At 35.0% G+C, this 144,179-nt stretch overlaps 8 protein-coding genes, 3 long non-coding RNA genes and 3 pseudogenes across 21 annotated transcripts; 10 read left to right on the forward strand and 4 right to left on the reverse strand.

Annotated features, from left to right (window-relative positions):
* Positions 1–9,161: 9,161 nt before the first annotated feature.
* On the forward strand, positions 9,162–11,615 carry LOC125218382 (uncharacterized). Of its 4 annotated transcripts, none has more exons than XR_007175947.2 (6): positions 9,164–9,493; positions 9,708–9,754; positions 9,827–9,992; positions 10,400–10,531; positions 11,040–11,131; positions 11,442–11,615. It is a non-coding gene; the product is annotated as an uncharacterized LOC125218382 (long non-coding RNA). The 4 variants fall into 4 exon arrangements; XR_016134751.1 differs by having other exon boundaries at positions 9,165–9,493; positions 9,857–9,992; XR_016134749.1 differs by having other exon boundaries at positions 9,162–9,493; positions 9,708–9,992.
* A 769-nt stretch (positions 11,616–12,384) lies between these two features.
* Positions 12,385–14,880, forward strand: LOC148933420 (uncharacterized). Its single transcript, XR_016134448.1, has 2 exons — positions 12,385–13,393; positions 14,539–14,880. It is a non-coding gene; the product is annotated as an uncharacterized LOC148933420 (long non-coding RNA).
* Positions 14,881–26,295: 11,415 nt separating this feature from the next.
* LOC125221901 (protein SCAR2-like) lies at positions 26,296–33,073 on the forward strand. The gene is made up of 9 exons (XM_048124226.2): positions 26,296–26,599; positions 27,715–27,878; positions 28,160–28,283; positions 28,364–28,487; positions 28,602–28,663; positions 28,755–32,178; positions 32,264–32,347; positions 32,433–32,543; positions 32,628–33,073. The coding sequence occupies exons 1-9, from the start codon at positions 26,445–26,447 to the stop codon at positions 32,673–32,675; spliced, it is 4,296 nt and encodes a 1,431-aa protein (XP_047980183.1). The 5' UTR covers positions 26,296–26,444; the 3' UTR covers positions 32,676–33,073.
* Positions 33,074–37,201: 4,128 nt separating this feature from the next.
* On the forward strand, positions 37,202–41,182 carry LOC125219842 (solute carrier family 40 member 2). 3 transcript variants are annotated; one of them, XM_048121920.2, is made up of 9 exons: positions 37,202–37,277; positions 38,542–38,692; positions 39,017–39,213; positions 39,304–39,786; positions 39,857–40,028; positions 40,099–40,236; positions 40,316–40,426; positions 40,499–40,626; positions 40,822–41,182. In XM_048121920.2, exons 2-9 carry the CDS (start codon positions 38,543–38,545, stop codon positions 40,829–40,831), a joined length of 1,389 nt encoding a protein of 462 aa, XP_047977877.2. In that variant the 5' UTR covers positions 37,202–37,277; position 38,542; the 3' UTR covers positions 40,832–41,182. The 3 variants fall into 3 exon arrangements, with proteins under 3 accessions (XP_047977877.2, XP_088925365.1, XP_088925368.1); XM_089069239.1 differs by lacking the exon at positions 37,202–37,277 and adding an exon at positions 37,860–38,006; XM_089069242.1 differs by lacking the exon at positions 37,202–37,277 and adding an exon at positions 37,860–38,006 and having other exon boundaries at positions 40,499–41,182.
* An 11,240-nt stretch (positions 41,183–52,422) lies between these two features.
* Positions 52,423–55,562, forward strand: LOC125223721 (F-box/LRR-repeat protein 3-like). Of its 3 annotated transcripts, none has more exons than XM_089063314.1 (7): positions 52,423–53,180; positions 53,482–53,607; positions 53,784–53,864; positions 53,948–54,471; positions 54,553–54,847; positions 54,930–55,181; positions 55,257–55,562. In XM_089063314.1, the coding sequence occupies exons 1-7, from the start codon at positions 52,545–52,547 to the stop codon at positions 55,305–55,307; spliced, it is 1,965 nt and encodes a 654-aa protein (XP_088919440.1). In that variant the 5' UTR covers positions 52,423–52,544; the 3' UTR covers positions 55,308–55,562. The 3 variants fall into 3 exon arrangements, with proteins under 3 accessions (XP_088919440.1, XP_088919441.1, XP_047982948.1); XM_089063315.1 differs by having other exon boundaries at positions 52,426–53,180; positions 53,760–53,864; XM_048126991.2 differs by having other exon boundaries at positions 52,427–53,180; positions 53,760–53,864; positions 54,930–55,172.
* Positions 55,563–58,976: 3,414 nt separating this feature from the next.
* LOC125218848 (protein HEAT STRESS TOLERANT DWD 1-like) lies at positions 58,977–62,299 on the forward strand. The gene is made up of 12 exons (XM_048120627.2): positions 58,977–59,178; positions 59,278–59,441; positions 59,967–60,045; positions 60,329–60,508; positions 60,604–60,702; positions 60,809–60,977; positions 61,057–61,163; positions 61,242–61,381; positions 61,476–61,548; positions 61,622–61,737; positions 61,809–61,926; positions 62,031–62,299. The coding sequence occupies exons 1-12, from the start codon at positions 59,131–59,133 to the stop codon at positions 62,160–62,162; spliced, it is 1,425 nt and encodes a 474-aa protein (XP_047976584.1). The 5' UTR covers positions 58,977–59,130; the 3' UTR covers positions 62,163–62,299.
* A 9,980-nt stretch (positions 62,300–72,279) lies between these two features.
* On the forward strand, positions 72,280–74,442 carry LOC125192150 (uncharacterized). The gene has a single exon (XM_089063255.1). The coding sequence runs from the start codon at positions 72,713–72,715 to the stop codon at positions 74,246–74,248; it is 1,536 nt and encodes a 511-aa protein (XP_088919381.1). The 5' UTR covers positions 72,280–72,712; the 3' UTR covers positions 74,249–74,442.
* A 5,915-nt stretch (positions 74,443–80,357) lies between these two features.
* On the reverse strand, positions 80,358–82,146 carry LOC148933421 (uncharacterized; annotated as a pseudogene).
* A 4,330-nt stretch (positions 82,147–86,476) lies between these two features.
* On the forward strand, positions 86,477–88,637 carry LOC148933422 (V-type proton ATPase subunit D-like). The gene is made up of 3 exons (XM_089064464.1): positions 86,477–86,601; positions 87,435–87,481; positions 87,570–88,637. Exon 3 carries the CDS (start codon positions 87,587–87,589, stop codon positions 88,367–88,369), a length of 783 nt encoding a protein of 260 aa, XP_088920590.1. The 5' UTR covers positions 86,477–86,601; positions 87,435–87,481; positions 87,570–87,586; the 3' UTR covers positions 88,370–88,637.
* An 8,042-nt stretch (positions 88,638–96,679) lies between these two features.
* LOC148933423 (V-type proton ATPase subunit D pseudogene) lies at positions 96,680–98,806 on the forward strand (annotated as a pseudogene). 2 transcript variants are annotated; one of them, XR_016134471.1, is made up of 2 exons: positions 96,680–96,826; positions 97,795–98,806. The product of XR_016134471.1 is annotated as a V-type proton ATPase subunit D pseudogene, transcript variant X1 (transcript). The 2 variants fall into 2 exon arrangements; XR_016134472.1 differs by having other exon boundaries at positions 96,682–96,826; positions 97,798–98,806.
* A 63-nt stretch (positions 98,807–98,869) lies between these two features.
* SIEL (ARM repeat superfamily protein) lies at positions 98,870–104,565 on the reverse strand. 2 transcript variants are annotated; one of them, XM_089062534.1, is made up of 9 exons: positions 103,866–104,565; positions 103,575–103,655; positions 102,910–103,143; positions 102,576–102,767; positions 101,900–102,040; positions 101,075–101,164; positions 100,471–100,949; positions 99,584–100,137; positions 98,870–99,418 (listed from the first exon to the last, which is right to left on the reverse strand). In XM_089062534.1, exons 1-9 carry the CDS (start codon positions 104,472–104,474, stop codon positions 99,219–99,221), a joined length of 2,580 nt encoding a protein of 859 aa, XP_088918660.1. In that variant the 5' UTR covers positions 104,475–104,565; the 3' UTR covers positions 98,870–99,218. The 2 variants fall into 2 exon arrangements, with proteins under 2 accessions (XP_088918660.1, XP_088918659.1); XM_089062533.1 differs by having other exon boundaries at positions 98,870–100,137.
* Positions 104,566–116,812: 12,247 nt separating this feature from the next.
* On the forward strand, positions 116,813–119,154 carry LOC148933425 (uncharacterized). The gene is made up of 2 exons (XM_089057814.1): positions 116,813–116,975; positions 118,886–119,154. Exons 1-2 carry the CDS (start codon positions 116,865–116,867, stop codon positions 119,111–119,113), a joined length of 339 nt encoding a protein of 112 aa, XP_088913940.1. The 5' UTR covers positions 116,813–116,864; the 3' UTR covers positions 119,114–119,154.
* A 9,021-nt stretch (positions 119,155–128,175) lies between these two features.
* Positions 128,176–128,971, reverse strand: LOC148933426 (uncharacterized). Its single transcript, XR_016135495.1, has 2 exons — positions 128,645–128,971; positions 128,176–128,449 (listed from the first exon to the last, which is right to left on the reverse strand). It is a non-coding gene; the product is annotated as an uncharacterized LOC148933426 (long non-coding RNA).
* A 13,017-nt stretch (positions 128,972–141,988) lies between these two features.
* Positions 141,989–142,687, reverse strand: LOC148933427 (secreted RxLR effector protein 161 pseudogene; annotated as a pseudogene).
* Positions 142,688–144,179: the final 1,492 nt, after the last annotated feature.

A 144,179-nucleotide genomic window follows, 5' to 3' on the forward strand; every position in this document is an offset into this window, starting at 1 on the left:
GAAGAGGGCGTGACTTTTTTATAATTTTATCAAGAATACAGCTTTGATCTAGTATAGTTTTGGGCTGAAATTGTGCGACAAGTGAGTTGGACTAATTACTTTAATTAGTTAGGCCAATTTGATTAAAGTGACAAAAATCCAATTAAGTATGGCTCAAGAGATTTTAAATCAAGGTTCTAAGTTATTAATTCTTAGATTAATTTATTAAATCTTGAGACATTTTTTTTAGTTTCCAAAATTTCTAAAATCTTACTTGAATATTCAATTCTAATAAAGGATTAAGTAACGACGAAGTTAACACAAAACTTCTGATTTAATTGCTAAAGAATTTTATAAATTTACTAAGGATGAACGGAGAATGGAAAGAGATTAATTAGGATGCATTTATTCTAAGTAGATATTTTTCTTGAGTCTGATTGAGCATATGTTACCATTTTTAAAAAGGCTATCTTCGCGAGCAAGTTAAGGTCGGAGTAAGGAAATTCAAGTATAAACGCATAATGTGAACTTTTCTATCCTACATACTAATGTGGATAAAAATGTGAACTTATGTTGTTATTTAAGCAAATGATGTTTTCTTGCCATAAATGATTTATTTTATATGTATGGAGCCTATCTGTTTGGTTGGAACATAAGAATCGAATTCGGTCCGAGTGAGGGTGGTGTCCCTACTCGGATTAGTGTACACATGTGACCGTGGAAGGTGGCCACCTTCCCGGGTCACCAATGATGGAGAAAGATGTAGGTGACCGTGGAAGAGCACCATCTCCACGGCACTTGGTGTTCAGATTTTGGCAGAAGTACAGATTGAACTTAGACAGTTCAGTCGAACTTTAGTTCACAAAGAATTTAGTAAGCTGGCATTTTAAGAGAAAACTCTCGAGTGTTACTGTGATGGCATGACAATATTTTCATTTTATGTATGTATATTTCGGTAATGTGTTCACTGAGTATTTTTATACTCACCCCTGCATATATTTCTAATTGTGCAGGTTGAGCAGTGACGGTGGAGAATGCTGAGCAGAGTTTATGATTCTCTTTTATTTTAAATAGAGGCTCTCGGAGGTGCATGTCTCCATACATGTGACCGAGTTCATTCCGCTGCACACTAAGGTTCTAGATAGCAATCGACTATTCTTCCATACTCTGAAAAATATCTATTGATGAATAAGGTTTTACATTTTGAAAAGTAAGATTTTCATTCAAATTTTAGCGATTAAGAATTAATTTGAAGTTGTTTCCCTTTATTTTTGAGTGAATATTCAGTCATTATTATCCCCTTTCTATTCCCCTCCTCTTAATCCCCACCCCTAGTCACGGTTTCCCAGCTTTGCTATCCTTAGCAAAGTGCGGTCGTGACAGTGTTAGTAACTCTTTTAGGTTTATACAAATTCCGTTTTCTATTTAATATCTGTTTTTTTTATACTTCGTTTCTTCCTTAAGTTGTTCCGTAATACTGCATGCTTGAGTGATACATTCGATGCTGATTTAATATAACTTGCTACATAATCGTGAGAGGAGGTTGGCGAGTAAGATCCACTTAATAGACACTACAATTAGCTTCTCCCGGTACTGACCTTTAGCTATACTAAATCTACATTGTATACTTGCAAGTATATTTAGTGCTAATAAATAGTGCATCAGTTAGGCTATGGCCGCCACATTGGTATAGTCAGTTACATTTGTGTTTAGATTGTAAAAATACATTAAGTGCCTAATGTAGTACATCATTTAGATCAAATTGCATAATCATGTTTGACTGATTTACTATTACAGTAGAGTAATAATTAAATAATGTATACTCCTTGTTTTTCTTGTAAGTAGAGTCGAATTCCATAATATCATCAAACATGTGGTAATTCCTCTTCATCAAACCATCGCACCAAAAGAGAGCCACCAACTGGTTACTGGAGTTAACTTCGTAGTGATATGTGAACGCCTCTGACAGTTCCTTCTTCTTAGCCATATCATCCAACATCATTTGTACATCGAACCCATGTGCGTATGCTTTGAGGTCTCAAGAAGCGTTAAGGATATCCCCGGCAGTGCAACCAACAAGTTCAAATCCACCGAGAACTTTCTTCAGCACCTTGAAAGTGAGTGTTCGCCCTATATTAGCCTTCAAACAGTCTGGAATGAATTTGTGATGTACATAATCCAACTTTCAATTAAGTGTCATAAAATGCTGATGTTGAACCTCAACCATATAATGTTTATGAACCTCGTTGATTTCCTGATAATATAACCTGGAATTCCCCATTCGGAGAAATATTTGAACGATATACTTGTTTTACAACCACAACACTTGGATAACCGTATGTGTTTTATAGAAAAACTACTGCGTGCATTATTTGATCTTAAACCTTTGACTTCTTACTATCTTCCCTATTGCAAACACCGTCCGCCTTCCTTATTTCTTGCTTACACATATCTAAACCAACAACGCATGCATACACGTCGTAAAAAGCAACAGCAAAATCTAGTGATTTGAACTTTTAACCAACAACCGGCTTCAAATCTTGAGAACATTCAGGTACAACCAAAACTGTAAACAATACCAACAAATAAAACAAAAGAAATCAGAAAAATATACATTAATATTATCATCGTACATTACGTAGAAAATAAATACATTAAACCAACGTATTCATACATTAAATGTATCACTTAGTATTACACCCTAGCCGAGATGATAGTTGAACCCTAGAGGAATGACTGAAACTCGTGGCCTTAAGCGACAGTTGTGTTACTTAGTCCGTACTACACTCTAGCATCAAGGATTGCTAAGCCCTTGGGGAATGCATTTAACTTCCGCCAAACATTCAAAAACTGAAAATCTTACATTACTCATAAGGGAGCATATACATTACAATACCATATGGTACATTAAAATTCTTCTAAATTCTATCAAGACTTGGAAAAGAAATAAATTCGAGGTGTGGGTCAGTAATACACCCTAGCCCTACGTCTAAAACCCTAGGGGTTTCTAACTCAATTCTGGCAATTGTGGTCCAAAACTACAGTTAAACCCTACGGAATTATATATTACTGTCCGCAAATTCACAAAAGGACATTCTTGTAAAACCGCTACAAACTTTACATGAAATTACATAACACAACCAAACAATACATATAATAAGTTTCTAAAACAAACGGTGAATAAATCGGTTTTTAAATCAATGAAGGAATAAATTTAATTATTTTCATCCATTGTTTATGAAAACGAAAAGCAATGACTGAGTACTCCAATAAATCAGTTTTTTAAAATAAAAATTAAAAACCAGACTTCTTCAATGGAGAAAAACTGGGAACAATTTAGGGAAAACTTCTTCAATGGAGAAAAATAGAGAACAATTTAGGGAGAAAAGAAAGAATTTTGGCACGTAATCGTGTTACACAAACTACTGTAATTACCATAACTAAATATCACTTGTGTATACCAAAAATGACCTTTCTGAATCTATTTAAATATTTTCATTAAAAACAGGTGAAACTATTTTCGGCCACTAGATGATAAAATCATGGGGCTAATAATCGATTGGATTTTGAACAATATATGCAAGTTGAAAATGAATACTCCCTCTGTCCCATTAAATATGCAACGTTTGATTTTGCGCACTTGTTTTGAAAAAATTATACCCACTCCATCCCCAATTAATTGTCACTCTTTTCCATTTCGGTTCGTCCCTATTAACCGTCACTCTTCCTACTTACTATATTTGGACATGAAAAATAGCCTTATTGTTGGAAAAATTTATACAAAATGCCATTATTTACATTTTAAAAAATGGATGCCATGAATGGCATCAGTCAACTCTCGATTATCGCTCTCTCATTCAGTCTCATTCACTCTCTCACTCTCGATTCTCTCCGCCTCATTCACTCTCCTCCCTTCGCCTCATTAACTCTTCCCCCTCCGCCTCCCTCAGCCTCATTCACAACCAATGGACATTGTCGTCCCTGAAACACCGACCGACTGGGTTGACGACGACGTAATTAGTGGTCCGTTTGTGGTTCACGGTGTTCCACCGTTCATAAGCCGACGACGGGGCTGAAGGTCCAACACCCCCGGCTTGGTTCTTTTACGGATCTGAACATGAAGCTCCGTCCAAGGGTTTCGACGGATCTGAAACTGAAGACGGATATGAGACTGAAGCTCCGTCCCCAGGCTTCTACGGATCTGAAGCTGAAGATAGGGCTTCTACGGTTCTGAAACTCTACCTCCATCCCCATTAATCAACGGATCTGAAACTGAAGCTCCGTCTGTGGTGTTTGACTCATCTGAAACTCAGCCTCCGTCGCAGCCATTTGATTGGTCAGAGGCTCAGCCGCCTTCACATCTTGTTAATTGGTGGGAAAGTGAACCACCTTCCATTGGTTTGGATGACCTCGATGATGACATGGGCGTAGCAATGCCGCAGGCGGTGGAGCCAAAAAGGGAGTACACCGACAACGAAAAAGCAATGCTATTCATCATGTTTCCTTGCCTCAAGGATCTCATATAATTTGTGAGTATATTTCTGATTCAAAGGCACCCCCTTTTTAGAGTTTGGAGGCTTCTGATTTTTGGAAAATGCAGCCTATTTTTAGACATTGGAGGCTTCTGATTGATGTGCATTGATGTGTATTTGGCTGTTTATGTGAGCCTGAGAATTTGGGAATTGATGTACAATGTTTATGTGCATTACTCCATGTTTATGTGATATTGAGGCTATGGGAATTGATGATGAATGTTTATGTTCATTACTCCATGTTGATGTGATATTGAGGCTGTGAGAATTGATGTAGGCTTTGGGAAAGGAGATGTATGTGGTTGTGTAAGTGTAATGTATTGCCCCTATGCCTTGTGTTGTTGTCCATGTGCCCTTTGATGAAGTTTATCTAAGGGAAAGTTCAATCACCCCCGTGTATGGTTTGAAGGCTGTGTTAGTGCATTCTGAGGTCCATATGCATTGTGTTGTTGTCCATATGCCATTTGATGAAGATTTTTTGTGGGAAATGCAAAAAAAGCCACCCCCTATGAAAGGTTTGGAAGCTGATTTCATGTGATAATACAAAAAATATTCACTGATTACTTAATAGCATGTACATTGATGATGTTTATACAAAATGCAGCCTAGTTAGCTTAGTAAACGACCCCCCTATGAAGGGTTTGAAGGTTTGATGCCGTGTGAAGAAGATTTTCTGATGACAATAACAAAAAATCACTACAAAAAAATGTCAATTTACTGACGGAATTAGTGGCGAAATATTTTCGCTACGAATTAGCGACAGAATTACCGACGAAATTTTCCATCGCTAAAGTTTTTCCTTTTTAATTAATGTATTTTTCGTCGGTAATTCAGTCGGTAAAAAAAATTACCGACGAGTTTTTTACCGATGGAAATGTCCCAACAATCCGTCGGTAAATTTTATTTTACCGACGGAAAATACATTAATTAAAAAGGAAAAAAATTAGCGACGGAAAATTCTGTCGGTAATTCTGTCGCTAATTCATAGCGAAAATTTTTCGTCGCTAATTCTGTCGGTAAATTGACATTTTTTTATAGTAAATGCAGCCTATGCACAAAAAAATAGAGTTCACATCTTAAACACAAACGTTTGTCAGTGCTTATACTGTAAACTTCATCCCCTAATATTAAGTCTAGTACCCTAAAGCATGGTTAAGAAGTCATATGTCAAATGTGTCTCCAGCATTGTTCTAAGGAAGTTGTAGATACTCCAAACTCTCTCTCACCAAACCCTCTTCAACTTGAAGTTCTAAAGGCAGCCCCCTGTTCTATGCAATTTGTCATTGTTTAAGTGGGGGATCTTGTAGTTGTTGTTCCCATGCACTTCTAATATTGCTATGAAATAGCTTTGCAATGTGATAAATACTCTGTTAAGAGTTTGTGGTGAGAGTTCTTCAAATGAGGTAAACACATTCCTCAGCAAGTCATCTACATTGGTGGCTATTTTGTCATCTTGAAGTGATTGTATGGAACTAAAATACCCAAGGTCTAATACATTTGTGTCTGGTGAGTTGGGTGGTTGGCTAATTAGATGGAATTCAAACCCATCAGTACTTGTAAGTGACTCAAACTGTTGGTCAGCAGCTCTTAGGTGAGGTTTGGCATTATCTTGCTGGATGATAATCTGCTTGCTTGCATTGGCTGGCCACTTGGCTTTGATTGTTGGTATAATCTGTTAATAATGTGTGTATATGACTAAGTGATAACATTAATAATGTCTGATTGCTTTCATGATAGAAAAAAAATTGGCATACCTGGTTTAGGAGACAAGCTTTCATGACTTCCTTATTAAATGATTGAATAGGCTTTGTTTCAATTGTCCCTTTGGGCCTGTTCTTTGAACTTCTTTTGGCTGGTACTTTCTCTGTGAATGGGAATAAGCTTACTATGTGGCCTATTGACAACAGCCATGAACATCAATTTAGTGATGAATCTCTTGGATTTGCAGGACCTATAAGGCTCATCCTCATCCGGCAAAAGGTAGTATCTATCTGATGACTTTGTCATGTAGAACCATTTCTCGTCAATATGAACAATGTTGTGCATTGAATGGTAAAGAAGTTCACCTTCAGCTAATGTTGACTGAATATGAGCAAGACACCATTTCATCCTTGCAATTTTATTGGCTTGAGTTAGTGTAGGCTTGACAGCACTTGTACGAGGTTTCAGCTGATTATTCTTAATAAATCCACCAATTGCTGACTTGCTTACTTCCATCTTAGAAGCAAGCTTCCTTATTGTTGATCTCTCAAGTATGGACAGGTTTCTAACCTTTTCTTCATCTAGCATGAGTTTATCTTGGTGTTGATAACCTATTGCTTTGCCTTTCATCATAACAGATTCCTCTATGTCTATTTGCTGTTTGCCGATCTTCCAAATTCTCATTGCTGTCCTTCTATGGATTTTGAATCTTTTGTTTGCCTCTGTAAATGAACCTCTTGGCAGAACTCCAGCTTTACTTTATTGTAGAAGAAACTGCACAATGAGGTTTTTTTCTTGGTTGTTCAAGACGAATAAGATCCGCTGCCTTCCATCCTGCTCCTGCTCCTGGTCCAATACCTGGACGAGCTCCTGCTCATGGTCCAACTCTCGGACCACCTCCTGCTCCATTGCCCAGTGATGAAGATTTTCTGAGGATATTACACTTTAAATATGTTTCCTTTTTTTTTTGTTTTGGTTGATGGAAGTGAATGGAATAGAAATGAATGTATTTATAGGAGTATTTTGAGTTTGAAATCTCATGTAAATTTTTCCTCCTTGTTTGTACAATTTCCCTTCATGGAATTGGAGGCCTTCCCTCCTTAATTTTTTTTAGAAAAATTTGAATGGAAATCGTTTAAAATCTTCTATCACATGGCAGTTTTGTTTTCTTTTGTTTTTTTTTTTCATTCAACTTTGAACACCAAGTTTAATTAATCAAATGTAATCAATGAAATTTATTTAATCACAACACCATTCGCTCTTCATCCAAAATATAATTGCACATTGAATAGTTCTAACAAATTTAGTACACACAAAAAGTCAAAGAGGTCTCACATTTCACTACCTAACTCCATTTATTACACATTTAAATACTTCCTTAGACAATTAATCGGGGACGGAGTGAGTAATAAATAACTAAAGTGGTAAAAAATAAAGTAGGAGAGAGAATAATGTAGAGGAGAGTCTCCTTTACATTATTATCATTTTTACTTTATTTTTTCTCCAGTTTAACCATTCATTATTATTTTTTCAAAACATGTGTTAAAAAGCAAACGTTTCATATTTAATGGAACAGAGGAAATACATCAATTATATGTCAATTCACTCTTTATTGCATAGCTACAGAACTTAAGACAAAATTAAGGTTTTTATATTTAGTTTTTTATGGATGAGATTAGACGTCTTCATTTATATAAAATATAATTCAGAATAAAATATCTAATCCTAAATAATCACTCGAAATAATCAATTTAAAATTTTGAGTGATTATAAATAAAAAAAATAATGTTATATGCTGCAAAATTAGAAGGAAAAAAAACATGTGGTGATGACCATAATACTCCTTTCGTCCCTCAAATTTTGTCATATTTTTCCATTTCCGTTCATCCTATAAAATTTGTCAAATTTCACTTTTTACCACTTTTGGTAGTGGACCTCATATTCCACTTACAAATTTCAACTCACATTTTATTATAATACTACTATATAAAAGTAAGACTCACTATCCACTAACTTTTTCAACTCACCTTATATTACTCCCTCGGTCCCAAGGAAGATGACCATTCCTGGGACGACACGGGATTTTATGCATACTAATTTTAAATTGTTAAAAAGGGAGAGGGAAGTTGTTGGATGTTTAAAAGTAGGAGAGATGAATAAAGTAAGAGAGATAAACAGTTAATGAGTGCTTAAAAGTAAGATGCAAAAAGTAAGAAAGATAAAAAGTTGTTGGATGTTTAAAAATAAGAGAGATGAATAAAGTAAAAAAAAGAAAAAAATTGAGTATTTTAATTATTTTCTAAATAAGAAATTGGTCATCTTGGTTGGGACGGACGAAAAATGAAAGTGGATCATTTTTGGCGGGGCGGAGTGTGACAAAATTTAAGAGACGGGGGGAGTATTAAAAAAACTATATACCACACTAAGAATTCCCTATAAATCACTTTAATTCTTTGTTATAAATGTTATTAATAGATTTCATTTTTCTTCTTAAACATTTAGATTTATATTTGTAGGACAGATAATAATATTTCATTTAGAAGTATATAAAGAATAATAAAAAGGTTTAGTTTGTTAATTAAATGCACGATGAAAGCATAATCAAGTTCATAAAAGCATTTTATACATTACTATGATTGTGATATTTTGTGTGTCCCGATTCTACTTGTCAATGTGTTGCGGATTAAAGTTAATTAATTACCAATACAAATATGATACCAATTACCAATTTATTCAATTATTGGAAGAATACTTACACCAATTTGTTATAGTAGTAGATTATTGATGGCTGTGCAATAAAATGAAACTAATGGATAAAAAGTTATAAGAAACATAAGAAAAGAAATAAAAGAAGTTGCAACTAAATTTTGCATAAAAAGGAAAAAAAGAAAGTAAATGGAAAAAAGCATGCATCCTCTAATTCATGAACTCTCCAACTCACTTCGCCCTGTTCCACAAAATCAACATCCCTAATACTGATGGATTAATGTCTTGTCCCAATGCTGTAAGTTTTTCCAGGGTTGCATTACACATAAATCTCTAAGTCCTCAAAACACTCTGATCTTCTTGTATCACAAACTTGATATTCTTGCTATGCTACCTAATGTAACCATTTCTCTCAAGTCCACCCTGCCTTCCTCTTCTTGCCACTAAACTGTAAAAGGCCGCAGAGACATTGCTGTTGGGCGACTCATGACTGATCGTAGGTCCTCACCTGTGGAAAGTGCTTCTGCCTATGGTAGCTACATATTAGCTCGGGGAAGTAGCAAATGCATTTGTAGGTACAATGTTGCTGATCAGCTTTGTTCCAACCTAAATTTCTTCTCTCTGTTACTCTTATTTGTCACTAATTCTTCTTTGGGGTGTTTGTTTTATCATTATTTGTATGCATATACGCATATATACACAAGTAAAGTAATTTATAAGCTTCTGTGTCTCTTGCTTCTTGTTATTATACATGTGTACTAACTGGTGGTTGTATATTTTTATTGATAGAAAAAGCTATGGGCTGCTTCTTAATGGTTTCCCTTTAGCAATATCAGGTACTGTTTCAAAGATTCCAGATAACTCATAATCTTAAACTCAAAGAATATGACTGAAAGCTGGAGAATTAGATTTGATAGATGATGATGACAATGACACAGAGGAAGGAGTGGATAAGCAAGCGATGACAAAAAAAATTGGCAATGCCAAATATTCGTATCAAGTGCTTGAGAAACAACAGAAAGAGTACTGATATATTCCATGGACAAGTCCTTTATATTTGACGTTACACCAGAGGTGAGCATTACCTAATATTCAGTGGAAAAACTTCTTTGTCCAGTCACATCTATTCCGCATGAATTGAAAACAAAAAAAAAATCTGAGATTTTCTTTATAACCTCATTCTCGTTAACCATTCACCAAATTCTGTCTTTAAATATATGCTAGTATAACTCTTAGTTTGTCTGATCTATTGTTAATTTACCTTTTGAACCAGGAAGAGCTTAGATACCTTAATAAAGAAGTGTATAGTTAGTGTTAGTCCTGTGGATAGGATCCTTCAGATATTTGCTGAGATTAGTGCAGGCGCTCGAGATCACTCTCTGCATTTAGAGTTATACAACGCTAAAACAGTTCTTGCTGGCAATCCCTATATAATTGCATCTCTGATCTGTTTTTGTTTTGGATTGTCTTCTATTTGACAGGAACTCTGCAGAGCCCATGGAAGCTCTATTCAGCCCTGAAATCCTTGCAAAAGGCAGTTACCACATTACATCAAGATTTGGCAGATACATGCTCTGGTTGGTATTTGTGTTCTACCAGCAACAGCTGTCCGGGTATGGAATTGGAAGTTCTTCGTTCAGTTTATATATTGTTTTCCTCTACGTAGTAATTATCAGTTTAGTTTACTTTGTAATATTAAACAATGTGTCAATAATGCTAAAACACATGATCAATGCATTAAGGCTTGTTCTATTATAGACAGGTTCTGTTATGTCTAATCCTCATTGGCATATAATTCTCAATTTTAAGGAAAACAGTTTCTTAGGCACTTTGTAAATTTGTAATGGTCCCCTTCGCAAAGGTCATCATGCCTAATTTTTCATGTCTTCCCCTTTGGAATCAATGTTGACTTAATATTTGCAACAACAGTCTCCTTCAGTCTTGGTCATACTTGATTTACTCATTACTTCAACTAAAAATAACTCATTTCATCACTATGTATGAATTGTTGTTGATGAATAAAGCTCCCTTTTTCCTTAAAATTAATGCTTTATTTTTGTGTTATATCTACTCTTCCAAATTGAATTCTTGAAATAGCTTAATTTAGTCGTTTTGTTTCAGTTAACTTGGTATAAGAGCTTCAGCATTGCAGCTGCAACTGCCCTTTATTCAAGGGCCATTGTTGGCCTAAGTGGCTGGCTTCCTGGTGCAAGGTATTTTCTTGTTCATTTTGACCCCAAATAATTAAATGTTGTAATTTCTTTCACTCTAAACCCTAACCCCCCAAATCCTAACAGCTGGATTGAAATCCCTCCTAATTTCCCCCGGAATATTCTCTTTGGGTTCAAGAATATTCTTGCTCGGTTGGATTCCATAATATTTAAAATGTGTAATGGTGAAGATTTTGAATTCTAGCAGGACCTCATACTTTTATGTTTGGACATTTCATAGTACTTCTAATTGATTTTTGTTCAAAGGTGATATCAGTTGCTAAAGAATGTAGTGTACTTTATTGTGTGGCAGAGATGGTGGCCTCTCTGCAAAATTGGGAAAATTGGGAAAGTGAAAAAACTTCAAGCAATGGTAGTCAATTTATTTCAACATGGTGGCCTACATATGTATCTGTCCAAGCAACAACTCACTCCTCACTATTCATATTTCCACCGGCAACATGTCAAGTCACAGTATATATATATATATATATATATATATATATATATATATATATATATATATATATATATATATATATATATATATATATATATATATATATATGGGGCTCCTTTGCACCCTAAGTGTCCTATTTCCTTCTTAATCTCAGCCCTTGGATCCTTGAATTGGATGGTTGTGATCAATACATTATTAGTCTATAATGTTGCATTATTAGCCGTTGTGCATTATTAGAATGAAAATGTGCATTATTAGTCTATAATGTTGCATTATTAGCCGCTGTGCATTATTAGAATGAAAATGTGCATTATTAAATGACACGTGGCATTAATCTAACCGTCAGATGACAAAATCGTGGGGCTAGGATTAAGAAGGAAAAAGGACAAAAGATATGAAAAGGATTTGAATACATCCCTATATATATATATATATATATATAGGGGCATGTTAGGGTGCCACCACCCCTTAAAATAACACCATACCACCATTTCTAGCCAATCATTTGTACACGTGGACGAATAATAAGTTGCCACGTGGCAAAAAAAAAAAAAAAAAACCAAAAAAGACGGGCAGCAATATGCTGGCCTATAAACAGCAATTTTTCTTGAACAGCAATATCCAACATGTTAGACAGCAATCTATAGATTGCTGTCTAACGTGTTGGATATTGCTGTGTAGCGTTTATAATATTGCTGTATAAGCGTTGTCACGTTGTCATTTTAAGGGTGGTTGTCATTTTAACACAAACCTATATATATATATATATATATATATATATATAGGGATGTATTCAAATCCTTTTCATATCTTTTGTCCTTTTTCCTTCTTAATCCTAACCCCACGATTTTGTCATCTGACGGTTAGATTAATGCCACGTGTCATTTAATAATGCACATTTTCATTCTAATAATACACAGCGGCTAATAATGCAACATTATAGACTAATAATGCACATTTTCATTCTAATAATGCACAGCGGCTAATAATGCAACATTATAGACTAATAATGCATTGATCACAACCATCCAATTTAAGGATCCAAGGGCTGAGATTAAGAAGGAAATAGGACACTTAGGGTGCAAAGGAGCCTAACGCACCCCTATATATATAGGGGCATGTTAGGGTGCCACCACCCCTTAAAATAACACCATACCACCATTCCTAGCCAATCATTTGTACACGTGGACGAATAATAAGTTGACACGTGGCAAAAAAAAAAAACGCCAAAAAAGACGGGCAGCAATATGCTGGCCTTTGAACAGCAATTTTTCTTGAACAACAATATCCAACACGTTAGACAGCAATCTATAAATTGCTGTCTAACGTGTTGGATATTGCTGTGTAACGTTTATAATATTGCTGTATAAGCGTTGTCACGTTGTCATTTTAAGAGGAGTTGTCATTTTAACACAAACCTATATATATATATATATATATATATATATAGGGGTGCATTATAATGATAACCCCAATTTGTGTGATAACCCTATAACTAAATCTCCACCACACATTTTTAAAATATGTGGTCTAGATTTAATCTAACAAAACTATCATTTTATCAAATAAAACTATCATTTTCGGATATATTAAGGGCAAAATTGTCATTTCGTTCTAAAATTTGGTGGGAAAGAAGGAAACTAGACTCAAACGCTCCATTCAATTTCTCTCACACTCAAACCCTGCATTCAATTTCTCTCACAATCAAACCCTCTGAATCGCGTTTCAAAGCCTTCGAATCGAAAGAAAAATCATCCGATTCTGGAATATGTCGAAGGAAAACGCTCAAGCATCATCGAAGAAAGGTTGGATGAAGTTTATTACTTATTTCACTTTTGATTTTGCTCGATTTATCATTTTGCTGGAGATTTTCTCGATTTTTTTTAGATTCTGTAGTTTTTTAGTGTAGATATTTCTTATATTTAGACAATATCGTTCATGCATAACAATATTGAGAACAATCTATATATTTAAATTTACATTTTGCTGTATATGCTGCTGGTGTGTGTTTTTCTGTGTTTGTGTGTGTGTTTTGCTTTGTTTATGTGTGTTTTGCTGTGTGTGTGTTGCTATGTGTTTGGATGATATGTTTAAATGTAGAAATTGTGTTTTTGCTTGATAAAATGATACTTTGGGTGCATAAAATGATAGTTTCTGAAAATGATAAAATGATATTTTGTGAATAGTGTTTTGTTCTACTTAAGTGACAAGTTATGCCCTCTCTGCTTTTTTGAACTCATTGAAATTTAGAAAATGATAGTTTCAGAAGATAAAATGATAATTGCCCTTGATAAAATGATGGTTTCATGTGATAAAATGATAGTTTCAGATTATAAAATGATAGTTGATAAAATGATAATTGCCCTTGATAAAATGATAGTTTCATGGGATAAAATGATAGTTTCAGATTATAAAATGATAGTTTCATGGGATAAAATGATACTTTATGTTTGTGTGTATGTGTGTCCTGAGGCTACTGCTGCTGTGTTTGTGTGTGTTGTTGTGTGTGTCTCTGTGTTTTTGTGTGTGTGTGTGTTGCTATGTGTTTGGATGATCTGTTTAAATGTAGAAATTGTGCTTTTGCTTGATAAAATGATACTTTGGGTGCATAAAATGATAGTTTCTGAAAATGATAAAATGATACTTTGTGAATAGTGTTTTGTTCTACTTAAATGACAAGTTATGCCCTCTCTGCTTTTTTGAACTCATTGAAATTTAGAAAATGATAGTTTCAGAAGATAAAATGATAATTGCCCTTGATAAAATGATAGTTTCATGGGATAAAATGATAGTTTCATGGGATAAAATGATACTTTGACTTTATATAATTACATAAACTGTTTAACACACTGAAATCTTTTGTTTATTAGGTAAGAACATTCATGATGTTGAATTCCTCTTTCTAGATTTTTCTGCTTCCTGAATATTTTGGTGCTTATTGCTTCCGCAGCCTTCGAAGAGTCCTGCGGCTCAAACCAGAAAGATGTCCGCCACAAAGCGGAAGAAAACAGAAGCTGTTGTGAACAGCCAGCGCCTGCTGTTAATGGCGCCCAGGAAGATGCCGCCCAACAGGCATAAAGTACGTAGATGGTGAAGCCAAGCGCGAGCATGATAGGATCTCTAACTGAAACTCAGCGCTTGTTTTAATTACCATACTTCAGCATAGATTCTGTTGGTAGACATTTACTTATGTAGGCTTTAAACATTATTTTGCCATTGTTTGTGGTTCAATTTGAACTAGATTAGACTTTTCATTTGTAGGTCTGTGCAATGTGAAGAGAACTCTTTTGTATTGTTCAATTGTAATTATTTTGGAAGCCCTCTTCAAAGATAGTTTGTCATAGAAGTTTCCTTGTAGATGTAAACCGTTGTAGAAACTCTGTTCCAAGGTTGCTCATTTATCAGCCAAAAAGTATCATGTTATCAGCCAAAAGTATCATTTTATTAGTAAGAAGTATCATTTTATCAACTCCTATGACTATCATTTTATCAGCTATGACTATCATTTTATCAGCCAAAAGTATCATTTTATCACATATGACTATCATTTTATCAGCCAAAAGTATCATTTTATCACCTATGACTATCATTTTATCAGCTATGACACGCCTGAAAAGTATCATTTTATCAGCCAAAAGTATCATTTTATCAGCTATGACTATCATTTTATAAGCCAAAAGTATCATTTTATCACCTATGACTATTATGACACGTCTGAAAAGTATCATTTTATCAGCTATGACTATCATTTTATCAGCCAAAAGTATCATTTTATCACATATGACTATCATTTTATCAGCCAAAAGTATCATTTTATCACCTATGACTATCATTTTATCAGCTATGACACGCCTGAAAAGTATCATTTTATCAGCCAAAAGTATCATTTTATCAGCTATGACTATCATTTTATAAGCCAAAAGTATCATTTTATCACCTATGACTATTATGACACGTCTGAAAAGTATCATTTTATCAGCTATGACTATCATTTTATCAGCCAAAAGTATCATTTTATCACATATGACTATCATTTTATCAGCCAAAAGTATCATTTTATCACCTATGACTATCATTTTATCAGCTATGACACGCCTGAAAAGTATCATTTTATCAGCCAAAAGTATCATTTTATCAGCTATGACTATCATTTTATCAGCCAAAAGTATCATTTTATCAGATATAACTATCATTTTATCAGCCAAAAGTATCATTTTATCAGCTATGACTATCATTTTATAAGCCAAAAGTATCATTTTATCACCTATGACTATTATGACACGTCTGAAAAGTATCATTTTATCAGCTATGACTATCATTTTATCAGCCCAAAGTATCATTTTATCATAGTATCATTTTATCATAGTATCATTTTATCCGACAAAACTATCATGTTATGCAGTAAACCTAATATTTATAAGCCAAAAGTATCATTTTAACACATAATCGACAATACATAATATAATCAAATAAGAATTTCAGTACATCAGAAACATAAACCAATCGACAACTAATATTAATCTAAAATCAAATTCAATACATGAATATGAACACAATCAATAATGATTGTTACCTTTGTTATTTGCTACAGATTCCATCGAAGCAAATTTTCACAGCAATTGAAGAGGTAATCAATGAAAATAAGAACGCAAAATTCAAAACATCTTCCCGATCACAATTATGCGAGAAATATGGAAACAAAATCTGGAGACTACGGAATAATGAACAAATCGAAGAAAATCTGGAGATGTTGAAATAAAATAGGCGAGAAATATGGAAGATGAAGATGAGAGAATCGATCTGTTAATTGTGAAGATGAAGATGAAGGTGAGAGAATTGAGTTCAAACAGAATGAAAGCGTGAATCGCGCGTTTAGAGTAAAATTCAGAAATTAAATGAGGAAATTACATTTTTACCCCTCTGCGCCTTTTTTATGAAGTAAATCTAAGTTTGAATCTCAACCACAAGATTATCAAATATGTGTGGTCCAGATTTGGTTATAGAGTTATTATGTGATTTGGGGGTTATGATATGATCACATCTATATATATATATATATATATATATAGGGTCTTGTTAGGTTGAGATTATTTAGCTAAATTGAGAAATGAGATGCAATATGGGCCACTAATCCACAAGATTAACAAAATGTCAACAAATACCACATTATATCAACAAGGGGGTATAATTGTCTTTTCATTAAATTGTGTTTGAAAACATTTTCTAAAATTCTCTCTAAAACTCTAGCTGCAAAGTCTTCAAATCTTCAACATTCACATCTTCAAATCTTCAACATTAATATCTTCAAATCTTCAACATTCTTATCTTCAAATCTTCAACATTCAAATCTTCAAATCTTCAAATCTTCAACATTCACATCTTCAAATCTTCAACATTCATATCTTCAAATCTTCAAATCTTCAACATTCTTATCTTCAAATCTTCAACATTCTTCAAATCTCTTCAACATTCAAATCTTCAAATCTTCAACATTCTTCAAATCTTCGAATCTTCAAATCTTCAAATCTTAACATTTTTCAAATCTTCAAATCTTCAACATTCAATAAAATAACACTTATTAAAATGTCAACAACTAACAAATAACACTTACAATTCACATATCAATACCGAGAATATCGAATGTCAACAACTCGTATTAAAATGTCAACAACTAACAAATAACACTTACTATTCACATATCAATATCGAGAACATCGAATGTCAACAACTCTTATTAAAATGTCAACAACTAACAAATAATACTTACAATTCATATATCATTAATGAGAATATCGAATGTCAAGTATTAAAATGTCAACAACTAACAAATAACACTTATAATTCACATATCAATACTGAGAATATCGAATGTCAACAACTCGTATTAAAATGTCAACAACTAAAATATAACACTTATAATTCACATATCAATAGCCAGAATATCGAATGTCAACAACTCGTATTAATATGTCAACAACTAACAAATAACACGTATAATTCACATATCAATACCGAGAATATCAAATGTCAACAACTCGTATTAAAATGTCAACAACTAACAAATAACAAGTATAATTCACATATCAATACCGTGAATATCGAATGTCAACAACTTGTATTAAAATGTCAACAACTAACAAATAACACTTATAATTCACATATCAATAGCCAGAATATCGAATGTCAACAACTCATATTAAAATGTCAACAACTAACAGATAACACTTATAATTCACATATCAATAGCCAGAATATCGAATGTCAACAACTCGTATTAAAATTTCAACAACTAAAAAATAACACTTATAATTCACATATCAATAGCCAGAATATCGAATGTCAACAACTTGTATTAAAATGTCAACAACTAACAAATAACACTTATAATTCACATATCAATATTGAGAATATCGAATGTCAACAACTCGTATTAAAATGTCAATAACTAACAAATAACACTTATAATTCACATATCAATACCGAGAATATCGAATGTCAACAACTCCTATTAAAATGTCAACAACTAAAAAATAAGACTTATAATTCACATATCAATAGCCAGAAGATCGAATGTCAACAACTCGTATTAAAATGTCAACAACTAACAAATGTCAACTACGATGTCAACAACAACATTTTAAAAATAATTTATGTCAACAACAAATATTTTCATGTCAACGACCTATATTATTTATGTCAACTACGATGTCAACAACAACATTTTACAAATAATTTATGTCAACAACAAATATTTTCATGTCAACGACCTATATTATTTATGTCAACTACGATGTCAACAACAATATTTTACAAATAATTTATGTCAACAACAAATATTTTCATGTCAACGATCTGGTATAATCAAGCTTAATTATTCAATTAATCAAGATTTTGGGCGTGAAATATATTTTCAAAATTAAAATGATCCTTCAGACTAATCAATAGACATAATGTTGGAAATGTGAAAAGTATTTACAAACTAGAAAAGGGAGAAGCTAATGCGTCACACAAGCAGTATCAGATGCACACACAAAACACAATCAAGAAACCAATGAATCAAAAAAATTGACTAACAGAAACTGCATAATTGACTAACAGAAACTGCATAGGTGCATAATCCATTAGCATATCAGACCATACTACCACACGCCTCCACCATTTTAACACGAAAATTAAATCTTCCACTAAAATCATCAACCTCGTCGAATAGATCCATTATTGTTTGTTCACGTATCAACAGCCATATACAAAGACAGTACACAAACATCAAAGACTATATATTGAAGTACCAAACTAAGAAATTGTCGACGTACTTCAAAAAAAATCATAAATTAAAAGGCAAATTGACAGGCAATTCAGATCTAGAACAAACATGAATGAATAATTGGACGGAACAAGATGAAAACCAAGTTACCGAGCGATGGACCGGAGATGGGCGATGGCGAATGGGTTCTGCGATCTCACGAATCACTACTGAGTTCTCAGATCTTTGATTGGGTTTTGATTGTATTTCGAGGATTTCCTTCGGAATGGATCCGGCGGAGCTGGATTTGTCGCTGCCGCTCTCCGAATTCATCGTCTCCTTCGATCTGGCGTCGAAGCTCTCGGCGAAGAGGGCGATGGCGACTTCTCCTATTGTGTGGAAGACGAAGAGGTTTTTCAACATCGGCAGCGAGAGGAGGCTGCGCCGCGCGATCGGGATGATCCACGCCGTCGCGCGAGATTTTATCGGAGAGCGGCGGAAGCTGGGATTTTCCGATGGGAAGGATCTGCTGTCGAGATTCATGTGCAGCGTCGGTGATGATGAGAATTAATTAAATCATGAAATTACCATTCTGCCCTTTCATAATAAATTAATCTAAAAATATTTTTTGTGTGGCAAAATCTAGACCACTAATTTAATAAAAAAGAGTGGCTGATATTGCATCATAGACCTATATATATATATATATATGTGTGTGTGTGTGTGTCCAGTGACTCCAATCATAGTAATTACACTCACAAAGCTCTAGCTCACTCTTCATAATGTCACTAGCCATATGACTTCTTCTCTCCTCCCAATGGGTAAGTTGTCACTTAACCACATATCGTGTGAAGTGAAATCACTTGAAACCTAGGCAGGGTTCTATGAAAAAGTCATAAGTTTTGTACAGGTTAAAAGTCTCGGACAAAACTCCCTTGACTTTGAAGGAGTTTGGTAATGTTAGTGCTATCTGTTGTTTCATTAGTATTATTTGTTTATTAGAAAATTTTGATTTGTTTTTTCTTATTTTTCGCAGGTTGTTTGGCCATGGCATGGGACTTCACTTTATCAAATGCGTAGATCCCTCAAAGATGGCTTAGCGTAGTTCGATGATCAGGCCCAAAGACGAGCATATATCGTTCCAGATAATTGCATCTCACCACCAACCATGTCTTATTCAATTCCATGTTTTGCATGCAAGTGTAACCAACCGTTTTCTCTTGCAGTGTGAGAATGTTGATGCAGCGAAAATGACCCTCAAGGAGATGGGGGTTTTGTTGCTTTGCCAGACGCTAAATGTCCACGGTGTGCTATTGTCGACCAAGTATTCAACAAAAAACAACAAAACCACAACACAAATTCCACAAACTAATAACCAACAAGTCATCATCGTCAGCCACCAATAAACAGGTCCTTAAGAGAGTTATTATTACAAAACACACAATAACAATACTTAAGTGCGTTGATTTTCTAGGCAAGTTCTAGGATGAGAGGCTTGATCTAACTGTTGCAAATTTTTGGGTCATAGATGAAGACTTGGTCGAAATTTGCAATTGGCAGATCATGTCTCTCATCCTGTAACTCGCCTTGAAAATCAACGTACTTAAGCATTGTTACTGTTTTATTGTGTGTTTTGTAATAATAAACTCTTTTAAGGAGCTAGTTGTTGGTGGTTGACGATGATGACTTGTTGGTTATTAGTTTGTGGAATTTGTGTTGTTTTTTATTGAACACTTGGTCGATAATAACACCGTGGACATCCAGCGTCTGGCGAAGCAATGGAACCCCTATCTCCTTGAGGGCCTTCTCCGCTGCATCAACATTCTCACCCTGCAAGAGAAAATGGTTGGTTACACTTGCATGCAAACATGGAATTTAATAAGACACGGTTGGTGCCGAGATACAATTATCTGGAACGACATATGCTCGTCTTTGGGCCTGATCGCCGAACTACGCCTAGCCATCTTTGAGGGATCTACGCATTTGATAAGGTGAAGTCTCAAGCCATGACCAAACAACTTGCAAAACAAGAAAAAACAAATCAAATTTTTTCTAATAAACAAATACTATAATTAACAACATATAGCACTAATATTACCAAACTCCTTCAAAGTCCAGGGAGTTTTGTCCAGGTCTTTTAACCCGTCCAAAACCTAGGACCTTTTCGTAGAACCCCGCTGAAGTTTCAAGTGATTTCACTTCACGCGATATGTGGGTCTTAAGTGATAACTTACCCACTGGGAGGAGAGAAGAAGTTATATTGCTAGTGAAAATATGAAGAGTGAGCTGAGAGCTATATGAGTGTAATCACCGAGACTTGACATGGTTAGTCGAATATCAATAAAAATATTTTGTTAATTTTTTGTAATTCGTTTGTAACACCTTCAGTTACGAAATAAATTTACCGAGCATCTTATCACATAACATTTGATTGGCATGAATTTTAAAAAATTGTTTGACTAAGAAAAGTGGATGGAAAAATTTAAAAATATACTTTATTTTTATATAGTAGTGTTAATAATTATGAATATAATAAGTTAGTGGAATATAGTATCTGTTTATTAAAAAGTGAAAGGATCCTACAAAATATGAGATATTTAATGAGAGCATATGAAGTAATATTGATGAAGTTTTGAAAAATATTATTTGGTGTGGTCAACGACAAATAAAACCCAACTTTAGTTCTTAGTCCTAAATAATTATACAACAGACATACATCATGTTTATATGTAGACACTAGACATTATGATCGCAATCATGTCAGTTAAATATATTAGTAAAGTGGGTGCAAGTGTGTGTAACATAGTAGACATTTGGTCCCTGTTAAAATAAAAGTTGCATGATATATATTTATAACGACATTAAGATGATAAACTTAGAATTATATAATAAAAGTTGCATGATATATATTTATAACGACATTACGATGAAAAACTCAGAATTATAGCATGATGAAATTTTTATCCTGTGAGACAATTGAGAAAAATATCAAAATTATGATATAATAGATATTTTTTAAAATTATGGGATCATATATTGACCCAAATATTTTGTGAGCATTGTGTGGTGGTGCTCACTATTTTTGCCCTAAATTGCATAAGTTTAGTTGTACTTTCCCACCAAAACAAATGAATTTGAATCAAACTTTCCTTCCAAGTTCTTATCCAAAATTTAAGAAGTAAAACTATTAGAGCACCTAGCAGTCGATGTTATCCCACTCAATTGCGAAAAATTGACAAGATTTTTCCATCAAAATGCTTTGTTAGCAGAGTTGTGCTCGTCATTTTCTTTCCCATTTGCAAAAATTTGCGGAATGTTTTTCCACTAAAGTTTAAATTGGCGAGCATTAGGTGGTATCTACCGCAGCCTCTACAGTAGTGGACGGAAAAGTATTTATCGATAGAAGCTGGGATATCTAAATTTTATTTTAGAATGTATGTTTTAGTATTTTAGATCATTTGTAGGGGCTTTAACGTAATAATTTATACTAAACTTGAATAAATTTTAAAAATTTTATTAAGAAATCTTTAAAAAATAATATTGATGAGAGCTTTAGCCCCTCCACCCTCTCACTTGGGTCCCCATGATCTACCAGTTTTTCATTAGTTTTCTATGAATTTGGGACAAGCTATTCTTGAAAGTTTAGCGAGCACGAATTGTGCTCGCAAACTTTCACGCCATGGCTCGACATCCTTTTTTGCAAGCAAAGTGACGTTTCCTAAAAGGGTGAAGCACTATAAAAAATTGCGACAATTTTTGTGCTCGCAAATTTTGCTAGAGCATGTTCTTGTTATTATATTTTGAGAATATAGATGCCCACAACTTTCCTTGTAGAATGCTTACCAAGGTGCTCGTAGATTAGTGTTCGATAATCCTTGATAGTTTCATAGTGTTTGGCCTCATGGTCTTTAGGCACAACGATGTTAATATGTGCTAGTGTATATTATTCATATATTCAACTAGTAGTTTTGAATTGAATTATCCCTCTGTTCCATATGAATAGATTGGATTTCCTTTTTCGTTCGTTCCATAAAATAAATTATATTTATTTATGAAAATATTCTTTTTCTCTTTTACTTAATCATTTATGGGCTCTACCATCATTTACATTTTTTCAACTAATTTTTCTTCTTTTTTATTTTACTATTTAAGCATTAAAATCTGTACCATCCCTAAATAATTTATTTTTATGGGATGGATGGAGTAGTAAAATATATAAGGGATATTGGAGCCTAATATCATGAAACTTTCAAAAAGTTGGATTTTTCCCACGAACTTTGAAATTGGCAAATAATATCACGAACTTTACCCCGAGTTTGTTATTTCCCACCAATGAAAAAATTCCGGCAAATAATATCACAATACGGATTTTTTTCGTAATTTCTCGACAACAACTTCGAAAGTTTCAAGATTTTCAATCTTTAAGAATAGTTTTTCTTGAAGCACACCCTTTATATTTGTTCTTCAATTTATTAAGATAGCCAAAGAAAATTCATTTGTGAGAAATAACAAACTCATTGTAAAATTCATGATATTATTTATCAATTTCAAAATTTATAAAAAAAATCTAACTTTTTGAAAGTTTCATCATGTTAGGTGTCAATATCCCATTATATAAATGGGAAATATTGGTACAGATGAGAAGGACATGTACCTACGTACCACATAAAAAAATAAACCATTGAGATAACATTCACAACCATATTAAAAAGACTCCTAAAATATAATTCTAATTTTTGTCTTCTTTACACTTGCTTACACTACCAACAACTAGCACATTGTCTAAAATATAATTATTGGACTAAGGTATGGTTGGTACTAACTTTTGTTGTTAATTCGTGTATGCTCTCGTACCACTTGTAGAAAACTTCACATCTAATATAAAGAACCAAAGCTTTGAAGTAAAGATTGCATCATTATATCTACATCGAATAGGTAAAAGTTTCCTAAGCAAAATTACTCTGTCAAATTAATAATTTATATTCCTGCCCTAAATAAAGAGAAGGATGAAAATCTATCCAATCGATCCCAATTCCCAAACATATAAACATCAATGTCACATCTATATATCAAGGATGGGCGGTCTAAAGATTAATCAAACCAAACCATCTTATTGTCAACTTCGATTATAGTATACATATATAATGGGACAATCATGGAATAGCAATTTTTTATATATAATTCTTGAACGTAATATATTATGGAGTAGTAGTTCAAGAAAATATAAAAGATGAATGCAACATCATGAATTGGCTATAGTAAAACTTTTAACTACTTCTTGGAATATAGTATTAATTTGTGGTGGAACAAGTGAGGTCATTAAGGATTCAATGCTCACAAGGGAGACTATATGTAACGCGTCTATTTAAATTATGATTATGGATTCATTCGATAGTGCTTTGATAATAATAATAATAATAATAATAATAATAATAATAATAATAATAATAATAATAATAATAATAATAATAATAATAGAAATCTTATACTTATGTTGATATTTTTTTTTCTGAAATGTCATGATCAATGAAATTAGAATAACATGTGCCTCAAGAACATAACTTGTGGCTCTATGATCATGACAACCATAAACTCTAATCACGATAAATATTTTTTTATAATTATATTGTGGGCCCACATGCTACATATATAGAATTTCACATTTAATAACAAAAATATAATTTTAGGCAGAATATGGGATATCAAATACGTACATACGGTTATTATAATTTCTTTTCAAATCAACAAGATTTTTTAGTATTTCGGTTTCAGAAATTGATTATACTTAACTATCTTCCTACAAAAATATATACTGTACTTAACTAATCTTCAGTTGCCACCTCGCCAAAACTTAATTTCATGCTATTTTATTGTTGCAACATTCAGCTTTGAAAGGATATATAGCGAGTTTTAAAGAAGCATTCATTTTATTTTTATTTTTATTAAATGATTATCAGGTCATGAAAGAAATCACATAATTTAATTTGATTGCTTTTGTTCTTTTGGTATAAGTTAAGAGTTCAAATACTCTCTCTGTCTCAAATTACGTTTGTCGTATTCTATTTCAAAATCTTTCAAATTATTTAAATCATGTGAAAGTAGAATTATTTTAGAATACAAAATATAGTTTCATTAATTACATTAAATATATCGAATTTAAAACTGATAAAAACTTAGTTATTCTGGCATGCCCCTTACATATTAGAATTCTTAATTTGAATTAATAACTTTGGTGTATATTAAATAAACTTATTAGATGAATCAAGTAATATTAAACCCACAATAACCGGCATTATATGCGGCATCGTGAACTGCACCCCAGCCGCATTTTACCATACCAACATTCCATTTCACACGTTCCAAAATATAACCTTTAAAAAAGTGCTCTATATAATCAAATAAAAATACTAAGTGGAGATTAATAGTAGTAAAATGCTTTTTTCATCTCAATTTTCCTTTTTAAAATGTCTCTAAAATAAAAATATTGTTGTTGCTATTTTATTTTTTCAATTAATTCTAGTACGAGTTGACATAATCAGATTTTGTATGTAAAAAGAATTGTGTTTTTTTTTGTTTGTCAAAATTAAGCTGTTATTTTTGTAATCTTGGAATTATATATTGCCTCCGTTCATAAGAGGTCTTAATATTGGACAACACAATTTAATAAATATGATAAAATAAAAGAGAAAAAAATTTATTGAAATAATATTAATAGAAATTGTGGCTCATCTCATTAGAAGAATAAATTTCTAGAAATTAATTTCGATGGATAGAGAAAAAATAAAAGATAAGCTTCCTATTTTTCATGACTGTGATATAATACTCTCGTCCGTCTCATTAGTATTGAATCATATTTATTTTTGGGTCGTCTTATTAGAACTGAATCATTTTTTATTCAGACAAAAAATAACTCATTACTTCTCTTATTTTATTTTCTCTTCTTTTTTATTCTTATATTTCTCATACTTTATCCTTACCCTATTTAACTTATTTAATATTTTTCCTTAATATCCATATTCAAAAGGAATACTCCAACACTAATGTTAACTCTTTGTCACATAATAAGACACACTACTATAAACCTAATATACGTGTATCACACATGTGACTTTAGATAGCATATCTAACGAGAAATAGACAATAGCCAACTTTAAAAAAATCACATAGTAATCTATATTTTTATAGCATCACTTTTTATTCTTTTGTGAGCTCTTAAAATATCATCAATTTTTAATAAGTAAAACAATGCTCACTTGAATACTCACACCAGACATTTGTTGAAATAAGTTGAGCTGCAAGAATAAACTTATGTTGCATAATTAAAAAATTTATAAATCAAGTAAAATACGCCATATAAGACATTTTTTATACCACTACTATAAATTAGAGATTTTAATGGAAGAAAGTGAATTATCCAAAACAAATAAAATGAGGTATATAAAGAAGGCAAGAGCAGTCGATCTGAGTTCTGAAACTCCAAAAAAGTAAATAAAACAGAAAACCTGTGTCGCTATCTATAATCTATACATACAGCATTTATATGTATCGGTGGTGGTTGGAGGTGCTAAACCTCTAGCTTCACAAATTCATCCAATTCAACACCAAAGGACGAAATGCCGATGCCTCGCTACGAAATTCGGAATGAGTACACTTTGGCCGATCCGGAGCTCTATCGAGCTGCCGATAAGGATGATCCGGAGGCCTTGCTTGAAGGCGTCGCCATGGCCGGCTTGGTCGGACTTCTTCGCCAGCTCGGCGACCTAGCTGAGTGAGCTTCTAATTTCGCCCCTTTTTTGTGGATGATTGTGTTTCGAATTTTGTTTATTTCAGTTGGAATTTGCCGAATTGCGGATTTGCTTCTGATATTGATCGGTCGGAGATTTCAGTTTTTGACTTGCTAAGATTGATTATTATTCTTCTTTTTTTTCCCTTGCGAATTTTGTTGTTCTGGACGAAATGCAGGTATCAATTTATAGGAGGAAGATAATTTTTGTGTGTTATGTTATGTGCTGACATCTCTCTCTGTGAATTAACAGTTTTAATTTCTAATAGATTTTTGAAATGGTGGTGTTTATATCATATGCGAAGTTAGAGGTTGTGTGAAGTTTGTTTTGATGGTCTTAGCTTTGCTGCTACCTTAGTCTTTTTTGTATGTGGAATTCGGCATTTTGGTTTGAATCTGGGAAACTAGTGTGTAATGAGGCAATTTTTATCAATGTTTCTTCACGTTTTTCTTTTACTTCTTGAAAATATGTTTCTGCATTTATCAAGTTCAAATCTTGGTTCCCAGTGGTCTATTATGTATATTCAAAACCAGCTTAGTTTCCTAATTGGATTTATTGAAGAATCTGGTTGGTAAATTGAGTGAGTGTGATTTTTAAGTGTGCAAGTATCCGAATTTATGAGTACGGTTAGGAACTGAACCTATGTTCAATTCGACTATTCACAACTTCTGTGGGATTAGGCTGTTGAAATGGAGTACAATTTATGCAATGAATTTTTATTTTTTGCAACCTTATTCAACCTTTTGTAGCCACATGTGAAGCTGCAACTACAATGCTGAAGATATTGAAAAAGGAATTTTCTTTTTATTCAGTTTTCCTGTTGCAAGATTGTACTAGGCTACCACATTTATGGTAGCTTTTGTGAAATTTCATATCATAGGTAATCTACTAATCTTATATAGATCAGTAAGCTTATTGGTAGTTCAAATTGTACTATTGATGCAATTTCTTAAAGTTCCATGGCAGTTGGTAGCCCACTCAGGGTGCAAAGTATCAGAGTACACTTCTTTAATTTTGAGGAAATAAACATGTTCCTGTTTATGTGGTAATTTTAATTACTTAAAAAGTATGAAGGGCTTATTTCTTGTGATTGCTGAAGGTTTGCTGCTGAGATATTTCATAATCTACATGGGGATGTGATGGCAACTGCTTCAAGGGGACACGCGCTAGCATTTCGAGTTCAACAGCTCGAGACAGAGATTCCTGCTATTGAGAGAGCATTTCTCTCCCAGACAGATCATTCCTCCTTCTTTTACCATCCTGGTAAGATCACGCTGTTCTTTCCATAAAATCCTACATCAACCACTCTATTGTTTCATTGAAGCAATATTTTTACATGGGATCTGTGGCTAAAGATGTTTATTGCATCTTTATCACCCAATAGAACGCCATTTTCTGAATAATTCAGTTTTGTGGTACAAAAAGCTGTATAGTTGAAGGGTTTATCTGTTAAAAGAATCTGCTCTCTCACTTTATGCTGCATCATATGTCAAATATACCTCAAACTGCTTCTTGGATGTAACAGTAACGTGGTAATGTTGTAGGTGTTGATTGGCACCATAATCTACAACTCGACAATAATCTAGTTACACGAGGAGATATGCCTCGATTTATAATGGACTCCTACGAAGAATGCAGAGAGCCTCCTCGCCTTTTCCTTTTAGACAAGTATAACCTTCTGTTCATTTTTAAAAATGACTGAGTTGTATTATAAAAAATGATATCTCAATTAACACATTTAAATTTAGGTTTGACATTGCGGGTGCTGGAGCATGTCTCAAACGTTATACCGATCCTTCGTTTTTCAAAGTTGAAACCTCTGAAATTACTGGTGCTGATATTCAAAGGGAAAAGAAGATCCGCAAAGCAAAGGTAATTTGTTGACTAATAATCAAATTCTTAGCAGATAAACTAGAAGGGAACTGCTTTTGCTGCCATTTTTTTTTTCAATTCATGCAGTCAGAGTTACTGGTTTTTGTTGAACAGAAGAAAGGACCACGCTGGAGGAACAGAGAAACCCATGAAGTTGTACCAACATCACATGCCAAGTGAGACTTTGTTACCCTTTTTCTACTTTGTGCTCTTCCTAGTTGATTGTGAAGAATGGGATTTTCTAATTTGCAATTGCATCATATGTAGACTCCATCAGCTTTTCCTGGAGGAGCGTGTTGAAAATGGCATTAGCACCGCTTCTCACTGTGCAAAATTAAAGAGGAGACTGAATGGATTTCCATTTAATTCAAAAGTTGGGAAGAGCTACATGGAGAAAATACTAAATTCTCCATCTCCAGAACATAAAATGCTTCATGACATGACTGTGGACTCACCACAGCTGAAGTTGGCTACAGATGACCATAGGGATTCTGCTTCTCAAACATTTGAAGTCATGAGTCCCTACCGAGTGAGAGGAGGGAGAAAAAGAAGTACTCCTTCATCTCCAGATAGAGAGGGTGCTGTTCAGAATCATCCCACACATGAGTCAGATGAATTTCCGGTATATGATGAAATCTGTGAACTACCAAGTTCGCGTCCTAGTATTGCAACAAATGGCCTCTCATCTGCTCTGAATATGGTGACTGGTGAAAAGGTTGTAACTGTTGATGCAGAAAGCAATGGAGGACGCTTAATTGGTTACGAATCTGAGGATATGGCCAGTGAGATAGATAATTTTGTGGATGCACCTTTAACCATGGAGTCAGAAATGGATAGGGATTCCGATTTGAGAATGAAGAGCGATGACACCTCACCTATACAAATGGAATCACTCATTATGGATACATATGAAGAACATCTTCATTCAAGGTCCTCTGATTCTCAATCTATTGGAGGCTCAACGATGTCTGATGCGGGAAACAATTCATCCACAAAAGAAATATCTAGTTTCTCTTCAGATTCTCCAAGCGTTTCAGCTGAAACACCACAACCAGATAGCTCTGCCACTAAAGGATCTCTGTGCACTGATATCTGTGTAAATGAGATTGCTGGTGCATCCTCTTACCAGGAAACTGCTGATGAAGTATTTCCTGTGGATGGCCACTCAAAACCTGAGGTTTCTGATGATACACACACCAATAGCAGGTCTGGGTCCAAGCATGTCTCTTCTAGCAGTGATGAATTTGTGAGAAAATATATGTTAAGTCCACCTGAGCCAGAAAAGGTCTCTACTATGGATGACGAAGAAGAGAAGACAGACCCAAGCATAGGTCCATCATGTGTGGTTTCTGATGGTAGACACACCGAGACCGATACGATCACCAGCCAAAGGTCTGAGTTTAAGCAGGTGACTTCTACTTTGAACGGACCAATGTCTACTTTGGAGCTTTCTGATCCAGAAGTTGTGGGCAATCATAACTTAGAGCCAGATGAGATGGTCTTTGTGACAAATGAAGAAGAAAGGATGATAAATCATGATTGCAGTCAGAAGATGATTTATCAAGATCAACCATTTTCCCGTGCCTGCATATCTAGATTGCCATCAGAAGATGATTTATCAAGATCCTCTGGCGGAGAGGAAATGGTGGATGAACTGAATGGTGAGGATGATATTTATCGTCACACTGATAGTTTAGTTCAAACATCCAACAATTTCCTGCATGAGGATGAATGCAATGGGGAGGATAGGGAGTTGGCAAATGATGCATCTTCGACAATAAACACACCTCATATTGTGGATGAAATTCAAGATAATTTCGAAGATGAGTTTCCAGAGATGCCCAACTCTTCTGATGCAGTACATAATGGAGACAGTAATGAACATAAAGAAGATAATATTATTGCTGTTTGGGGTGATGAGGATTCAAATGCTTCTACTGACTCTCTAAAGCATTTCCCATGTATCGTGGATGCACCTCTAGAGAAGGGACTCGTAGAAACATCATTGGCCGGTGCTGGCACTCTAAAGCTTGAAAACAATCACTCGGATAGCTCCACTAACAATGAGATTAGCTTGAAAAATCCGAAATCTTCACACCTAGCAAGCTCTCCTGATAGTCTGATGGAAGTTCTTGATGCTCATAATGAAGGCATTATTGCTGAGGAAGATACAATCATAAATGGAACTCTTCCGACTGGAACTCCTGAACCTTTTGAAATTGTGGGTTTGCAAGGCACAGAAATATTTTGTCATGTTTCTCCCAATGATTCAGAAGCCCTAGAAGTATCACATTGCTCATCACACGATCTTGAAGAGCCTGCAGGAACGTCAGATACCAAAGAAATGGATGGAATCTCACTGTTATCAGGTTCCAATACTCAAGAAATTACTGAAGTTACAAACTCTACTGATATTAATCCAGTGAATGGGATTCACGTGTCATTGAGTAAGTCTGGTTCGGATGCTTGTACATCCCACACAACACTTATCACTTCCCCCATTCCTGCGGTTTCTGACGATGCAAGTCTCAGTAAGTTAGTGGAAGAGCATAATGGTCACTTTGGGTATTCTGGCATACATGAACTTGTGAATGAAAAGGATTCTCCCTCTGAATGGGAATTAGATCATGTGGAGAAATTGGGACCAGCAGAGGCTTCTGTTTTAGGTTCTGAAGCTATCGCCTGCTACTCTGTCGATAATTGTCATCCCGGAACAGAGCTTTCAGGTTTTGTTCATAATTCACATCTTGATGTAGAATGTGATGAACAGTGTGGTCTAGATAGAGAACAAGAACTAATCTGCGAAAATGGTCTTCAAAACCATGTTCTTGATGCTCCATTACTGCCTGTAGATAATGACAGTGAAGAATTAGTTCAAGATAAAGTTGGGCTTCCGCCCTCTCACATTGATCTTGATCAACATCTACTGCGTCCGGGAGAAATAAGTCCGGAGTTGTCTCCTTCGTTGCCTATGAATTACCTGCAAAATCTTGATAATGATGAAGCCAGAGGAGAGAGCAATTCCGTCTCTGCATTTTCCCTTGCAAATGGTTCAGCTCCACCTTCTATATCGGAGCTCTCAAGATTAAGTAACAACGACATAAATGTCCATGGATATCCATTAGATTCCGTTTCTTCTCCAAGTAATCCTTTTCTGGAAGCTAATCAGATAAATCTTTCTGACCTACCTCCACTGCCACCTCTCCCGCCAGTTCAGTGGATGATGGGAAAGCTTCAGCATGGTTTTCCTTCTGCAGAGGGAGAGATGATAAGAGATAAAGAATCATTCCCTCAATTGCTCTCCCCGATAGCTGCCGCTGATGATCTTGGTTCACCCCTATCAACAGAACCCACTCATAATGGTTCTTGCCCACCCACTGCAACCACCGATGATATTAGGTCCGTGTGTGAAGAGATGAAAGACTCGCTGCCGGTGCTTGCTGCCAATACCATAATAAAAGATGAGAGTTGTGACAATAGTTGTTCTAGCTCGGAATCCAAAACTTTGCATGAGACAACCAACCATCCCGAAAAAATAGAAACCAAGCCACAGCTGTTAGCTACACCAGTTTCAGAGAATGTATCTGCATCAGAAGCTGAAGAAGATGGTGAAAACGGGACCCAAAAGGTGAAATTTCCTCGGCCTCGCAATCCTCTTGTGGATGATGTTTCTTTCCTTGATAAGAGTAAAGTAAGTATAATCTGTTTCCTTCCTTGTACACAATGCAAATTACTATCTCTCAGTGCCAAATTCAATAACCGTTTCCATCCTCCAGCTACGAAAAGTCTCAGAACGAGTCAGGCCCGAGATACAGAAGGTAGAAGAAAAAAATTCTCTCTTGGAGCAAATAAGGAGCAAGGTAAGAAACACCATATATACATAAATAGCATTGTGCACGTACATTACTTTCCTGTGGAAGATAACTCCATATAAACATCATGCAGTCCTTCAACCTGAAACCTGCAATGGCATCAAGACCCAGTATCCGGACTCGGGCTCCTGACACCAATCTCAAAGTCGTCGCGATATTGGAAAAAGCGAATGCAATTCGCCAGGTCTCTCTTTCTTTCTCCCTGCAAAGTCTCAGTGCCTGTTTTCGCCTCAGTCTTCTTTACAATGAAAATGGCTACCTTTTGCAGGCCTTTGCCGGTAGTGATGAGGACGACGATGATAGCTGGAGTGAATGATGCAAAAGAAATTATCCAGGAGGGAATATTTCTCAAAAATGATTAGTGCTTTAAAGAAACCGAGATCCGAGATCCGAGATTCTTGTCTTCTGTCTTCTGATCCAGTTTCAAGGTGACCAAATTTATTGAGTTTTTCCATTCCAGAAGTGATGTTTAAGGTTATGTGTGTGTTCATGAGTGGAGCGAAGGTGTAAGGTTGTATACTAGTTTACACTTTACTTTTATTGTAAATGTTTGAGGGTATATATTAGCAGATATAGAATAGAAAATTATTAGTGTAAAAGCAAGACCAGTGTTCAGTTTTGTTCTTGTTGTAAACAGACATTTTAATACTTCTCCTTAGAAGATTTATTCTTGAACAATAGTTTTATATGTATAGGAGGTTTGTTTTTGGCTTTTTTCAGAGAGTTTTCATTGCTAATGTCATGTTATTTGTAAGAGTGTAATATTGGACTTGATTGTAACGTGAAGCTAAGAGAAATCATTTTCGAACACGTGCATTTCTTTGAATGTGTTGAGAATTAGTTAAACATAAAATATTTATAGCATTTCTTTGAATGTGTTGGGAATTAATTAAACAAGTGTAGTAGTCTTTTGCTGTATTTCACCGTGCTCGGGTAAAAAAGTAGATTACCATCACTTGGATTGTAATAGTAGTCGTATTTATTAGAGTTAAATTCAAAAATAGTTCCTGAACTAAGGATTTATTTTATTAGTGGTCCTCTTGAATATTAATATTATCCCTAATAGTCTCTGAATTAGGGATTTATTTTACGGGCGGTCCTTCTGCACTTTTTATAGACAATTCGCCAAAAATGCCTCAAAAAGTGAAATTTAGACATCTTTGTCATCCACAATTTCTCCTTTTCTGGCTTGTTATTTCAAAACTATTTGCAGTACTGAATCATATTTTTGTCTATCAATTGTGGAGTATAAATTATTTATGTATTTTTGTGTTTTTATGATGTGTTTGGATTAGTATATGTGTTTTTTTTATGATATACTAGCACGAGTCATATTATAATGCTTATAGCATCCTAATCCAAAATCAAGACCAAATTTCCACCCTTAGCTTTTAAAATGAGTGGATGAGATTAAATCTTACGAATCTCAATAAATAGTAGACAAAATATCAACAAAAGGATAATATCATCATTATATTATCCTATGATAATTTTTGTGAATATTTTTTTATATCAACATAGTGTATTACAAATATCAACAATATGATATAAGAATATCAACACTAGTACAAGAAAATATCAACACATATTTATGGAGATTTTTACATGGTTTTATTGAGATTTTTTTGATGTATTTATTGATAAAATCAACATTTACAAAAACTAAAATAAAAAATATCAAATTTCATCATCCGAACGTCGTCGGAACATATGCAATTGAGATCTCATTGGAATCCTTATAAAATTATCTTTAATTTGATATATTTTTTGCGAAAAAATAATTTAAATCGAGAGAGTTGTGTAAATTTAAAGTTTTAAGATGATTTTAATGAGCGGGAATTGACATTAATATCCTCTAATTTTATTTATTAATTTTCTTAATTAAAAATATAATCCATGTGGCATTATTTCAACCATTAGATCTTCTAATTTAATGGCTAAGATTTAGTCTTAGTTTGGGATTGCTAATTAGTTATCAATTGATCACTCACCATACTAGCACTACTTTATATATATATATATATATATATATATATATATATATATATATATGTATATATACATACAATATAGGGTCATATTCTAATGCTTATACCACCCTAATCCAAAATTAAGACCAAATCTCCACCCTTAGATTTTAAAATGAGTGGATGAGATTAAATCTTACGAATCTCAATAAAGAGTAGACAAAATATCAACAAAAGGGTAATATCGTCATTATGTTATCATATGATAATTTTTGTGAATGTTTTTTTATATCAACACAGTGTATTACAAATATCAACAATATGACATAAGAAGATCAACACTAGTACAAGAATCAACACATATTTATTGAGATTTTTACATGGTTTTATTGAGATTTTTACAAGGTTTTATTGAGATTTTTTGATGTATTTGTTGAATCTGGTTATCAACATTTACGAAAACTAAAATAAAAAATATCAAATTTCATCATCCGAACGTCGTCGGAACATATGCAATTGAAATCTCGTTGGAATCCTTATAAAATTATCTTTAATTTGATATATTTTTTGCGAAAAAATAATTTAAATCGAGAGAGTTACGTAAATTTAAAATTTTAAGATGATTTTAATGAGAGAGAATTGACATTAATACTCTCTAATTTTATTTATTAATTTTCTTAATTAAAAATATAATCCATGTGGCATTATTTCAACCACTAGATCATCTAATCTAATGGCTAAGATTTAGTCTTTATTTGGGATTGCTAATTAGTTAGCAATTGATCACTCCCAACACAATATAATAGTACTCCCTTCGTCCCAAGGTATTAGACCAACTTTCCTTTTTGGGATGTCCCAACATATTAGACTCATTTCCTTTTTTAGCAAAAAGCATCTATCTTATTTTATTCTCTACCTACTTTTTTCTCTCTTCTCTCCCCTACTTTTTCCCCCTCTCATACTTTACTCTCTCCAATTTAACTATTTAAATATCAATTCCTTAAATCATGTGCCCAAAAGAAGTGAGTCTAATACTTCGCGACGGAGGGAGTAAAATTTACTCCTATAATATAATATAATATAAATATAATAAAAGTATCATTAAATGAGTTAGTTGGAAGTTGGAAGTTGAAAGTTACTCCCTCCGTCCACAAACAATAGATCTATTGTTGTTCGGTACGGGTTTTAATGTAGAATTGAGAAAGTAAGAGAGATGGGGAGAAAAAGTAGGTAAAGTAAGAGATATAGGGAGAAAAAGTGAGTAAAGTATGAGAGAGGGAAGAAAAAGTGGAAAAAGTATGAGAGATAAACTTTCCATTTTTAGAAAGTGATCTATTTTCTGTGGACGTCCCAAAATGGCAAAAGTGATCTATTTTTGTGGACGGAGAAAGTATATTTGAAGCTAATTTAATGCATATTACAACTTTGGGTCAACATAATATCAGATTCAGCACTACAAAATAATATCACACGCAGTAGGTTAAAGCTAATAAGTCTTAAAAGGTGAAATTGTGGAGGGATAAAAATGGCCATCTCACTTTTAGGGGCATTTTCGGGTGAAATTGTCTATGAAAAGTGCAAAATGACCACTAATGAAATAAACACTTAGTTTAGAGAATATGGGAGATTTTTTCAAAATTCAGTAACCCTTAATTTATGGACTGTTTTTGTGTTCACTCTATTTATTAAATTGAGTAAACTACAAAAATAGTCTCTGGACTATGCGTTTATCTCGCCAATGAACCCTGGACTTTAAAAATATCTCCAGACAACCCTGGACTAAGCGTTTATCTCGAAAATGGTCTCTTTTCACTGTTTCGTGACGAAAATACCCTTTTGGAGGGTTTTGGGAGGGTTTGGGCAATTTGGTCTTTTTACATTTTAAATCTGATATTATTTCAGTGATGTACTAAATTTGATATAATTTCAAAATTATCATTATTCTTCCATTTTGTCATCCTTCACTTTGTTTCTTTATTTCAATATTAGATTTAATTTTATAAAATAATATTTTAAATTTCAATTTTTAAATATGAATAATTTTTTTAATTATTTGATGTAGAAGAATTTTTGTTGAAATTTTTCTAGTTAATTTTGATTTTTTTCAAATTAATAAACGAAAATTATATTAGTCTTACATTAGATACATATTTATTTCGGAATAAATCGTTTTATATGATCTATTTATGATTAAAAAACTAAGGTGTCGTGTACCTTATTGATTAAATATTAGACACTATCAAATATTGATTAAAACTATTAATTTGTTACTTAATAGTAATTTTAATAATTAAAAAATTTATTGATATTTAAAAATTGAAATATAAAATTTAAATTTATAAGATCTACTAATATTGAAATAAAGAAGGGAAGAATAATGATAATTTTGAAATAATATCAAATTTAGTACATCACTGAAATAATATCAGATTTAAAATGTAAAAAGACCAAATTGCCCAAACCCTCCAAAATCCTCCAAAAGGGTATTTTCATCACGAAACAGTGAAAAAGGACCATTTTCGAGATAAACGCTTAGTCCAGGGTTTTCTGGGGATATTTTTAAAGTCCAGGGTTCATTAGCAAGATAAACGCATAGTCCAAGGACTATTTTTGTAGTTCACTCTATTAAATTAAGACATGAAAGAACACAAGTCAAGAACATGATGCGAGAAATAAAATAAAAATTTGCTACACCAAGTGACAGTTGGTGCAGTTTCAGTAAGATATATTTGTAAAATGGCTGCAGTTTCAGTAAGATATTACCCAAATATAATAATAAAAGGATATAAAAATAAAAGATACTACTACTACATCTACATGTTTAAATTAAAGAATGGAGAGTAGAAAGAAAGAAGAGGGATGGATGAAGCATTGATTGAGCAACAAGAACACTCTTCTTCACTGCTCCTAAAGCTGTATCTTGGCCACTTTTTAGCCAGATGGGGTGCCAGGTTTATTGTTTCTTCATTATTTTTCATTTTTTTCAAAAAAAATTATAGTTTTGGTTGTTTTGTCAATGTTGTCAAATATCTTAGGATCCTACTCTGTATTGTTTGTTGATTTCAGATTTAGTGTGTATGAAGTCTGCAATTTCATGATATACTCTGTGATCTTATAACTTTAAGATCATTTAAATTTAATATAGTTTAATAAAACTATATAATGATACGATCACTATTTCACTAGCTCTCGATATGTTTCACTATCGTATAACTTATCCACAAAATTGTTAAGATCAAATACTTTGCAATTGTAGATATGAAAAATACTCATAATTTTAAAAAAAAAAATTATTTATTAATATATTATAAGAATTAAATCAACTAAAAACATTTTCAAACATAAACTAAGACCAATTTCAAATCTTCTTATATATATCATCAAGTTATAATATAAACTTATCACTTTGTTCAATGAATTAATTGGATTTGAATTTCATGGAAAATGAAAATTTTGTTTGATCTGAATTCACTCGTTTTCACAATAAATTCATCATAAATGCAATATAGAATTATAATTTTACAATAATCAAAATTGGAGGTATCACCAAAAATTCGAAAACAAGAAGAATAAATGGAAATAACGAAGGGTGAGCAATTGGCAGTCCAAACACATTCATTCCCATCTTCTTCAGTCCTAAATTTATATGTTGGCCATTTTTTAGCCAGATGGGGCTCCAGGTTTGTCCAATTTTCTTCATTTTTTGCTCTATCAAAAGTCAAAACCCTTTTTTTTCATCTTTTGTTTGTTGCTTGGCCTGGGATTTTATTTTTATTTTTTTAAAATTGACAAAATTTGCTCAGGATTTGTGATTTATTAATCCATGCAAAAAGTTAAGTTTATCATAAGTTTTGTTTTCCTTATCTATATGTAGATTTATTTTATTCAAGTTTAAGTGGGATTGTGCTGCTATTTTCCAGCGTATGTAGTGAAATTGTGGGATTCTATTAGCTTTAAAAATTATTTCTCAGGATTTGTGATTCATAGTGATCATAAGCTGCATTATTGATGTGAACTCAAAGAAATTTCAAGATGAATCTATGTTAGTAGTTAAGATTAGGTAGCAATTTAGAGAAAAATCCATAATGAATCTGCAGAATGTTAAGAATCATTGTCTAACTTATTAGTACTATATTTTTATCAAAAAAACTCTAAGTTCTGCTGATAGTGATGAACTAAGTCGTGTGAAATTTGTTTTCGTGTTGTCGATTGCAGGATGTGGGAGTTCTCGGTTGGTTTATACATGATCAATGTGTGGCCAGACTCTTTACTTGTCGCTGCAGCTTATGGCGTGGTGGAATGTGCTTCGACTGCAATATTTGGTCCTTTAATTGGACAGTTGGTGGATAAGCTCTCCTACACTCGGGTTTGCCTCATCTCTCGTTTCTTGAAGCGCTCTTTTTAGCTTCCTGGACACATTAACATGATATTGTAGCATAGTTGCCTTAACTTCACTGGACATGACCTTTTTTTGACGAATGGCTTGTGTTGCTTGGATAATCTTGAAAGCTCAACACATTTGATATTCTAGTTGATCTTTGTAGTTGAATTGATATGAATAAACTCCACCTTCCCGGCCTCTAGAGGCTTTGTATGGTGTGCATTGTGTTGCGAGGATAATCTTGGAAGCTCGACAAGTATGATTATTTGAGTTAATCTTTGAATTTCAATTGATTTCTGTACGGAACAGGTTCTCCAACTCTGGCTCTTGAGTCAAAATCTGTCATTTGCTGTTGCTGGAGTTGCAGTCGTTGCTATACTGATGTATACAGACTTGATGACTGCCAATTACGCGGTGTTCATCTCTCTTCTCGTACTTATTAACATCTCGGGAGCTGTGGCCGTGCTTTCCACTCTAGCTGGAACCATCTTGGTTGAAAGAGAATGGTAGTAGTATTTAAATTTAGTGGAGCAGTAGAGAAATTGATATCTCTAAATTTTTGTAACGAAAAACTGATGGTTTTGTCGAACCTACAGGGTGGTTGTGATATCAGAAGGTCAGTCTCCTGGAGTTTTGACAAAGATGAACTCTGTGATACGAAGGATCGATCTAATCTGCAAGCTGTTTGCTCCTGTGCTCACCGGCTTTGTCATCAGTTTTGTGTCGCTAACTGCATCTGCTTTGGCATTAGCGATCTGGAACATAATATCTGTGTTCTTGATATATATCCTTCTGATGTCCGTGTACAAAGGGATTCCAAGATTAAGAGACGTCAGCGAAAGAAGGGTGTCGGTAGCATCAAGATCTTTGGTCGGGGAAGTAGATGAGAGTGTGTCTACTTACCACGAACGAGAAAGCTTGATTACTCCAGATGCAAATTATTCCGAGAGTAGCCCAAAAGGGACCATGATCGAGAAATTTCTGAGCCTTCCTTATGTTCGTGCTTGGAGAGTTTACATTAACCAAGATGTCGTCCTTCCTGGTCTAGCTCTAGCCTTGCTGTATTTCACCGTGCTCGGGTAAAAACAAGTGTGATGCTTGTCTTGTCTTGTCTCGTACGATATCATGTTGTGTTATGTGATGTTTCAGATTTGGAACGTTGATGACAGCTACTCTAGAATGGCAAGGGATACCTGCATATGTGATCGGGATTGCACGTGGAATAAGCGCCATGGTTGGGATAGGGGCAACATTTGGGTACCCCGTGTTGGAGTCTCGAATCTCAACCCTACGAACAGGTGTTTGGTCGATATGGTCTCAGGTACGAACGGAACTCTAACTTCGTCGGAGAGTGTTTTTTGTGATTTAACAAAAACCTGTTATTGGTGCAGTGGGGTTGTCTCTTGTTATGTGTTGCTTCTGTATTGATGAGGAGTAAAATCTCTTCAGCGTACGTGCTGATGGCAGGAGTAGCATCGTCTCGTTTAGGGCTATGGATGTTCGATTTGTCTGTCATTCAGCAAATGCAGGCAAGGAAAACACGCCACTGTGGTGCAGTCTTTAAATTTAAGGAGTTTATGACTTGGGATTTTGGTGTTGCTCGAACAGGATGGCGTAGCTGAATCCGATCGGTGTGTCGTTGGTGGCGTACAGAACTCGATTCAGTCCATGATGGACTTAATGACTTACATCATGGCCATACTCATCTCCAATCCGAAGGTGATGGTCGTCTTTTCTTCTTCATCTCGTGCTTCATTTATACGATGGAGCTCAGTGTTGTTCGTGTTGTAGGATTTCTGGAAATTGATAGTGTTGTCGTTCGTGGTGGCGACTCTAGCGGCCATCTTGTACACCGTGCATATTTATCGAGTTCGGAAGCACCTAATTCACTGGGACAAGCTTCTCCGGCTCATTAAGTGGTGATCATGCCGTTTCAACTTCAGAAACGCTTTAATTTCTACATCTATAGTGTTTCTCCAGCTGATTCCAACTTCAGTTCGGGTCATTCAGAATTTAATTGTAATTATAATTTATGGAATTGAATTTGAATGACTCCTTTGTTCGTTAAAATGATGTAATTGATATAAATTGAATTTGAAGAAATTATAATTTAGGTGTGTGTAGTGAGGGCAAAAATAACACAAGGGCCTGAAGCGTTGGAGGCGACGAACTTGCGGCTTGGACCGCGCCCAGGGTCCGGCTCGGCGTTGGAGGTGCCCGGGCCGTGTCCCAATTTCTGATTTTGTGCAGTTTGGAAGAGGGGCGATGGAAGAAGAGGGAGGAAGACGATGGAGCTCTCAATTTTTGCATTTGGAAGAGGAAGAAGTGGGAGAGGGAGAGGGGCGACGGAGCTCCCCAATTTGATTTTCTAGTTTTTTTTTTATTTATTTATTTGCTTTTTTTTTTAGTTTATAATTTATTAATTTTGAATTAAAAATGAATTTTTTTAATTGTGTAACATATTCTATTTTCTGATTTTGTAAATCGTTAATAGTTCAATTTAATAGTTGTGGTTTGGGATGGGGCATGCAGGGTTAGAGGAGTTATGGTCTGAGACTCAAATTTAGGGAAATGATGACGTGGGGGGAACTTGGGGCTTGAATCCTAGCCAGGGTTGTGGATGGTTTGACGGAGCCAAAAAATTTTAAGGGGGAGGCAAGTCTAAAATATACTCCCTCCGTCCGCGAATAAGAGTCCCGTTTTACCATTTTAGTCCGTCCGCAAATAGGAGTCCTGGTTCACTTTTACCATAAATGATAATAGTCACATTCCATTAACTCATTCCATTCACATTTCATTTAAAATTAATATATATAAGTGAAACCTCTATTTCATTAATTTTTTTCCTCTAGTTTTTCTTAACATTTCTTAAAACTCTTGACACCAACAAATGAGCTTCCTAATGGCGGACGAATGGAGTATTTGTTTTCATAGCCGGAAGCAACTGAATGTGGGCGACAGGAGGATGCGAGGAGTATTGATGTTAATGAGTTAGATTAGTGATAGAATCTAGATATATACTTGTGTCTGTCAATCGAAATAGCCAAGTTGTCGAAAGAGGCGACAATGTCGAGAAAATAACAATGATAGAAACCAAATATAAATATAATAACACACGGTATTTATTTTCTAAAATAATCAATTTCAATTTTTACTGCATAGGTCAAGATATAATTCATCTTATTTTACCAATATTAAAATTTATATTTCCATCATCCCACCACAAGCGAGATGCTTTTTTTTTTAGCATTCGTTTAATTTTTAATAGTGAGTTAGATGAGAGATAGAATGATGTACTTCATCCGTCCGCGAATAGGAGTTCCGTTTTTCTATTTTAGTCCGTTCGCGAATAGGAATCCCGGTTCACTTTTACCATAAATAGTAATAGGGTATCACCTTCCACTAACTCATTTCAATCACATTTCATTTAAAACTAATACATACAAGTGGGACCCTTATTCCACTAACTTTTTTTCCACTCACTTTTGTTAACATTTCTTAAAATCCATGTCGCCAAGGAATGAGACTCTTAATAGCGACGGAGGGAGTAGAGAATAGTGCTTAAAAAGCATGTGGTTTATGATTGGACGGGAGAGTAACAAAAATTTTATGAATAATAATCATTCTAAAAAAAATTATGTATCGCATAAAATATAAAATGTACAGAAACTATATCGATGACATAGAAAAAACATAATAAAACGATGAGATAATCATTCTAAGAAAGAGCCATATTTATCAGAAATGTAAAATAAATACATAAAACATAGAAAAATATACAGAAACATTGAGGTAATAATTCTAAAAAATACTAACATATTTCACAGAAAATACAAAATAAAATGTACATAAAATATTAAGAAAAAAAACATAACAAAAAATAAAATAGGGTATTATGAAAGAAGAAAACAAAGTAGAATTATACGTACTATTTTACATAGAATATTAAGAAGAAGAAAAATCAAGAAAAAATGGGGTATTTATTAAGAAACAATTAAGAATAACATGCGCCTCATCAGAGGTTGCAATCCCACGACCCAAAGCAAGTTAGACGCTGCACCTACCAACTTGCCCACAATTGTTTATAGAGGAAACTATATCAATAGTATCTAATCTTTTACTTTCGCACATAAATGGTGCATGTTCTTTATTTTATATTATATTTTTTACCTATAAATCACAGTTTTAATTATATAGATTTCTTTTACCTATAAATCACAGTTTTAATTATATAGTGTTATTTTGTGAGTTAAGTGGAGAAAACAAAGTAAAAGAGAGATAAAAAAGTAGAAAGGGTGATGTTTTCTAATTTTAGAAATGTTTCATTTAGAATGGAACATCCTAAAAAAGAAAAATATGTCACTTAGAGTAGAATAGAGAGAGTATTTTCCTAATTTTATACTCCATATGTCCTATAAAAATAAGCTGAATTTCTTTTTTCATCAGATCGACATAAATAGTTCACTTAGAGCGGGACAATGGCGTATTTTCTCAATTTTATACTCCATCTGTCCCATAAATATAAGCTGAATTTCTTTTTTCATCGTATCAACATAAATAGTTTATATCTATTTATGGAAACATTTTCTCCTTCTATTTACTTTATCATTAATTGGTCCCACCATCCACCATACTATTTCAATTACATTTTCTCTTACTTTTCCAGTTACGTAAAACTTGTATCATTTTCAAATAGTCTATTTCTATAAAACGAATGAGGTATTACAAAATATAGTTTTCTAAAATATTATTATTAAATTCGAGATTTCAGAAACTTAGTATCAATAGAACTTAAATTGATGGTTCATGACTAATGCCTCTGTTTCTAATCATCTTTGCTCCAAGATCAATATGATGTAGTGTAAATGGCTAGATCTTAAAGATGACTAATGCCTCTGTTTCTAATCATCTTTGCTCCAAGATCAATATGATGTAGTGTAAATGGCTAGATCTTAAAGAGGAATAGAAGCAAAGAGTAAATATAGCTTGAAAACAAAAAAGATCAGAATATAAACAGTAATCGGCCTACAAAGATGATTTCCAAATGAACCTAAAACACCACCATTGTGTTCATCGTCGAAATAGCTTTATGTGGCCCCCTCGCATGCCTTAATCAGAATCCGATAGAGAAAGTTACGACCGTCTTAAAAAGACTGCGTAGAGCAACGCAATTTAGCAACATTGGGTTCGAGGCGTTTACTAACCTGACGACCCGCTGGCTACATCCTGAAGCCCAATTTTTAAGTTCTAGGCCAGCCCAAACATATAAATAGCTTTGGGATGCTGATAAAGAAGACTTAGAGCCACTTTTGGAAGGAGATTGAAGATTAGAGCTCAAATCCAACCTAGCGCTAGCCCCAAATGATAGAATCTAGGTATTTTCTCATGGTTTAATTTCATATGGTACGCTAGACTTAAGATTGTTCTTGGTTAGAAAGAGTTGTTTGTGAATATTGTTTCATAAACATGTATTGAATGATTTTGTTGCTTGTTGTCTCTATTTATGTATTTATTTGTTATCCCGGTGGAGTTAGACTAGGTAACGAAATTCAACAATGGCTTTCTAACTTTGATGTCTCTTTAACTCGGGGTAGGGAGCAAACTTAAATAAAGAATTCTAGGACTAAGACTGGTAAGGATTGATCCCAGATGGATCTTAGATGTTGAATGTGCTTCGAAGCCTATCTCGAGCCTACGATTTGTGTCTTGTAGGGGTGAGGATAGGTGAGTCGAGCCTAGGGGACATGATCAGTCAAGTCAACCCAAGTGTTCCATTCCACGACCAGTGATCAGCCGCGTGCGAGTGTAAAACGACATGATCCCAAAAGCAACGGAATATTATTAAAAAATATGATCCATGTGAATGAACAACCCGAAACTGGCTAAGAACAATCTTTCCTCTGATTCGTGTTACTTCACATCTTTTGTTTACTTGTTTTTTATAATTTTCCTTTTCAAAACCAAAATCAAACAAATTTACTTGCTTTATAGTTAGATTCACAATGTTTTAGAAGCTATACCTTTCTCATGAGATCGATACCCCATGTACTAGTTCATTGTTATTTGCTTGCAGCTGAAGTGATTATGGGGGATTTAAACTTGTTTTGAGGAAATAAATTGATCATTATTTGACCCCTAAAATCTACAACTTGGGTTCAACATATTCTAACTCGACAACCCGCTTGTGAGCATCTGCTCTTCTCCCGTGTTTCGGTGGCTCTTCGTTTCGCTCCTATGTGACTTCAAGGACTACTTTCAGCTTTTGGGATACTAAAACTCGAGCTTCCTGTTTCATGCTTGAGTATCGGATGAGTGTATTCAAGACATCTTGCATTTTTCAGGTCATAGCTCCTGTTCTCGGCCGGTGTAGGTCCTTGATCGGATTTGCTACGTGATGCGTGTATGCTATATTCATATCACTATCTCTCCAATTTTACTAAAAAAATCCACATCCAATTGCGCCAATCTCCAAATTGAGCTAATTAAGAAATCCCCCTCCAATCGCTATATGTGAGAGATAAAGCCCTAGACAAAAACGACGTTATTTAAATTACTAAGTAAATCATTTACAAAGCCCTAAAACAATGTTGTATCGCTCTATGTTGGTAAAATTCAAATTAACACTCCGACCAGCTACGTAGGACAAACTTTGCCATCTAGTTGAATGAGTTAGAAATTAACATCTTAACTACTACATAAAAAAAATGGGATATTGACATCTAATATCATGAAATTTTTAAAATGTGGGGTTTTTCCCACGAACTTTAAAATTGGTAAATAATATCACGAACTTTACCCCGGGTTTATTTTTTCTCAAGAATGAAAAAATTCCCACAAATAATATTATGATACGGATTTTTTTTCGTAATTTCTCGACAACAATTTTGAGAGCTTCAAGTGTTTCAATCTTTGAAGATAGTTTTTCTTGAAGCACACCCTCCTTTATTCGAAGAGAAGGAAACAAAGTGGCGGACTTCCTTGCGTCAAAAGGGAAAGAGTGCCGGAACTTGGTAAGATTTGAGGGTAATACAATCCCGGCACAGGTGAGAGCCATGGCAAGGCTCGACCAGCTCGGCATGCCTATCTTCAGATTCTGAGGTTGTTTTCTTTTGTTTTGATTGAGTTTTGTTTGGTGTAGAGGAAGTTGTAGGTTGGTATAATGTGATTCCTCCTTGGGCCCTCCACTTTCGGGAATGGTCTCTGTATGAATTTTGTTTTCATGATATATATAGGATGAGGGACCTACTCAACCCTCCACCGTGAAGGTGTTCGATTAAAAAAAAAAAGAAAAAAGAACACCCTCCAAAATTGTTCTTCAATATATTAAAATAACATAAATTTTTTCATTCGTGGGGAAAAAAACAAACTCGAGGTAAAGTTTGTGATATTATTTGTCAATTTTAAGGTTCGTGGGAAAAACCTAACTTTTTGAAAGTTTCATTATATTAGATGCCAATATCCCTAAAAAAAATCATTGTAAAAAATTAATATTATAAAATTGTGCTTTTATCTCAAAGATTATGAAATATAGTATCATAGTACTATTAAAACTCGAATATAAAGTTTCTGAGCCCGCTATGATTTACATCCACGTGTTGTATATACTCTCTCCATCCGCCATTTACAATCTGCTATGATAAAAATTAGGATGTTGACCTTATTTTTATATATTGATTTTATAATTAAATGTGAGGGTAATGAGTAAGGTTAATGATGAAGTGTATTTATTTAGAAAAAGATAAATGTCATCTTAGATAGCAATCCTTGAACACAAATAATTCAAATTATAATGTGAAATATTTTGTCTTTGACGTGATTGCTCACAGAAAAAATCTATTTGAATTTCAACTTTTAGAACATATTCCACCCGGCAAATAAATCTGGCACTAGGCATTCTTGAGAAGATATATTCATGAGTATTCCATGCATAGTGCGCATTAAATTTGAAAATTATGAATTTAGGATTTTTTTTTTTTGGGGGTTTTGACCACAGGTATACCGAACCCACCTTCGGCGGAATCCGACTAATCCTGCTTGACCGAGTTTGCGGATTAAGACCGAAAGTCTTCCAGCGGGTGGTGGAGTTTGAATGATTGATATAAATAAAGACTAAACAAAATCAAGTATTATAAATTTAATTGTTTGTTAGTTTAATGATAAATATAGTACTCCCATCGTCTCATAAAAGTTGAGACAAAACTTTTGGGCACGGAGATTAAGAACTTATATTAAATAAATAGGAGAGATAAAAAAATTAGGAAAGATAAGAGAGAGTAAGGTAAATGATGGAATAAAGTAAGAGTGATTAGATGTTTTATCTTTTGTTAAAAAGGAAATAACTCAACTTTGTTGGAGCGGACTAAAAAGGAATACGACACAATTTTTATGGGATGGAGGGAGTATATATACTTAATCACGACTTTTAGAGAAAATAATAGTATCACAAGTTAAATTCATGATGATTTTAGTACCTGTCCAAACCAATTGAGTCAAGTCCAACAAGAATAAAAGTTTGTGGTACAAACGCGTAGTACTAATTTCCACAGCGTGTTTGATGAAATTGATGCCTCTTTCTCTTGCATTGAATTGATTAAAAATTGTTATCAGTAATTCTTAAATTATTTGAGAGAACTAAATCTAACATAAATAGAATGGACACATTCAACCACTACGCCACTAAAACTTTTAGCTATAAGATTGCAATTAACTTAGATACAGTTGGGGGTACAATTGTACTCTCTTTTTATGAATTAGATCCGTCACCGACCGAATCAAATTTTGTTTAACAGCGAACAGAGGGAGTAACTTATTTCCAGCCAAGAGAAAGGGGTGCAATATTTAATATTGTTGACAAGAAAGGATAGATTATTTTCTCAGGATATACTCCCTCTGTTTTTAAAAATATAATTAAATTTTTGAATAGACATGAATTTTAATATATAATTAATAAAGCAAAAAAGAGATAGATAAAATGATTGAAGTATTGTTAATAGAAAATACATCTCATCTTATTAAAGAAATAAATTAGAAAGTTTATAATTTTAAAGAGAATCTAACAAAAGAAACTGTTTATATTTTTAAGAGATGGATGAAGTATGTATGTATTGCACTGTGTCTTTTTTACTCTACCGTAGGTCAATTGAACTTGAAATTAACGTGTTTTTTGCAAAAGAAATAAATCATGCTAGTTAAATGGACAACACAACAATTACACCGTAAATACAGAATTGTGCAATTGGGCATGGAAATTGGAAGCTATTTCCTAAATATGATTTAATTTATTTCAATTTCAAATTTGCATATTATTAAGAGTAATGACATATAGTGTGAGTGTGAGTTGGACAAGCGGTAAGTTTCAACATTATATCTATCAAATTTGGACATGTCGTAAATACTCAGAGGAAAAATGCAAAATTCACATGTCTCTATCTAAGTAATTGCCTATAAAATTTGAGTGATAATTTGTTAACTTTTGATTAAATACTACTCCCTAATCAAAATACACCCATAAACATTAAATAAATCACTTCCTCTGTTCAGAATTTAGGAGTGGATGCAGAAAAATATTTCAATAAGGAGATGTGATTTTCAAATTTTATTGCAAAATATATTTTTAAATTTATTTAGAATATTTATAAGAACTTTTACACAACAGTTTACACAACTTGCATAAATTTCATAATTTATAAAAAGTCATTAACAAAATAAAACAATTTTATTGAGGGCTTTAGCCCGTACTCACTTCCACATGGGTCCACCCTCGCCACCATCTCATAAAATTATGGACATTTGAGACGGAACGGATTTTAATTTACAATTGATAAATTAAGAAAGATAAGAAAAATTATAGTAGTATTATTAGTGGAGAACGAGATCCACCTTATTAGAGAGAAAAAAGTTACTAAATCATAAAATATGGTGTATCAAATATTTTCACGAGACAGATGAACTAAATCATAAAATATATCAAATGAAAATAGGTAAATATACTTTTTGAAAAAATACTACTAGTAGAGTAGTAGTGAATTGCAACAGATGAAGGTTATTGAAAAAATATACCCCAAAGAGAATTAATTATCATAGTTACCTTTTGTAGGGAGAAAAGGTAAATATACCTCCTAAAATAAGAGAGATAATAAAGTAAAAAAGAGAAAATGTGTTATTTATTACTTCCTCCGTTCCTATTAGGAGTAGCATTTTGACCGGACACGAGTATTAAGAAATGTAAAGAAAAGTTAGTTGAAAAAGTTAGTGGAATGTGGGACCCACTTTTTTATATTGGTTTTATAATAAAATGTGAGTGAAATGAGTTAGTGGAATGTGAGACCTACTTGTCATTTTTGGTAAAAAATGAAGTGTTACTCTTAATTGGGGACGGACCAAAATGGAAATTAGTAACTCTTATTCGGGGACGGGGGGAGTATCAAATATAGAAATGACTCAATTATAATAAAACTTCCCAAAATATAAAAATGACTCAATTATGAGAAGAATGGAACGAGTGTTAGAGAGAAAGATAAACTAAAGTGAGAATAAAAAATAATTTTTTTAAAAAAATAAATAACTCAACTGTCTTTAGAATCACATAATATCCTCAAATTTTCATGACTTTCTTCAATAATAGTTTGAGAATAGTATTTCAATCCTGATCAACTACAACATAAACAAAGATAAATAATAAATTAGCGCAATCAATTTGAATTAAAGTTTGTATTCATATCATTGTTTTCGTATTGTTCATAATCAATTCCTTATGAAAATTAAAAATCACATCTTACATGAATAACTATTCAAACGTTAACTATATTGAGATTTTGATGGACTAATTCTCAATTTTGCCTTGATTAGCTTTGGCGATGGTAAGCTGACGGTGACAGATGACGTAAGAATGGCGAGGTGACTTAGAAGTTGGTGGTGTGGAAGCGAGTGGAAAGATGTGAAATGAAAATTGAAAAAGACTAGGGAATTGCGTCGCATGAAATCCAAAAGTACAAAAAAAACACACTAAAACCTACTCTCTCCGTCCCATCCTAAGTGAGGCGTTTTCCTTTTTTGGTAATAATCAACTCACTTCTCTCTCCTACTTTTTCCTCTTATCTCTCCTACTTTTTCCCATCTCTTACTTTATTCTCTCTTTCTCTTTCTTACATTTTTCTCTCTCCTACTTTTTCCTCTTATCTCTCCTACTTTTTCCCCTCTCTTACTTTATTCTCTCTCTTTCTTTCTTACCTTTTCCCCTCTCTTACTTTATTCTCTCTTTTTCTTTCTTACTTTATCCTCTTTCTTACTTTTTTCTTTCTTTCTCTTTCTTACTTTACTCTCTCTCTTACTTTTACTAATTTAATTCACTAAACACCACTACCTAAATTCTTGCGTCAAAATAGAAACGTCTCGCTTAGGCCGGGACGGAGTACCATTTTTTAATTTAAAACTGCAACCCATCGGCCAACCCGCAACCCTGACGAGCCAACCCGTGTAACCGCCAACTCTAATGGGTTAATCTGTTTAGCCCGTTTTTGTATTCAGGTTGCGAAATTACAGCCTATCCTAATAATTTTATAAGATTATTCGAGTCGACCCATGGATTTTGGGCTGGATTGACATCCCTAGAGGAGAGTATTTAATATTACTCATTACTTACTTTTTCCACCATTAAGAATCTTATTCAATCCACTTTTCTTTTTATTTCTTAAAACTCTTGCTTAAATCGAATAGAATTCTTATTCGAGGACGGAAGGAGTATTTATTAACTTTGCCTTTACTAACTCACATGAATCAAAGTGCCATTTCCATTTTTGGCAAAAAAATAACACTCTTTTTTATTTTTATTTACTTTATTTACCGTTTACTTAATACATTATTATTAAACTCTATACCTATCCTCTATTATTCGATAACGAAAAAAAATCTGTTTGGGACCAAGGAAATATTTTTTGTGTGATGGTGGAATATTATCTTATTTGAAAAACATGGAATATTTAGAAAATAGAGATAGGTAAAGGAAAGATGACACGTGTGGTGAATAGATGTAGCATTTGATACCATGTGCGGTGGAGTTCCGTTCTTATCAATAGTTAGGTCGTGACTCATAAGTACGGCCACCCACTATGTATAATTATTGCTTATCTATTCATCTTTTTCTTTTCATTTTCAAATTTCAATTAAATAATCAATTTATATTGATGTTTCGTACCTTTCCGCACATGGGATATGTCCTTCCTCAAATATTTGCTGCCCCAAATAAAACCGACTCTACTTATTGAACACAAACATACACACTATCACCTTTTCTTTCCCAAACTACCCTTCTCCACTATCTTACCTTTTTCTTGTCCTTCACCGTACGCCACTCTCAACTCCCCCTTCTATTACCATTATGCCCCCAAACTCAATCTTCTTATTCTACCCTTTTATTTACTTTTGGATAGGGGTGAGCAAAATAACCGAAAACCGAATATCCGAACCGAACCAAACCGAAATTTTGAAATTCGGTTCGATTTTTCGGTTCGGTTCGGTTTTAAAAATACAAAAATTTCGGTTTTTCGGTTCGGTTCGGTTTGGGTGAAAAAAAAAGCCGAAAAACCAAAAAACCGAATTATATTTTAAATATATTTTTATATATTTTTATCCTATTAATTTAGTATATTATATCATATATATAATATATATTCTTCTAATATATTTTTATATAATAAATATTATATATATTATATTAATTTTATATTATATATATTTATATTCTATTAGTATATATAAAATAAAATAAATTAGATATATTAAAATATACTATTTTTTTCGGTTTTTCGGTTTTTTTTTGAAATTTTGGTTTTTTCGGTTTGGTTCGGTTTTTTAAGTTCGGTTTTCGGTTTTTCGGTTTTCAGTTTTTCGGTTTGGTTCGGTTTCAATTTTAGCCTAAATTCGGTTTTTCGGATTCGGTTCGGTTTGGGCGAAAAACCGAACCGAAACCCGAATGCACACCCCTACTTTTAGACAAATTTTCTTTTACTCCGTTCCTTCTAATATTCTCATTTTTTGATATAATGTTGAGATGATATCGATAGAAATGAAATTGAATTTTCAAGTGTAATTAGGTCACAATTAATTAAGTAATCTCCAATCCTTTACGGCAAACTCAAATTCATTTTTAGATATTTATCTTTAAAGTAGTTCAACAGATTAGAAGTTCGACTCATTTCAAAAGTAGATAAAATATCATTATTGATTCTTTTTAAAGAAATTTTTAAAAACTCAGCGTAGATTTTGCTTCACCTAAAACCAAAAGGTGAGAGTTAATCTTCTTCTATCAATTACTCCCCATGTTCGCGAATAGGAGTCCTGTTTTTCTATTTTAGTCCGTTCGCAAACAAGAGTCCCGGTTCACTTTGACTATAAATGGTAATAGGGTACCACCTTCCATTAACTCATTCCACTCACATTTTATTTAAAACTATTATATTTAAAACTATTATATACAAGTGGAACTCATATTCCACTAACATTTTTTTACCTACTTTTTGTTAACATGTGACGCCTATAAATAAGACTTCTAATGACAGACAGAGAGTATTTTTGTACTCCATTTTATTAGATGGAGAAAAATATCAATCCTGGAGGGTAAGTATGTCCATGGATAAAGTTGGTGACTCGTAGGCCGCATCTCAGCGAAAATGCCAAAAAGGGTATTATCATAATTTCACATAGTCTTCTTCCTCGGTCCACACCTTCTGCTCTTCCTCCATGCCAACTATTTTCTGGTAACGGTTACTTGTTCATTTCACATTTCATTTTCTGCTCGTATTTTTCTGGTTATCAACAAAACCAAACTCAGATTCAATCAATGAAGAACAAAAAAGAATCCAGCTTCACCCGCTTCGATCTCCTATCCGAAGAAATAGTCTTCACAATCCTCGATTTCCTCCACCAAAACCCTGGCGATATCAAGTCATTTTCTCTCGTTTGTACCTCATTCCACGCAATCGAGTCTCGCCACAGGAGATTCCTCAAACCCCTCCGCTCCGAGCATTTTCCCAAGCTCTTCGCCAGATATCGCCATATCTCAAATCTCGATCTCTCCCTGTGTCCGAGGATAACCGACGCCTCCCTGGGCGCGATTGCCGCCGGCTGTAAGGAGGCGTTGAGGTCGATTGACCTCTCTAGGTCGAGCTTCTTCTCCCACGCGGGGTTATCGAATCTGGTTGCGAATTGCTCCAATTTGGTTGAGATTGATCTGTCGAATGCGGCGGAGCTCAGGGACACGGCGGCGGCGGCGGTGGCGGAGGCCAGGAATCTGGAGAGGCTGTGGCTGGTGAGGTGTAAATCGATTACGGATATTGGGATTGGGTGTATTGCTGTGGGGTGCCGGAAATTGAGGCTGCTTAGCTTGAAATGGTGTTTAGGGATTGGGGATTTGGGGGTGGGATTGATTGCTGTGAAATGCAAGGGTTTGAGGAGTTTGGATCTCTCTTACTTGCCGGTAATGCTGATTTTCAATCGATTGATACTCTGTTTTTCCGTTTGTTTTCGAGGATTGGCTAACCATATTATAGATTAAACCGTTAATCCCTTGTTTATCTAGATGGATTGGAATTTTGGCTTTATAACTTCTAGATTAGTGATTTTGCTCACTCAATCTTCATACTTGTTTATCTAGATGGATTGGCATTAGTGATCTTTCAAATGCTTGAATATAGCACACATGAATAATAACATACTCATAATCTTTACGACGCTCAACTAAGTACGATGTTGATGGTGTCTCATTTTCGCCTACGCAGATCACCAATAAATGTTTGTCACAAATATTAGAGTTGCAACACCTTGAAGATCTCGTTCTTGAAGGATGTTTCGGGATTGATGATGACAGACTCACAGCTCCGAAGCTAGGATGCAAATCATTGGAGGTACTTACTTTTGAACTAAGTAGTTATTTGGGAATTATCTGAGGACTGGACATTTTAAGTAGATGAAAATGGTCTAAATTGTGAGAATACATAGCTCGCAGTCTGAAATTGCTACTTGTAAGTTGTATTTAATGATTCTTCGTTTCTAACAGACGCTTGATATGTCGAGCTGTCAGAATGTGAGCTATGTCGGTTTGACTTCTCTAACCAGCGCTGTTGGAAGTCTCAGGCAACTCATCTTATCATATGGCTCTCGTGTAAGTCTCTTACACCGTTTCCTCTTTTCATGAGTTCCGTATTTTCCAGCCTAAAATATCAATTATCATCCTCTGTTTTTCAGGTGGATCTTGCTCTTGCTAATAGTTTGCAGAGCCTCTCGACGTTACAATGTATAAAACTTGATGGTTGCCAGGTCACTTGCTCGGGGCTCAAGGCCATTGGAAACTTGTGCATCTCCTTGAAGGAACTGAGCCTCAGTAAATGTACCGGGGTGACAGATGAAGGGCTTTCCTCACTCGTAACTAAGCATAAAGACTTGCAGAAGCTGGACATCACCTGCTGCCGCAAGATAACTCACGTCTCGCTTGCCCACATCACGAATTCTTGCACCTCCCTCGTCTCTCTAAAGATGGAATCATGCACCTCGGTCTCTGCTGAAGCTTTCGTCTTGATAGGGCAGCGGTGCCAGCTTCTTGAGGAGCTTGACCTCACTGACAATGAAATAGATGATGAAGGCCTCAAGTCCATCTCAAGTTGCTCACAGCTCTCGAGCATTAAGCTTGGGATCTGCCTGAATATAACGGACGAGGGTGCAACACACATTGGCATTTCGTGTTCAAAGCTCAAAGAGATAGACTTATACAGGTAGCCAACCATCTAGTGGCTTGTACGTTCTATATAGATGTTGTTCTTGTCTGAAACGTGCTCCGTTATTTCCCTTTCCAGATCAGCTGGGATTACGGATTCAAGTATTCTAGCCATTTCTCGTGGCTGCCCCGACCTTGAAATGATCAACGTAGCCTATTGCACGTCCATATCCGATACCTCGTTTATCGCCATGTCAAAATGCACAAAGTTGAGCACATTAGAGAGTCGAGGATGCCCCCTTGTCACGTCGTTGGGCCTAGCCGCCATCGCCGTCGGATGCAAGCAACTCACCCGATTAGACATCAAGAAGTGTGTGAACATAGACGATGGTGGAATGATTCCTCTATCTCATTTCTCTCAGAATCTCAAGCAGGTAAGATTGTTTGTTCTTTCGTGTTTGTAGCCAAATCTCGTGACCAATCATCCAATCCGTTTCGTTTTTAATTGATATGCAGATAAATTTGTCCTATACCAACGTCACGGACTTGGGGCTCTTGTCACTCGCGAGGATCAGCTGCCTGCAGAGCATGACCCTCCTCCACCAAGAGGGGGTGACTCCAGCTGGACTAGCCGCTGCACTCTTGGCGTGCAGCGGGCTAACAAAAGTGAAGCTTCAGGCATCGTTCAAGTCACTGTTGCCACCTTGGCTCTTTGAACATTTGGAGGCCCGCGGCTGCTCTCTCCTGTGGAGAGAAAAGGTATTTCAGGTACGTCGTCTTCAGTCTGAATTATTTTACTTATACAACGGCCGGACTGATTTTGTTCTTTTTTTTTTTTGACAGGCTGAATTGGATCCTAAGTGTTGGAAACTGCCGTTGGTGGATTTGGAATAGGTGGAGTAGGTGATCTCGCGATACGACCTGTGGCTGATTGTCGGGTTCGAAAGCTAGATCGATGTCGATAGTCTTCGTTGTACAGGTTTGTGAAGATGGCTTTGTGTGAAGATTGTAATTCATGTTTGATAGTAGTATTGTATAGAATCATGCATATTAGTTGCGCGTATGAGATGTTTCCAACTCACAACCTCTTGGAGAAAGAGTCTGCATTATTCTTTCTCTTATTTTATTTTCTATATAATTTTTTTAAAATCAGTGCAAAAAAATGACTCAATTATAGTAGAATGAATGAGTATAAACTTAAAAGTTGTGTCACGATAAACTCGAACTCGAACACAAGACTTTGGCTTCAAGCATTACTACTTGGTCAACTTGCACACGATAACTCATCATCCTTTTTGTTATTCACCAGACTCATCCTTTTATAACTATTTTATAATAATATAAAATAAAGAAAATAATTAGCCTTTAAACACATTTGTTCAATCACTTAGACGTTTTTAATGATACTAATATAAACCTTTCACAATGCAAATATTTAAATTAGTAATTTGGGTGCCATGAATCAATAGTGTTGGTGTAATCATTTAATTCATCCAACAAACATCAAAATTTATGACTGATGTATAATCATTTATATCGAGAAGTGATCTCGCGATTAAAATGAGCGCCTAATATGGGCGACACACACGTGACAGCATTGTCAGCTAAATGCATAATATGTTACTACTATATTTGTACCCACCTTAACAAGCTAATTAAATTTTGTAAACATTATCGATAAACTTGGTTGATTTGATTTGGAATTATTTAGAATAACTAATAAATCAAAACTATACTACATTTAGTTTCTGATTTGTTAATATACCCATTAGACCCAATTGTATTTTGGAAGGGATCATCTAAAACAAATTCTAAAATAAATCCTAAAACGTACTCACAAAAATGTGTGATGGACTCAACATCACTTAGTAAAGCTGTTCATGTTTATCGTAAGAGAAGTACCGAAGGGATCACCTTAAAATAAACCCTATAACAAATCCTAAAACACACTAACAACAAAATAAAATAATCTTATAAACATGAACAATTTTACTAAGTGTTGGTGGGTCTATTACACATTTTTGTAAGTATGTTAACAAAATAAAATAAACTTATAAACATGAGCAATTTTACTAAGAGCATCCACAGTAAGGTGGATGATACGATAGTCCGCCCGATGCATCGGGCGGGCTATCGTCTGCCACTATAGCCATGCGGACGATGCCGATGCATCGTCAGCGCCCTATGCTTCGTCCGCGGACGATAGGTCTTGGAGCACGCATCGGGCGTGCTATCGTCCGCCCCATTGCGGGCGACGCGGACGATAGTGCCCGATGCAATGCGTTTTATTTTTTTTTTTAATTCTTCAAAATATATATATATACACCACAATTCTATTTCTTCCTTTCACTCTTCCATTCACTCTTTCGTCTCATTCTTTCTATTTCAATTTATAAAATGAATCCCGGTGATTTCCTAAGTCCGAATAGTCCCGACGGATTATTGATGTTCGGTGGTGATGCACGGTGGCCGGGTACAGATCCTGATGAATACCGGCCCTTCGACCCCAACACCCAATACAATCCCGATTTCAGCACGGATTTGTACGGGCTGTCGGACACGGAGCCGTCTCCCACCCGCGCCCCCGCCCCATCCCGCTCCCGCCGCCGCCGCCACTAGGGGGTGGGAATACGGGTATCCGTGGATACCCAACCCAAAAAAATCGGGTACCCAAACCCGAAAATCATCTAAATGTACATCCAAAACCCGACCCGATATATTTTGGGTACTCCAATACCCGCCCCGGGTATCCATACCCGACGTATCGGATACCCAGATACCCGACTCTTTACGTGCGTTAATAACTAATAAAAAAATCAAATTTTATATATTAATACAAATATAGAAATATTTAAATTAACTAATATGTTTAATGTTGCATTTATTTGGTAGTATAAAATTTAAAAAAATTGGTCACTTTTATTTTAAAGTATATTTATGAGAATTGGTTATGCAATATATAAATAAAATAATAAAAGTAATAATAAAAGTTACGTATTTAATTAAACTGTAGAAGCAACCGATAATATAATTCAAAAGTCAAAATAATTATTCCAAAGGATGAATGCGAGATGAGAGTTTGGAGAAGCCGTGACCTAGAGTAAGAGAAATTGACTTATTTATATAAGTTTAGAGAAAGTTAACCTAGTAAGTTGTAATTAGTAAATAAATTAGCCTAGCTCTTGAAGCCCAAAATGGCTAAACCTAATTTAAATTTTTTTTTAAATAATAAATTGGATATTCGGGTAATACCCAATACCCGATTCATCTTAAATTTCAATATCCAATCCCATAAAATTGGATATTAGGTATCCAATACCCGGCGGGTATCGGGTTGGGTACGGATAAACCCAATACCCGATATCCGTATTCCCACCCCTAACCGCCACCGCCTCAGGCTCCGCCACCAAGAGGAAGAGGAACAGGCAAAGAGCCCAGAAGTTGCCGCCTCCGGGGAAGAACGAAGAATTCGCCCCAAGGAGGACAACTACAACCCGGATGAAACCATTGTCTTGACGAAGTGTTGTGTTGATATTTCAGAGGAGCCGGTGTTTGCTAACAACCAAAAGCAAATTGCATACTGGGAGCGCGCATAGGGAGCAGCTCCCCAAGCACTAGGATCAGGTGAAGAAGCAGATCAATTTGTTCTTGGCGGAGTTTGAGAAGTGCTTGAGGAAGAAGGGCAGCGGCGGGAGTTTGACGGATGTGCGCGATAAAGCGCTTGCGTCGTACATTTCATTGTACGACGATTTCAAGCATTACAACTCCTGGCTCATCTTGAAGAACAGGCAGAAGTTACAAGGAGAAATTCAGCCTATATCGGTTGCGGCGAAGAGGAAGAAGAACATCGCGGCCGGTGATTATACGAGCAACGACAACAGCGCACCACTGATGGACCTCAACTAGCCGATGTACGAGGATGAGAGTTCTGGCACACCGATGTCCTCCCGGCGTCCCATTGGCACCAAGATCAAGGACAAGGCGAAGGCGACATCCTCACAGAACCCGGCCCCGGCCCCGGTCCCGATCGCGGCCCCGACCCCGACTTCGGCTGCGGGACATGCCTACGCGGAGTTGGTGGCGGCCGCCAACCAGAGAACGTTGTTGGATACGCACCACGCCCTCAAGCAGTGCGAGGACCCGGGCGAAGCCGAATACCTCAAGTGGATGATCGATGATCTGCGCCGCAAGTTGGGAATGATGTAGAGTATGCTTTTATTGGTAGTGCACTTGTTTTTTTTATCTCTACTCTTGTAACTTTTTTTTAATGAAGTAAATATAGGATTTGCCTTAATTGTGGTGCTTTTTTTTATTTATTTTGTTTGATATATTTTCTATCATAAAAATTAAATAGTACAAAATTAAATTGTGGTGCTACATGACGCACTATATGGTATCCCACTGTAGGTGGAAGGGTAAGAAGATAAAATTATAATCGGATAGGGTGGATTATAGGGAGCTCCATTGTGGATACTCCAAGTGATGATGGTGGGTCCATTTTACACGAGTATGGTTTAGGTGATCCCCGAAAATTTTTATATTAGAATTCAAATTACAAAATTCAATTGCCCAATCACAATATATACATTTTGGGGGTTTCTCTTATGCGATAAACCCTAATTGCAAAATCCTTCTGCGATAAACCCTATTTGCAAAAACCTTCTGCAAAACCAGTTTCTCCTCATCTCCATTGCCTGAATCCTCCAAATTACTAAAAATGGTTCGGAGCTTGAAGAATCCCAAAAAGGCGAAACGAAAAAACAAGGTAAACAAAAGTCTAATCTTTTCTAATTCGGATTGAAAACTTTTTCTGTAGCTTTGTTCGTCAATTTGAGCTGCTCTTTTACTCCTGAATCCCAAAAAGGGCTCGAAGAAAGATGAAGGATCATCCTCAAATTCGGGCCCGACGGTGCCGGCGAAAGTGTGGCAACCGGGCGTAGACGCATTGGAGGAAGGAGAGGAGCTTCAGTGCGACCTGTCTGCATACAATTCTTATCACGGTTTTCACATTGGATGGCCCTGCTTGAGGTAATATGCTCATTTATCCCCTTCTTTTTGTCATTCTGCTTTTAATTGAGTCATCCTCTTTCATTCTTCTGTGTGTGTGTGTGTGTGTGTGTGTGTGTGTGAGAGAGAGAGAGAGAGAGAGAGGTGGGGATTGGGAATTTATCAACCTTTTCTGTTATTCACTGTTAAAAAGTTGCAATTTTGATGCAGGGGTAGTGATCATTTGTAGTTAGGAGAAGCTTTAATGAATCATTTCATCGTGCCGCTGATTGTAATTTGTACATTTAGGGGATGTTCGGTTTGCAAGATTGTATCTCGAGATTAAATATGTAGTGTGTTTGGTTCATGAGGTTCAATCCCACAACTCAATCATAGATGGATAATCATGGATAATTAGTCATGGCTAACCAAATACCACCTTAGTGTATGATAGCTTGTGATTATTTCCCTAGCAGAGCTGCAGTTAAATTATTGAGCCATTTCTATAGCATAGACCATTTTTAAATATCAAGAGCTGACGGTTTGGTTTGGTTTGATTTGAGACAGTTTTGATATTTTGCGTGATTCTTTGGGCCTGGTGCGCACTGAGTTTCCACACACCGTCTATTCCGTTGCTGGAACACAGGTAATTCTCGAGTCTTTTCCTGTTTATAATGATTCTTAGCTTAATCGAGCAGATATATCTATGTATGTGTTCATTTGTATAGATGTTGGCCATGTAATAAACAATATGCCAAAAAAATGTTAATGACAAAGGATTAATACTTGTTAATATTTTCATGATGACTGCTGATGAGAAGATATTGAATGTTTCAAAGTAACACATCCTCTCTTCTCTGGAAGTTCTTTGTTTTTTTGGTTGATTTATTGCATAGTATTAACCAGGTATACATTTCCCATTTTGGTAGGCAGAGAAATCCTCCTGGAACTACATCGGAATCTTTAAGATCTTAAATGTTTCTGGGAAAAGGCGTGACTTAGTGCCTGCGAAATCAAATAATGAAGATACGGATATGGAGAGTGACAGTAGTGATAGTGATGAGGATGAGGAGGAGGAAGGTGGCGGAACCAAGACCCCAGTTTTGCAGGTTTAATTATGTAATTCTGTAATCATTACTGGTTTTCAGTTCAACTTATATGCACCCTTCTGAGCATTTTGTGTGTTCACGCAATGAGCCTACAGGTACGTAAGGTCAGTCATGAAGGCGGTGTAAACCGGATTCGTGCTATGGCACAACATCCTCATATATGTGCTTCATGGGCAGATACCGGCCTTGTTCAGGTACACTTTCGTGTACTTGAAATTGTGTAACTGTATCTACACTTAGTTCAAGGACATAGAGCCTTGGTTCTCTTGTATGTAGCGTAACTTGATGGATGCTTTGAAGGTATGGGACTTCAGCTCTCATTTGCGTGCTTTGGAAGAAGCCGATACTGCAACTAATAATGGAGGGTCAAACATTTTCAATCAAGCTCCTTTAGTTAAGTTTGCTGGACACAAGGATGAAGGCTATGCCATTGACTGGAGTCCTGTTGTTCCCGGAAGGCTTGTGTCAGGTATGGCCGGACACTGCAGATTTTGTTCTGTGCAATGCTTTTGTGTAATTTAACTTCCTTGCTCTCTCAACTCTCACAGGGGACTGCAAGAATAGTATTCATCTTTGGGAACCAGCGTCCGAATCAACATGGAACATCGACTCTACTCCCTTTGTTGGTCACACTGCTAGTGTCGAAGATCTACAGGTTTCCATCTTAATCAGCCTAGAATAGTATTAGATGTTGCGTTCGTCACTAATGGTGCGTTTATTTCTCTTTTTGCAGTGGAGTCCTACAGAACCATACGTCTTCGCCTCATGCTCGGTTGATGGAACTATTGCAATCTGGGATACTCGTGCTGGGAAGTCTCCTGCAGTTTCTATCAAAGCACACAAAGCTGATGTGAATGTGATAACATGGAACAGGTGTTTACAGCTTTGTTTCTTAAGTAGTGGAGTACTATTTGTTTGCTATAGCTCTCTCTGAATTTCATTTTCTCGTTGCTTCTTTCTTGATCAGCCTAGCGAGCTGTATGCTAGCATCAGGTAGTGATGATGGGACTTTTTCCATCCGAGATCTAAGATTACTCAAGGTATAGAATGGTCTCAACTCCTTCCCCTCTTTCGCACATGTGTGTTTTGTAACCTTGTTTTTCGCTTGCACAGGAAGGAGATGCTGTAGTTGCGCACTTTGAGTACCATAAGCACCCCATCACATCCATTGAATGGAGTCCGCACGAGGCCTCCACCTTGGCAGTGTCTTCAGCTGACAACCAACTAACGTAAGAAGCCTCTAGATACGGTAGAATCCTCATAAAACCTGAATTTTAACGAATGTTGATATCCTTGTCAGGATATGGGACCTTTCCCTTGAGAGAGACGAGGAAGAGGAGGCGGAGTTCAGAGCCAAGACGAAAGAGCAAGTAAATGCCCCCAATGACTTGCCACCACAACTTCTATTTGTTCATCAGGTGACTAATTAATAGGAATACCTCTCAATTATCGATTAAAACCTATTCTATGAATAAGTAACAAGACGGCCTGCCTCATCGCATTCATTTACCAAATTCTGCAGGGGCAGAAGGACTTGAAAGAAGTTCATTGGCATCCCCAGATACCGGGAATGCTCATATCCACCGCAGCAGATGGCTTCAACATCTTGATGCCTTCAAACATCGAATCCTCACTTTCCGGTGACAATGCTTGAATTCTCTCAGCAGAGCACGATTTTGTCCAACGAAAACAGCTGGTACTGTTGGAGAATATTTCTCTGTTTTGTCGTAATATTGAAGAAATGTACCGTTGAATGATTATATATTTTTTATGAAATGGATTATGTGACTATTTGTCATTTACACAGCATATTTACAATCCAGACAAAATTTATACTGTGTTCTAAAATAAAAGAAATAGTCTTGTCACATCAATGGACCAGTTGAAATGTGAAGTGCTATCAATAATCAATCCAAAAAATAATCGCATAGAGTTAAAATCTTAAAAATAAATTCTGAGATCACACGTGGATATTATAAAATTCTGCATGGCCTGTTCCTATATAAATTGAAAATGTTGATGTTTTGAACTGCAACTTGAAAATATTTTGCAACCAATGTCAATTTCGTTGTTTATCTTAGCACGTGAATTATCCCATATTTTCATTCTTTTCTCTCTTCAATTTATCTGAAAAACTCACAACAATACCATTTTACTCAATTCCCTCTACATTATTTTTTTTTCTCATTCCAAAACATGTTTTCTCCAAAACTCAAATTAGAGTATCACAACTTGTAATTTCTTTCATCTCCATCATTTTTTTCTCTAAATTGAGAATACTTCTAAAATTTCTGAATTTTGTAGAAATCTCAAAATTCGCATAAAGATGCTAAACCCACAAACAAATTAGAATGCAACACATAGAGGTGAGATATAAAACCTCCAAATTGAGATTCATTCTCTTAAATTTTCAGAAATTTGTACAGAGATGAAAATCCACACAGAGAAATCAGTTCATGCGCATAAAATTTTAGAATTTTGCATAAAACTTGACATAGAAATCAGTTATAAAAAATCTCAAATATGCTGAGAGATGTAACACCCAAACATGTATTAATCAGGAGACAACACACACAGATACGAGTAAAACCCACACGTTTGGCATATCAATGCTCTCTTCAAACAAACAATAGGCGTTATATTATCATTCATGTATCAACTACTAATTGATAATGTGTGGTCAATTAATTAACATGCTTGATCAATCAATAAATTAATTGATAGAAGATGGTGTAGCTGTCGAAATATTGTTTATGATTAGCCATTCAATTATTATTGATTATTTCCCCTCCTAATCAATAAATTAGGCTTATTTATTTCATTTAAAAAGATGGTTGGTTCATTATGCATTTCGATATTTAAGTGGTTTCAAGAAAATACTAGTTTGATGTCCCTATCGATCTTTTCTTTTCGACATGTGACATGTTTTATATATGGTCGTACATGTTAACATTATTAATTTAACTTAATTAATATTTAGTATAATGATTAAAGAATACGAAGGCGACATTTATTAAGCACGGAAAACTTTGTGAAGTAGTATTAATTACAATTAAGAGGCAGAAGTAAATATGAAGTCAAGATTTTTGTTGAAATCGAGATGAGAATAATTTAATTCAAGACCTAACTAATTATGGCCCATAGGAAAACGAATTGAACTTCCATAAATTGAATAACAAATTGCAAGTTTGCAACAGCTTATTACTTGCCGTATACGACTCTATCTTACTTGATAAATCCACCATGAAATCTTGTTGTTTTGTGTACTTCTTTCACCATGGTCTATGAATAAGCCTTATCAATTATCATAATTCATAACATAAATTGTTGTTGTAATTTGAGGTCAATAATAAAATTGATCCAGCCTTGTTTATTCTACATTTTTTTTGTTTAGTATATGCACATAATTAATTTTTCTCCTTAAACAAGAGATATTCAACATCCATTTGGTTTACAAATCTGAAATTTGTGTCTAACCTTCGTTTATAAAAAATAAACTGATTTTATCATTTTGAATCATCCATAAAAAATTAGACCAATTTTAAATATGAAAACATTTAAACAAACCCTTACATTACGTATCATTATAAATGTGGACCCCACAATCCACTAACACACTTCTTCCACATCTTTTTCCTCTCTTTTCCACAATTTTGTCGATTTTTTGTGGACGAAATTAATACTCCTTCCGTCCCTCTGTAGCTGAGTCGTATTTCTTTTTTGGTTGTCCCACTGTAGCTGAGTCATTTCCTGTTTTGGTAAAAATCACCAACTTTTCTTATCTCTTACTTTATTCTCTTTCACTCTCTCTACTTTTTTCCTTTTCTATTTTATTCTCTCTTCACTTAACTAACTTTTAACACAATTTCTTAAATCTCGTGTCGAAAAGAAACGCCTCTACTACAGAGAGACTATGAGAGTATAATTATAGGCCAGAGACTAGCTAATTCTTCAGAACGTCTAACAAACACATTTTGGAACAATAAGTACAAAAGAAATTTTATTGACAAATTTAAGAGTTTATAGAGATATTTTAAGATTACATTAGTCAAGACATCCACTATAATTATAAAAAAGACATAAAATATAATTATAAAAAAATCAAGAAACATATAAAAACTATTTTATGAAAAATCCACATATTATGATCTAAGGAAATTAGATAAAAAAAAATCATTTCTCATATAAATTAACTTCCTGTACATAGTGTAATCCAAATATAGAAAAAAAAGAGGCTAAATTTTTGAAAGGAAATTATCCGAAACAAAAGGGGGCGCATTACATTTTTTTATTTGAAGACGAGTTTGAAATAAGAAAAATGTTTTAGAGACATAATGTCTCCAAGCTATAATGCCATAAAGAGGTTAAAATAGTCATTTTAAATAGGATTTCATTTCTTATTAAATTAATATTTTGTAAATATACATTCTTGTCCCTATAAGTCTATAACCGTTATATCTCTTCTAATTAAGATGAATGAGATTTGCTATTCCTATAATTATGGAATTCTTCTAATACTTTCTAAATTAACTAATTAGTTACAACAAATCTCTATTTAATAATTTTATTGGTTAAAAGTTGATTGTGATTCATTTAAAATTCGAAAATGTTGATAAGTTAAAGTGATTAATTTTGGTTTAGTGTAATTAATAAAACCAATACTAATATTAAAAAATATAAATACAAAATAAATAACAAACATTTAATAATAAGTTAATTGAAGATATACCATGCAAAATATAATAAATTAATAAATTCATACACGGATTTTTTAAAATCAAAATTATTGTATTATTTAGTCCAGGATATATCTTTCAAACTAACTCTATCATAACTAAATTTTATAAGTAGTTAATTTTCTCCTTTTCTCTATAGAGGAGTATTAGAGTTTTAAGCTCAATTACTATGAAATAAATTAAAATTTGATTAAGGACTTAGTTATATTAATTGAGTTTACAATTTTGATTCGAATTCTTTACTTTTTAAAAGTTTAATTTCTGTAAAGTCTTTTTAGAGCGTTACAGTCGAACTTTGATAAAAAAAAAGAGCGAATTACATTTTTAGGCTCTATACTTTCAGCAACAAACATTTGCGGTACCTATACTTGCAAAATATCATTTGTGGTACCCAAACTATATCACTTGCTCGTTTCAAGTGCCTTTTCACATTTTGACTAATTTTTTAGACAAAAACACCCCCAAAGGCCTAAAGGGAATTTTTGTACATTACGTTCCAAAAGTAGGCGCCATTTTGTGACTCTTGATTTCCCAATATGTTCAATTAGTGAGGCATATATGTTGTTTATGAGATTCAGATTTCTGCCTAATTTCTTGCTGGATTTCGAACAAGCTATGGCTGGTGTAAAATGCTTGTTTGTTTAATTTCTAGAATTTTTCAAATTTTGCATGGCGACTAGTGATGTTGGATTTTCGGTTGCTTTGTAGTCTAATTTTATGTAATTTCATTATGGTTGAACAACTGTTTTTTTGTGCGATTTAATATCCATCGCAGTTCAGTGTGTAGAGTTATGAGTCAAAGGTTAAATTTTTAGATTTAATATTCAACTGATTTAGTGAAATTAATATTTATCGCAGTTCATCCGAAAATGTTCTCAGTGGCCCTACTTTTGGAACGTAATGTACAAAAATGCCCTTTAGGCCTTTAGGGGTGTTTTTGTCTAAAAAATTGGTCAAAAAGTGAAAAAGCACTTGAAACGAGCAAGTGGTATAGTTTGGGTACCGCAAATGATATTTTGCAAGTATAGGTACCGTAAATGTTCGTCGCTGAAAGTATAGAGCCTAAAAATGTAATTCACTCAAAAAAAAAAAATAATCACATATTTTTAACTTATTTATTTAATATTTTAAGCCATATAGTTAGTATTTTGTCTTTCATGCTATTAAAATATTATAGTTTTTAAGTCATTTTTTAATAATATGAAACAAAAATTTGATAAATGATATATTAATACTGACTATGTTTATGTATTATTTTTCAAACATTTCATAATTTTTATTTAACTATTTACTTTTTTAATTTCTAATTTCATTTAATTCTTATTTTTTAGTATAACATTGCAAATGAATGTATCTATTAATCAAAGAACAAAAATATTAAATTTTGGAGTAATTTTTATACGATGATGAAGTGCAACTTAATTGATAACATGCTTCCTTCCAATTGGTCGAATTAAGTGTTTGAGTCATCACATGATAAATGCAAAATGACTATTGATCTTTTAAAAGCAATACCTTTCATTGATCATAACAATAATTTTTATTTACAAAAATAATACTAGTATAGAGTAATTTTTATTCAAAATAATGATATTTTATAGTATTACAATAATAATTTTTATTAGTAAGAAGAATAACTTTTATTAGTTAAAAACATTAACTTTTACTTAGAAGAATTATAATTTTAGTCCTATATAATATATTTATAATATTAAAGTAATAGAGTAACTTTTATAAATAAAATAGTACTCCGTAAATTAAATTTTTAAGAGCAATAATTTTTAGTTTTATATTTTAAAAATCATATGAGCTCTTTCTCGTAAAAAATATGTATGTTTTAAAAATTATTATTTAATTGATAAAGTTTATACCGTTAAAGTAGGTATGCAAAGAAAACAAAATCAAATTGTCGCACCATTCCATAAAATTATAATTAAGATTAAAATACTCTAATTAAAACTATAGATCAATAAAGTAGCTAATTTAATTTTCATAATCTAAGCTATCTTTCTAAAATAACATTAGGGTATATAAGTCAAAATATAAATTACACTTATGGCAAAGTGACATAGGGGTATTATGACATAGAGACATTATGTCTCTAAATCACTACCCTTGAAATAATTACTGTATTTAATTAACTAATTTAAATGTTTCCATGTTTTCATAATTACTCTTCCGTAATGTCGCTTTTACCCTCGAAAGCCTTCTAAACAGCTCTGTCAGAATTGAATTATGAGAAAGCAACCGAAATTAACGGTAAAAGCAGTTTCCCTTAATTGGGAAGTTCGAGAAGAGCTCTCTGACAACCGGCAAACGGTTATAAAATCTCGAAATTCCAGCTATGGGAGGGCACAATAGTAATTTCACAAAAGATTAGGTGTCACTTTCGACTAGTGCTCTTTTACAGCTTATCTATCCGCGTTAGATAGATTGAGCATTGCACACCTAATACAGAATAGACAAAATTGTGATAAATTGCAAAACATTGTGTTATTTTTTTAGGCATGAAAATATTTTGTTTGTATGCGACGAATAAGAGTCTCGTCTTTCCATTTTAGTTCATCTGCAAAAAGGAGTCATGGTGTATTTTTACTCTCAACAGTAATAAGATCACATATCAGCTAATTCATTTAACTTATATTTCATTTAAAATTAATACTATATTCAAGTGAGACTCGTATTCCGATAACTTTTTCCACCCATTTTTCTTAATATTTGTTTAAAACTCGCGCTGTCAAGAAATGAGACTCTTAATAGCGGACGACGGAGTAATACAAAATAGAGAAAATTGGAAAAATTATCATGAGATTCGACCGGAAAAATTATCATATTGATTTTAGTGTGGTATTATTGTGCACACAAACTGCAAAACTTCTCTAGGATATATTTGGCTAAATGAAAATAATTGGGAAGAGATAAGATGGGGAAATTTATTTTAGAGTGAATTAGGGAAAATGATCATTGAACTATGCGTTTTGCACATAAATAGTCCCTGAATTTTAAAAATATTATTGACAATAACTGGATTAAGGTGTACTAATAACTTTCATGATACTTTTTACTATATTTAGAGGGAATATCTTTTATAGTCCACAAACTTTGTCAAAATATCATTTTAGGTTAGTGAACTTTGAAAATATCATTTGAGGTCCGTCAACTATGAGTTAATATCAATCGAAGTACTTTTTTTTATTATTTCCAAGTTAATTTGGATAAAATTACCCCCAATCCATTGAAGAGTACATATTTTTAATAAACTTATCACATACTTTTTGAGGGAACATCTTTTTAGGTCCACGAACTTTGCCAAAGTAGCATTTTAGGTCCGTGAACTTTGAAAATATCATTTTAGGTCCGTGAACTACAAGTTAATATCATTTGAGGTATTTTCAACTTTTTTCGGACGAAAATGCCCTTAAGGCCTTCAAAGGGCAATTTGGACAATTCTTTCGCTACTCATCTTGCGTTAAAGACCTAGAGTCCAACAATTTTTTTTACTACTACTGTTTAATTCAGTTACCATCCAAATTGAATTTAAATATAATTAAATTTACCGTGAAAAATATGTGTTAGTTTTTCAATTATTGGGTGACTAATTATTTAATGATAGTTAAATTGGACTTGATACTTTATTTTATTTTTTCAATCTAAACTGCATTTTAATAACTTACTATAGGTGATGCGTGAATTATATTTAGTTTATTTATTTTGAAGTTAGATAGCTATTAATTTGGATTGTCATTCGGAGATGAATTTCAAAATGGAGATCAATTAACATCCAAATTGAATTTAAATATAAAAATTTGCCGTTAGACATTGTTGGATTCTATGTCTCTGACGCAAGATGATTGCCGAAAGAATTGTCTAAATTGACCTTTGAAGGTCTTAAGGGCATTTTCGCCCAAAAAAAAATTCAAAATACCTCAAATGATATTAATCGTTAGTTGATGGACCTAAAATGATATTTTCAAAATTTACGGACCTAAAATAATACTTTAGCAAAGTTCGTGGACTTAAAAAGATGTTCCCTATTTTTATAAATATCTTTACTATATATTTTTGACGAATTTTCTAAATATAATTTGAGCTTCAATATTGTCACTTAATTTTGTAACATGCAAGAAAGAAACTTTTCTTTAATCATGAAAAGTTGAAGAAGGAACTTTTCTTGCACGTCATAAATTCGATAAAAGTCGGTCTTATTATTCCTAGTTTTGTACTATCCAAATGGGCAATTACCAAGTTTCTAAATTCAATAAAAGTCGGTTTAGCTGTGTTAATAAATTGCATTGTTGTGGGACAATGCACTATCGTGTCTTTGAAACTCACACTCGCGACCTCATCGCATCTCCCTCTCGGCGGTGGTAACTATCAATGGCGGATTCAGGATTCATAAACGGAGGGAGTGAAATATATAATAGTAGGATGATTTAGGGTGAAAATGACAATTTTTCCAATTTTCGGAGCGACGTCGGGGCATATGGAGGGAGCGGACATGATAATTTTACGTACGGATAAGAGGAAATTAGTCGCACGGAAGGGGCGACCGATCCGCCACTGGTAACTATGTACGATAATGTTAGTAGTGTTATAGTGATGATTTTAGATCTGACTTCTGAGCCTCTTCTATTCATATTTTTTCACTCGATTCTTTTAAATTTATACTACAGTATATCCTTTAATCACCAAAATCGTCTAAAATAAAAATAGCACCCCAATTAGCCACCTAAAACCTAACATCATGTTCATGTCAAATCCGAAATAATACAACTCATTTTTTTGGATGTCATGTTAACATTTCACTCAAACCTTAAATCATACTCCTACTACTTAATATTTATCACAACTATTTAATATCTATCACAACTTAATATTTTTAGTTTTAAAAATCATTATCCAAATTCATATATTTTTAAAATTTTGTTATTTACTCCCTCCGTCCCAGATAATTTGGGACACTTTGATCCGGCACGGATTTTAAGAAATCTAATGGAAAGTGGGTTGAAAAAGTTGGTGGGATGTGGGTGCTACTTTTAAAGTATTAGTTTTATACTTCCGTCGTTCCATTGAACATGACCCACTTTCCTTTTTGGTTTGTCCCAATCAAGATGACTCATTACTTAAAATGGTAACACTTTTATCTGTACTTTATTCAATCTCTCTTACTTTACTCTCTCCTTTTCACACACAAAATATAAACGCATAAAATCCCGTGCCACCCAAGGAAGGGGTCATCTTCCTTGGGACGGAGAGAGTAATAAAATGTGAGTAGGAATGAGTTAGTGGAATATGAGGTCCACTACCAAAAATGGTAAAAGTGAAATGGGACAAATTATGTGGGACGGTCCAAAATAGAATATTGGGTCGAATTATCTGGGACAAAGGGAGTATAAAACAACAGGAAGGTTCTCATCAAATAGGGCTCTAAAGAACCCCAATATGCAGTTGTCGATCACCTCTATGAACTTTTGCAACGTTGAGAATCTATCATATCCAAGTCCGTTAGGACGTTACTGGAAATACTCATCATTCCCTGCCAACAACGTGTTAGCAATGTGCATGCACAACAATCTGCGCATGTGGAACTGACTCGTAAACACAATTGGACTCACATAGGTATATAGTAAAATAATCCTGGACGAAATCTTCAAGACCAAAACTGTCATTTTCTCATTATATGGATCTATCAAATTTCAAAGAGAGAATTTTGAAGAAGAATGTAGATAAATTGTGATTGTTTTGTGTTGTATTTATTGAAGAAAAAATTATTAAAAACTGTAGAATGATTATTTTTAATAATAAAAAAGAAAATTAAACTGGCAGTTCAGTTCCAAGCCGTGAAACACAACCATGTTCGAAGCCGAACTGCAACTCAGGCACGATCTCGTACCACGCTGGTAATCCCGCACCCAGTTAGATCATTCTGCACTTCCTGCAACGCATGAGTCCAAACTACATCACTCTTTCCGCGGTCACCCATTTTTTCGGTAAAGATGCCCCTAAAACAAAAGATATCATAAGATTCCTCAAGTCTTTGAATACTGCCACTACAGAGTTGTGATCAATGTCGAACCAATTTAAACAACCGAACTAGAGACCAAATTAGGGCCATTAGATCTAGTTTTTTTTATGAGATGTGTTGCTGTGTAAAATATTATAAGCCTATTTTACTTCATTGTATTAGGTTTATTACTTCATTCCGACACGTAATACCTTGAAACTACAATATGTTTTTACTTACTTCCAGTAGGTTTAGAAATGATTCAACACATGCTTCATTTGAATTCATTGACTTGGGCTTTTACCTTATTCACTTAAAAAATGAAATTTATTCTAGTAGGTTTATTACTTCATTCCAGTAGAACTTCAAATGCTTCTACACATACTTCATTCAAATAGTTTATTACATCATTCCATGTGTTTAATACACCATTCAATTAGGCTATCATTCTATTTTATTGTCAACGTTGTGGCGGCGATGATAGACATTGTAGAGAGAAAGAACGGTACGTGACAACGAAACTATCTTTACCAACTGGAATGAAGTATAGTCATATTGAAATGAAGTAAAAATCTATCGAAATCAAGTAATATATTTTAAAATGATAAATACTCATAATATGTTAGTATGAGTTATTTAAGGAGTGAATTTGTATATAATGGGACTCCTACCACTGCATCCACATTTAATGAACACACAATTACAAATTCTTCTAAAAAGTATAACGATTTGAATGTATTCACTAGATTAACAATACCATGATACATTGACATCTAATAATCAAGGTTATTCATTCAATAATTATATACATATGAGTCATTATGATATGACATTATGATTGGGTGGCATTGTAAATTAACAATGCACCAAAAATAAATTGACGTGGTTTAGTTTAATGGTGATCACACTACGTAAACATAACCCTAATAATATTTTAATTTAATAATCATAAGAATGAAGCATAATAATTTACACGCATAGTCAACCGGTTCATCCAGTCACCCACCTCCATCGTCTTCTTATCTTTCAAACTTCCTTTTCTTCTCTCACACAAAAACACACACTAAAAATTCCATATTCACACGCACAAATTTCTCTTCCACCCCCAAAAATTTCCAAAATTCCTGCAAGAATCGCAGAAAAAAATCATACTATGCCAACGAGCTCAATCAATTCGTCCAACTAAGTTTCGCCGCCTCAGCATGATTTCCCGTTTTGCCCCTCCTTCAAATTTACCATTTCCTAACCCTAGCGGCCGCTTCCTCGTCGGTGCTAACCACACTTCCGCTCGCTTCTGCTGCCGATAGTTGTACATTTTTTTCGTTGACTTTTCCAAATTAAATTTAGTTGGGGAGAAATTCATTCTGTGAAACATATTGCGGAAAAATAGAGATTCGATTTATTGATTTTTTTTTTCGTTTTAAAATCATTTTTTAGTGTGATTTTTTTTGGTTTTTGTTGTTAATGGAGCCGAATTTGGGGAAGCCGAGCTTCCTGAGGAATATTCTGGTGCGGCTGTTTCTGTTCTGCGTGTTTGTGATCGCTCTCCGATTTGCTTACGTGGTCACAATCCGAGGCGAATCCTGCGACGTCGGCGATTTCTGCTTCTTTGCCTTGCCGGATAACATCGACGTCGTCTCCGGAGTCGGGGAGGTGACGAAATCAGGGGTTATTTCGAGCTCCCCGCCTTCTAAGCAGAAGAAGATTCCCGATCTATGGGCGACGGGCGGTTTCCAGAAATCGGTGCAGTTTTACTCTTCAATTTTTCAGGATCTGATGTCGGAGGCTTTTCTGAGCCCTAATATGAAAACCTTATGCGTCGACACGCCGACCGGAGCCGATGTGTTCGCGTTGAGGGAATTGGGGGTGGAGGATTCGATTGGCATTTCGAAGAAAGGATTCAAGCCGCTGGTGGTTCCAGGTCAAGGTTTAAAGCAGCCGTTCAGCGATTCGACTTTTGATTTCGTTTTCTGTGGCGGAGGCGTGGTGGAGAAATCGCCGAAGCTCGGCAATTTTGCGGCGGAGATTCAACGGACGATGAAGCCCGAAGGGTTTCTGGTCGTCCACACAGGGGCCAAGGATACTTACAGTTTTGAATCATTGCTTGGTTTGTTTAATTCTTGTAAATTTGTAAGGAGTAGGGATGTTGATGGATTGAATTCCAAAATGCCATTCATTCGAGAAGTTATCCTGCAAAAATTTGGGGGAGAAGAGTCTGTGGAGGAAAAATCTGGTGATTCGGTGAAGAAATGCAGTGTTCCGAGCTATAAGAAGGATTTGATCAAGAAAGCAGAGCCGTTGATTGAGGAAGAGCCAAAAAAGCCTTGGATTACACTTAAGAGGAATGCTCAGAAGATTAAGTATTTAGCCTCTATGGTTGATATCAGTTTCAAGCCAAGGTATGTGTATGTTGATGTTGGAGCTCGAAGCTATGGTTCGAGCATTGTAAGCTGGTTCAAGAAGCAATACCCTAAGCAGAACAAGACATTCGAGATATACGCAATTGAGGCAGACAAGACTTTCCATGGTGATTACAAGCTTAAGAAAGGGGTTACATTGCTTCCCTATGCAGCGTGGGTGAGGAACGAGTCTTTGTTCTTTGAGATCAATGAGGACCCGGGCCACAAAGAGGTAGAGAAAGGTAGAGGGATGGGCAGGATTCAGCCAGTTCAGACCTCAGGTGGCTCTACATCCTCTGGCAATGTCGATCAGATTCAGGGCTTTGATTTTGCTGATTGGTTGAAGCATAGTGTGACAGAGAGGGATTATGTGGTGATGAAGATGGATGTTGAAGGCACTGAATTCGAATTGATCCCTAGGTTGTTTGAAACCGGAGCGATTTGCTTGATTGATGAACTGTTCCTTGAATGCCATTATAACCGGTGGCAGAAATGCTGTCCCGGGGAGAGGTCTGCGAAGTATGAAAAAACGTACGGGCAGTGCTTAGATTTGTTCACATCTCTAAGGAAAAAAGGAGTTCTAGTACATCAATGGTGGTGACTGGTAATAGATCTATATCCCAACTGTACCATTTCTCATTTGCAAAATTCCTGTTTCTGCAAATGAATGAAGATGCTTTGGCGTTATTTGGTTCTTTTTTCTTTCTCTAGTTTTAGTTACATTTGATATCCATATATGTACTTACTCTCCTTTCAAAGAAAAGTCAAATAGATAAAATATCAATATTTCTGGTATTATGAATTTGTTTGAGCTCTAAGTTTCAGTTGCTTTGCACAATTGGATTATCAGATAGTAGCTTCATAACCTGCTTCATCCTAGAGCGTTCGTCGCGTTTAGAAAATATGCTATCTCATGATCATGGTTGATTTTCCATTACTGCCTGAATCAAAACTTGCTATTGCTGCTGATTGATGCCATCTTCTGTTTGAATTTTTTCTGATTTTGATACTAAGTTTGTGTCAAATGATGATGCAAAGAGATAATTAGTGATTGTTGTCTTCATCTGTTTAGCAATGAATGAAGTGTGTGTTTACTGGAAAAATTGAATTGAAATAGTGTGATAGGTGGTAGAAATGGTAACTTTACCATGTGAATTCTGTTATAAATGACATCAATGTTAATCGTGTTGTGTTCGTGTTGAGCGAAGAAGCCTTTTTAGGAGAGGGAAATGCAGAAGTTGCAAAGTAGTTGAGTCATTAGTTTTGTTCAAGCTGTAAAGACTAGAACAGATCATACATTACAGATGAAATGCCCTGCCTATTCTTGCAATCTGCGTGTGTGTGTGTATGTGTGATACACGGGAATTCAGATGAATACAGCCTGGTATTTGGTATAAATGAAGTAGTGGTTGCCTGGATCTGTCTCACAATCCCAATGATTGGCATTAATCATACAAGAATAATCATATGATTGGAAAAATATATGTATATTAGAAAGAAAGTAAAATGAACATGCTGTTTGCTCTCTTTTTTTTTTTTTGTTTTATTTTGTTTTTAGGTGCTCAGAACTTTTATTGTATGTGCGTTGTGCACAGACACATAATCAGAATTCAAAGGGTAATTATATGAATTTATCTCCATAGTGTGATAAATTCAACTAAAAATGCGATTTGCATCCAAAAACTGTAAGTCATAGGTAAAATTAAGAAGTATAAAAATATAACATAATCTAAAATAAGTTACAAATTCTCCTAAAGAACTTAAAATTTTAGTTGGGTCCAAAACAGTCAATTAATCAGTTTCCGTGAACTCTTTACCCACCAAAAATTACGGTGTTACACAGCAGAATAAGGTTGAGAAAACTACAACACTATAAAATTCTTAAATGGATCAAATGGGCGGCCAGGTGAGAATAACTAAATCCAAGCCACAACACTAAAGTTGTCAAATGGACCGAGACTTGGATAGTAATCGAGTCAACTTGATATCGATCTAGAGCTGATATGTCGTGCGGATTGGATAGTAATCAAGTCAACTTGATATCGATCTAACCAATAAATTCAAATCCTAACTCATCATGCAATCATCGGATTCTTATCGGGTCTTAATCCAATAACTTCGTGCGTGTTCACGCGGGTTATCGTGTCATGCATAAAATGTCAGTCCTATCGTTAATGATAGTAAGTTACTACTATACAATTTAGTTTGACATGACAAGATAACAATTAAAGCATGATATTTCACGATTAAAACTTTATATTACACAATTAAAATTAGTTACTTCCTCCGTCCCACAAAAGATGTCATACTTGTGGGACGGCATAGGATTTTAGGAGGTTTTGTTTTGTGTGTTAAATGGAGAGAGAAAATATAATTTTTATATTTATGTGAGAGAGAACTTTTTCCAGAAAGGGATATGTGATATCTTTTGTGGGACAAACTAAAAAGGAAAGTGTGGCATCTTTTTGTGGGACGGAGGGAGTACAACATAATGAAATTTTTTAATCATGATTTAAATCTATATAATAAAATTAAAATTTAATGTATTTTAATTAACAAAAACAATTACTCCCAAAGAGTATAAACTATTTCTTTTTTTGTCCGTCCCTAAAAAGTATGAACTTTCTAAATTGGAAAAAGTCAACAACATACTACCCCTACACATTATTTTATTTACAACTTATACCATTACCATTAACAACATATATCATTATAATAATATGGATCCCCCTCTCCACTAACATTATTTCCATTACCCTTTCTCTCTCTTTTACTTTTCCCCCTTAGAGCATCTCCAATGGTCGGCTAGCGACCGGCTAGCCGATTCGCGGCGCTGGCCGATCGGCTAGCCGAACCATTGGAGGCGGCGAGCCGATCGGCGTGGGCTGGCCGATCGCTCGGCGCTGGCCGATGCGCTGGCCGCCATTGTGGTGGCCCGATCAGCCAGCGCCCGAATTTTTTTTTTTTTATTTTTAAAACCTATATAAACGCGATTTTCGTTTCATTTTCATTTGCACCACTTGTTTTAACGAGTTTTCTCTCTCTAACTTTCTGTACAAGAGCATCATCGAGCGATGGATCACAACAACGAGTCCAGTCCAGCGACGAGTGGACCTCAGACTCCCACGGTACATGTGGGATCTGGATGGGGCCAGATGGGCGGGCAGATGGGCCAAGGGTTTAACGTCCCTTGGGGGCAGTTGATGGGGATGATGGCCGGTGCGCCGGGGGGGATGAAGGGGGGGAACCAGGGGGTATGGCGGGGGGTATGCCGTGGGGGATGCCGGGCGGGGGGCAGGGGAGCCAGGGGAGCGGCGGGTGGGGAGGTATGCCCCAGATGCAGCAGCAGATGGTGGGGATGATGTGGCAGGGAGGGAGGAATATTTCTATTTTTATTAATGCATGTTAGTAGAATTCCATTTTAATGAAGGGCTTTAGTTTTATTCCAACTTAGGGAATGACGCATAATTGTTATGCGTCTTTAAAAGTAAAACGCACAACGGTTATACGTCTTTATATAATGACGCATAAGAGTGATGCGTCGTTAATAAAAAACGCACAAAAAATTTGCGTTTTGGAGTGACGCACAACGCTTATGCGTCTTTAGTTAGTGACGCATAACCCTTATGCGTCTTTCGTTAGTGACGCATAAGGCTTATGCGTCTTCCAGTCGAGTTTTAAGCACAGCCGGCAGAGGCAGAATCGCGAAAACGCAATTGAAGAAGCAGGCGAGAAGCAGGCGATTTTCCATCTTGTCCGACGCGATTTTCATCTTTTCCGACGAATTTCAAACATATTTCGGTAATTGCTCTTCAATTTGACTACATTTATCCTTTATTGCTTAATTTCTGTATGTTTTCCCTAATTTAACAAAGTTAGGATTTGTGATGAAATTGATGAAATTTCGGACGATTTTTGTTGTTTTGTTGCCTATTTGTGTGTTTCACATGTATATAATTGGTAAGTGATTCAATTTTTGATGAAGTTAGATTGTTGAAGTTGAATTTTTTGATTAAGTTGAATTGAAGTGTGTTTTTCAGTTGTAGTTGCAATTTAAGTTGGATTGTTGAGTTTTTATGATTAAAATTGAATGTTGATTAAGTTGGGTGATTATTTTGAAGCTGGAATGTTGGAATGTTGATTAAGTTGGAATGTTGGAATGTTGGAATTTTTGGGAATGTTGGAATGTTGATTAAGTTGGGTGATTATTTTGAAGCAGATGGCATCTTCAAGTTCTGAAGAACAGTTATGTTATGGACCTGAGGATCCATCATTACTCTTTCACCAAAACGAACACATTTCAGCCTCATTGTTGGCGAATGGCACATCAAATGTGTTTAGAGTTCGTCGGACGGAAAGTAAGGTCTGGATAGTGCAAATACATCTAACTGTGAAGCATTGGCTTGATGTATGGGGTTTCAAAGGCTTGTTGGAATGTGGAAGGCCGATGAGGATAGACAACGAGCTTATCACTGCCTTGATCGAGCGCTGGAGGCCTGAGACACACTGTTTCCACCTACCAGTTGGAGAGGTTACTGTAACCTTACATGATGTGCAAAGCCTGTGGGGCTTGAGAGCACACGGTCGTATTTTCACTGGCCGTGACTATCCTATCGGATATGAAGATTGGCGCAGCAAGTGTCGAGATATGTTAGGATGGATACCTGACGTAGAAAATGAAACGAAGCAGGGCGGTTTGTTAATGACATCTCTTATCCACCAAAGGACGATACCTTTGGGAGATGGGCTGTATGATTATGTATATATGCAAAGGGCACGTATTCATGCGCTCATCTTGTTAGGAGGTCTTATTCTACCGGACACCACAGGGTGCAAGGTCCTCTTTATGTGGTTGAATGCCTTTGACGATGCCTTTGACGTGTCTAGTATCAGCTGGGGTAGCGCTGCCTTAGCGTTTCTGTATCATTATTTATGCGAGGCATCTGTAGGCAGACAGAGAAGAGATGTGGGTGGACCTATGGTTCTTTTGCAGCTATGGGCGTGGGAAAGAATGCCCACATTGAGGCCATCCTTTTTGATATCGCCTATGCACACGCCGTATACCCTGTCTGGAGCCAAGTAATGTATTTTTTACATTAACTCACTTAACTATGTTCCTTTGGCAACTTTTGACATAAATTTTTTGTATAGGTGGCACGGAGTTACTGAAATTGGAAATGCTCCCTGATATTCAGTGGCTCATTATCGTGATCAGTTATCACTGATTCGTCCCGGCCAGGTGAAATTTATTTTTGTTGTGTTAGTTAATGAATTTACTATTTTCTAAACTATAAAATTAATTTTGATATTTATATTATTTTTCTGTAGTTTCTGTGGACACCGTATACAGATTGTATCCTGCCTGATTACTGCATTGATTCGACTGCATCCTTCTTGTGCGACACTTACTTGGTGTGTTGGTCATTTGTCAAGGCACACGAGGCTGGACGAGTTTGCCGACAATTTAACCGCTACCAAGGTATTCTTGAGTATCGTGATAGGATGCTAGATAAGGCGAGACATTTGTGTAAAAGTCACCGCCGTGGGAGGAAGGGCGCTGATTGAGCAAAGATACATAAATTCTACATTGATGAATGAGATTTGAGACATGACAGGTCCCAATCAACATTTCACCATGCAACAGCGTCCATGGAAGGTTCTTGTCATCAGGGCTATCTGGCGTGGTACAATACGATCACAGTGTCGTACCTAGTTCAACCTGGGACGCAGTCAACAGTTGGGATGAACGAGTCAGCCTCTTCGTTGAAATTGGCGGTATGTTATGTTTTTGTATATAAAAATGTATTTAGTTTGATGTTTGTATAGATTGATTGTGACGATTATATATTTGTATTATCTAGGTTGAGGCCCTTCAGGGGATATGGCATTTGACCTCTGAACATGACAACGACCCTCGGTTACGGCAGATCCGAGAAATAGCTGCTGAGGCCCTTCGTGCGACAAACCATACTGATGTGATGGAGTATCCAGCTTCGCAACGGCGAAATGTGGCCATGCCGCCACGCCCACCAACTTCTCTTCGTCATGGATTGCCGGGGGGTCCACACGACCAGCTGTGAAGAGTTCATCAAGTACGTTTGGGAAGGCTGTGCACAATGTATTGAGGGGATTTTCAACAAGGAAGAACAAAGGGAAATCTCCAATAAAATTCATGCCTTCGGGGAAATAATTCTTTGGTAGGATAGGGGTTGGCATCATATGTTGTTATTTGTTGTTATTTGTTGGTATATGTTAGTATATGTTGGTAGTTGTTGGTATTGAAACAGGTTTTGGCCACATATTTAAGGTGAATTCTTGCAAAATTTTTAAAAAAAATGACAATACAAAGTTTCAATTGTGATTTACTTGCGTTTGAATATCAGTTACAGCATAATTGATAAAATACTCGAAATGACAACAATAGTCATCTGACATAACAACTGTCAACAAAAGTCAATCAAAATCATAATAACTGTCAACAAAAAAAATTCAATAGTCATCTCACAAATGTTACAACAAAATAAACATAGTAACTATCAAACAAGATCCATCGCATATGCCCCAAAACAAATATCACCAACATTCGCCTTAGAAGCCATGTCATCTCTTGTCAGCATTTCCTGCAATTCAACTAAAATGTCAATACAAAACATAACATATCTCAAATACACAACTCAATTCCAAAAATATAGCAAATATATACCACACATTTACTGAACAGCACCGGCTGAGCAATTTCTTCGGTCATGCCCCTCTATCCCGCAATTTCTGCAACGGCGGGGAGCTCTCGGTGCATCTTCCTCGCGGACATCCATTTGATTTAGTATCCTCCTTCTTCTAACTCGTCCACGCGTTCTAGGAATCAACTGCTGAGGGGTGATGTGCAAATTCCATGAAGGTTCTATCCAATAATCTTCGTGTGTTGGTGCATCAAATGAAACTGGACCATAGTACTGCGACCTCCATGTACCGATGTAGTAAGACTCATCTATGAGGTCAATAATAACGTGACCTCTGTCTCTAGCAACTGCACAACCATGCGAACAAGGAATTCTCCACGTCTGCCACTTACCACAACTGCAACTTGAATCCAAATACTTGACTAGTTGAACATTGTTGCCCTTTGACACTCCCTTTTCTATTCTTCCTCGAGTTCGGACATGGTACTTCCCTATATCTCGGTCAATGACAGTAATGTAATGTTTTCGCCCCTTTGAGTCATTCTTAGCAAGCATGTCTCTCGCCCACGGGGTTAACTCACCTTCGGTGTGTTCTATGAGTGTCTTCTTCTGCACCCACCAACGTACCGTCCTCCAAAATGTCAAATCTACCAACGCTCTAATTGGCAACTCTCTCACACCCCTCAACACGTTGTTGTAGCACTCCGACATGTTTGTTGTGGCCACCCCCCATCTAAGACCACCATCATAGCACAGTGACCAACGTTCTTTTGTAATCGTATTTAGCTTTCTCACCGCACCATGGCTGACATCATTTAGTGCTCGACCTCTTCTGCCAAATTTACGTTCTTGAGTAGTGACCCCCAACTTCCAGATCATGGCCTTCACATTGCTGCCCTTGTGCTTCTTCAACACCATTTGCCCTCACATGGATCAAACAAAATTTATGGTGTATCTGCGGGGCGGTTGTCATGATTTCAGACTTCATTGCATGGAAGATTCCTTTATGCCTATCTGATATAATGCACACCTCTCTCTCGTATTTCACCACATGAGTTCTTAAATGATCTAAAAACCACGACCAACTGTCGTTGGTTTCTTCATCCACCACAGCATATGCAATAGGCAAGCATGTCTTGTTAGCATCAAAACCACAAGCAACAAGCAACTTACCTTTAAATCTTCCTCGGAGGTGAGTCTCCTCTATTGTTAACACTGGTGCGGCCTTCTGGAATGCATGTATTGCAGGCCCAAATGCCCAGAAAACATAGTTGAACACCTTTGTACGCCTCCAACTGAACAGCTCGTTGTGCTTCCACTCAACAATGGTGCCTGGATTCTGTGACTGGAGTTCAAGCATGTAGCTTGACAACTGCCTAAATGATTCCTCCCATCCACCATATACAAACTCTATAGCCTTTCTCTTTGCATACCATGCCTTCTTGTAACTGATCGACACACCAAATCTGTCGTGAACATCAGCTATTATTGAGAAGACCTTGAAATGGGCACATTGTCGCACATGATGTCGAATCAACAGAGCAATCATTGGCGATGAAAAGTTTGCATGATCTCTGTTAGCACGGTGGCCTACACAAGTATGTCGATCCCTCCACTTCCTAACTTCCCACATATCGTCATGCGACCTTTGTGTAACTGAAACCTCCCACTTACATTCCCTCACTTTTTCAGCGTCGGTGGTGCTGATGATGCCTGTTCCTGTTGCTGTCGTTCCTGCGGGATATTTGCATACGGCATGCCACCTTCTTAATTTGCTCTCGACGACCTTAAACTGTTTTTCCTGCCACAAACTCCACATAGTTACAGCAGTCTTCACATGTAGCTTGGAATCAAATTTTGTTTCCAACACAATCCGATGCGGCTCTTTCTCATCCCAATACAAATTGCTGTGTTCATTATCAACAACGTCATCAGAAGGCCGGCTTGGTAATTCGCGAAAGAATCTCAACCCCCTAGGATTGTATCCGGAAGTGGTTGTTCATCTTGCACAACAGGTTTAAATGGTACTATCTCATCATCAGAACTACCATCATCAGAACCATCACCATTACCATCACTGAGATCAGGGTCTGGCTCTGTCTCAGATAGCGGTGTAGGCTCAACAAGAACATCTGCTTCATCTACCTCATCATTTGGCTCAACAAGAACATCAACATCATCTACAACATCTCGCTGCTCATTCATACTACGATCGAAGCTCGTATGATCTACCCTAGCAGATGATTCAATACCACAGTCAAAGCTCATTTGTTCAACCCTCGCAGATGATCCAATACCATAATCTACAACTGGTGGGATTTCTGAACCTCTCACAGGTGAGTACTCTACAAATAATTCAATGCACCCACTTGAATTCTGAGCATTGTTGAACATAAACATCACACTTTCATCATTGCAAATCACAGAACATGTATAACTCATACCGGAAGCAAATACTATACATTGTCTCCATAATAATTCAACCGTGTGTTGGTTTATATCTATTTTCATCGCATCACATATCATTGCTACCAATTCATAATAGGAAACACACGAATTTAATATGATGGAGCTCCTCGCACGAGGTGGTTCATAACCAATACCCATATGTGGTAGTTGAACTACTCTACCACCCCAATACAAACTCACAAATGCTTGCATGATTTCTGCATCCAAACATTTAAACAAAACAACAATTAGGGACATTTTTCCTACAAGTCCTAATTTACTAAATTGGGGAAAAATTAACAAATGAAAGCAAAATAAACATGAATAATGATGAATGTAGCTAAATTGAAAAACAATTACCGGAACTTATGGAGAAAACGTTCAAAATCGGTCGAAATCGTCTCACGAATCGCCGGAGACGCAATTTGAACTCCTAGTTTCTCTGTTCTGTGAAGTTCTGCCTTCTGCCCCGTGTTAAAACCCGACAGAAAGACGCATAACCCTTATGCGTCATCACTTGTAGACGCATAAAGGTTATGCGTCACTACATAAAGACGCATGATGATTATGCGTTTTTAAAGACACATGACGTTTATGTGTCAGTAGTTAAAGACGCATAACCATCATGCGTCTTTATGCAGTGACGCATAACCTTTATGCGTCACTCCTACAGATGGAATAAATCTAAACTCCTTCATTCAAATGGAATTCAACTATCATGCTAGAACAAAAAAAGAAAGAAGTCCAGGGAGGGATGCAGGGGGGATGCAGGGGTCACCGGGGGGGGGGGGGGGGGGGGTGGGACACGGTCTATCGTCCCTCTCTGGATTTTTTGACGGCTCCGTCTCACACGTCGACCCCAGTGGAGACGCAGTTCACTGGCGATGACCTTTTGTCATTGCATGCCATGGGGATCGATCTCGGGGATCCAGACACTCCCGTTCCAGCGGGGCGGGCCGCGGCGAAGAAGAAGAAGAAGACGAGGGGAAAGGCCAAGGCGGTCGGCGAGTCGTTGCAGCCCGTTGTTGACGACACCCCCGGCCGGAGGAAGTGGACGGAGGATGAGTACGCTGGCCAGGGGGTGGTTGGAGGTGTGCGACGATCCGCTGGTTGCGAACAACCAGCGGGTCGTCAACATGTGGGTGAAGATTAGAGCTGCCTACAGGAGGCATTGCCCGCACGGGAAGGACTTCAGCGGGGAGGAGGTCCGGAAGGGGTGGGAGCGCATCGGGGCCGCGGTCGGCCGTTTTTCAGCGTTGTACGCAAAACGCCCTCCGTCAGCTCACTAGTGGGCAGAATGAGGAGGACGTCCGGAGGATAGCCGAGAGTCAGTTCTCCTTGGCGGGGACGTACAAGGAGTTCCACTTCTGGGAGTGTTTTTTGTTGCTGAAGGACTCCGAGAAGTTCCGTGCGGGGTGCGACGCTGGGTGGCCGAAGAAGCAGAGACTGAACTATGCCGGCGACTACAGCGGTAGCAGCGGCGGATCCCACGACCTCCCCCCGGATGCTGAGGAGTTTCCATCCCCTCCTTCATTTACTGGTCGCCCCCGCCCGGTTGGACAGAAGCGGGCGCAACGGGCTGCGAGGGGCGGATCCCCCCTATCGCCCCGCGAGGTCCAGTCCTCCGCCCTCCCACCCGCCCCACTCGAGTACACTTTCCATTCGCGTAACCAAACGCGGGCTCAGATGTACAAGGTCTTCCAAGATTGGAGGACCGCCACTGATCCCACGGAGAAGATGTTTCTTCACTCGATGCTCGAGAGCATGCGGGTTGATTTGGATGTCGCGAGGGCACGGCTAGGGGGTTCCGACGTGGGCTCAGATACCACGGGTGGCGGCAGCGGCAGCGGCAGCGGTGGCGGCGAGGACGGCGGCGACGGCGATGAGGAGTAGAGAGTGGCGGGGCTCGTGTGTGGAAGCCCTTTTTTTTTAAAAAAAATCATGTACTTTTTTTAAAAAATCTTTGTAATTTTTTTGAATGGAATGGATTAATTTTCCCGTATATGTGTCGTAAATTTAATTTCGTAATTTAATCGTAATTTTAATTCCGTAAATGTAGTATATTTTGAATTATTTTTATTGCGGCTGACCTATGGCTGGCCTAAATCTAATGTGGCAGGTAGATTTTTAGTGCTGCTGACGTGGCAGGGAGAGAGAATGACTAGCCTATTGCTGGCCTATTTAGCATTGGAGATGCTCTTATTTATTAAAAACCAGGCCGAACCTTTTGTTCATACTCTTTGGGGATGGAGAGAGTATTTAATATTTCTTAACGGATAACCCAACCCAATATCACCAAGTTCTTATTTGATTGACGCTATAAAGATTCAAACCCATAAATTGTGTGTTCGTGTTGAGTTGACTTTATACATGTTCGTGTCAAATTATTGTATCGAGTTAAAAATTGTCAAACCCTACCTAAATCTAAGCAACAACAATGCAAAACCCCGCCCCTAAATAATGAAAATGCACTCACTACATAAAAGTTTTGGTAGAATCCTGTGTCTTATAGGAGTTTATCTTTATCATTTTGATTCATCCCACCTTAAAAGTTTCCTTTTATTTTTACTATAGATAATAAATAATATCTTGTATTCCATTATTGCACAATTCATTACGTAATTAGTAATAATATATAAAGTGAGATTAATGTTATACTAACTCTTTCCACTTTGAAACAAATTGAGACTTTTATTATAAGATGGGTGAAATATTTAAATTAGATAAAAGAAAAATGTGGAACACGGGTTGTTAGTGGATTTTATGGAAGATTTACTAGGTTTTCCGGAGTTTGAGAAATGAAAAATGAAAAATGAAAAATGAAAAATGAAAAATGAAAAATGAGAAATGTTTCAATAATTAATAGTGAAATCAGCTTGATTTCTTTTATATTTGGAGCGTGGATAGTTCAATATGATGTGCACGTTGCATATCTACTATAATTTCGCAAGGATTTTGATGTTCATCTACCTTTTGACTTTTGTTTTTATTGTATTTTTACTCAGTACTTCCTCCGTCCGCTATTAGAAATCCCATTTCTTGGCGATACAAATTTTAAAAAATATTAAGAAAAGTTGGTGGAAAAAAGTTAGTGAAATATAAGTATCACTTGTGTATATTAGTTTTAAATAACATGTGAGTGGAATGTGAAACCCTATTACCTTTAGACTTTTATAGTAAAAATGATCTGAGACTCCTACGAATTAAAATTAAAAACAAGACTCATATTCGTGAACCTTTAGAGTATAAATCAAAGTTAATTTTGTAAATTATATGTTGCAAAATATATACTCCTTACGTCCCAATAAATATGAAACGTTTGCTTTTCAGATTGTTTGCTATCGTAGGGTTCTGGGACCCATAAATGATAAAGTAAAAAAAGAGAGAAAGAAGTTACCGTAAATGATATAGACTATTTGCATGAGACGGACGAAAAAGGAAATGTGGCTTATTTATATGGGCCCGAGTTGTTATTTTGATTTTTGAAACGCAAGCACAATTTGCGTTTTTATAATCCCGGATTTATTTTTTTTAACTAATTAAAAGCCAAAAAACGAATTTTTGTAATTTACTGTATTAGATTATAATACTTAAATTTTTCCAATTGGCCTGGCCAACTATCCAACACAGAGTACACGTGTTTGCATCAGAGGGTCAATTTGGTCATTTAGGTAGAGTGCTAGTCTGATTTGATCAAGTATTATTGAGAAGTAAAGAAATACACCAATGTACCACTGCTTTCCATCTCTCTCTCTAATCAGTAATCACCAATTCTCAGACTATCCAATCTCTGTAGATTTTCTTCGCTCCTCCTACTCCAGTTAAGGTACTCGCCGATTCCTAAATCATTCCATTCCTTTGTTGATCGAATCGTTGCTTTTTTCTTAGTACGCTCTGCTCCTGATGATTAGGTCTCAGATTGCTCTACTGTATTATTGCGTTCAATTTTGTTTTCGTAAGTTGCCTTTTTACTTGATTGACATTGGTGCTTTTGTGGCCGAGATTGTTGGTGAATTCCCGAGATATTTCGTTGTTTGCTGATTTTGCAGTTGAATTGATTCTGGATCTCAACTCGATTTAGTCTGGAATCACTCGATTTTCATCTTTCGTGATTTATTTGTGCTCTATTTACTTGGTAATAGTATCTTGTTGGATGAATTGGTTGGTAGGCGAATCGATATGGCCTGGATCAGAGCCATATCGTGGTTGTAGTTTTTGGCCTTTTTCTCTCTAAATTTTGAATGCTGTAGAACTGGAGGAAATTCAATGTATATTTATCAAATAGAGATTGATAACAAAAATTACTGAGTGCTGTGTTGCCAATCACATGTTATCTATGTTTTTCACTTTTTCAGCATTTCTGAATCATATTAGTTCTTCAGTTCATTATAGTTCTCTTTGGATGTTTTGGATAATCCGGTTACACTTAGCGCTTCTAATCATAGGCTTCCTACACTCCTTGGGAAATACTACTTCAATTGCATCATAGTCTAACTTTAGTATTTCACAATCTTCTTTATTTGTTTGAGTGGAGACAAGAGCTAAGGATATGTTAATATATGAAGAATCATGAGTTAAATTGATTGATTCGTCCAAGTGTCATTAATTAGGGTAATGTACAATGCTTCTACGAGCTAAAGAGTTGGTTTGATGTTTCAGGTATCGAGAAAGAACAGGCAGTACTAAAACAAGGTGTTGATACATAGGTACACCTTTAAGCTCTAAAGCTGTATTTGGGCTTATCTGACCTGGCATGTTTCTTGTTTGATGTTTAATGCGTTATTTTTGTTTCAGCTGTAAAAGTTGACAGGATGTCCGGACAGACTCAGCGCTTGAATGTTGTTCCAACCGTGACAATGCTTGGAGTAATGAAAGCTCGGCTGGTTGGGGCCACGAGAGGCCATGCATTGCTCAAGAAGAAGAGTGATGCTCTGACAGTTCAATTTCGGCAGATCCTCAAGAAAATCGTCTCCACAAAGGAATCCATGGGGGATGTCATGAAAACTTCCTCATTTGCCCTTACAGAAGCCAAATATGTTGCTGGTGATAACATCAAGCACTCCATTCGCGAAAATGTGAAAACTGCATCGCTCAAGGTTAGATCACATCAGGAAAATATTGCTGGTGTGAAGCTTCCTAAATTTGAATACTTCACGGATGGTGAGATTAAGAATGACTTGACTGGTCTGGCGAGAGGAGGCCAGCAGGTCCAAGCATGCCGCGCAGCATATGTGAAATCTATTGAGCTACTCGTCGAACTTGCTAGTCTCCAGACATCATTCTTGACCCTAGATGAGGCAATCAAGACCACAAACCGCAGGGTCAATGCACTGGAGAATGTCGTGAAGCCGCGCATAGAAAACACAATAAGTTACATCAAAGGAGAGTTGGACGAACTGGAAAGGGAGGATTTCTTTAGGCTGAAAAAGATTCAAGGGTACAAGAGGAGAGAGGTTGAGAAGCAGCGTGAATCGGCCAAGGCTTATGCTGAGGAGAAGGTTGCTGAAGAAATGTCGTTGCAGAAAGGTATCTCTCTTACTTCTGCCCATGACATGCTATCCCAGACCAACAAAGATGAGGACATAATCTTTTAAAATGCGTTTTAGTTTGATTTTGTACAATTATGTTGTGATCCTGCAAGATTTCTGCCTTGTGTAGTTATTATTTGGTGAAGAGCTTATTCCCGGAATAAGAGCCTTATGTATGTGTTGTATTTATTCGTCAACCTGTTGACAATGTCGACTTTTGTTGGTAAGAACATATGGCTCATCTATCTTTGTTCAACTGTTGCATTTCATAGCTTGATGATGTAAGTGAATAATCTATTCATGCATAGATTCTAAAGTTAAAGTTTTTATCTAATCTATTTTTCATTTTTTCTGCTAGCGAGCATTATTGATTGTTCAGTAACGAGACATCGTTATGTCACCAAATGAAATTTCTATATCGTCTCCAATTTCCATAGTTGTACGATTTGTGTAGTAGAATTCTATCTCTAAATGAGTTATCTAACCAATCAAACATGCTCGTCGTATATCATCTCCAATAACAACTCTACTCTTTGGTAAATGCAATATTAAATTTAGGACCATGGTCTCGGACTTGAGTAAATCCTCATCTTTGGCCTGATTAAATCCTCTATCTATGACTCCACATTTGTTTTTTTTTATTTTTATTATTTTTTCTACGAACGCTTGACTGCCACAGGCCCGTTATCTATGACTCCACGTTTATCATTTCTTTTTATTAAATAATCATGGATTATTTTACAATTTTTGTTTACACATGATTTCTAGTAGGGGAAGGAAGCGAATTGAAAAGTTACTAATTTATCTCTCTTCTAAGACACAAATAAAAACAATATGCAACTAATATCAGTAAATAGGGATGTTAATTCAACCCAAAACCTGTGGACCGGCCCGAACAACCCGATAAAATGAGTAGGTTAGGGTTGTAATTTTATTACCCGAATACAAAACGGGCTAAACGGATTGGCCCGAATGGATTGGCAGGTTAAACGGGTCGGCCCGATGGATTGCAACTTTTAATTAAAAATTATTAAGTTTTAGGGGTTCTTTTATATTTTTGAATCCCCAATCTTTCTACCTAATCATTAGTCTTATTCAATCTTCATTCTATATTTTTCCATTCGATCTTACAATATCAGCTTTCAAGTTCCACCTCAACTCATTATTCCACCGTCCCATCATCTGCCACTAGTGTCTTACCACCACCAAAGTCAATCAAGACAAAATTAAGAAATAATTACTCATCTAAATCTTAATGTATTTATCATTTTAATAATGATTAATGTAAGACATGATTTTTAATTTTCACAGAGAATTAGTTACGAACAATGCCAAAATAATGACACGAACACAAGCTTTAATTTATGTTGTAGTTGATCGAGATGAAATGCTTCTTTCTAAGTATTATTGTAGAATACTATGAAAATATGAAGATTTTATATGATTCTAACTAAAAAGAAAAAAAGTATCTAAACTTTAAAATCATTTTATAGAAGAAAATTTTGATACAATAAATTATTTTCGAAAGCTTTTAGGCCCGAATAGCCCGATGGGTTAGCCCAAAACCCGACGGTTTAGAGTTAGGGTTGAAAAATTATAACCCGAATAGCCCACACCCAAATAGCCCGGTAACCCGAGTGGGTTGGCCCGAACCCGAATGGGTTAGCCAGATTAACATCCCTATCAGTAAATATTCTTTACTCCCTCCGTCTCAGTTTTATAGTCACATTTTGCCATAAAAGTCCGTCACACATTTATAGTCACATTTAGAATTTTCCATATTTAGACATGAAATTTTATCCCATTATTCACTAAAGTTACACCCAAATGTCATTATTAACCAGTGGCGGACCTACTAAGCGCCATGGGAGACCCATGGACCCCCCAGAAATTTTCGATATTACTATATATATATTAGTTATTTAAACAATTATCTCGGTAGCCCAGTTGGTTTCCTACGCTGCCTTCAACGTTGAGATTGGTGAGAGCCAGAGTTGGGCATTTCTATAGAGTGATTAAGAGTTATCACTCTAATTTTATGATTCTTCTTACATATAATAATAAATGTCCTTATTTTCCTTATTTACATTTTGATTTTGAGTTTGATTCTTGCAAAAATTTTATTTTTATTATATACATTTTAGATTTCAATTCTCACCATAAAAGTAATTACTATATTTTCTTTCATTTTATATTAATTTCTTTATTTTATATTTTATGTATTCATATTTATATCATTTTTTATTTTACGTTTTACATTGTTAATATTAAGAATTTAGTTTTAAGTCTTTTTTTTCTTCAATAATTAACTTAAATTTTTTTAACGACTCTCTTTTGCAACAAAGTTGTTTTTTTTTTGACGTTGCATCAATCAACGATCGCCTTACACATACTTCTAACTTTTATAATTAATTCTCATATTCATCGGCGCTAAAAATTATCATAGTACTAGAAATACCGATTTGGAACCCCCACCATAAAAATCATGCGTCCGCCACTGTTATTAACACAAAAATAAACCAAAACAAAAATAAAAAACCAAAAAGTCAATAAGAGACTCACCTTCAACCAACTCAATTCATTTATTACACACTCCATCATCTCACTTCATTTATTACATACTCCACAATCTCACTTCATTAATTATACATTCCACCAATTCCTTAAAACCCATGCCATAACTAAATGTGACTATAAATTTGGAACGGATGGAGTATTATTTCCTTTTAAGATCATAATTTTTGCTGCGAAGCTCAAATAATATTATCTTGGTAGAGTCATAGATCTTGAACGAGGACTCTCCGCCGTCAATCTATGAGGAAGCAAAAGAAAGAAAAACTAAATCCCAAACATCAATCACTGATCATTCTCCTAATATGGATTGACACCCTTTCATTCCAAAGTAAATGTCACATTTTTCTTTTTTATTTGTCCCACATAAAATAACATATTTTTTCTTTATTAGAAAAAGTTCTTTCTTATCGACTACTATTTTCTCTATTCACTTAATATACAAAATCACGTTTCCTAAAATTTCGTGTTATTACCCAAATATGACATATTATGTGACGGAGGGCGTTTTGTAATTCCTCTTCTTCTTAACTCAAATGCATTCTCACCAATCCAAAAGTACAAACGAACCCTAGCTCTAAGGAAATCAAACGAAGATTCCAAAAATAGGATAGAGAGATAGGACATTAGAGCATCCCCATCAGTGCTCTTAGCTAAGAGCACAGAAATGAGCCCGGACCCACTTTTATTCCTTGCCTTTAGCTAAGAGCACAACACCCACATCCGTGCTCTTAGCTAAGGACAAGCTCAAGGGTCCCACCATTCTATTATTCAATTTAAATAAAAACATTTCCACAATATTAAAATGCATTAAACATACCCGGAATACAATTACAAATTACAAAATAATTAAAAATTACATAATTAAAATCCTAAAAATTAAAAATTACATAATAATAATTAAAAATTAAAAATTACATAATTAAAATCCATAAAATTAAAAAGACCCACTACTCGTTGCCAAATTTCACCCAAATGTGATTGATTAGATCTTTTTGTAGCTCAGTGTGGGCTCTTGTATTGCGCATTGTGTGTCTTCTTTCGATCCTCTCGTTCACCGTCGTATGCACACCTCGGCGTGGGGAAGACCTCGCGGTTGAGCTTCCGGCTTCATCATCATCGTAAAAGTTAGTCGCCCTCGGTCCTTCGTCAGCTATAATCATGTTGTGCAAGATAATACACGTGTACATGATGTCGGCGATATTCTTAACGTACCAAAGCCGAGAAGGGGACTTCACAATGTTGAATCGGCCTTGAAGGACCCCAAAAGCTCTTTCGACGTCTTTCCGAGCATACTCTTGACGCTGCGCAAAAAGAATCCGTCTCGGCTCTTGTGGATTGCTGAACGACTTCACGAAAGTCGACCACCTTGGGTAGATACCATCGGCGAGATAGTAACATATGTGGTATGCATTTCCGTTGACGGTGAAGTCGATCGCCGGTGCTACACCATTCAAAATATCATCGAAGAGTGGTGAAGAATATAGCACGTTCAACTCATTGTTGGATCCGGCAACACCGAAATATGCATGCCAAATCCATAGGCGGTAGTCGGCGACCGCTTCAAGGATAAGCGTTGGGCCGCCGCCTTTGTGGCCGCTTAAGTATTGCCCCCTCCAAGCAGTCGGGCAATTCTTCCACTTCCAATGCATGCAGTCAATGCTGCCTAGCATACCAGGAAAACCGTGGACTGTTTCGTGAAGATGAAGCAACCGTTGACAATCGTCGGTGGTGGGTGCCCGAAGGAATTCCTCGCCAAAAGCAGAACGAACGCCGTCGCAAAAACTCTTGAGGCATAGGATTCTGGTTGACTCACCGACATGCAAATACTCGTCGAAGAGGTCAGCCGTTTGCCCAGTAGCGAGTTGTCGGATGGCACAAGTACACTTTTGCAACGCCGAGAGACTTTGCCGACCGGTTACGTCTGCACCTGATTGAAAGTATTCAACATAGGTGGACAATGTGTTGACAATACGCATAAACAACCGTTTTGACATGCGAAAACGGCGCCGAAAGTAATCTTCTGGATACCGCGGCTAGTCGGAAAAATAGTCGGCAACGAGCCTTTCTTGGGCTCCCTCCCGATCACGAGGGATGTAGCGACGTTTTAATCTAGTTGGTTGAGGAGGAGGGGCAGGGGTATTGGCGACGGCATAGGCTTCATAGGCGGCACGATATTGTTCATAATATTCTTGTTCTTCGCGCTCCGCTTCCGCAATGAGATCGGTGAAATCCATTTTTGAATTTTTAGAGAGGGTTTGAGTGAGAGATGAAGATGTAGATGATTTAGTATGAAAAAGTATCAATGAGAGATAATTTGATGTGAAAAGTGGATGATGAATGTGTGTATTTATAGATGATTTTGGGATTTAAAAAAAAATCACAAAAATACAAAATAAAAACGTCCATAACCGGCTCTATTTTTTGGGAATCCAATTTTTTTTTTTTTTTTGCTATCATTTCGAATTATTTCTGAATTTTTTTTTTAAAAAAAAAGAAAAATCGATTTTGCCAACGGCTAAGCCGTTGGCCAATCAAATCGTGCCACGTAGGGCTGCTCAGCGGGACGGCGCTGCTCTTAGCTAAGAGCAGCGCCGTCCCGCTGGCATGGACGGACATCTCGCAGCGGCGGACGAGCTCGTTCTTGCCGCTGGCACGGACGGACGAACGCCAAAATTCCTACCGCTGCAGATGCTCTTAAGAGGCATATAACAATTTGTAATCTGATACCATTTGAAGAATGGAGAATGAAAATGTAGAAGAATTATGAAGAAACTGCCATGGGCATAGAAGCATCAACAAATAGAATTAAAGAAGAACGAGAATTTTCATTAATGACTATATTTTGAAAGAGTTAGTTGCAAAACACAAAGAAAAGCCTTGTATATAGGCACAAAATACCATCTCCGAATCTAATTCCTAATTACTCCGGTTTACCATTTTAGTTTGTCCACCATTAGGAATTCTGGTTCACTTTTACTATAAATGGTAAGTAGACTCCACATCTTACTAACTTATTCACTCATATTTTATTATAAAACTAATACTCCCTTAATTTATTCTAAGTGGAGCATTTCTAATTTGGCACAGAATTTTATGTAGCGTTGTTTTGTGAGTAAAGAAGAAAAGGAAATAGTAGAGAAAGTGAGGTTTCTATATTTAGAAATGTGTAAAATGAGACATCCCAAAAAGAAAAATGTGTCACTTGAAGTGAGACGATGAGAGTATATAAAAATGGGTCTCATATTCCACTATATTTTTTCATCCACTTTCATATATTTTAAAATCCGTGCCAAACTCAAATGAGACTCCTAATAGCAAACAATCGGAGTATATTTTATTTTCGACTTCAATAACTCGTATCAAGACTGTGGATCACATGTTGTTGGTGGATTTGATTGAAGATTTACTAGGGTTTTTAGAGATTGAGAAATTAAAAATTAGAAATGAGAAATGCATGTTTGTTGTTTCAAGAGGGTAAATAAGTTTGATTTCTTTTATATTTGGAGCGTGGATATTTCAATATGGTGTCCATGTCGCATATCAACTCTAATTCGATTTTTTATTTATTTATTTATTTTTTGATTGCACTAGAAATCAAAATTGTTTTGTACGAGAAAATTATAACTTTTCGTTGCAAATTACCCTTCCATCTGCGTATGATTTTCGTTTCTTATCCAATACCGTTTTAAGAAATGGTTAAAAAAAAGGAGTGGTAAAAAGTCAATGGAGTACAGATCCTATTTATATACTTCCTCCGTCTTTAAAGAGTATGAATATTTGGTTTGACACGAATTTTAATGCATAATTGAAAAAGTAAGTGAGAGATAAAAAAAAAAAGTTTAAAAAGTATTGTTAATGGTATTTATAGGTTCCACCTCATTATAGAGAAAGAAGTTTCTAAAATTAGAAAGTTTATACTTTTTAGAGACGGACTAAAAAGGAAATAGTTCATACTTTTCAGGCACAGTGGAAGTATTCATTTTAAATGATATGTGAGTGGAATGAGTTAGTGGATGTGAAACTTATTTACTATCTATAATAATTATGCCGAGACTTCTATTCGTGGACGGACCAAAACGGAAAAATGAGACTCCTTTTTGTGGATGGAGGGAATATATTAAATAAATGTGGAACAACAACATTGTATTGCTCTATATGGATAAAGGTTTGATAGTACTCCCTCCGTCCATCAAATGTTGTTCATATTTGTCATTTCAGTCAATCCACAAAATATTATCCACCTTGTTTTTTTTTTTAAGTTTTGGTAAGTGGACTTCACTTTTCACTAATTCATTACACCCACATTTTACTAACTTATTTAAATCTCTTTTTTCAATTATTAAAAATTCAGGGCTGAGTCAAATATGGACAACATTTGGTGGACGGAATGAGTAATAATTAAATATTTTTTTAGTTTTGGTAAGTGGACTTTACTTTCCACTAACTCATTACACCAACATTTCATTATCTTAATCAACTTTCTTTTTCATATACATTTTTAAAAATTCACGCCAATCAAATATGAACAATATTTGATGGACTGAAGGAATAATAATTAAATTAGTGAACTACATAAATAGTATCTGATCTTTCACTTTCCCACATAAATGGTACCTTATCTTTATTTTATATCGTTTTTGGTATCCAGTGACAAAAATAACCCTATGTACCAAATATGTGATTTTTTTTTGAGGAGGATATTTTTGAAAATTTCCATTAAATAGTACCAAATATGTGATTATTTTTTCTTCCTTTCTTATTTCTCTTTTTCTTTTTTAGTTTCTTCTTCTTCTTTCTTTTTTCTTCATTTACTTCTTTCTTTTTAGTATTTTATCTTCATTTCTTTTATCTTTTTTCTCCTTAGTTTATGTTCCTTCTTCCTTTTTTCTTCTTCTTTCTTTTTAGTGTTTTATATATACATCTAATCGCATTCATAATATAAAAAAAAATCTAATTAAATTAATTATTTAAAGTAATTAAATCAATTAAATATTTTTTATTTAATTATTTTATACTCATTTTAAGGTTGAAACACCTAACTAAAAATATTCAACTTTTTATATTATTATGAATAAATTCACAATGTTATACTTTTATTGAGGTTATATTGATTAGCTACTAATTAAATGTAAAATAATAATAATATTATTACATAATATTATGTGATTCATAATTTATATAATTATACTATAATTATTTATTAATTACTATCAGTTTTTAGTATTATAACAATAATAATTTATATTGATTAGTTACTAATTTAATGTAAAATAATAATAATAATAATAATAATTACATAATATTATGGGATTCATAATTTATATAATTATACTAAAATTATTTATTAATTACTATCAATTTTTAGTATTATAACAATAATAATTAAATATAATCATAATTATAATTATATTTAAGTATATTTGAATGATATTAAAAATGAATATTAATATTAATATTGATTAATAATAATAGTATAAAAAATTAGGAGAATGAGAGAAAATATTATAATATCACTTTTCGTACTAATTTTATGTATGCCCAAAATACCCTCTATAATATAAATGGGAAAATATATTTGTTTAAAGGGCATTTTGGAAAGAAAATTGCATCAGGTACAAAAAATGTAATTTATAGATAAAAAAATGATATAAAATAAAAGTCAGGTATCATTTATTTGTGAAAGGAAAAAATTAGGTACCATTTATGTAGTTAACTCTAATTAAATTTTCCAATTAGCCAGGCCAGCTAACATCGTGTTTGCATCAATAGGGTGAATTTGGTCAATTGAGTATACCGCTATTCTAATTAGTACTACTATTGAGTTAGAAAATAAACATGCTTATTGCAAATATTATTCCACTCCTTTCCATCTCTCTCTAAATCACCAATTCTCTGGATTTCCAATATTCATCTCTGCAGATTTTCTTCGCTCCTCCTGCTCCAATTAAGGTACTCGCCAATCTCTGAATCATTCGATTCCCTTGTTGATCGATCGAATCCATGTTTTTCTCTTTGTACGCTGCTCGTGATTATTAGGTCTCAGATCCTTCGCTCTAATGTATTATTATCGCATTCAATTTTGTTTCCGTAATTTGCTTCTACTGGATTCACATTGGTGCTTTTGTGGCCGAGATTGTTGGAGAATTCCCGAGATATTTCGTTTTTTGCTGATTTGATATACGTCGAGGGTTGCGCTTAAACTGATGGTGGATCTCAACTCGATTTAGTCTGGAATCACTCGATTTTTACAGTTTGATTGTGTCTAATTAGATTTAATTGATTGGTAGATGAATCGATTGGCCTTTTCTCTCTAAATTTGAATGCTGTAGAACTGGAGGAAAGGTCAATGTTATATTTATCAGATAGAGATTGGTAACAAAAATTACTGAGTGCTGTGTTGCAATCATATGTTATTTATGTTTTTCAATTTTACAGTATTAATGAATGATATTAATAACAGGTTTTCTGTGTTCAGTTCATTATAGTTCTCTTTGGACGTTTTGGATAATCCAGTTACACTTAGAGCTTCTAATCATAGGCTTCCTTCACTCCTTGGGAAATATTCAATTGCTTCGTAGTCTTAACTTTAGTAGTATTGCACGATCTTCTTTATTTGTTTGTGTGGATAAAAGGGCTAAGGCTATGTAAATGTATGAAGAATCATGAGTTAAATTGATTGATTCGTCCAGCTGTTTTTAATTAGGGTAATGCACTATGCTCCTACGAGCTAAAGACTTGGTTTGATGTTTCACGTGCCGGCACTGCCGGGAAAGAACAGGCAGTAATAAAACACGTGTTTATAAATAGGTGCATCATTTTTTATATTTCAAAGCTCTAAAGTTGCAATTGTGCTCATCTGGCCTGGCATGCTTCTTATTTGATGTTTAATGCGTACTTCATTTGTATTTCTGTTTCAGCAGTAAAAGTTGACAGGATGTCCGGACAGACTCAGCGCTTGAATGTTGTTCCAACTGTGACAATGCTTGGGGTAATGAAAGCTCGGCTGATTGGGGCCACGAGAGGCCATGCATTGCTCAAGAAGAAGAGTGATGCTCTGACTGTTCAATTTCGGCAGATCCTCAAGAAAATCGTTTCCACAAAGGAATCCATGGGGGATGTCATGAAAACTTCCTCATTTGCCCTTACAGAAGCCAAATATGTTGCTGGTGATAACATCAAGCACTCTATTCGCGAAAATGTGAAAACTGCAACACTCAAGGTTAGATCACATCAGGAAAATATTGCTGGTGTGAAACTTCCTAAATTTGAATACTTCACGGATGGAGAGATTAAGAATGACTTGACTGGTCTGGCGAGAGGAGGCCAGCAGGTCCAAGCATGCCGCGCAGCATATGTGAAATCTATTGAGCTGCTCGTTGAACTTGCTAGTCTCCAAACATCGTTCTTGACCCTAGATGAGGCAATCAAGACCACAAACCGCAGGGTCAATGCGCTGGAGAATGTCGTGAAGCCACGCATAGAAAACACAATAAGTTACATCAAAGGAGAGCTGGACGAACTGGAAAGGGAGGATTTCTTTAGGCTGAAAAAGATTCAAGGTTACAAGAGGAGAGAGGTTGAGAAGCAGCGTGAATCGGCCAAGGCGTATGCTGAGGAGAAGCTTGCTGAAGAATTGTCGTTGCAGAAAGGTATCTCTTTCGTTTCTGCCCAAGACCTGCTATCCCAGTCCAACAACGATGACGACATAATATTTTAAATTGCTTTTTAGTTTGATTTTGTTCAATTATGTTGTGATCTTGCAAGGTTTCCGTCTTATTTACTTATTATTTGGCGAAGAGGTTATTTTTCCCAATAAGAACATCTGCTCATCTATCTTTGCTCAACTGTTGCTTTTGATAGCTTGATGATTGATGCAAGTGAATAATCTATTCATCTATAGATTATAAAGTTGTTTAAGTTTTTATATAATCTTTATTTCTCTGCGTATGTCATGTCATGTTCAATTGTTGATAGTTTATTAACGAGGCATCGTTATGTCACGAAAGGAAATCTGTATATTGACTCCAATTTTCATATTTATACTATTTGTGTACATCCCAAAGTTTTTCCTACTACAATTTATAGATTAAGCTAATATGCAGTACAACTCTACTGCTTGGAAAATGCAAGTATTAAATTTACGACCACACCATGGTCTTGGTCCTTGGACTTTATAGACCTTTGGCCTCAGAATAATCACTCTACCACTTGATCAACACACATTGCACAATGTGTCAATGAGTGAGTACAGACGTAATACGATTTTTTAATATAACCAATGGCTATCACCTAGTGGCCCACCGTAGATTAAGAAAGTGCCCCCCCGGGCAACGAACATCCATCATCTAACAACCATGGAAAGATGAACTTCTCTGTCTCTGGAAAGGTAGATGAGCTCGTGTTTTGGCCCATTGTAGCGCTTCAAGTTTCGGTTCTCGGACGAGCTTTCCATGGCGATAGAAACCTTCAATACCAAGTGTTTCACTCTGGGTGTCCTAAAGAAGGGAGCAACGAATTTGAATTTCCTTCTCTCATCGGATCCTTCAAACTCATTCAAATCAAGAAAGACAAACTGAGTTGATCTTTCACCAACAGAAATTGCAAGCCACAATTTGATTTCACTAGAAATGTTGTGTAATGTGATCTCAAAGGGAATACCAACGGGTAAACCTGGAACAAAAGGGAGAGGTTTTCGGAAATCATTACCGCAAACATCCACCTCCGCATCAAGGTGCTTCAGCTCTCCAGATAGCATTATATGCTGCAGTGAGAAAAGCCCAAGTGAATTCAGAAGCAAGTCTGGCACATCCACGGCTTTGTCGTCTGAGTTACCAATTTCGCGTGATACATTTTGGAGGTCAGTTACAAACCGTGAAATTTCAACTGAACCTTCTTTATGAAAATATTCAATGCTACAAAGCACAAAATCCAGTTTCCTTATATATTCCTCATAGTAGCAGGTATCTCCGCAAGCCAGTCTAATTGCATAGGTCACAAGCATTAGCTCTAGGATGTGTAATTCTTCGTTTCTGGTCATTCCAACGTACCTGTAAAGCATTTCTGTGAGTCTCCTTTCCATTTTACCCAACAGGTACTCCAACGATCCCATCCCTTGCAACTGGAGATTTGTCTCAGATAATGAATATGCCCAAGCATTTCCAAGCAATTTTATTGTGTGTATGTAGTCCATAGCAAAAACTATGACACCTGTGGGTCGGTGTGAGTCGCGAGCGAAATGTCTAGTCTCCTCTTTCCAACTCCTGCACATCCGAACCAGTATAAATATTAATGCGCATACATAAAGGATAACGTTAGTTGAAAATCAAAGGATGCAGATTAATGATAGGTAAGCCCAAGTGCTGGAAATTTGAGAAATGAAAGCAGAACAGAAATTATAACATGTTTAGGAGAACATGCTTAAGAAGAGAGATTTGTAAAAAGAAAAATCTTGTAACTGGCTAGTCCTTACTGATAGGCCTCAGCACCATATGAGTGACCAAATTATAAAAAACAAAAGCACTTTTCTCAAGCTTGTGAGGCTCTAGGACTAAAAACAGAATGCAAATTTCAGCTTTAAGTGCAATAGTAATTACCTCAATGTTCGAGATACTTCATTCATGCATCCAAGTTGAATCAGTGGCCACAAATCAACAATGTTTTGGAAGATAATTTTCACGCAGCTCATAGATTTAACATGTGACTCAAGGGGACTTGTGAATTCGCTAGGTCCAAGTGTTTCGGAAGGAGATGAAACTTCATTACTCTTTTCATGTAAGTGAATACGATTGTACTTTAAACCAAAATCCAGTAACCCCCCCTCAATATTTTCAGAAGTTGATGTAAAAGTGAATCTGCTGCATTGAGATAGATAACTTAAAAGGGTGTTCTCATCCACAACATCAACAAGACCACAGCATATTCTACCCAAGAGTGTAACTGCATAAGAAAATATTTGTGGAGGGACACTGCTGGTTTTCCGTTCAAGTGAAACAGGAGCTGAGATGGCCAGCACAAACAATCCAGCTGTTCTCACTTTGTTAAATCCCAACTTTCCATCTAAAGAAGGCTCCAACTGAAATTTTATTCAAACCAAGGAAATGAATTAGAGCAAGCAGTGAGCATACATCACATATGTATAAAGTTTGGCGATAGCATTGAAGGGAAAAATCAACTTAGAAACATCAGACGTATACTTACCTCTTGAGAAACCTCTTGAATGATCTTGACGACGAATTTTCTGTGCAAACAACCAATCCTATACAAAGCATGAAAGATATCGGCTTCATCCTGAAAAAATTGGATCAAGAGGACTAAATTACGAGTAGTTTTTTTAAGAGTAAAAGGGAAAAAAATGCAAGGTTCGCAAGGGCATTTATGTTTTTAATGTCTCAACCATTTTAGGGGATTATGTTGCTAAAATATACTCCCTCCGTCATGCAATAGGAGTCCTATTTAGTTGAGGGACGGGTTTTAAGAAATGTAAAGAAAAGTGGGTTCAATAAGTTAGTGGAATAAGGGTCCCACTTATATATATTAGTTTTATAATAAATGTGAGTGGAATAAGTTGGTGGAATGTGGGGTCTACTTACTATTTATGGTAAAAGTGAAATAGGACTCTTATTGTGGGACGAACAAAAATGGCAAAACAGGACTATTATTAGGACTATTATTGTGGGATGCAGGGAGTATTTTAGTAGTGAGACCACCAGAGCATGAAGATAACTGAAGATGTTTCTGGATGTTTTTGTAAGATGTTGTGATGCAGTGGTCTTAAATTTAAGGCCTGGTTTCCAACTATTGAATATCAACAAACTTTTTCAATGAACAACATAGAATTCCCCTCATCTTCTGTTTATGAAGAATGAAAATGCAAAGAACTGATGTAAATTTGGAAAGAAAAGAGTAAAATCATTTGGTATATAGCAACTACTCAGCTTGGTCCACGCAAGAGTGTGATCACAAAGTCAGAATATGGAAGTATTCACAGTTTAAAATAACAACAAACTTTGAAATCAATCCAACCTGTGGATAGAGTTCCAAGTTCTTTATAAGATTCTCAATGCAAGATCGAAACATTGGCAACTTCTGTAACTTCATAAACTGGAGAGCCTTCCTCATTGCAGACCTTATCAAGGCATCATTATCAATTAAAATGCTAAAGAACTGCAATGAACAAACAGATTAATGTGCCACTAAATCCATCAGACAACATATTTCAACTTGACTACTGTAGATATAAAGAGTGAAGAAGAGATGGTAAAGGATAAGGGAAACGGCAATGGTATTTTGAAATATTCACAGTATAAGAAGGCCTATGTAATGGTTTTAAAAAGCATTAGGGTCGCAACCTATATACAAACTTCATATTGAACATATTGGTTGAGTTTCCATGTGAGATTCCAGTTTCCTGAAGATAACTGATATCAGGGGCAGAGCTAGAAATTTGTAGGAAAGGGGGCAAATTTACATATGAAAGAATTTTAAACTTTTGAGGAGGGGCATTTAGTAGAAGATTAAAAGAAATTAATTTTTAAAATAGGTTATAAATACATGGGATAGAAAACATGAGGTGGGGCAATTGCCCCTCTTTCTTTACATGTACATCCGCCCCTGACTGATATACAAAGTTCATATCGAACATATTGGTTGAGTTTCCATTTGACAACACTCTGTATTGTAAGTCAGGTCAAGAATTTACCATGTCCAGGTGATACTCTGCTACTTTTAGATGGCCGTGGCTAGCCATATGATGCAGAGTCTCCAAAGCTTGTAAGCGTACCACCACTGAGGCATCACTCAGCATACACATCAATATGTCTACAGTCCCACAAGCAAATTCAGCAGATGGGACCATCAGAGTTTGCAGAGCATGGCAAGCAGATCTTCTGACCTTAAGTAACAATAGAAGATGAAATAGAGAAACAACCATGAACTATCCTTCAAAAAGTTATACATCGAAGATAATGGAACTTCAAAAAGGCAATCAGAATGGGTGGCATCTACAACCAATGGTGAAAGCAACAATACAGTACCTGAAAAAAATCATCCCCCAATCCATGAAGAAAAGTAAATGCAGCAGCAGTTGCTGGAATATTAGATAATTTCTCAGTGTACTGGCCTGGGTAAGTTTTTCCTTTGGTTGACAGCAACGGTTTCTTTGATAAGGTTTGAAGCAAGATATTCTCTGAAACAGTTGGAATCTTTCCAAGCGCATCAAAAGCAGCAACCCTTATGTCAACATCCATGTCCCTTACCATCAAGCAAAGCTGGCAGCATACATGCAACAAGAAATACCAGACTAAGAAAAGTAATATAACAGTGACTATATAAACAACATAACTTAACCAAAGCCTGCAGACAATAAGCTCTCTCTAGCATGAAAGTCTTTCAAAATCTTGACTTTACGGACATCAGATGTTCATGAATTGGTGCGGGCTCCAATTAGAGTATGAACTTTGAAAAATAAAAAATCGTAATAGTTGGAGTTAATACAAACTAGTTAATGTATAGTATTTCCTAAGATATCTAAAACAGTTACTATAAAGGAATGCATCTATAAGCATAGTCCACGCAGCGGAATGGTTCCATCATGTATAACGTATGGCTAGGACGGTTTTAACTACCATAGTGTGTACATGCGGAACCATTAAATAGCATGAAAAATCTGCGAATTAGAGAAGAGAGGAACATATCAAACCTGTAAAAATAAGGCATCCGACCAATCTCTTTTATATTCATCTGGATTTAATGCAACATTCAACCGCCCCCATTCACTGACCTGGAACCCAAGGGTGCACGATATATTAAACGTAAGTAAAGATCATCTAATCAAAAGTATGATCGACAATAAACAAATGCAAAGAAAACAAACAATTCCAATAGTAAAGACAGAAATTCAAAATGAAAGAGCAGCAAAATTTGAATTGAAAAAAGCACTGTCTGCCATTGAACGATTTCAACTAAATCGAAGCAGAATTAAACACAATACCGCGCTCACAGCCGCCCGTCGCACTGAGATGTCCGCATCAAACAGAAGCTCTGCAGCGCGAAAGTAGCAACCTCCAACCAAACTCCGATCCTCCACCACAACACCGTCATTCAAAACCATCACCAGCCCATCCAAAGCAGCTTCCCTTATATAGGGATACGGATCCATAGTAAACCCTAGGAGAATGGTCAGCAACAACGACGGCCTCACGCGAAATCTACTCACATTCCTCAGCAGCCATTTCCTAATTTTCCCGCACTCATAGAAACAGAGGGTGAGAAACAACGACTCGTCGGAGAAGAGGGCGAGTGCGGCGGAATCGGCGGGATCGAGAAGCGAGAGAGCGTGCGACAGGGCGGGAATTGGAATTGAGGGGAGAAGGATGAAGGCGGCGACTTCGCGGGGGTGGTGGTCGGATAGAGCGGAGAGGAGTGAGAGAAGTTGTTGGTGGTTGGAATTAGGGGTTTGGAGATGGGAAATTAGGGTTTCAGCAATGGTGGTAAGAGTCGAATCGGACGTGCAGGGATTGCTGACGAGAGAGACGAGGGCGTTTAACGATTTAGGAAATTGATTATGGTTCCTGCCGGCGGCGAGGAGGCGTTGCTCCATCGGCAGAGGCGGAGTTGATGAGAGACGTTATTTTTTCGCAATTTTAAATTTGTGCACAATTTCATGATTTGTACGGAGTACTAATAATGTATTCACACTAAGCACTAGAGTTGAATGTGCTGTTCTGTGTTACTCATATTTCTTAAAATGTTAAAATGTTTCAGATTGCGGCGCGGGAAATTATCCTATCATTCATTTCCTAACGAACTACTATATGTTGACGTGGAGTTAGTTTTAAACACGTACACAAAACAACGTCCGGAAAAACGACAACGTCCAATTAAGTTATAAATTACGTTTTGTCCACATGTGTTAAATTGGTTGTCACATCAGCGTGTATTTCGTCGAAAAAGGAAAGGATGAGATAATTGCAAAAAATATCAAACTTCGTGATTTATTTGGCAATTTTTTCAAATGTTAAAAGGGAGTACTGATGGGATGGACTAGGTCAGACTATTGCACCGAGGTGGGTCGAGTTCCTACTAAGTGACATTCAGCCTAAATTATTTAACTAGTTAGGTCGAGAATTTATTGTTCGAACTAGTATTAATTTTTTGTTAGGATTAGTTTCAATTAAATTGTTGGACTCTTTTAATCAATAATTTGGATTCAAATAATTCCAAGTAATTAAATCTTTCCATTTAACTAACTTTTAATTAATTAAATCGTTCAATTTTTAATTAAATCTCAAGTAATTAACCTTTGAGTTTATTGATCTCAAGTACTTAAATCTCATAATTTAATTAAGTTCCAAATAAATAAATGTCATAATTTAATTAGTTTCAAGTAATTAAATCTCAAAATTTAATTAATCTCAAGGTGATTAAATCTGTCAATATAATTTATTTAAGTTCAAGTAATTAAATATACCTATTCAATTAGGCTTAAAGTAATTATAACTCCAAATTTAGTTAAACTCAAGTAATTAATTCTTATGATTGAATAGTACAAAGTCAGAAATCTCTCAAGTGAAACGCATAATTATGCATTAGCATAGTTACATGGAGTATCATTTTGGGCTAAAGTTATTATAATCTAAGCTTGATCTCACTTATCTTTACATGTAAAATGATTGAAAAAAACATTCACTTCAATTTTCTTAGAAAGTTGCACATAAAATAATCTACTACTATACAATGTGGGAATTGAGAAGATATGTACATTTATTCAGTAAATTGATAAACTCTGCATAATTTCTTCTTTTATCATTTCATTGATTTGATTGACATTTTTTATTTTGTGTGAAGAAATAATTTAAAATAATGAAATTTCATTGATGATTAAATCGATGAATATTGTATGTAAAGTAACTAGTAGTATTGTACTTGAAATATTTTATCTAGAGAATATTAAATTAAGGTGAAGAGATTGAAATTATTGTGTTTGCAAACTTTATATTCCTTTAGGAATTAAAATTTGGACGATATGGTGAGAAGTGTCCCACACTCTTGATTGGAAAAGTGAAAATAAAACAGGAAGGAAAAAAAAGATTAAAAGAAGAGAGCAAAATTGGTGAAAAAGAATTTCTCGGCTTGACAAAGGTGTAATTGTTTACACTTGGGCTTGTTTAAAATTTAAATGCAGTAGAAAATAGTCCAACAAATAGTACTACGTGAATTCAAGCCCATAATCTTTTTCTTCCCCAAATTTTTGTACGCCGCTACTGAGTCTTACTGTGAATATTTTGGATTCAGTGCCTGAGCGCCGACGCGGAGGGAGACCATGGGTGGGAGGTTTCCGGGACCGGCCAAGCCGCCCCCGCTGGAGTGGTGGCTTGGCCACTGGTGGTTCCGTCCCTGGACGGAGGAGTATAGAGGAAAGTTTCTTATGCATTATTATCTCTCTCATTTTAATTTCTCTCTACTTTAAATATTTATTGTATTTATTATAAAATAAGTGCGAAAAATAAAGATATTATGTAACTGAAGTAGCACGAAAAAGAAGTGTTTCACTCTAGCATTGAATCGATAGAGTACTAAAGAGACTAGCACAATAAATAAGCCAACATAGATAGGATGGACTCATGTTAGATAATTGACCTCAATAAAAAAACTACTCCTTCCGTCCCGTCCCGTTTAAGATGACATGTTTTCCTTTTTAGTTTGTCTCAATTAAGATGACACATTTCTTTTTTTGGAAACTTTATCTCTCCAATTAATACACTCAACTTCTTTTTCTCACTTTTATTAAAATATTCATCTTTATCTCTTTCTCTATTTTAATACTTATACTCATCTTTTCTTTCTCCAAGAAAACTCTTTAACAATAACTCTTAAAATTCCGTGTCGACCAAGAAATGTATCATCTTAGTTGGGACGGAGGGAATAGTTAATTTTAGCTGGGACGGAGGGAATAGTTAATTTTCATTTTAGGGTAAAGAAATTTTAGATCAGTAAACATAGGTGATAAACTAGAAAATGTCTATTTTATATTCAATTCGGAACGACAATACCTTTAATGTACTACAATATAATATACAAATTCAGAGTAAAAAAGTAATTTTGTGTCAAGTCCCTATCTCAATTTTATTAAGTATTAAATTCGACCCTACATATATTACTACTCCATTTGCTATGTAATTAGAATAATATATATAGTCATATAGATAAGGGGTCCGGTTTCATAAATGTATCATATTTTTGGCCAACTATCATACTTCCTCCGTTCTATAGTAATTGAGACATTTTTTTTTTGCACGGAGAATAAGAAAAATTGTTTTAGATGAGTTAAGTAAAGAGAAAATATAGGGGAAAATGAAAAAAATAGAGAGATGAAGAGAGAATATAGTAAGAGAGAGTAAAGTAGGGAATCGGATCCTCTGCTGTGCCAAGCTGCTGTGCATTAAACGCAGCTTGCAACAAATGAAACGCAGGTATGTGTTGTTCATTCTTTTTATTTCCTTATCCATTATTTTACAATTTCATTCCTTTTTATTCTTTTTTGCTTTTCTTTATTTAATTAAATTACAAATGAAGATTTAATATGGGTATTTGTGCCTGAATTAGTAGCCGACATAGACATTATTCGATAACTTAAATCATGCAACTACCATAAGTTCATACGAAATCATGCTGTAAAAGAAAAGGAAAAAAGGAATAAAATTGTAAAAGAATGGATAAGGAAATAAACAGAATGAACAACACATACCTGCGTTTCATTTGTTGCAAGCTGCGTTTAATGCACAGTAGCTGCTGTTGTGCCAAGGGGCACAACAAAGGATCCGATTCCGTAAAGTAGGTGTGTAAAATTTGTTGACTTTTACTAAAAAGGAAAATAATTCTATTACTATGGAACATACCAAAATAGAAAATTGACTCTATTACTATAGAATATTGGAGGGAGTAATAATTACGGTGTATATCTTTAAACTATCAAATTTAAATGCGAATGTAAGTCCTTAGGAATTTATGTTGTACTCGTCCGTGACTCCGATAAAATAGTATTCTTTTTTTCATTTTAATTCATTCCATAATAATAATTCTTTTTATTTTTGATAAATATTTTCTCTTTTATAAACCTAATATTTCACATTAAAACTCGTAACATTTCCAAAGTTCCTGCCTTAACGAGACAGATGCAGTATATATTTTTATTTTGTTAAGGCATTTGCCAGAGCAAGCGTGATTTAGTAAAACCTTTTTCGGTTCCACAAAGTCTATTACTACTATTTATTTATAAAAATAGTACTCCTTTCAAACAAGAAGGGTGATTTAGCATACCTTTTTCGCAGCTCCGTGCTAGTGTATATATATATATATAAATAATAATCTTTCTACAAAGATCAAAGCTATGCAGTTCAATTTTAAACAAATAATTTGATTTTTTTTTTTTAAATTTCAATTTTCGAAATTCTTTTTATTTTATATATTATTTTTAAGTACATAGTTTGCTTACTAATTAAAAATGAAAAAGTAAATGTATCTTTTATTTCAAGATGTCCCAAAATGAAAACTGAGTCTTCGATTTTGTGGACAAAGTAATATATACATGTGGGATTAATATTCACATAGTACATTAAAATGTCCACTGTGATGAGCTGCGATTCTCTATAGGGGAGGATGCCGGCGGCCGAGGCGTGGGAGGACGCGGGCGCCCCAAGTAGTCGGCGAGGGCGGGGCGCAGGGACCGGGGCCGTTGTGCTGCCCGTGGCGGGCGGCGCCGGCCACTTTCTTTTTTTTTTTTCTAAATTTTCGGTTTTTTGTGATAAAATAATGTGATTTGTGCCAATCATTGTTAAAATAATGTGATTTGCGGTTGTGAACAAGTTTTTATGCTTAATAGAAAAGTTTTTTTGGGGCTGTGCTTTGTCCACATTATTGTAGACACCCTCAGTAATCAAGTTTCAATGTAAACTAGCCAACTGTAACACAAAAATTTAAAGTAAAAAAAAATTAAGACCTAGCTTAAGTCAAAAAAAATTAAGACTCATCTAAGCTAGGCTGAAAAGGAAATGTATCTATTATTTCTAGATGTAATTATATCTTTTATTTCTAGAAGTCCCAAAATGAAAACCTCATGTTAGAAAGAGAGGTGCCAAAATAAAGTGGGAGAGAAAGTAAAACAGATGAAAAGATAATAAAGTAAGAAAGATGGTTATTTTTGTCAAAAATAGAGATGACTCAATTAACTTGGAACTTACCAAATAGTAAAATTGACTCTATTAACATGGAACGAATGAAGTATCTTTTATTTCTATAACTAAATCTAAATGTTTCTTTTATTTCTAGAAGTCCCAAATGTTGGATTTTGGGCACTGGCGGAGGCAGGTGAGAGCAAGGGGGTATGACTATACCCCCAAATATTTCTGCTATTAGGTTATTATTGAGAAGTATATTTAACAAATAGCATCGCTAGTCTAGCTGTAAATGAGCGACTTCTGACCGTGTAGAACTAAGATCGATTCCTCCCCTCAGCATCCTTTCTTTGGGGTAGCTTTTAAATGTTAATTTCTTTTTTATTATTCTATTTTATTTTTAAGTTTGTTTACTGATCTTATGTAGGAGTAGTTTCTTAATTTCATTATTCTATTTTATGCTGATTTTAAATGTTACTTTCTTTTTTATTATTCTATTTTATATTTACGTTTGTTTACTGATCTTATGTAGAAGTAGTTTCTTAATTTCATTATTCTATTTTGTGCTGATTTTAGGTAGCTTTTAAATGTTACTATTTCTTTTTATCATTCTATTTTATATTTTAGATATTAGGGTAGTTTTTTAATGTTATTATTCTATTTTATGTAAATTTTAGGTGGCTTTTAAATGTTACTATTTCTTTTTTATTATTCTATTTTAGATATTAGGTGGTTGCAATTTATTTTAATTAACATTTTAATACTTGATATGGATTCAAAATATTAAATTTTCTGTCCCATTTTTAATACTAGATAGTTTAAATTTTTTTTGATTATGTGACTTTAAACTTGAACATTAATTTTTAGATATGTTATTTTTAATATGGTATGTATATATTTTGTTATAAAATTTGCACCCTCTATTCCAAAAGTCTGGATCCGCCACTGATTTTGGGTATACAGAGATACAAACTTGTCGGGCGAAAATTACACGGAAAGAACAAGAAGAAAATTACACGGAATAAACTTGCAGAAAAAGGTAAGCCGAATCGAGGAGTCCTCTTGGATTGACATGTCGTCCCCAAAATTAAAACGGCTTCGTCTCTAAAATAGCAGCACCGCTAACAGCAAAGCTCCGGTGAATAGAAGTAAGGTGAGAACAAAACTTTGAGGGGAAGATTATGCAGAAAGAAGTGACGGATTCAAGTGGGAACAAAGGGGAACGATTGTACCCCAAAACGTTCCCACTTGATAATATATTGTTATAAACTAATAGAATTACTAAACGAGCCCGTGGTCTAGTGGCAAAGGGCTTGTCTTCGTTAGTGGGAGGACTGAGTTTCGACTCTGTTGTGCAGTTTTTGTTCAGTATATAGGAGTATGGATATTTTAGTCTCTTAATTATATTTTGTAGTTACAGTTAGAAGCTTTTTCTTCTTTTCTACAGTAAATAGGAAAGGATTATTATCACATTGTTTTTAATATAATTTGCCTCTTATTATAAATCTTAATTAAATACTCCATATATTAATGTTTTTATATGATCTCGTAACTTTAATTTCGCTTAGTTATTTACATTATCCCATTTTAAAATTAAATAGTATTTTAAGGAGTCCCATAATTCACAAGTCCACTTCTTAGTGCCGAACTAGAGACCAAATTTGAACCATAGGATCTTGAATTTGATGGATTAGATGATTTGATATAGTGAAAATTTTCACTCTTAATTAGGTAGCCAATTTACTTCAACTGAATTTTCGTCACTCATTACATACTGAATTTACTTCAAGTGAGAGGCATGTCATAACACATTATGAAGCTATAAACTAGAGAAATGAAGTAATATCCTATCCGAATGAAGTAATATGAAAACTAAATAACCTAGAAGAATGAATGAAGTAAAACTTATTTGAATAAAGTAATAAAATAATTGAATGAAGTAATAGCATGGTTGAATAAAGTAATAAGTTCATTAATATCGTTTGACGTTTAACACAGTTAATATTGTATTTCAATAAAATGTCATATTTACTTCATTACTAACATCCAGTCACCTGTTGTTGCCCCGTTCGGTCCAGCCGCCGTCGCGACTCCTGCGCCTCCAATGGACGATTAGTATCACTGTCACACACCACAGCGTTGCCGCCAGTTGCGGCGTCGTAGCATTGCCGGATGCCGCTCGCCGTGCTGCAGCGTAGTTGTTCGCCTCCGTCCTGCAGCCGCCTCTGCTGTCTGCCAAGCCTTTCGTCACTGCCGCCGCTCGAGCATCCCTCCATCACCCGCTGTCCGCTGCCACTGCGGAGCTGGTCGCTGCCAACGGCGTGCAGCACGATGAGAGGGCTGGAGACGTTCTTGCTGGTGTTGGTGAGAGCATATGAACAAATTGAATATTTTCCTAATACCACAAGATTATAAAAATGAGTGGATCAGATTTGATCTCTTGTTCAGTCTTTAAAATTGGTTCGACATTGATCACAAGTCGTATTTTAAAATTTAGCATTTTTTATATAGTTTTGTATTTATGTACATACAATTGGCACCCCAAATTTAAAACTTCTAGACCCGCCACTGACAGAAAGGTAGAGCGTGTATGCAAAATGCTTGAGTTTGTTATGTACTCCCTCTGTCCCATTAGAAATGCAACGTTTTCCTTTTTAGGTTGTCCCACTAAAAATGAAACGTTTCCTAAAATAGAAATATCACTCTCTCTATTTTTCCATCTCTCCTACTTTACTTTCTCTTCATCAACTCACAAAACAACACTGCATAAAATCCCATGCCGGAAACCAAATGTTTCATATTTATTGGGACGGAGGGAGTATGAAATGCAAGGGGTGCATAAATAGGCCAAGTCCACCCGCAGGGATTGCTAGAGACAACAGACATAATGTATGTCATGAAGGCCATTGACTATAACTGTCGAGGGTTACTGACTGTTGCACTAGCCGTTGGGAGCTGAAGAGACACGATGCACCTGGACACGCTACACGACGGGGTACAATGTGGACCTTTTGTCACCCGCTAAGCTCGGGGTCCATCGTAGACACGACGTGGACCAGGACCCACCATGAGTCGGGGTCCGTCGGAGACAACATGGAATTATTGAGGTTGTTTAAAAAGAATAGGCGGGGATCGAGCCACGCTCAACGACCAACTCCAAAAAAAAGCACATGGTACAAGGCACACGGGGAGCGGTGCGCGGCTCGCTGGCGGATGGCGGCGCGCGTGTGGGCTCTGTCACCCGTCTTATTCCACGATAATGATTACACACAATAATTCATCTTATTAAATACCTCATCAAAGAAGTTTATCATCCCCGATGTAGGATAATTAACACTTGGTTAATTATTCGCTTGGTTTTTCTCTAGCTCATTTCTATTTTTATTGTGACCGACCAACTTTAATATATCATTTCTCACTCACCAAGAATCAGATTTGAGAAAATGAATATACTATGATCATCTACTCAGAACGTAGATCAACATTGTTGCATTTAGTTTCATAAAATTAAATATTTCATCACATGTATTATTAGTTAAAGTCCTTTGACCAAGCACGATTTTAACACCAAAATGAAAACTGCGGGTTAGATTTTGTGGACAGAGTTATATATACTACTACATGTGGTGTCAATGCCAACTAGCCAACTATAATCTGGTTTCATTGCCAACTAACCAACTGTAAAAAAAAATTAAAGTCAGCAAAAATTAAGACCCAACTGTGCTAGGCTGTTGAAAATAATATGTTATGGCAAAGTCAATAGACAATAGGTGTGCCCTATTTTTTCGATGAGTATCTAGGAGTATTTATAATTGCCGTGTTAAATTGGTGTCTCTGTCTAGCTAAAAAAAATTGATAGCCTCTCGTGCAAATATGTAGTACTAATAAAAAGTGAAATTGAAATTCAATATTGCTTATTTGAACATAAGCGATGTCTCTATATTAACTAAGATTTTTAATTTTAGGTAATATAAGTAGCAATTAATTTGATAAATAGTGAGTCTAGGTTCGAATCCTATGTGACATTAATTTTAAATTTATGTTTATTTATCCATTAAAATAAATAAATTAATAAATAGTAGTATCACTACAATTAACAAGAGAACCAATGAAACCAGAAGTCCACGTGTGCCGGTTTTGTGGCACTTTTGCAGGTGCAAAATGTGGGGGACGCTGGGAGGTTTTTGCCGCGCAGGCAAGCGCAACAGGCTTTTTGGCCCTATTGTGGCCGGATTGCCACCGCACAATTGATTTTTTATTTCTAATTTGCAAAAGAAAGAAAGGGGAGAAAGAAGACGTGAGAAATGAGAGTGAGAAAGAAGATTGTTTGTCTTCCCATTATTCAACATTAATATTACAATTGTTAATTTAATAAAATATTGATAATTAAATACTTCCCCCGTCCCATAATAGATGACACACTTGAGGATTGATACGAGATTTTAGGTGAAGTTGTTTTGTGTGTTAGGTGGAGAGAGAAGATAGTATATTTATATTAATGTGAGAGAGAGTTTTTTCCAAGGAAATGTGACATCTTTTGTGGGACAAACTAAAAAGGAAAGTGTAACATCTATTATTGGACAGAGGGAGTAATTTTTATGAAATATTAATATATAAAGTTTATTACGATTAAAATTAATTTTAAAAGAACAACGGTAAAATAAACTGTGACTGATTTTGAGATTGTCTTATGTCAGATATTGTGACTGAAATTGAAAATACTAACATGACAGAGGAAAAATAGTTTATGCGCAAATGCAAGTAAAATAGAGTTTTGTGTTAGATTTTGTAATATTCTGTACCAAACCTTTTACCATGTGTAGTACTTGTTCCGTCTCAATTAAGTTGAGTCAAAAGGCACAGAGATTCAGAAAGTAATATGTTAAAAGGTGAGAGAGAGGAATAAAGTGTGAAAAATAAAGAGAGAGTAAAGTAAGTGATGAAATAAAATAAGAATGATTAAATGTTTTATTTTTTATTAAAAAAGGAAATGACTCAATTTAATTATATATCCAAAAAAGACATATGACTCAAATTAGTTGGAACGGAGGAAGTACTTGATATTTGAATTATATTGTTTGGCATAAAAAATCAAATACTCATTCATCTCAATTTAAGTAACGATTTTTTTTAGCTTAAGAATATATTGGTGTCTAATTAGTTAAATATAGATATACTAAAATATGAGAAAAAATTAAAATAAAAAGAATATGATAAAAGGAGAAAATAAAATAGAAATAATATTTTTGTCAAAAGAACAAATATGTGACTTAGTTTGAGATGTCAGAAATATACATCACTTATAATGGAATGCAAGAAGTACTAGTAGTTTCTATCGATCAATGTTTTCCAGTTGAAGTCAAGTTTTAAAGTAAAATGATAGCAAACAAAATAAATTGATGAAAATAAAAAATATATACACATTAACTACTTTGTATTGAAAATTGGATGGCCTTCTTCTAATTTTTGCATAGCCTTTTATAAGATCCAACCAAAACCATACGAGAAAACATTATCTGTTTATGCAAATATTTACTTGATTTATTTCAAGTAATTTTTTTTGCTTGATTGATTATCCAACAATTTGCACTTGATTCCTTCACTTTTCAATACTTAAGTCGCAAATATTAAATATTCAATTTCATGAATAGTTTATACTCATTCTCAAGAGTTCTTCAATTTCGATTAAAGTTTAGACTTCTTTTAAAAATCAAAATTTTTATTGACAGTGTTAACTCGTGTCTAAGGAGTCTTTTATTCATACTTTAAACGATTTTTGCGCATGTTTACGAGCCAACTTGGACAACTTTTGTTATATCTAGAAGCCTATCTAACCTTTTCAATTATAGTTGGTCATATATATATAAAGGAGCCATGTTTTGGCACTATAATAGTAACTGAATTAACTATTGATTATGGATCATTAGCTGCTCCGGTGTAATGATTATAATTAAAATGTAGAAAATCAAAGATGCAAAACAAATTAAAAACCATATTCGTGTTGAATTGAATATTTTTCTTCTAATGTTATACTATATTGTTTTTATAGGCTCCAATCAAAACTATACAAGAAATTATTCTCACCCAATCTTACTCTTGATTTGATTGACTTTCCAAGATAAAATATGTCTCCCTTACTTATTAAACACGAATATTTGCAATACTTTTTCAAACATGATTCGACGTCTAAATTCAAAGTTCTAATATATTGAAAAACCAAATTTAATCATATAAAAAGGACACCACATAATTACCGATCTCACAACTCCAAACAAATAACTATTCGGTTGACTTCACATCTACAAGCATCGCACTCTTAATTGCACATGGTCCTACCACATAACATGATATAAATATATAATGGAAATCCAATACTTAATATAAAGTCGACGTCAATTTTCGTGTGCGAGTCTTATGCCCAAAAATATAATGTAATAGAAAAATAAATAATTCATCAAATTGTCATTAAAATCGGTTGAAATGGTCATCTGACTTGTACACAACTTATACTCAATAGTATATTTTTTCACCAAATCTTCAAGAAATATATGTAGCGGAAATAATAAATGATTGATTGATTAATTAATATGCTTTTATCAGTCAATAAAAATTGGCCTACAGCAACCGCAATTGAAAACGGTCCACGCCGATGACCATATTTTGAATTGTTCATATTAATTCATGTATATATACGGAGTCAATTTTTCCTTTAAAAGTTCAAGAGTTTTATTTTATTTGAATAAACTAATTCAAACACATTTAGAACGGAGTCAATAACTTTTGGAAATTGGACCTATATAATGTTCCAGAATAAAAATTTGATAAAACTCGTATATATTATTTTAAATAAAAAAAATGTTTTACATATGCTAGAATCCTGTAAGATATGCTAGAGTGATCAATTTATTTATGCTACCTCCGTCAATAATAGCCTTGATTGTAAATAATATGAATTTTAACAAAATTAGTTAAATAAAAAATAAAATAAAAAATGATTAAAATACTATTAATTAAAAATGAGACTCATCTTATCAGAAAAAAGAACTTATTATAATTCTCTGCTCGATAGAATAAATGAATACAAGATAAAGAGTTAGATGAACACAACTACTCTCTCCGTCCTACAATACGAGTCATATTTGGTGTGGACATGCGTTTTAAGACATGTAAAGAATAGTGAGTTGGAAAAGTTAGTTGAATGTATGCTACTTACCATTTAAAGTAAAAGTAAAATGTGACTCTTATTATGAGTCGGACCAAAATGACAAACTATAATTTTTATTGTGGGACGGATGAAGTATTTCGTAGCACAATTAAGTTAGCATGATGATTCTAACAATTATTTTTTATGCTATAAAATATATAAGTGAGCGTATTTATTTGTCAAACGAGTTATAATCAGGATAAAATGGATGACCAAACTGAAAAAACAAAACTATTTTTCCGAAGAAAAATCTTAAAATGTAATGGTTTTCATTTATTTTATTTGGATCATGATTAGACTATATAAAAATTCACATAACTTCATATGTCGAGTCAAGACGACTATCCATATTTACAGGAAGACTCGGATTTTTTTTAAAATAATGTGTTTTTAATTTCTTGTTGTTCTGGGTCAGACTCTAACTTATATTTATAAATATACTTATTTTAGACGCGTTATAAAATTCTAGATGAATTTATATCGGACCGAAAAATTAATATTAAAAAAATAAAAGGCGCAACCAAATATTAAGATGTATATTCAACTATAAATAGTGTGAGGTCCATTGAAGAGTGAGAGCCAAAAAATAATTATTAAAAACTAGAGAGAGAAAATGCCTTGTCTTGATATCTCGACCAACGTTAATCTTGACGGAGTCGACGCCGATTCCGTCTTCTCCACTCTCACAACCGCCGTTTCTCAGATCGTCGGAAAGCCCGAAAACGTAAGAGTACATCTCTCTCTGTCTCTCTCGATTTGATTTGATTGGTTGGAAATTGAAATTTGGAAAAAGAGTGAGTAATTATTAGTGGTAATTACTACTAATAATTAATCTAATTTTTCCTTTTTTGCTTCTATTGCGATTCATGACTAGATTTTTATTTAGGTGTTTATTTAGTGTTCCATTAAGATGGATAGTGAGTGGGTGGATGTTATTGATAATGCATGTGTTTTTGTTATTATTTCAAATACAAGTGGATAGAACACGGATTTTGTGATCAATTGTTGTCATGTCTCTGCATTCTTGTTGCGTATTGCATTTTTTTACTTACTTGCTCACCAAAAATAAATGAAGCTATAACTATTTTCAAGAACAATTTAAAGCTAACATGACTGCCTTTAATACACCCAAACAGGGCTATTTCGTTTACACCTTATTTTTAGGTTTATTATAGTTTATTAAATAGGACTATATATTTGGCAGCCCTATTACTGCCAATTAAGATTCTATAATAAAATAAAATAAAATAATATTAGCTCACTAATTTCCCACACATATATTTCTTTTAGCATCGGCCTCTTTTTTCCACCAAATTGGTTTATATAGCATCAAAGTGCATATGTATATTCACATAAAATTGAGTTTCATCCTAATTAATTGGTGAACATATATAGTTTTAAACAAATATGAGATATTATTATAGTTGTTTTGCTTTATTTAGCAACACTATTTCTTAAATTCTTCTAAGAGAACCTTAGAGGGGTTGAACGTCATTCTGATCGGTTGACTAGTTTTCTATCGAACTGTCCCAGATTTAAAACCAGATATATTGTTGGGCTAATCATTTTTCTAAATGTCAGTTCAAATATACTACTGGATCAATTAAATTTAGCCCACACTAGGTGATTCGTTTTGATATCTTGATAGGAAATTTATGGATTTCATCCTAAGAGCAATTGATAACGAAGAAGCTGGGTCTAACATTTATATAGTTGTTTTAGTTCTCCCTTTACATCAATATAAGATAATGTTATATAGTACTAGTAGTTATTTTTATTTTCTTTACTAATTATATGAATTAGGTATTTTAGACATGTCCATATATGAACAACGCAACGCCACTTAAAGATCTTATGAATCTAGATAGTAAAGTTGATGAATTTATAAAATCACTATTTTTTATTACCATTGTTTTTTGAATCGCTCAAGTGTTTTTTTTTTCTAATTAAACAGATATGCTTTATGATTCACTTTATTAAAGAAAAAGTAGTGCTTAATTTATAACGTTTTAAACACAAACACGAGGGCCTCGTTTAGCAATTAAAATTTGTCTGCACATTCTTCCAACCAAAATAAAGTATTAAACAAAATTAATAATGCATGGGAAGATCACTTAGTGGGGCTTGAATATTCAGTTAAAGAACCATTATATTGTAATACTACTACTCCACTTTGGGAGCAATTTGTCGTGCAATTTTTGTACTATCTACAAAATCACTTTTAATTACAAAAGCATCCCATTTTGTTATTATACCACGCTTGCTTCATACTCCAATTTTGATTTTAAAATAAAATGCTACATTCAGACTTTTGAAAATTATCATTTTTGTCCTAACATCGTTTGATGAGGATTATGTCTCATCTATATATGTACTTTGATGAGGATTATGTCTCATCGATGTAATCCTTTTTGCCTGCATGTGTGGACGTCCGATGTGCATTCTGGTCCATACGTGCAGGGGCGTGTTGAAAACACGCATTCTTGTTCTGCATCGACATTATGATGATCATGTTTCATCTATATAAAATTAGATAGCCCTCTCTTATGAGATCTTTTAAGGGCGGTGAGTGACCCATTTTAATACAGACATAATCAAATTAAATTCTAACGATGTTTGTTGTGATTTTGGCAGTTCGTGATGGTTCTGATAAAAGGGTCAGTGCCTCTTACGTTTGGAGGTAATAAAGAACCAGCTGCACTAGCTGAAATTATGGCCATGGGAGGCCTCAATACCAAAGTGAAGAGAGAGCTAATTGCAACCATTGGATCCATTTTACAGGACAAGTTGTCTATACCTAAGACTAGATTTGTCTTAAAAGTTTTTGACGTTAATATGGGTAGAAACACATCAAAATTGTAATCCTACCAATCTATTTTTATTCAATAATCGTTTTATACTGATGACGTGTTTCTATTGGAAATAAATCATTATATTTTGCGGTTTCATTATAAAGTGATCACACATCCATACTCTATTTGGTAGTGGCGGGTTTAAGTAATGGAAATTGCATTTCTTTAGGAATCACCTTCAATCATTCGCATTACTTTAATATCTTTTTTTTTACACCGAATAGTATATAGTTATTATTTAATCAAATCCGTAACGCTTACCTCGCGAATAAAAATTGTAATACTACAATCCAACTAATACTTGCTACCAGCTATAAAACTCGATGTTCAAACAAGTATATGAGCAATCTGATTCGTTGATCGTCTTACAAACCTCATAGAGGATGCCAAAACCTCTTTAAAAGCTGACGACAATCTTCTACTAATGCCCCATAGATAAATTCATTTTTCTGTAAATTAATCACCGCGAGTACTACCGTCTAAACATCCATCTCGAACTTTGTCTCCTTCAATCCCTTTCTTTTGACCCGATTCAACACCTCTCTCAAGCTAACGAGCTCAGCCATATAAGGGTCAGCCACCCTTCCCACCTGTCCACACATCACCACTACCATCGTTCCTTCATATTCTCGAACAACCGCCCACAACCAACTTTTCTTTGGCCCTCGAACACAGCGGCATCTATATTGCATTTTAGCACACCATTCCACGGCTTCACCCATTTTTTCTTCAAGTGAAGTCTCTCACTCTGCGCACCAATATCATTTTGAATGTGAGCTTCTCTCCAAGCCTCCATGAAACTATGTACTGCACCAATAATTCCTACAGCTGACCCGATCTCATTCCACCATATAATTTTGTTTCTGTTAAACCATAAATGTCATATCACAATAACCACTTCTTTAACTTCCACCTCTAAATCACCGGTATTTATGTTCATATATGTTTCATCTATAGTACTTTTGTTATGAAAAAATTAGGAGAACTTGATTACTACTCCATAGAGGGACGAAAACATATAGGTAATAGAGTGTACAAGCTAGCGAGTTAGATGTTGATTACTAATTACATTAATTGCAACCAAAAAAAAAAAGAGATAACGTGTACTCAATTTTGACATTCGGCGTGTTAAGTTCTAATAATTTTATCTTATATAAAGAGGGACAGGTATAGTGTGTGATGGTATCAATTAACGACCTATATTAATGGTATTCTTATATAGAGAGACACGTACAGTGTGTGATGGTAAAGACTTACGATCTATACCATCTTTGCAGTGGATGGACAAGTTAGATACGCTAATTTATATCTATGTATTTACAAAATACAAATTTTACAGTTAATGGTGGAAAAGAAATTGTGACTGATAAAAGATGGCAATAGTGAAGCTAATTTATATACTCCTGTATTTACAAAATAAAATTTGTACCACTAATAATGGAAAGCAAATTGTGACTGACATAAACGATGGCAATAATGAAGCTTATGTTGCTTGAAGCTTCTTGATATGGAACTTCATGGATTGATCCATCTAATATACTCCCTCTGTTCCACTAGAATAAGGATAATTTCTTTTTTCATCCATTCCATAAAAATATATCATTTCTATTTATAGAAAGTTATCCCAAACTCATTGCCCAATAATAATGTTGGTTTCACTATCTACTAACACTATTTTAATTATCATTCTCTTCATCTTTTTTATTTTACCAATTATGCAATAATTTTTGTGTCATCCCAAATGTCCTTATTTTTATGGAATAAAGAGAGTATCTAAAATGTGTCCAAAGGTGTTTGATGAGTTTAGTCAACACTATCGTTAATTCCTTCTAAAAAAGGTATTGATAATTAATGATGAGGGCTTCGCAAGGGTCTTATCAATCTTTTTGGAATTAATAATCTAATTCTAACAACCTTAGGGTGTAATCAATTTTGTCACACATCTTAGTAATCTTGAATCGTGTGTTGGATATCATAACTGTGTCTTATATAACTGTTGAGTGAAAGTACATCCCTGAAATTCCCTTGTATCATCTGTTTTCTGAAATCAAGTTAATTGCTTTCTGTTCTTTCTGCTCTTAGTTAATTGCATTCTTTTACATGTTTCATAGTAGTTTAAAAACCCCAATCTTGTATGTCCAAATAGTGATAGAAGCATATTATATGGTAGCCAATTGGAGAACTTATTTCTTGTGTTTGATATCTATGGGCTTACCCTTAGCTACTATTCCTATCTTGTGTTTGATATCTATGTGTTTGATATCTTGTAAGTAGTTGTAGTACTAGAATTTAGTGAATCATTGAGCGATGCTTAGATTTGAGAATTCTCTCTCCAAGATATTCATCATAGGGCTGAGAAAAATATCGAAAAAATGATATATCGCTCGTATCGTATTGAAAAATATCGAAAAATTATCGAATTTTCGATATATCGTAATTTTCGATACGATACGATATCGAATCGTAAGTTTTCGATACGATAACGATATGAATTTTCTTATATCGCGATATATCGTTTTATATCGAAAATACGATATATATCGCTAATTTTCGATATATCGATATTTTATTTTCGATATATATCGATATATATCGACATTTTCGATATATATCAATATATCGAATTTCGGTACGATATATTGAAATATCGATACGATAACGATATGAAATTTTTTTATATCGAAAGTTCGATATATCGAAACTTTAGATACGATAACGATATGAAATTCTTTCATATCGATATTTTCGGTACGATACACGATACAACGTTTTCGATACGATATATCGTATCGACCCACCCCTAATTCATCATTCCATTCCACAATCATCCATCACTTAGAGTTTGGAGCAAGGCAAGAAGAGAAGATCGAAGACTTCAAGATTAATCCATTGGGTGTTGTGTTTATTGTTTTTAATGTTTTCATACTTGATATTTGATAATGGATTTTGTTACATCGTCTATGGGTGACTAATTTCCTGAGTTCTAGGGATTTGAAAGTAACTATTTATATTTATTTGATTCTTATTTTGATATCCAAGACTTAAATTTACTACGCTCAATCATAATGCTTCGAGTTGCGTGACACAAGTTGTATGATTTAATGGCATGTAGGGGAATCGAAAGAGGATCCATGTGTTAGATTAGAATTGATGAAACTATAGTTAATATACATAAAAGGTAAATCTAAAAGTGAATACTTATCGAGTAAGATTAACAATCTTAATGCTAATAATCAACTATGTCCGATCAACACTGGTAATTAGGTGACTCGCCCTAATAGCCCTGAAGTCGTTATTTGGACATCTTAATTGCGTCTCAATTCAACTAAAGTAATGAAATCTTATCCCTGGAATTACCTTGTTTCCGTTGTTTTCTCAACCAATCTGCTCACTGCTTTCATTTAATTGCACAGTTTATTTGTTTAATTGCTTTACATAGTCAAAAACCCAACAAAACCCCGTTTCTCCTATTCCATGTGTTCGATACCGTGTGCTTATTTTGGCTATACTAGATCTACCATCTATACTTGCAACTATTTTTAGAGCTAATTAATTGTGCATCATCACATCAAGTTCTTTAGCCCGCCACAACTTCGAGTCAGTCCCTAACGCACATGTTGGTCACGACTATTATCTACAGGCCACCACTACAAGACGTTTGAGCTTTTAATCAAAGTACCAATGTTATAGACGAAACATAAAGACTAGTCTGTTAGGAGAGAGAACCCATTTAGTTTATAATAAACCACATACTAATTGCTCTCACAACTGATATGGGACATTGAGTCCGTAACAAAATGCCTAAGAGATTTATGCGCTAAAATCAACATAAAAAAGTTATACCGAACACGATGAGTAACGGAGGATAGCGAATTCCAATCCGAATCACCGATCCGAGTTCTTCAACAGGTGATTTCAGCCTTTTCGGTATGATGCTATGTGTTTTATTATCCGGTGATCTTGCGACCGTTGGGAATCGAAATGAACTAGCCATTGGCGCATTTAGTCGAACATATGTATGGTGACACTCCCAAAAGCAACGAGTAGTTGTTGGAGTTTGAGCTACAATAGTGATTTGCCTGAATGATCAATAGGTGGTGGAGATGGTGCTGAGCAGCAATACCAAATGCCATGTTTAATATGTGATGAAGGATTTAGCAATTATATCGGTATGAGTTTCGGATTCAAAAGGAGGAATATATCTTAATATTGAAAGAACCAGTGCTTGGTTCAATGTAGTGTGATTATGCGCTGAATTTTGTATGTCCAGGCACCTTACAAAAATAACACTAATTAATTTCTAGAGGGTAAAGGGTCGAAAATGACCATTCGTTTGGGATGTTTACATCAAAATATCGTTTCAACTTCTGGGTTAATACCCCAAACGATGTCCTATCATTAAGGGCGTTTTTCAAAAAACGTACCCATGTTAATTTCTGAAAATAATACTCCCTCTGTCCCACTAGAAATGAAACGTTTTCCTTTTTGGATTGTTCCACTAAAAAGAAACGTTTCTTAAAATAGAAATAACTTTATCTCTACTTTTCCATCTCTTTTACTTTACTCTCTCTTCTTTAACTCAGAAAACAACACTACATAAAATCCTGTGCCGAAAAACAAACGTTTCATATTTATTGGGACGGAGGGAGTATGATTTTTATTAAATATGATGGTAATTAGAGCATCCACCACCGTGCTCTTAGCTAAGAGTACGGTGTGGGCCCAGTACCACTTTTATTCAATTTTTAATTTTGTGCTCTTAGCTAAGGCACAACATCCTCAACCATGCTCTTCTCCAAGAGCATGCTCTTCACTATTCATGGGTCCCACTATTTTATTATTGAATTTAAAAACTACAATTACTAAATACAATTCATTAATAATAAAACCTTAATAAAAAACCCAAAAATGACATTACAAATTTCTAAAAAAATTAAAACTCATAATTTAAATCCTAAAAATTAAATGGAGGCACCGACTAATCTTCTTGATTAGTCCAAATTTCGTCCAAATATTTTTGATTAGATCTTCTTGTAATTGGTGGTGGGCTTTGGTGTCGCGTATAATTGTTTTCATTTCTATCCTCTCGTACAGTGTTAGATGCGCACCTCATCGTGGGGGAGAGCTTGCGGTTGGGGGGGGAGGGGAGAAGAGTGGAGCACGTTCAAGTCATTGTTCGATCCGGACGCACCGAAATATGAATGCCAAATCAATAGGCGATAGTTGACAACCGCCACTACGATTAGTGTCGGGTGGCTGCCTTTGTGGCCGCTTAGGTATGCTCCCGTCCTACCCGTCGGACAATTCTTTCACTTCCAATGCATGTAGTCGATGCTGCCAAGCATGCCGAGAAAGCCGTGACGTGCTTCGTGAAGACGAAGCGAATTTTGGCAATCTTCGGTGTTGAAAGCTTGGCGAATGCCGGTGCAAAACTTCTTGAGTCAGTCGATTCCCCCACATGCAAATACTTGTCGAGCATATATAATATGTGCCTAGTCAGATGGCGGACGTACACTTCTGCAAAACCGTGAGATTTGGACGACCGGTTGCACCTGGTTGTTCTTGGAAGTATTCATCACGGACGCTCAATGTATTTACGATGCTCATAAACAAATGTTTGTGCATGCGAAAACGGCGTTGTAATCCTTCGAGAACCGTGGTTCATTGGAAAAATAATCACGAACGACTCTTTTGTGGGCTCACTCCCGATCACGGCGGGCGTAGCGTCTGCCACTGGCTCTTCTTCTTCGCGCAGGGGGTGGGGCGGCGGTGACGTAGTATTGTTGATAATACTCTCATTCTTCTTGCTCCGCTTCCTCAATCAACGATTAAGTTTATTCAGATTCATTTTGTGAATTGATGCAAAATAATTGAATGAAGATGTATGAGTGAGAGATAGTGTAAAAAATAGGTGATGAATGTAAGTATTTATAGATAATTTGGATGAATCGGGTATAAAAAATAGATTTTTTTTTTTAAAATGGGATATTGGCACCCAATATTATGGAACTTTAAAAAAGTTGGGTTTTCCCACAAACTTTGAAATTGACAATAATATCACGAACTTTATCCCGGGTTTGTTATTTCCCACCAACGAAAAAATTTCGGCAAATAATATTATGATACGGACTTTTTTCGTAATTTCTTGACAACAACTTCTAGAGTTTCAAGATTTTCAATATTTGTGAATAGTTTTTCTTGAAGCACATACTCCAAATTTGTTCTTTAATTTATTAATATAGCAGGAACTTTTTTACTGGTGGAAAATAACAAACCCAAGGTAAAGTTCGTGATATTATTTGCCAATTTTAATGTTCGTGGGAAAAACCCAACTTTTTGAAAGTTCGATGATATTAGGTGTCAATATCCCTTTATAAACTTGAGAAAGAATTTTTTTTATAATTTTTTCAGATTTTTTTAAATCTTTTACGAAGTTTTAAAAAATGCATTAAAAGGACGCACAATCGCGGAGGGGCGAGTGGGTGTCACTGCTAGCCCACGTCACGCCATGTGGGCTGACGCATCATGCTACTACGGAGAGCACGAGTTCAGCGACAAGCAGCTGCCAGTGCCATGCCGACGGCACGGACAATGCTCTCCCTAGTCCCCGACAACAGCGTTGTGGCAGTGGACATTTTTTTATAAACACCCAAAACAATGGATATTTCCGACCCTAACAGTTATAGATGGTCTATTAATTATTACTCCCTCCGTCCACGATAAGAGTCCTGTCACTTTTTCGCAGTTGTTTTGTAAAAATGATAATAAATAGTTGAAGTGGACAAATGATAAAGTAAGAGAAAGAATAGTGTAGATAAGAGTCTTGTCTTCTTTATTCTCTCTCTTACTTTATCATTTGTCCACTTTAACTATTTATTATCATTTTTACAAAACAAGTGCGAAAAAATGAACGAGACTCTTATTCGTGGACGGAGGGAGTATATCAGGAAGTAATTTTTTTATAAATATCAATTTTATATTACCATAGTATATTGATTTATTTATATATTGAACATTATTATTGGTATTCATATGTTATATTCTTTCTCCAACCAGTTTGTACATTTTGCTCTGATTAAATTTTTTACCCATTTCCTCTTTAGTGACGGAAATTTTGAAAAAAAATAAGTTGTTTATATTTAAAAAAATACTTATCTCAGTAATACAAGACCAAATGGACCTGTAGCATTTTAATTGAGCCATAAAAATTAGGTCTGGTAATATTTTTGCGTCTCTATAACTAAAACTAAATGGGCCTCTAATTTAACTTGGGTCACTAATGTCCCTTTTGGGCGGAATACCACGTTTGTAAAACAGAGTTCCAAACGAAAAAAACTACTCCCTTTGTCCCTTTTTAGTAGATGCGTTTCTTTTTTTCACGAGATTTAAAAAAATATTTTAAAAGAGTTAAGTAAAATAAGAATAAAATGGGTAAGAAAAAAATAGAAAGATGAAAAAAGACTAAAGTAACAAGAGCAAGTATTTTTTGCCAAAAAAATAAATTAACTAAGTTAGAGTGGAAAAATCCAAAAAGGAATACTACTATTTAACTGGGACGAAATGAGTATACTTTTATTTAATTTGCAAACAAAAAAACTACTATATGCCCCCTCCATGAATTAATTTGCAAACAAATTACAAACATATTCTCAAGAATACGAACTAGATGATTACTCCCTTCGTCCGAAAAAATAAGTATATTTGGGACAACATGGAACTTAATGATTGGTAAAACTAAGAGAGATGACAAGAAGGGTAATTAAAATAGTGTTAGTGGATAGTGAGACACACATTGTTATTAGTGTTTAATGGTGGACCATGTGGTATAAGTTGTAAATAAATTGATATATATGGGTAAAGAGTTTGGGAGAATTTTTTATAAATGGAAAAGTGAGATTTTTATGAAAAGGACAAAAAAGAAAAATATCCTTATTTTTATTGGACGGAGAGAGAATAATAATTATTTAATGTTACTTAATTTTTATGTTACTTATGGGACGGAGAGAGAAAAATAGTCCTTCCTCCGCCTCTCCGGCCCCTCCCTGGAGTCTCGACGTATTCTTGTACCGGCTCCGATTACGGGGGCGGTACAGGGGGCTCCCACCGCCTTGGACCCAAATCCAAATCCAAATCCAAATCCAAATAAATCTGCTTGAATGTGAAAGTATCAAAATCAGCCAGAGATGGGGTGGACAGGACGGTGAGAGTAGTGGTATCCATGCGCGGATTGTTGACCGCGTCCATGTTGGGCAAGTACTCCTCATACGGCGATTGGGGACGACCCATAGTCCTCTGAGAGAGGACTGACCCCGCAACTGGGGTGGAGGGGAAGGGGCCACTCCACATCTGGGATGCGTGGGGAGGGGCACCCCACATATGGGGTTGAGGGGGAAAGGCACTCCATGTCTAGGAGGGAGTGGGGGGCACTCCACGGCTGGTGTTTGAAAAGAATAATGATAATATGTAATGTATTTGGTGTTATAATGTTTGGTCGTTGGTGAAGAATATTATTAACAGCAGTTTGATAGTGATAATATGTAATGTATTTGGTGTTATAATGTTTGGTCGTCGGTGAAAGAATATTATTAAGAACAGTTTGATAGTGTCATTGTCACTTTTTGTAACTTATGTGCATTATTGTATAATAAATTCTATCACCACAAAATAAAAAATAAAAATACAGTACATAGTTTCTACCAGAACAAACATTTGCATCCACATTTGAGTGCGATTAGCGTGCAAAAAATCAATACTCCCTCCGTCCCACAATAACATACACTCTTTCTGTTTTTGTCCGTCTTATAAAAGTATGTACTTTTTAATTTTGGAAAGTTTTTTTCTTCTAATTAAGTGAGACTTATTTCCGCCTAACAATACTTCAATTACTTTTACTTATGATATCTCTTTTACTTTATTAATTGTGCATCATGTACAACAAAAAATATATACTCTCGTAGGACGAATGCCGTGGAGTAGTATATTTTATCATTGATACACGTTACAAATCTTCATAAGACATAGTATTAATAATTCAACATTTATTTATGCAAGGAAAAGAGTACTACTAATTCATAATCTCCAAATTAAAATGTTCGTTATTTGATCAATTCCAGTAGATGCCTTTACAAGTTCGAACATACTATACAACTTCAAAACTAGTAGTGCCTTTAAATACACTATTATTTCCTAATTACAGTAGATGAACGCTCGTTAAAAAGAGTACTACAATTCATTGTTGCCCGAATGGATAACGGAGTTGGTTCCGAAAGGACAGAGTTGCAATTGCAAGAGTAATTATACGATTCATCGCTCACTCCCAAGGGGGGACCACCTGCCAGCAGCAGCTCTGCAAATGGCATTATTAATCAATCCAAAAAAAAGAGAGTAATAAAGACAATATCAGCATGGATAACTAATTAAATACAGTAAATACATTCAATAACTAAACTGCACAACCAATTAAGACCATCGAATGCCAAACTTAATATGTGTGGCCACAGTTAATCTTGGCTCCCAACAGCAAAATAATGAATAAACCTACCTTCGTTTATTCTATCAGATTACTCAAACCTCCAATTTAGGGAGTAGTACTAAATAAAAGTGGAAGTTATGTTTTATGGATTAGAGTAGGGAAAAGAAACCATGAAACTCAGGATGGATAGCGCCAATGAGGATCGGGAATCGAAATTGGTGGTGGCGCTATCCCTCCTGAGCTTTACGGACTCTCCATACTTGCTGGCGCCGTACTTCAAGAAATTTTAAGTGTATGCATGAAATTGGAGAAATCACAAGCCAATATGAGTGTGTTTGTGGTGAAGGAAAGGGGAGTATATGTGATTGTGTTGTGAGGGAGAAAATAATAACTAACGAGAATGGTGGGTGTATTTATAGTAATTTTATAGCATGCGTGGAAGGACGATGTGATTTTATAGTACTAATAATATTTTCGATATTTTATTTTAATTTTTCGAAAAATGAATACTCCACTATAGATACTATAAATAAAAGGTCCCAGTCGACTACGTACGTTTCTTTTCATCTGATTTTGTAAATTGCAAGTTTTCCTGCTCGAAAAAATGGCTACTATTTATTTAACAACACATGCACATATTTTGAATTTATGTAATGGTTGAGTCGTATTAATTTTTTAATTATTCTATTTTAATTAAGTTGTCTTTTATTGTAAAAATTAATATACAGTATTTATTTTGTTCATATTTTATTCTCTTATATTTATTTATTTTATTATCTCGTTTATTTTCTAACTCTATTTATTTCATTAAACACCCTTAATTTCAAAGTTATAAAACAAAACATTTCAATTACTCCTCCTGTCCTTAAGAGCATCCTTAACCCTGTCCCGAATTTGGGCCGCAAGTCCCCTCCACGTCATCATTCCCTCAAATTAGGGGTTCCAGGCCACAACTCCATTAACACCGCAGGCCACAACTCGGGCCACAACTCAGGCCACAACTATTCATTTCACAACATATTTTAATCGTAAAATAGAATACGTTGAACAATTAAAATCGAGAAAATTCATTGTTCAGTCAGAAAATAGGAAAAGAAAATTACAATTCCTAGAAAAAAAAATTACCAATACTAGAAAAAGAAAATTACCAAACCTAGAAAAAAGAAAATTACAAATCCTAGAAAAAAGAACTACTTTTTCTTCATTTGTGCGTGAAGGTATTCGATCATCTCACGGTGCAATTCGAGCTCGTACTCCGACATTCTCGAGGTATCCCTTGATGTCAACTCCGTCAGCTGGCCCATCCGCAACGTAATACTCATATCCGACATAGAGTCTGATATCTTGTCCAAGGAAGGATTGGGTGGCGGCGGCGGCATAGCGGAGTAGCTTGCAGTTGCCTTCCCCTTTGCTTTCCTCTTTGTCGCCTTTGTGCCCATCGGACGGCTTTCAGTACCAGGAGATGAGAGGAAGAAGTCATCGTCTGTCACGTTGAGGTCGATTGGCGGACCTCCTTCGCTCGAAGTGTAGTCTACGGCGGAGACTTTGGTCTTCGCCGCCGCTTCAGCCCCACCAGTGTACTTCGGGCTCTTCTCGACAAGCTTCCAAACGTCGAAGTACTTGAAGTGCTTCTTCCCGTCAGCGAAGTAATTTGCCTTGGCCTTGTCCACAAGGTCCATCTCGCTGTGCCCACTCGGCCACATCCGGACTACGTTAGTCCACTTGCCATTCCACTTGTTAATCTTCTTTTGCACCCGACCCCAATGTTTGCGTAGCTTCACGTAGGAACGCTCGAACGAGCCTTCGGGTCGACCAGCGCTGTACTTATCAGCAATCCACACCTAGAACACTTTGCTGCTTTGCTGGTTGCCGACCACAGCGTCCTCGGAGACGTCGACATAGTTCTTGGCCAGCCACATTGTCTCTTGCGGACTATACTTCTTCGGCCCATCCTCATCGGCAACCTTGCCCTTGCCCTTGCCCTTGCCCCTCCGTTGAGCGGGCTCCATATCACTGATATCGTACTCATCAGTGCTAACTGGCGATTCCATGTCCATATTGGTAGGCAGCCCGGGACTAGGCGGTGCATCTGGATCGGGTGTCGGCGGCACTTGCCAGTTCTGGGAGTTCACGAAATCGTCCATCTGGCGTTGGTCGCTATTAAACCAATCCATAGAATTGAAAAAGTGTTGAAATGCTAGAGGATTGAGAGTGAGAGTTTGTGTGGAAGAGTAATAAAAATGGAGAACATATAATGTACAAATAGAAAAACAAAAAAAAAATGCAAAAAAAAAAAATTCGTGGGGACTTGCGGCCCGGCCCGAACGCAATTAACGCCGGGACGGGCCGCATGGGATGCGGCACGGGCACGCATAACGCCGGCCGGGACGTGACTCGGGAGCGGCCCAGGGACGCAACTGCGTTCTCGGGACCGTCCCGGGCCGTGACTCATTCCCCTCCAACTGCGTCCTCGGGACCGTCCCGGCCCAGCAGCGTTATTGATGCTCTAACAATAGTAATATTTTTCAAATTTGGTTTATCCTACAAAATTAGCCAAGTTTCATTTTTGATGAGATTTTCTTTTTTATGAGGTGGATCTCAATTTTTTACTAACAATAATATATAATTACTTTTTATTTTTATCTCACTTTGATTGTAATAGTTTTGATACAAAATTAATATTATTACTGAAATTCCATTTTTTATAGGACTAATTTTGATACAAAATTAATATTATTCCTGAAATTCCTTTTTTTATAGGACAGATAAAGCATAATACTACTATAAAAATAATAGTCCTATTTTTTTTTAATTCACATACTGCATTTGGGAATCGTATCGGCCGGATAAGATCTGACTAGGGGTGGTTCGGTACGGTATACCGTACCGGGAGTGCCATACCGTATACCATACCGAAAGTTACGGTATGACAAAAATCATACCGATACCGTACCGTAAGTTTCGGTATACCGAAGTTCGGTATACCGGAAATTCGGTATGACAGTTTTCCATACCGTGTTATCGGTATACCGTACCGCATTTCGGTATCCGTACTTTTGCGGTATACCGAACTGTGATATGGCATTCCGATATACAGTTATACCGTGTTTTGCGGTACGGCATACCGTTATACCATTATACCGTGAAAAAATCTATTATATCCAAAATATTAAAAAAAAATCTAGTTTTAGACTACTTCAAAAAATAGGGTTCCCAATTTTGATTCTTTTATTTTTTTATAATAAAAATCTTGTTTTTTAAAATTTAGTTTAAATAATATATATAAATATAGTATTTATATATTATATATATATCAATCGGTATACCGGTATACCACGGTATACCACGGTATACCGAAGCATCGGTATATACCGAATCTTCGGTATACCGGTATATACCGGCATACCGAATCTTCAGTATACCGCGGTATGGGAAATCTAATACCGTTACCGTACCGATCTCTATCGGTACGGTATCATACCGTACCAAAAACTACGGTATACCGAAAAAACGGTATTTTCGGTATTTTTTCGGTACGGTAAGTCCGGTATTCCGATATTTCGGTATAATTCCCCAGCCCTAGATCTGAGTTGTGTAATCTGAATATAGACTTGTATGGTCAGTAGTCACATTAAAAAAAAAAAACGAAACAAAAAAAACAATTCTTTGCTTCATCATTACTTCCCCCTTTTCGACTAATCTTTGGGCTAAGCTTAAGGTTTGAATTTCGTTGATCAATTTGACATTTTAGATCTAATCTAATCTATATATCCCATTCTTGACTTTATTGATAATACCTCACCCATATGGTAACAACCTAACCGATATTTATTCAAAACTCTTTACAAATTTCTAAAATTGTCATCTTTGTTAAAGAAAATGTTACAAAATCCAATATAAAATTCTCCTTCAAATCTCTAACATTTTCACACTCAATACCTATTACTTTAGTTGGCATCTTCATTCCAAAATCATTCTACTAATTCCACCACGCCTTTAAACTCTTTATCTAATTTTTTTGACATCTTTTTCTTCACTATGTTCTCCATTAAATATTGGAAAGTACAGCCTATACAAATATGAAAATGAAAATTGACTAGACAGAAACGAGAGATAAATGAGTGTAGAGCTCTTCTTATATATTTGGTGGGAGTTACATCTCACAAGTTTGAATAGACCTATGCCAAATATCTGGTATTAGTCCTATTTTATGACCACATTTCACTACCCACTTTATATTTTACGTCGTTTTCGGTGTCGTTTGAACTTACCTACAAATAAAAACAAAAGATTAAATATGAAATATTTTGTTTTCGACGACACGAGATTTTTATGTAGTGTTATGTTGTGAGTTATTGAAGAGAAAATAAAATAAAAGAAAGTGAAAAGTAGAGATAGTGTTATTTTCAATTGAGAAAAATTTTACTTTTAATGTGAAAATCCTAAAAGAAAAACTAAGGCGCCATGACTCGTATTGCGATGCCGTTATCCACAAACAACTCAAATTTGATGCGTTTTATTAGCACTAATGAATGATTATTATTTAATAGGTGATTTTAGACTTTAAACAATATTTTTTTTATTTTCTATAATACTATGTAATTTTGATATTTTAATTATATAATTATAATCTAAATGAATTTTGTGATGTTAATCAGAGTACATATAAATATATTAAAAAATATAGGATAGAGATCTGTGAAAAATTTAAGGGTGGTGCAACCATACATGCATGATTTTATAGACTGAAAATAAGTGCGTCGTTCCTGACATTTTATAACTCAATTTAATCGATAAAAATAAAAGAGAATTCAATTATATCATATTTTATTTTGAATGAATAAAAGGCTCGAACCACAAACGGCGGTGAGTATTACCAGTTTTCACCCAACAAAAAACGAACAACAAAATCACCAAAACAAAAACGAACATCTAGCCAAAAAACAAAGATACAAAAGAAAACGATCGACAAACCACCTCCCGCAAACAAAGAAAAGGCAACACAAAGAGACAATAAGCAACAACAACACCAAAAGCCGAGAGCTATCCCAACTGTAAGCAAAAGAGGGCAAAAGAAGCGAGACGAAGTTCATCTTTATAACATTGGCAAGTGGTATTGATTCTTTGATAACTTTCCAACTATTTTCTAGCTTTGACCAATTCGTTACACATTTCTCCTTATAGGAAAAGAAAGTCCGGGTACCATCCTGGTTGTAGAATGTCTTGAAACTTTTATTTGTGTCTTAGAAACTTTTATTTCCAATTCACAATCGAGTGGGATGCATGCCATGATGAACACTGACAGAGTGACAGGTAACATAAATTTATTAGTATTTAAATATAAATTAAAATTAAAAATTTATTTATTAATTATATATATTACTTAAAAAATTGTGTGGCACAGTGTAACTGCATTATTATGTTGAAATCTGTACACGTACCCAAAATTGCCTTAATTTAGTACATGTGCATGCAGATTAGTTATACGCACTCTATTTAAAAATAACTTCATGAAAAAGTTACACACACTTGAGAACCACGAGGCAGACTTTACTTGATTGAGAAACTATCAATATATTATTTCGAATTTGACTGAGAATAAAAATTTATTAAACATGGGAAAAGATATACTAATTCAACAATCTTCAGCAAACCCCTCCAAATGGGTGGGGGATTTGCCGACTCTTGGTGGTAATTAAATCAAATTTATATTCACCATACAACGTCGAGGTAATAGTCTCGTGATTAGTAATTTATATAATGTTAATCATTAATTAATAGCCCATTAACAGTCCGATTTTTTTGCTAATCTAATTACTCATATTAAGAAAATAGGAATTTTATTTTTACAATTTCACTCACTATCATAACAAAAGTAAAATAAAAGTAGTGATTTATTTAGAGACATAATGTCTCCATGACATAATACCCTTATGTCACTTTGACATAGCTATATTTTATATCATGACTAATTTATCCTAATGCTATATTAAGTAAATTTAAACCATTAGATTATGATTGTTTCACATAAAATAAAATTCTTAATACACATTAATACACTTCTTTGGATATATACGTACGACAAGATTGGAATATTAAAAAAAATACTCCGTATTTAGTTATCTAATATTAATAATTTTAACTTGTGTATAAAATAAATATGTTATCAATTTTTGAAAGCAAAACGTTTTCTTTCAATAAAAAGTATACTGTCAAAAAAATTAATATTAAATTTAAATTTTATTTATCAATACCAAATTTATAACATAATTTTCAATAAACAAATATGAAATAGTTTTAATATTCCATGGAGTTTCTTTTTATAATTTTCTTATTAATCATAATCTATAATATATTATTACAACTTTTTTTCCTATTAAATTCAAATAAACTTAATAATTCTATCTTTTTGGCATTTTCAAACCTTTTATATTTCTTTTAATTCAACGATGATAAAACTTGTAATTTTTTTTACAATTCTTTATATTTTAGTTATTGTTATGAGAAATTGAAATTATGAATGTGCAAAAACACATTATGCATTGGAGTTATAGCCTGATTTATATAGAGTTTTGTGATTTATTCTAAAATGATTGTAGTTTTTCTTTTAAATTTGAATTTAAGATATTGGAGTTAGATTTAAGAATGGAAAAACCACAGTATGCATTGGAAATTGATTGTAACTTTAAAATAAAAAATTGTTAAAAATTTAAAAGTGAAATTAATCTTATGATTTTCTTAAATTAAAACAGTAAACTCAATTAGTATTAATATGCCATGTATCAAATATAGTATATTCAATGAAATAGTGAATCAAGCCTTAGAATTCTAATGTTTTAGAAAAAAGGAGAAAATTTTAATTATATGACTTTAAAATGCTAAATAGATTAGTTAAGAATATGTAACTTTTTGTCGGAGGTTTGATGCAACGTTCCAATACCAAAGGATTTAGTTATATTACAATTTTAAAAAGTAATGAATTAAAATCAAAATCATAAACTTAATTAGTATGAACAAGTAAAATATCAAATTTTTAATTTTGCAAAGTTTATCTAATATCATAAAAAGAAAAAAAGAAAATATTAAATAATATTTAAAATATTAAATAACTGAGTTAAAAACACGTGATAAATTTTAAATAACTGATTTAGAATATTTAAATAACTGTCATTGGAGTACTTTTTATTGAGATTAAACATAACATACCAAAAATTAATGAAAAAATTAGTGAGATAAAGAGAATAAATTGTGAATAAATTTGCAAAAGAATACGTTAATTTAGTTGACGGATATGGTGAACATAGTTTTAAATTTAATACTACTATTTTATAAAATTACATGACCATTCAAAAATTTATAAATTTTAAATTATCTATTTTATTAGTTTTTCATTATTAATTAACGAAAAAAAGATGGTCAAAGTGATAATTTTTTCCTTTTCCTTCTTTTCTTTCATTTTTCATATTTTCAAGCGTACAAGTGAATTTTTTTAAAAAAGGTTAAGAATCAAGAGTGGTAAAATTGTAAGTGGGTCCCAACTACTTCCATTTATATCTTGTGTAATTAAGCATTGAGATCTTAATTAATACTCCTATATATAGATAATCATAAATGCAAGGGCAATGGAGTATATAGACACACAATAATTTTAATTAAAAATAAAATATAATGCATAATTACTACTTTAACCTCATTATGTCTTTAACATTATGTCTCCAAAACATTTTTGAAAATAAAAATAAATTTAAAACAATAACATAATTCACCTGTCATTTTTCTTAAAATGGAACACTTATTAAGAATACAACTAAAAAAAACAAGTTAAATAAAAAAAGTTAAATAAATGTAATGATTATCAAGAGTGTAATTACAACAAATCTTGCACAAATTCCTACAATGAAACCGGCCAATATTGGAAAGTCAATGTAGCCGCTCCCTTTGCCCAAATTAATTTGTAGAAAATTACTAATGAAAAGTTATAATTAAGCAAATATGGGTATAATTAAGCAATGATTAAGGGCTTGTCGGCTTACACCAAGCGGCAGAACCGGCTTAACTCTCCCCACTAATCAATTTTCTTCTCATTCCCATTGATTTATGCTTTTAAAGTGTTAAGCTCCATCTATTTATTTCACCTTTTTTCCCCATTAAAATATGGTTCCATTCTAATGGTAGTTAGCGCTTTTTTTTTTTTTTTTTTTTTTCTAATTCAATAAATTAATAGTATGCAAGTATGTAAAATTTAAAGACGATAAATTATACTCCATTTCATATTCTAATTCAATAAATTACATGTAAGTGTAAAATTTAAAGACGATAAACATACAATTTTTAATATAACAACAAGTATTCTAAGAAACTTGTCCCTATGGACTAATAATGTTCGTACGTTAAATGTTTCATTTTTTAATCTCAAAATCAATTTTCAGTGATTGAGAATTTAGGATCTAGGAACATTATGTTTATAGCCAGCTAGAAGATTCAGCAGCCGAAGAATATCAAATTTTATAAATTAATTATAAAATATTCACAACGTCATAAATTAAATGTCACAATTTGTTCTCAAAATTAGTGTACATAATTTTTAAGTTTGAATTGCCTGGAAATTTTGGATTTTCTGTGTGAGCCACGATGCCAATTTATATATGTTTTCTAGTGATATTATTGGGAAATTATAACTGAAGCTGCGATTGACACAAGCATTGACAGAACTAATTTATAACGATTTATACTCTAATTGATAGAACTAATTTATAACGATGCCCTTCATGGCTTGCCAATAACGATTTATACAAATTGATAGAACTAATTTATAACGCTTACTTTAGAGAAGCGCGATTTTTTTTATTTAATTGATGTTGACTTGTTGTATCGTAGATATACTCTAATTAAAATTAAAAAATTATTTAATTTTATTGTGTCAATGCTTGAGATTAATTATTTAATCATTAATGAATTAACATTCTAACAATTTTATATTTTATTTTAAATTTTGCCTACATTATTTAATGTGCCAATGTTTTAGAGTTGAATATTGACCGACGACCTTTTTACACAATGTCGGGATTTTATGTATAGATCACATAACATAATGAAAAGCCTATAACGGTTTTAGCCCAAACTATTCAAAGGCACCAATTCAAAAATTTCCCATTTTTTGAAAACACCAAATATCTGACTCCAATATTCTTTTTCACCATTTCCAAATTTGAAATGGAAAAATGCAGAGAAACCTGTTGGTGACCTGATAATGTCGACGTGACAAATATATCTTCTAGTAACCAGAACGACATTCGATGTAAAACTGCCAATCAAAAGAACTACACAGAATAAGATGTCAATGCAACCCGAAATTCGTAGTTGGCTAAGAGCATCCGCAGCAGCGGTGCTCGCTGGCATGGACGACGTCCGTGCCGCTGGCGCGACGCACCGCTGCCGCCGCTGGCACGGCGCTGCTCAATGCATCGAGCACGTCCGTGCCAGCAAGCACACTGACGTGGTGCAGTTCTATTCTCCAACCGTATATCCGTTGGATTTTCCTATTTTTTTAAAGGGTTATTTAGCTGTAAATACATGAGCTTTCACAATTTTTTGTTATATCCCCAAAACTTTAATTTTTGAATGTAAATACATAAACTTTAGAGTTTTCTAATTTTTCCCCATATCAAAAAATCAAAGCTGATGTGGCAATTTAAAATTTATATGGCAATTGCAATTTTTATTTAAAAAATTTAAATAATTAAAAAAATTAAAACTAAAATTCCATGTCATCATCTTCTTCACCTACATCTATTTCTCTCATTTCTCTTCCTCCAAGTTGTAGAACCAATATGCCATTCCACAGCATATCCCACACGAGCATTGGGTCAAGCTTCTACAAATCGTGAGACTCCATATCAATTCTAACAGCAAATTCAAAATTAGAATTCGGGGAAAAAACTAGAAGTACTAATGGAATTAGCTAGGTTTCTGCTAAAGATAGAAGAGAAATATTGAAGGTCAAATTATTAAAAAAGGTGGAAGTTTTGTTAAATTTGATTTGACCAATATTCTAACCTATTCTGCTAAAGATAGAAGAGAAAGTTGCCATTAAAAAAGAGAAGAGAAATCAAGATCCAAAACACGAAGAGAATGAAAAAATGGATTGAGGTGGATGAAGCAAAATGATTACATGGAATTTATTTTTTAATATTTAGTTATTTAAACTATTTAAATTTAAATTACAATTGCCACGTAAGCTTTAAATTGCCACATCAGCTTTAATTTTTCAATTTGGGGAAAAATTAGAAAACTCTAAAGTTCATGTATTTACATTCAAAAATTAAAGTTTTGGGGAAATAACAGAAAATTGTGAAAGCTCATGTATTTACAGGCAAATAACCCTTTTTTAAATAAAAAATAATATTAAAAATTAAAAAAAATTATTTTTGGTTTCCCAAAAAATATACTCCCTCCGTCCTAAGATAAGTGACTCATATTCCTTTTTGGGACGTCCAAAGATAAGTGACTCATTTCCTTTTTTGGTACTCTCTCTCTTACTTTTTTCTCTCTACTTTATTAACTCTCTTATTTTATTCACTTTCCACTTTACTATTTCCTTAAATCTCGTGCTGAAAAGTTTGTGGTCGCTTATCTTGGGACGGAGGGAGTATCCGTTTATTACCATTTTTTTGAATTTTTTTTTAAATTTTATCCCAAAAACATCTAAAAATACACACATTTATCATCCATTTCATAAAACTCATCTACATCTTCCTCACTCACTCAAACCCTCTCTAAATTCAAAAATGGATTTCAACGAACTCATTGCGGAAGCAGAGCGCGAAGAACAAGAATACTATGAACAATATTATGCCTCCTATGAAGCCTATGTTGCCACCAATACCCCGCCCCTCCTCCTCGACCAACTAGATCAACTCGCCGCTACATCCATCGTGAGTCGTGACCAGGAGGGAGCCAACGAAAGGCTCGTTGCCGACTATTTTTTCAACCAGCTGCGATTTCTAGAAGATTACTTTCAGTGCCGTTTTCGCATGTCAAAACGGTTGTTTATGCGTATTGTCAACACTGTCCGCCTGTGTTGAATACTTTCAATCAGGTAGAGACGCAACCGGTCGGCAAAGTCTCTCGGCGTTGCAAAAGTGTACTTGTGCCATTCGACAACTTGCTACTGGGCAAACGGCTGACCTCTTCAACGAGTACTTGCATGTGGGTGAGTCAACTGGAATCCTATGCCTCAAAAATTTTTGCGACGACGTTCGTTCTGCTTTCGACGATGAATTCCTTCGGGCACCTACCACCGAAGATTGTCAACGGTTGCTTCATCTTCAAGAAACATTCCATGGTTTTCCCGATATGCTAGGCAGCATTGACTGTATGCATTGAAAGTGGAAGAATTGCCCGACTGCTTGGAGGGAGCAATACTTAAGCGGCCACAAAGGCGGCGGCCCACCGCTTATCCTTGAAGCAGTCGCCGACTACCGCCTATGGATTTGGCATGCATATTTCGGTGTTGTCGGACCCAACAACTACTTGAACCTGCTCTATTCTTCACCACTCTTCAATGATATTTTGAATGGTGTAGCACCGACGATCGACTTCACCGTCAACGAAAATGCATACCACATGGGTTACTATCTAGTCGATGGTATCAACCCATAGTGGTCAACTTTCGTGAAGATGTTCAGCAATCCGCAAGACCCGATACAGATTCTTTTTCGCAGCGTTAAGAGTCTGCTCGGAAAGACGTTGAACGAGCTTTTGGGGTCCTTCAAGCCCGATTCAACATTGTAAAGGCCCCGTCTCGGGCTGTGGTACGTTAAGAATATTGCCAACATCATGTACACGTGTAGTATCTTGCACAATATGATTGTAGCTTGCGAAGGTCCGAGGGCGGCTAACTTTAACGACGAGGATGAAGCCGGAGCTCAACCTCGAGGTCTTCCCTGTTAGGTTTTCTTGTATTCATCTAATGAGCGCAGCTGAAATTGCATACAAGAATACAGATCTAGATTCATAATCATATTGCAAGTTGAGCATGTAAAACACAACGGAACTAAATCTTACTTATTGTGTTGTTTTCTTCTGCGATTGAATCCTGCAAGTTGAATCCACTACTATCGAGGTCCACGTGCAATCCAATCCGATGCAGGAACTATCCCGGTACAATTGCTCCGTAGAAGAATGCTAGGAATTCTCTCTACAAAGCTTTACGTATTTTCTCTCTAATGTTACGCTATTTCTCATGTCCCACAATGGAGAATAAATAACCATTATATAGATGAAGAGTCACTAGGGTTTCATGATTGTTGGGCTTATGAACTAATATAATTATAGCCCAACTATAATTAATTAATCCATATTAATCTAATTCTAGCCCATTTCCTTTCAATCTCCCACTTGGACTAGCATTAGATATAATACGCAGTTCCAACTTTGTACCCTTGAGCGGATCAAAATACACTTATAGTGTGACCCTTTAGGCCCTCATTATCGACGACGATCTAATCGAAGTCTGTACAAAACTCCTAGACTGCGTTGGCAGCGTAGCTCGATATATGAAGGACGTTTACGTGAATTCGGTAAACAAGCCTATACATAAAGTTTATAGTAATATCCTTTCATTCACGAACCACCCGATTGAGCCTAAGATTTGCTATGTGTCATCCAAATAGCTCAATCACTTTATCTCATCTTTATTAAATGACCCATTAGATCATATTCAATTACTTTAATTGAATATATCTTTCGCATTGGCCAATGACTTAGTGGTCAAGTAATATAGAGAATTTGAGTGTTCTCTTGAAATTCTAATCGAGGAATGAATCTCATTCTTGGCTCAACTACCATTTTCATTTATCTTATAATATACCCAACACATGTCCGTGTCTCAATCCTCCTTTGGGAGGCAAAGCGTTGGACAAGATCAAAGCACACCACTCAACAAACAAAATGTGTAATGACCTCAGATCCAAGGACTATTACATGCTTCATGCACTAATAAACTGTAGACACTTAACAAAACAATTTAATAGTAGGGTATACCAATACTCTCCAAAGTATACCATGTGTCCATCACGAGTATCAAATATCTCATAGCTGTGAGAACAACTACATTCTCGAAGAATGTGATGCAAACCCCATGCTAACCTATAGCATATCATCAATATCCCATTCTTGATGATCATTGGTTAGGGCTATTTTAGAATTATACTATATCATTAATGTCTCACCCCATTAACGACAGTCACAATTCAAGGGAACAAATATTTAGAATAAAGACAAACATTTAAACAATTATTCCAATAAGTGCACAAAACCCATAGAAAATAAAATTTTCATAGAATGTGATCAAGTAATAATGTCTCAATACAAAATGTTTCTAAGACATATAAAACTTCAACTCCCACTGATTCAAAGCCATCTACCAACATGCTTAACACCTAAGCTCTCAAAGTGCTTGTTGTGTTTTGCTATACATAACGGTTTAGTGAAAGGATCAGCTAAATTATCATCAGTGGGTACTCTTTCTAATTTTATGTCGCCTCTTTCAATTATTTCTCTGATCAGATGATATCTTCTAGGAACATGCTTGTTCCTGTTCGTAGCTCTGGGTTCTTTTGCTTGCGCAACAGCACCAGTGTTGTCACAGTACAAAGGTATTGCACTACTGGCACTCGGAACAACACCCAGTTCCTTAACGAACTCTAACAAAGCAACAGCTTCTTTGGCAGCTTCAGATGCAGCAATATACTCGGCTTCGGTGGTGGAATCGGCAGTTGTACCTTGTTTGGAACTATTCCAACTCACTGCTCCACCATTGAGGATAAAAACATATCCAGACTGAGACTTATAGTCGTCATGGTCTGTTTGGAAACTAGCATCACTATACCCAGTAACTGATAACTCTGGTTGTCCACCATAGACTAAGAAATATTCTTTAGTCCTTCTAAGGTACTTAAGAATAGTCTTAACAGTTTTCCAATGTTCCTCACCGGGATTTTGCTGAAATCTGCCTGTCATGCTAAGCGCATAGGCCACATCTGGCCTAGTAGATATCATGGCATACATAATAGATCCTATAGCCGAAGCATATGGGATCCTTTTCATGTTGTCTCTTTCTTTGTCATTAGAAGGACAATCCTTCTTTGACAACACAATGCCATGTCCCATAGGAAGAAAACCTTTCTTAGAATTCTCCATTGAGAAGCGCCTTAACAACTTGTCTATGTATGTGGATTGTGATAATCCCAACATCCTATTTGGTCTATCTCGATAGATCTTAATTCCAAGGATATAGGAAGCATCACCCAGATCCTTCATCATAAAGGATCTAGACAACCACTTTTTCACGGATTGCATCATGGAACGATCGCTTCCCATAATCAAGATGTCATCAACATATATGATAAGGTATACGACGTTTCCATTTTCGCGTTTACTATAAACACATGGATCCTCTTTGCTTCTGACAAAACCAAACGATTTGATTGTTCTGTCAAAACAAATATTCCAACTCCTCGAAGCTTGCTTATGTCCATAAATGGACTTCTTCAGCTTGCACACTGCATTCGGCCTTTCTTTCGATACAAAACCTTCAGGTTGTGTCATATAGACATCGCCTTCTAATTCTCCATTGAGAAATGCGGTTTTGACATCCATTTGCCAAATATCAAAATTGTAGTATGCAGCAATTGCAAGTAATATCCTAATGGACTTGATCTTAGCAACTGGCGAAAAAGTTTCATCATAGTCAATGCCTTCGCGCTGACTATAACCCTTTGCCACTAACCTAGCCTTGTAGGTTTGTACTTTGCCATCTGCATCTCTCTTCTTTTTGAAGATCCATTTGCAGCCTATGGGGTAAACCCCATCTGGCAAGTCAACTAGTTCCCAGACTAAGTTGAAGTACATCGAGTCCATTTCAGATATCAAGGCTTCTAGCCACTTCTCTCGATCGGTGTCTGACACCGCCTCGGCATAGGTCTTAGGCTCATCGTCATCTAAATCAACTTCATCATCTTGGTTCTCAACCATTAGATTCAGTCTCTCAGGTGGACGACGAGTCCTTCTAGGCCTATTGAGTTGGTTTTGCTCTGGTTCAAGCTGTTCATTCTGTATGTGAGAAGGTTCAGGAATATCCCCATGATCTTCTTGAGGTGGAGGTGATGCAACTATTGCATCATCTTGTCTTTGATGCATCTCATTGTCTTGAGGTGGTCCTTCGAGAGTCTCTCTAAGGTCCTCTCTAAGAGTAATTTCCCCTCCCAATAGATCATCAAAAACTCCCACTGAGTTATTGTTCAAACCATTTGACAATACCTCATCCTCAGTATTATCTTGTGGTTCTTGAATTTCTTCAAGATCTACAATGTTGTGACCTTGTTCCTTTAAGACATAATTGTCTTCAAGAAACGTCACATTCCTAGAGATTATCACCTTGTGATCTCCAGGGTAGTAGAATTCATATCCTTTAGTTTCTTTAGGATATCCCACAAAATAACATTTCTCACTTTTAGTTTCCAATTTATCAGTCATCATTTTCTTAACAAAAGCTGGACAACCCCAGGTCCGGATATGGTTAAGACTTGTTTTCTTGCCACAC

This window comes from Salvia hispanica, chromosome 1, assembly GCF_029641045.1.
Source record: "Salvia hispanica isolate PSC_SH4W2 chromosome 1, Shi_PSC_v1, whole genome shotgun sequence".
In the NCBI taxonomy this organism is placed as follows: Eukaryota; Viridiplantae; Streptophyta; class Magnoliopsida; order Lamiales; family Lamiaceae; genus Salvia; species Salvia hispanica.

What these genes read in the sequence shown, in the direction of transcription:
- LOC125219842 (XM_089069239.1), top strand. Translation starts at nt 37,900, where the DNA reads ATGGAAATAACGAAGGGTGAGCAATTGGCAGTCCAAACACATTCATTC. An exon ending in TTAGCCAGATGGGGCTCCAG is followed by an intron (nt 38,007 to 38,541) that starts GTTTGTCCAATT and finishes TGTCGATTGCAG; the next exon opens with GATGTGGGAGTTCTCGGTTG. An exon ending in TACTCATCTCCAATCCGAAG is followed by an intron (nt 40,427 to 40,498) that starts GTGATGGTCGTC and finishes TTCGTGTTGTAG; the next exon opens with GATTTCTGGAAATTGATAGT.
- LOC125221901 (XM_048124226.2), top strand. Translation starts at nt 26,445, where the DNA reads ATGCCGATGCCTCGCTACGAAATTCGGAATGAGTACACTTTGGCCGAT. An exon ending in CGCCTTTTCCTTTTAGACAA is followed by an intron (nt 28,284 to 28,363) that starts GTATAACCTTCT and finishes ATTTAAATTTAG; the next exon opens with GTTTGACATTGCGGGTGCTG. An exon ending in GTACCAACATCACATGCCAA is followed by an intron (nt 28,664 to 28,754) that starts GTGAGACTTTGT and finishes CATCATATGTAG; the next exon opens with ACTCCATCAGCTTTTCCTGG.
- LOC148933425 (XM_089057814.1), top strand. Translation starts at nt 116,865, where the DNA reads ATGCCTTGTCTTGATATCTCGACCAACGTTAATCTTGACGGAGTCGAC. An exon ending in TCGTCGGAAAGCCCGAAAAC is followed by an intron (nt 116,976 to 118,885) that starts GTAAGAGTACAT and finishes TGATTTTGGCAG; the next exon opens with TTCGTGATGGTTCTGATAAA.
- SIEL (XM_089062533.1), bottom strand. Translation starts at nt 104,474, where the DNA reads ATGGAGCAACGCCTCCTCGCCGCCGGCAGGAACCATAATCAATTTCCT. An exon ending in GACGGGCGGCTGTGAGCGCG is followed by an intron (nt 103,656 to 103,865) that starts GTATTGTGTTTA and finishes CTTGGGTTCCAG; the next exon opens with GTCAGTGAATGGGGGCGGTT. An exon ending in CGGATGCCTTATTTTTACAG is followed by an intron (nt 103,144 to 103,574) that starts GTTTGATATGTT and finishes GTATGCTGCCAG; the next exon opens with CTTTGCTTGATGGTAAGGGA.
- LOC125218848 (XM_048120627.2), top strand. Translation starts at nt 59,131, where the DNA reads ATGGTTCGGAGCTTGAAGAATCCCAAAAAGGCGAAACGAAAAAACAAG. An exon ending in ATTGGATGGCCCTGCTTGAG is followed by an intron (nt 59,442 to 59,966) that starts GTAATATGCTCA and finishes GATTTGAGACAG; the next exon opens with TTTTGATATTTTGCGTGATT. An exon ending in TCCCGGAAGGCTTGTGTCAG is followed by an intron (nt 60,978 to 61,056) that starts GTATGGCCGGAC and finishes CAACTCTCACAG; the next exon opens with GGGACTGCAAGAATAGTATT.
- LOC148933422 (XM_089064464.1), top strand. Translation starts at nt 87,587, where the DNA reads ATGTCCGGACAGACTCAGCGCTTGAATGTTGTTCCAACCGTGACAATG.
- LOC125223721 (XM_089063315.1), top strand. Translation starts at nt 52,545, where the DNA reads ATGAAGAACAAAAAAGAATCCAGCTTCACCCGCTTCGATCTCCTATCC. An exon ending in TCTCTCAGAATCTCAAGCAG is followed by an intron (nt 54,848 to 54,929) that starts GTAAGATTGTTT and finishes ATTGATATGCAG; the next exon opens with ATAAATTTGTCCTATACCAA. An exon ending in GGAGAGAAAAGGTATTTCAG is followed by an intron (nt 55,182 to 55,256) that starts GTACGTCGTCTT and finishes TTTTTTTGACAG; the next exon opens with GCTGAATTGGATCCTAAGTG.
- LOC125192150 (XM_089063255.1), top strand. Translation starts at nt 72,713, where the DNA reads ATGGAGCCGAATTTGGGGAAGCCGAGCTTCCTGAGGAATATTCTGGTG.